This window comes from Acipenser ruthenus, chromosome 21 (genome assembly GCF_902713425.1).
Source record: "Acipenser ruthenus chromosome 21, fAciRut3.2 maternal haplotype, whole genome shotgun sequence".
Taxonomy (NCBI): Eukaryota; Metazoa; Chordata; class Actinopteri; order Acipenseriformes; family Acipenseridae; genus Acipenser; species Acipenser ruthenus.
This window is the reverse complement of record NC_081209.1, coordinates 24547092-24650026: the sequence shown is the minus strand read 5'-3', so window position 1 is coordinate 24650026 and position 102935 is coordinate 24547092. Positions and strand designations below refer to the sequence as shown.

At 36.9% G+C, this 102935-nt stretch overlaps 4 protein-coding genes across 7 annotated transcripts; 3 read left to right on the top strand and 1 right to left on the bottom strand.

Annotated features, from left to right (window-relative positions):
* Positions 1-465: 465 nt before the first annotated feature.
* LOC117428534 (meiosis-specific nuclear structural protein 1-like) lies at positions 466-5976 on the top strand. 2 transcript variants are annotated; one of them, XM_034047650.3, is made up of 10 exons: positions 466-619; positions 1370-1594; positions 1782-1909; positions 2352-2454; positions 2840-3069; positions 3471-3687; positions 4065-4172; positions 4347-4604; positions 4857-4982; positions 5607-5976. In XM_034047650.3, exons 1-10 carry the CDS (start codon positions 587-589, stop codon positions 5712-5714), a joined length of 1536 nt encoding a protein of 511 aa, XP_033903541.1. In that variant the 5' UTR covers positions 466-586; the 3' UTR covers positions 5715-5976. The 2 variants fall into 2 exon arrangements, with proteins under 2 accessions (XP_033903541.1, XP_058851163.1); XM_058995180.1 differs by lacking the exon at positions 466-619 and adding an exon at positions 741-898.
* A 568-nt stretch (positions 5977-6544) lies between these two features.
* LOC117964280 (testis-expressed protein 9-like) lies at positions 6545-16609 on the bottom strand. The gene is made up of 12 exons (XM_034907423.2): positions 16424-16609; positions 15411-15529; positions 15216-15279; positions 15027-15106; positions 14272-14329; positions 13559-13635; positions 12318-12484; positions 12028-12110; positions 10985-11158; positions 8806-8940; positions 7412-7546; positions 6545-6930 (listed from the first exon to the last, which is right to left on the bottom strand). Exons 1-12 carry the CDS (start codon positions 16457-16459, stop codon positions 6853-6855), a joined length of 1206 nt encoding a protein of 401 aa, XP_034763314.1. The 5' UTR covers positions 16460-16609; the 3' UTR covers positions 6545-6852.
* A 618-nt stretch (positions 16610-17227) lies between these two features.
* LOC117429648 (DNA-binding protein RFX7-like) lies at positions 17228-59268 on the top strand. Its single transcript, XM_058995178.1, has 9 exons — positions 17228-18134; positions 38912-38945; positions 46324-46409; positions 46501-46623; positions 47856-47972; positions 49725-49809; positions 50399-50606; positions 51812-52113; positions 52676-59268. The coding sequence occupies exons 1-9, from the start codon at positions 17995-17997 to the stop codon at positions 56006-56008; spliced, it is 4428 nt and encodes a 1475-aa protein (XP_058851161.1). The 5' UTR covers positions 17228-17994; the 3' UTR covers positions 56009-59268.
* A 2865-nt stretch (positions 59269-62133) lies between these two features.
* On the top strand, positions 62134-95292 carry LOC117428206 (E3 ubiquitin-protein ligase NEDD4-like). Of its 3 annotated transcripts, XM_058995176.1 has the most exons (29): positions 62134-62385; positions 63393-63466; positions 65175-65253; positions 65647-65685; positions 70846-70899; positions 82229-82279; positions 82697-82758; positions 83564-83666; positions 84093-84250; positions 84697-84814; positions 85003-85152; positions 85363-85434; positions 86510-86629; positions 87179-87385; positions 87525-87602; positions 87872-87926; positions 88012-88070; positions 90248-90313; positions 90623-90852; positions 92019-92140; positions 92231-92301; positions 92391-92486; positions 92676-92749; positions 92948-93008; positions 93698-93757; positions 93848-93955; positions 94180-94276; positions 94642-94714; positions 94820-95292. In XM_058995176.1, the coding sequence occupies exons 1-29, from the start codon at positions 62341-62343 to the stop codon at positions 94920-94922; spliced, it is 2685 nt and encodes an 894-aa protein (XP_058851159.1). In that variant the 5' UTR covers positions 62134-62340; the 3' UTR covers positions 94923-95292. The 3 variants fall into 3 exon arrangements, with proteins under 3 accessions (XP_058851159.1, XP_058851160.1, XP_058851158.1); XM_058995175.1 differs by lacking the exons at positions 62134-62385; positions 63393-63466; positions 65175-65253; ... (1 more) ...; positions 70846-70899; positions 86510-86629 and adding an exon at positions 74268-75012; XM_058995177.1 differs by lacking the exons at positions 62134-62385; positions 63393-63466; positions 65175-65253; ... (7 more) ...; positions 94642-94714; positions 94820-95292 and adding an exon at positions 74262-75012 and having other exon boundaries at positions 92038-92140.
* Positions 95293-102935: the final 7643 nt, after the last annotated feature.

Here is a 102935-nt window from a genome sequence, read left to right as displayed (position 1 = left end):
AATGGTAATGGCTCTGTACTAGGGGTCAGTGGCATGAGGCATTGATAAAACAGCATCACAGAGGTATTTTGATATAACCTAGGACATGTATTATTACCCATGGCAGTAACACAGTATTATAGCAGTGCCAGTGTACTACTGTACCTGACAATGGTTTTGACAGCTTTCTTCAGGGTAATAAACTGGCAGTATGGCATTGCAAAGGTATTTGCTCTGCATGTTAACTTTCCTGGTACACAAGTGGTAGTTTGAATTACTTTGTCAAAACAAACAGTGTAGGCAATATTTAGACAAGGACAAAGAATTAGTGAGCTAAAAACAACTTTTAATGGAAAATGCTACTCGTCTCGAGGCTCTTATTTGCAATGACATCCAACACTGTGCTGCAAGGATTATTTACGCTGTTGCTAAGTGACCGGGAGCGTTCAGGGTACGGAACCAACCAGAAGAGAGGTTATTAGGATGTGTAAAGGCGCCAGGTTACCCGGACAACACTGACAAACGATCATAGAAAAACCAGAGACGAATAAGGAGATATTGGGAGTCAGAAGGGGAAGCAATTGTGTTTTTATTGTAACGTGTTTGGATGCATTCGTTATTTTACTGTGCAACGATAATGGTAAATTAAAAAAAAAATACACACAATAATTTAGCTTTAGTGTTATAATGAGGGTCGGCTGTCTGTTCGTTTTTGTGTACGGACTAGTACAGTACAGCGTGACTTTTTTGTTATTGAAAGTGTGTACGCGTTACAGGATTTTTGTTGCATTATGTTAAATAACTTAATCGTATTGACATGTTTTAGCGGAATTGTTAGGGTTAGGGTTAGGGTTTTTTTTTTAAAGACCAAAATCAGCTGGGTACAATATTTACAAAAGAAACATCTGATAGTCTGAATGTTAGTTTTTTTTACTTTGTGTATATATCGATCATGGCAGCCTGTCACTGACACAGACTATCTAAACCCAAATATAGTAATATAATAATATAAACCGTGATTGACACATAGCAGACGATCTACTTAAAACCTGAATTCATTGTTTAGTAATTTTTCTCTGACGAGCCGATCAGTCCCAGCGTTTGTTTGTGCCAACATTTATTTATTTATTTATTTATTTATTTATTTATTTATTTATTTATGTATACATCCAAGTGCCTAAAATAAAGCATACTCATTTGAAATTATATTGCACTATTTCTGCTCAGAAACTACACGAGATCACTCCACACCATCACAAAAGAGACACTTTGCTCGTGCATCTTGTTTTTAACTATGAAATGACATGGGAGGTCTATTCTCATTTTTTTTTGGAGTTGAATGTAACAACATTAGCTTTAATTATGTCTACACAATTTCTTATGTTTTCAGGCTTCAATGAGTCTACGACGTAACTTGACCCTCAATCAGCAAAAGAAGATGATTACCGAGGAAAGGCGAAAGGAGATCCTTCGTGAGGACCAGATTAAACAAGTTGCCAAGGAGAGATTGTTCGAGGCCAACCTGACGAGTGAGGATCGTCTTGAAAAGAAACGATACGTTAGAAGGGTCCAAGAGGAACAGCGAGAGACACTAATAGAGGAAGCACTTCATAAGGTATTAATAATAATAATAATAATAATAATAATAATAATAATAATAATAATAATAATAATAATAGCTATACTTTTATTATAAATAGGGCATCGCAGTTTTAATGAGTTAGGTAGGTATAGTTGGATTGCCACAATTAAGCAAAGTTATTACCTAAACAGTGCCAATGTACTATTACTGTTTCAATTAGGCTGAGCAAGACCGAATACTAAAAGAAAAGCAGCTTGAGCAAGAAGAGAGAATGGCCAAAGAACTGGCAAGGATAAGCTATGAAAAACTGAAGGATGAAAAAATGAGACAACAAGTGCGGGAGAACAGGTATTTAAAGAAATACTTAAGAAGGGATAAATAAGAATACATTGTTTAATTTAATTTAATTTACAAGTTAAACTATTGCTATGTACTACTCAGTACAGGAATCCAACATATTTTAGTAAAAGTGGCAGTGAAGCAATTTTGGCTTGACTTTACATTTTATATGTCCATATATTACCATATGTATTTCCATAAATGTGTTTAAAATAAAATATGATATAATATACACAGGAATAAAGAGTAAGTGCACTATTTAAGAAGGTACTGGGAGGTTTTTTTTTTATTTTTTATTGTAATTCAATGCTTGATAAGTTTTGTGGTTTTAATAATGATGTTAGTGTACTGATTTATTTACTAATTTTTTTTTTTTTTTTTTTTTTAACCAATGTAGTAGTTTTGTCCTTTAGCTTTTAAGAATCTAAAGCATTTAAATGTTTTTTTACAGCATAGAACTGCGTGAATTGGAAGGCAAACTGAAATCTGCTTATCTGAACAGAGAGCGAGCAGCACAGATTGCTGAGAAAGAGGTTTTGAGATATGAGAAAATGGTAAGTTTATACACATTTGTGAATTTCATGCACATATCCTGGTGCATTACAAGTCGCTTACAAAGTATCTTAAACAATGCCTCAGAATAGATGTTGGGACAAACCAACCAAAAGGCTTTTGTGTAAATGTTTACTGTAGCTATTTAGTTTACAAAATAATTTGGTAAGTGGCTATTTGGGACACGTGAAAATAATCAGATTCAAAACAGTTGTACCAATATTTTTACAGCAATATTCAGTTAAGAAATGATCTAATCACTACATTAAACTACCAATTGGTGGTTTGTTCCACACTTAGTTCTGCTTGAAGACCGCTTCCAAAATATAACAATTGTGATTAAAGCTCGCAAAGGTGTTTTAAATGAAAGCCATGTTTATTTTTCAGAAATCAGAGTCGGAAATTGCCTACAAGATGAAGCTTGAGCATGAAAGAGCCTCAGAAGAGGTGGAGAAGCAAGAGTTGAGACACTATGAGGAGACTGTCCGCTATCAGCAGGAACTGGAGCAGCAGCTTGAGGAGAAGGAGAGGAAGAAACAAGAAGCTTACGAAGAGTTTTTGAAAGAGAAGCTGATGATTGATGAAATTGTTAGGAAAATTTATGACGAAGATCAAACGTAAGTTACACTGTGTTTTTTTTTTTTTTTTGGTTGAAGGGGGGTTTAACAATAAGTTAATATAAAGGGTTAGGGTTAGGGTTTTTTTTTTAAAGACCAAAATTTGTTCAACAATTCCTTGAGAATATTATGTGGCTAATATACCAAAAAAGACTCATTAAACTAGGCACAATTGTGGCGCCCTTTCCCCGTTCATAAATCTCGATTTTGCTTCATGTTTTTCTTATGAGATGATGATTTTTAATTTATTATAATCATTCAGTTGATTGTATTTAGCTGTTAAAAAGTTATTTTAACCACCAAATATGATCCCAATAGGAATAATAATGGAGGTACACTTATATTATGTACTGTAAATGTGGAATTACTAATTTCATCTCCTAACTCTCTTTACTTTGCAGGGAAAGACAATTAAAGCTAGAGAAGATGACAGCCACTCAGAGGTATATAGAAGAATTCAAGAAACAGGAGGCTGAATGGAGGCGTCTGGAGCGTGAAAGAATGGAAGAGGAGAATAGACGGATCAGGGAGTTTGCCAGTTTTCAGCAACGTAGGGAAGAAGATAGAATGGCCAAAGTCAGAGAGAGAGAAGAGACAAAACAATTCCTGCAAAGCAAGGTACACATTTTAACTACTTTGACTATTTTAGAAGACTAATTGTGTTTTAGTTTTTTTCGTTTTGTTTTTCTAACCCTCTTTTCTAAAATTAAAGAAATATTAAAATAAACTAGCACTATTGAGTGTTTTATAATTATGGAAATGTCCAAAATGAAGTTAATGGCTCTTATACTTAGATTGAATATTTTATTACCTTAATATTGTTGCTGGGAGTGAGTTGAAAGTGTTTTTAAATCCACCTGTAGTAGTAAATTCAGCTTTTTTTATTCCTGGTTAGAAAATGAGGGTTTAATATGCTCATAACAAATACCATGCACCTGCTAAAACTGTATCTACCCCATGCAGTAGAAACTGATGATGAATATCTTGAATCTCAGCTTGCAGAGAACATGGCAAAAGAGCAGCAGCAGCGTGATGAAATGGATCGGGTCAGAGAAGAGCTTTACCTAGAAGAACAAGAAGAAGCTGAAAGACAGAAGGAAATGGTAAGTACCCCACAACAAACCTTTCTGTCTGAGGGTGAATTGCTTCTTCTTCAACCATAATTGTTTGTGGTTAAGGTTTATTAGTATAGACCTGTTAGATGATGTTTAGTTAGAAGAATAAGAAACTATACAAATTTGATATTGAAATACTTTTTTTTTTTTTTTTTTTTAAAGCAACAAATGGAGAAAACAATCCGTCAGCGTCTGGAGATGCAGCAGACCTACCATGAGCAAATAGCCTTCAAACAACTGCGGCAGAAGGTTGAGCAGGAAGAGGAGGAGGCATTTAGACAGATGATGATGGCCAAGTTTGCAGAGGATGACCGCATTGAGCAGATGAATGCCCAAAAACGTCGAATGAAACAACTAGAACACCGCAGGGCTGTGGAGAAACTCCTCGAAGATCGACGCCAGCAATTCCTGGCAGACAAGGTAAGAAAGGGTCTTAAAGGGTTTTAAAGCGGGAGTAATCGTCTTCTGTAGGGAATCTTTTAACTAGACCTGGTATTTTGGAATAATTATATTACTGAACGGCTGAAAACATTTCATATAATTGAAATGTAAGTGTGTCTACAACATAAAGTGCAATAGTGTTGTTTGACAACTATAGCAGATGCACTGTTAAAACTTTTTTTAAAAGTTAATGTTTTTGTTTTTGATATGTGGTTTCTTCTTGCTATACAGGAGCGTGAACTCGCAGAAAGAGAAATGGAACAAAGAAGGGATGCCATCCGCCATCAAATCATTGAGGAAGAAAGGCAGAAACTCCTCAAACAACATGCTACTAAATTGCTTGGTTATCTACCTAAGGTGAGAAGATAAACACCCTCAGCAAAGCAGAATTGTCCCTAAATATGGATACCATGAGGGATATATTGGAGACGGACATCTGTCTGCATGTTTGATGCACTAGTTTATACATATCTAGAGGACCACTTATGGGTCAGGCTATGATTAGTGGGGATGATTTGTGACAAAGTGGGTGTCCATGTTGTCTATGTCACAGATTGGCCCCAGTGATCAGAGACGGCTCAATTTTCAAATGTGAAGAAACTTACCAAGAACATTCCTTAGTTCAGTTATGGGGAGTATCAGTATCTAGATGTATATGGAGGCAGTGTGAGAATTTTTATTTTACAGAGAACTATCGACAGCACCTCCGGGTGCTCTATTTTGATTTTGTTGATGCATACATACAGGAGGTACCTACCAATTGAATGTTTGCATATTGGACCACAGTAATATTCCTTTAATCTTGTAAATGAAGACTAAAATACAGGCTCACAGCTATTGTGACAGGCTGCAGCAACACAAAGTACAGTGAAGCATTGTGATTATTTGTGTACATTATGTCTAGATACAGGTTAGCTAATGAACTACTGAGACTTCTTTCTGACTAGTGATGCATTTACACTTTCAAATGTTCTTTTTCAGGGTATATTCAAAGGTGATGAAGACCTTAACCTTTTTGATGAAGACTTTCGAATGAATTTCCAAAAGTGCAACGTAGATTTTTCAGATGATGGTTGGGATTACAAATAACGAGTAACAAGCATTGTTTTAGCCATGCCACTAGATGTCAGTCTTGTGCAATAATCTGTCTCACAGTCTGATGATTTACATTAAAATGTTATTTCACAAAGCTTGTATTTTTCTTGTTTATATAATTAGCTAAGTATTAACTATATTAAATGTTTACCTTGACTGTCCTTATTAAATCTATTTTCATATAGTAGTAATTTAAAAAAGCTTTACTGTGTGTCCTTTCTATGTGAGGTTATTAATAAAACATTTAAGAAATACACATTTTGTTTGTTTTTACTAATGGAAAATGAGCATATGGGTTATTCTGACTTTACTACCATTTGCTCAGTTGCAATGAACTTGAGAATGTAGTTCTTAATTCTGTACTGCTGAACACTAGCTGGTACGGTGCAATCTGCAGATCATCTTCAGCTCTGTACAAATTGTATTTACAGTATGTTTTCAAATAAAACATTTTAAAACATATTAAGTTACACTTTCAGCACTGAAGACAGTGAGATGTGTCGATCCAATTTTTATTACACTCAGTGCAAAGTTATGCAGTATCTGACATTGAAAAGAATACTTACCAAAAATTAGGGAAATGGTTGTAATTATTGTCCAACCCCACCCGCCACATAATGCAATGGCAATTGCAAGCACTTCATGGTGAATGATTTGAAGGCTCCATGATCGGCTTGGCTGAAACAGCTGCCCATACCCACTGTTGCTAATCTGCCCGGTTGCTCTATTTTTTTCTTCACCTAGATATACTTAAAAAGGAGTCCACCTGTTGCATTTTTGATTGAGATTGTTTTAATTACTATAAGAAAAAAAAACAATTGTGAGGTTTGTAAAATGTTTTAATAATGCAAAGCACAAAGTAAAAAGAGCACAAACGATTAGTAACGGAATGTAAAGAGCACTTATCAGATGATATATTCTACTTCTATGAAATAAAGTTTAGAATCTGCATTCTAGTTTTAAACGGCAACTGAAAATTTCAGGAATAACATCACAGTGTCATTTCTGAAATACAAGTTGCCATGTGTGGTTTATTTCAGGACAAAATGCATTCTAGTGTACACCACTTCAAAGTCAAGGTTTATTTATTTTTGATCAGATCCTGTTTAATGAGTTGTAGTCATGTTGTACACTATGATTTTCCCCATTCCAGGGCTTTCATAAATTCCTCTTCAGTAAAAGAGAGCATCTTGGCAGCTTCAATGTGCATCTGTAAAAAAGCAAAACAAAAAACAAGTGAAATGTATTTTACACCACATGCTTAGACCTTTATTTCACCTCCACCCTTGGGGTAGCTGGATAGTGCCCAATATAATAGAACCTGTATTAACATTTCACTAAAAAGTTATCTGAAGTATTACATTTACCCCATGCGCAAGTGTAAACATTAAGTTGGGGATTTTGTCCCTGTAGTCTGTAATGCTATTTCAGTAAGATTGTACTGAAAGCATTATTTTCATGATAACCCATATTTGAAAACTGTGTTTACCATGAGAAAAGAGTGGGTAAGTCAACCTTATTTAGCACTACAAAATGAACCCTCTTCATTTATACCTTGCCATTGTTGCATTCCCCTCTAGAGGACAGCAAACATGTCTGTCAGTAATGTATGCTGACGCACTAGCACTCACCCACCTAACAAATCTTTCAGGATTTCACGGACTGTGAAACTCCTAATTAACCTTCCTTACCTTTTGTCTTTTTAAAATGTCTATGAGTTTAAGTTGTTTCTTAAATCCTGTCATCAATTCTGTTTTCTGTTTCTCCAGCTTCTTATTTTCTGCCTTTAGCTGTTCTATTTTCTGATGCTCCAGACTGGCAGAATCCTTTAAACAAAATTGAATAAATTATTATTATTATTGTCTTGATAAGAGTATACAATGTTGGGTGAGTGACTAACTAACAAGGGCCATAAACTGAAAATGTGACATTTGTAACATTAGATACAAGGTTTATCCCTTCAGGAAACACCACCCCTGGATTTTAAGAGCAATTTACAGGGCTAAGGAATCCCATCTAAAGGTAACTTCTGAAAAATACTACATACAATCCAACTGACTCCTAACTAAATCACCAACATCAAATTACTGGCAGTCCAATACTTTTTGATGATCAAACGTGTGTGTATTTAGATAGCCCCATTTGTCTAATATAGAAATATCAGTGTAACAACTCATTTTCATGAAACGGCCCTATGCTGTGCATACAGACAATGACAAAAAATGAAACTGCTTAAAACCTGCAATCATAGAACTTTAATAAGAAAGGCCTTCAGCACTGGGCATATGCAAGATCAGCAGTGTTCCCACATTTGAACACAAATATGTAACGCATCTAGTAATATATGTTACACATAAGACTTTATTCTTTGTCTAGGTGTCGTGCTATGCAAGATAAGGGCAGCAGTGTGGAGTAGTGGTTAGGGCTCTGGACTCTTGACCGGAGGGTTGTGGGTTCAATCCCCAGTGGGGGACACTGCTGTTGTACCCTTGAGCAAGGTACTTTACCTAGATTGCTCCAGTAAAAAAAAAACCAACTGTATAAATGGGTAATTGTATGTAAAAATAATGTGATATCTGTATAATGTGAAATAATGTATAATGTGACATATTGTAAGTCGCCCTGGATAAGGGCGTCTGCTAAGAAATTAATAATAATAATAATAATAATAATAATAATAAACCCACAGATCTCTGCTAATGTACCTCAACTTCGACCTAAAGGACCACTCCAGCAATTCAAGCCTGGGTGTCTCCTCAGCAAGTGGCTTTTGTTGTGGATATACAGTAGGAAGCCAACATAACCCGACCCTTTGTGTGTGTTCATAAAAACAAATCAAGATTATACTAGTAGTGGTTGGTTACTTGTTTGTGTCCATATCTAAATGTGTCAAAGCAGCCTTTTCACAATAGTATATTTGCTTGCCTCAATATACCATCACAACTTTTCTTACCAATCAGACAACTCTGTTGCAGTATATTATGATACATTTCTGGTTTTGATTTCAGTACTGTATGAAATTAAACTAGTTTAGGATAACTGAGACTATAAAAAAATGTATAGGTGACATTTACATCTGAAATACCTTGCTGCTTTGCTTCATTTTGTTCAGTTCCATTTTGTATCTTTCTGCCTCTTCTACTGCTCGGTTCAGACGCACCTCAGTGGTGCTGTGATTGGTCACAGTCTGCTTTTGTACTCTCTTCAGTCCTTCCAGTTCCTATTGATACACAAAACAGGACAGAAAACAATTGTACAAGTGGTTACATCAGCAGTGTTAGAAAAGTGTGTACGTTGAGGAACTGACCATTGTTTCTTTCACTTAATTATTTTTAAAAACAAAAAGAGGACCTATCAAAAGCATTTTAGAAAATATACTGAAACTGGATTTAAAAAACAACAGGAATAACTTACGACTGGAGTAAAAGATCTGAATATTACAGAGGTAACATACTGGACAACGAGAGCGACAACATTTCTTTCATTTTGACTGTGCGTTAATGCCACAACACTAAAAAGTTCAAAAGGGCTAAAACAGGAAGAAAGAAAACTTTATAATTTCTCTTCAAAAGTGAACTGCTGTTTTTTTTAATAACACCTGCATTCTGAAATATTGGTTGTTTTGTGGTTTAAAACTTTTTTTTTTGTAAGGGGATGTTGTACTGGAACAAATTTCACCCACTGTTGTATACTGTACTTCATGCAGTGAATCTCTTTTTACCCTCTCCAAAACAAATCAGTTTTAAAAACCTTCCTCTAACCTGGATACTAATAGATCAGCATATATACACTCATTAGTCTGCTTCCTTAAAGATAACGGAATATCAAAGAAATAGTATTGCGCAATTAAAAATGTGTTTGTTTGGTAAAGTCTGCATTGATAAGAACATCAAAACACACAACTGTAAAAAGCATATCATATCTAAAACACCACTCACTGTACGTTTTTAAAAGGGCCTGTAAACAAAGTGCATCAAGATTAAACATGCAGTAACAATTTTATGAAAGCAGCTCTTTTTAAAGTTAATGATCCTGCATGGAAAAGATGTGAAGCTGAAACAATATGAATCTGACTGATGAACACAACTAAAATAAGCTGGCATATGTTTGATGCCACAATATTGCATGGTTTTAATTCTTAGTTTAAATTTAATAAAATATTATGTACTGTTTCATGGAACTTCAATAATAAACATGCATATTTTCTTATTAGTACTTGAAATAGTAGCTCAAGCTTATTTTTTAATCTGCTTTTAATTATGTTATATTGTGCAATATCAAAAAACATGTATTAATTCAGTGTTGCTTAAACTGCAGTGATAATAGGAAATAGCACATTAAGCACGATCAGCCACAAAGTTATTAAACCAAAGGCACATGCTTAATTTCCATTGCATGGTGTAAAACATGACATTGATTTAGCACTTAGTAATGATCAATGACTCTGTGTCCACGCCCATCCCAAAGATGCTGCAAGTACAGGTACCATATAATGCCATTGTGAAATCTTAAAAATGGTAACCAAAGACGAATAGCTTCATAATTAAATAACCAGTGACATGTGCAATGCAAATCTGCAAAAATAGTATGCACCCCACCCCCCTCACCCCAGGGGTAATACTCAAGTGGAACCTGGTGTTGGATCCATTGCCCCACCCTATGTCAAGGCTAGGGCAACAACAGCCAGGGATTTCTCTGAATTCCAAAGATATCCGTCACAAGCAGAAGTGCTGCGTTATCACCAGCTGCAGCAGGGGTTCAGTTTACAGAGCCAAGCTAATCATATTAAATGAGGCCATGCCAGGCATCCTTCTCTCAAGGTTTTTATTTCAGCTCTCATTAACAGTTGTCTATGCTCTCTAGAATGAAGCACTTCCTAAAACACAGGGCATATGAATCCATCACAAGGGCATATGAATCCATCACAAGATACATGACCACTCAGAACATGAAAATAAATATCAGGGATGGTACCTAGTAAAAAGCACCCTAGTCAGAGAGAGAGGTGTGTGCAACACAGATAATCACACGGAATGAGAAAAACAGAATGGGGACCTTGACAAGTGCTCACGGTACAACCCTTTTCATCCAAACTGCTCTAAGCTAATGGAATGTTTACAATCCAAGTAAGAGAGGACATTGGATTTTCTCAATGTGCATCTACAGCCTGCCAGCTCACAGTAAACTTGCATGAAGTGAGTCAACATTTTCCGTCTAAAATTTTTTTGAAGTCATACGAACACCTCTTTTCTAAAATGGTATACCTTCTGCAAAGCAGTGAGCTGTTGCTGTAATCCATCACATTTTCTGTTGCTGTCCTCTGTTAAAGTTTTGTATTTGTCAACCTGGGTTTGCTGAATATTTGTTGTTCGCTGGAACCTGGACCGGTCTTCCTCCAGTTCTTTGACTTTGCTGCTTAAACTGCTGTTCTCGTCATCCTAAAGAAGATACAATTACAACCTTAAAAAAAAATAGTGCAGCACTTCACTAGTCAAGAGCATGACATAAATGATGTAAAGTTTGTAGTATTAGAACAGCTAAAATTAGACAATGCGACATATAGAAGAATAAAAGAGAGTAAATGGATAACTAGACTGAACACAATTATGCCAGCGGGACTCAACAGAAAAGAATGAACTAATTAACTCCAATAAATATATAAAATTGAAATAAATAAATAAAACTAAATTAATTCAAAAGTTGTGCATGCTGATGCGCTAGGGAGGCCAAATCAAGGCTGATCCTCAGAGCCAGCATTGCATTATAACACAAGTTTATATAAAATACTGTTAATTAGAATGCATACAGATTTAAAGTAAAAATTATACAATATATAGAACACCATTAAATCATGTAAGAATCATGGATTTTAATATAAACAATAACAAGTAGTTGTCATGCCGTCAAAAACCTATAAATACCTCCAATGCTTTGATTCACACATGTTCTCTTGAGAAAGATATGTGCAACATATCTGGCTCTTTGAGCTAAAATATATATATCACTTTTTGTTCTTTAACTTAACTATTAAGGCTATGCACTAATATCCCCTCCCATTGTGTATGCTCACTGAACTGAGTAGAGTTCTCTCAGTTAGCGTTCTTTAAAATTCACTTGATTTTCCCTTTGGAGGGTGAAGCCAAATTGTCCTGCCAATTGTGACTTCAAACTTTGGTTATTATGTCTTTAGGAGGATGTCTTCTAGGTATTATTAGGTTTTTGGTTTTAGAATTAGAACTAATCAATGAATAAAAAAAATAGGACAAATGAACATGAAGACGGGTTTAAATTGGAAGTTCTGTCTTACCTTCTTGTTAATCTCGTGAGCAAGCCTGTTGAGTTCTTCTTGCATGACTCGCAGCTTTGCTTTAAGAAATCGAATCTGAGCTTCTGTAAATTTAAATGGAATTTATGCATTTTGTTTTTTTATTTTGTATACATTTAGACTAGATGCGCAATTTTCTGATAGGACATAGAGTATATTCTTTATTCTAAGAAATTCCTTTAAGTAAACTCTCATAAATCATAACAAAGCTTTCTGCATTGTGAATGGATGAACTGAAGGGAATACTGCAATAATGCCAAAGAAATACATACCCGAGCCCATTTCAATGCCAACACTGGGTATGACATCATCCTCTGCATCGTCAGCTATGGCATCTTCCTCTAGTTGTCCCTCAATTTTGTTAATGGTCTTTGCCAGGGAGAAATCAGCAAAGTCCTCAAGGACTGCTACATCATCAGCAGTATGTATTTCTGCCGTTCTGGACTTTGTAAAAATAAATCACTCACTTTGTGTGGGCTGTGGTTAGGTAAAGCAATGTAGTGGTGAATCACAATACATACAAACCTCTTTTTTTCTAAATCATTTTTTGTCTCAGTGTAATATGTATTCAATTCTTGCTCCCAAGTAAAGTTAACTGTTCCTTAAATGAAATGCACCATCTACTAACACTGGCTAATCTAGCTGTGCTTTTTTTAACACATTGATAACAAAAAAATGTTTATTAGCATCAAAGCTAATAAGTTTAAACCTAAGCCATACAAAATTAAGGTAGACTCTTGTCTTAACTGGTATGAAGCTACAAGAAATCTGGGGATTTTTTAAAAATTTAGAAATGGGTTTTTTTAAATGTATTATTAGATGCAGAGGGAAATCCTAAAAGGTTAAGACAAAAAGAACCACATAAAAATAGTTTATTATTTGCATAAATCAATTACCAACAACACAGTCAGAACTACACTTTACATCTTGTTGAGTTCAGTATTTCTTCTCGGACTATCATTTCTACAGCCAAATTGAGTTTATCACATATTTTTGTACAAAATCAAGCTATGATCTTACCAAACTCAAGAAATGAACTACAGCTGCTCTACAAGGGCCATTCACTTGAATTGTACATTTATACTGAAATGACAACATTTTAAATATTAACATTTTCAACAAAAGATAACTTTAGGAGACACGGAACTAAGTAGGAGAGCAGGAAATACCCCACATTCCTCTCCCTATCAAACAGGACCATATTCAAACTGCTCTGCGTTTTTATTAATAAGGACTCCTTGTCTCAGAGTCTGGTGAAGCCTTTATGGTTCTCTTTGTTGCTTATGGGGTCACATTTGTATTCATATTTATTGCTCTGTGTTTTTTTGCAATGTAAGTTTTGTTTTGTTTTAACAAAATATTTGTAGTTTAGTTCATTTTTAAATTACAGTAGAGAAATACTGTAAAAGGAAAGCATGCCTAGCTCATTTTACTACCTGTATTGGGTAAAACAATAAGTTATACATTTAACTCCTGCTTTATTAGATATTGGGAGAAAAAAAAAAACACTCACTTTGATACTTTCTTGATTTTGTTTCCTGATGGTGGTCTGTTCTGACCTGTAGGCTTTGAGTTGGTCTTGTTCAATGCCTGCCCATGGGAAAAAGATTTCTCATACTGTACTATTATTGCTAGGGACAAGGAACAAGGTTTCTCCAAATATCAAGTGCTCTTCATATAATCTGGATGACTAAGATTCTTACTATCGATATTAAAACAATCATATAGTAAAAGAATATACAGTATAATATATAGTATTGTTATTTTTATAAATAGCTTATAACTAAATCACTGATAAATATAATAACTTGTTCACCCATAACCTGTGAAAAATAGAAATATAGTACAATTCTAATACTGAATTAGAAACATATTAAAAATGTTTTGCATATTAATCTATTCAAAAAGACTGTCTTCAATACACTTAATTTAGTTTATGTTAAACTCACAATAATGCAATTAAATGAGCTCTGTTTTAAAAACAAAGGGCTGCTTTCATAGACTTGCTCTTCCGGCATCTGCAACTATGACAGTCACTCTTAATACTGTTATTAATATGTGCTATGTGTTTTATGGGCTCATATGTCTGTTTTTATCTGGGATTTCACACTAGCAGGTATGATTTACCCTCTTGGACGGACGACAGCCAATTCTTTATAGTTTTTTTGTCTCTCCTTACACATGCATGTATCTTAAGAAGTATATTAAACAGTAAATATTCTATACCTTTGCACTGGGTTGTTTCATAGACTTTATGCTTGGGACATCAGAATGAAACAGATTTCTGGATAAAAAAAAAATACATTTAAAATTTGAGGACAGGCTTTGACAAAGCTTAGAAGAAATTACTACAGAAATATTATATTTGTAAATTATCCTATACTGCCTATAAAAAAACCACTGCCTTAGATAAACATATTTTCCAAATTGTATAGATATGGGTTACGGAAACCATATTGTATTTTCATCTCAAAACAATTCTCGTTCAATTCGGGTTCTGTAAACATAGCCTCATAATCTAAACACAAATATAATATAAATGGAGATATAAAAGAAATACAATTATGACAAAACAGTTTTACTAGAAAAAAATAAAAATCACTGGCAAGATTTATGAAAAAAATCATATATTTTGCTAGATTTTCCACTTAATCTCACACCCTGTCTAAACTCTATGATGCAGGCCTTCCTGGCATCCGAAAGCCTTGGCCCTTCAAAATCAGCCAGACAAACAGCCTCAAAGGCAGGCAGTTGACACACATCTGTTTCCTACACTGACTGAGGGTCCGCCCAAGAATGAGTGGTCCTCACAGCTGAAGGATCACACACACACAAAAAAGATATATATATATTTTTTTCCTAGTTGTGAGTAATGTTAATTTTCTATTTCCATCAGGATTTGTGACCTGGGTTTAATCCGACATACTTAAAATGTCTTATCATAATCATTATGCTTTGGAAAATTATATCAGATTCATTACTTGAAATCCTCATCGTCATCTTCGAAGCCAACATCAAGATGGGAAGAAACTGGTCTTGACAGTACTTCCTCTTGTTCCCTCTGGAGGACAAAGAAACAGGTATTAGCATATTATTATAATCTTCACTGTAAATCTCCTTTAAATATGAAGAGGTAACAAAACCATCTCATTCACGCCTTCGCTTCTTACCATGACTTCTTCAGCCTGACGAACCAGTTCAGCTGTCCTCGCTTCCAGCTCTGCATTTAGACGTCTGGAAAATGAACAAAGTTATTACCTTAATTAAATGGAGATATTTTTAAATAAACTAACAAGTTGCATGAAATACTGTAACGATATTACATGTTTCACAACTGAAACTGGTTCAAAATGCTATTTTCCTACTTGTATTCTTCTTCCTTGGCCAGCAAATCTGCTTGTGGTGGTTTCTTTACTGGCGCTGATGTAGGTCGACTAAGAGATCTGGTAGACACAGAGTTTTCAGTCCTGGCAGACAAAGGTTTCTTTACCCAAGGGCACAGAAAAGGGTGAAACAAATTAAACAAATGTAACGTAATGTTCCCTAAATATAAAGATTGGATACATTCCCCTTTATAGCTGATGCATTCAGATGGCATACAGAGTACATAAACATGTACAAAGCATGTGTACATTTACATAATGCTAGATAACAGTATATTCATGTATAAATGAATAAATACATTGGTCTTGTTTAGTGTTCAAAAGAAAGAGGAACAGAAACAATTATGTTAAATATTAAGATAATTCTATCTGTAGCTGTTTGGGAAGCTTACTGAAAAACACAAGTTAACAGACACAAAGCAGTTTGCACCTGGGAAAAGGCCAAAAGATGGGTGGCAAATGTTTGATTTCTTTTAGTTTTCTTTTAAAATATGGCAAATGGCAGCTGTTGGAAATAACTGCTGCTTGGCACAAACATTAATTAATACAAATATGAATTAATTTACAAGTGTAATTAGATAGAAATTGTACTTGAAACTCAAAGGAATAGCATGACTGTGAAAGCACGATGAACTGCGACTGCTGTTCCAAGCAGAACCCAGACCAAACTACATCTCTTAATTTAATCCAGAAATGAAAAGAATTATTCCAAGTTATGTTTTCAACACGTTCTAAACCGATGAAACATAAATAAAGCAGAATAACAAACACAAATATTATTTTTGAAATAGCAATGCTTCCAGATAAAGCAGAACGACACAAAGTGCCATGTTTCAACGAAATGTTTTTACAGTACAGTGGTAGTCATGTATTATTGATTTGTTTGAACATTATCAAAATGACTATTTAACCGACATAGCTCCGTTAACGTAAATCAAGCTTACTGGTGAAGTTTAGCTGAATATATTTATATATTGCGTTTTTAAAATGTTTACCTTTTGCAGGGTTGATCTCCTGTTTGTTTCCGCCATTATTCAGTGCATAGAAAAAGCGCGTCAACGTTGCTTGGAAACCACAAAACCTGTTCACAGCCTTAGACGTCACCAAACCCACACTGTTCAGCAAGAAACTCTCGCGACAAAGCAAATGGCAACTGGCATGCATTTCTTCCAAAAAGATGACATACTTTACTCAATAAACAACTTGCTACAAAGGTTCTCACACAAGGGGCCATTAAAGAAGTGTTACCCGAGGTTAATGTCTATTTTCTTATGGTATTGAATTTTAATGAATCAATTTACTAGTCATGCACTGGTTCAATACCATGCCTACTTGTGATTTACATGTACTAGTTTATTACGTGTTTGATCAGGTAATTAAATAATAAATGCCCAGCATCTATTATTTGTTAATTTAGCAGACACCTTTATCCTAGGCAACTTACAGAGACTAGGGTGTGTGAACTATGCATCAGCTGCAGAGTCACTTACAATTACGTTTCACCCGAAAGACGGAGTACAAGATGTTAAATGACTTGCTCACACAATGAATCAGTGGCTAAGGTGCGATTTAAACCGGGAACCTCCTGATTACAAGCCCTTTTCTTTAACCACTGGAACACACAGCCTCTGTGTTAAATATGGTTGGGGTGAGATACCACGGTGCATTATTTACATGGACAATATACAAATGCAACATCTGGTTCTTGCAGTTTTGTTTGACAAAGGTATCTGATTTATTTATAATAATTAACATTTAGCATAATTCTAAATACATCACAGATATCGTAAGACCGTTTAATAAAAAGGGAAGTTTTCCTAAAATTCAACTGAATAGCGCTCCCTGCAGGACAGTTTAGGCGCATCATGGATTCAAGAGACAGACATTCCAGCCTCAAGAATTGCAACCCTGCTCCGCCTTTTTATTTTAAAGGTCCTCAAACAAAACGCATCGAGCAAAATTCAGTATATGCATGATATCTTGATGTGAGCAATATACACCTTTGTTGTTATAATTAGTCATTTTATGTTTTTGTTTTTATACTGTAGCGGTTTTAATAATAGACACCATCACACTTACACCTGCAATCTCCACTAACGTTACATTTTTGAAGTGGACATGTGGCAGTAGTGACCGATGAATCGTGCATCATTTTGGTTGTAAACACGAATGACTCAGTGCGACTGCACAATATGAATGTGCCCACCACTACACCCCACTCCCCTCTTTGCCTTTGTAATGTTGTTGCTCAGTTTCCAGTTACGCAGTGCGCCTGCGCTATCGGCGTACTGTCTGCCAGCAGCGGTAGCAGCTGTAGTGCGACTTGCTCTCGGCTGCAGCGGAATCTGGAGCGAGCGGTGTTTTTATCCTTTTTTAAACATTTTATATCACCCCAATAGACATGGTTACAAACGTTTCAGCATTTCGTTTCAAGGCTGATCCAAAACGAAAGTAAACAAGTCGGTCCGTGATGTGCCATAGCCGGGGAAGAGTTGTTTACTCGAGGTCCAGGTTGAGGCCTACTTGTTAAAGATCCCCTCCTCCTCATCACTTGAATCTTATCATCATGATGGCTGAGGATCAACAACAACCTGATCAACAACACCAGAAGCCGAGCCCGGGGATAGGGGCTTTGCCAGCCCTCGTTTCGGGGCTGCAAGGGGCCGAGGCTAGTGCTCTGCAGCACAAAATAAAAAACTCGATCTGGTAAGAATTACATAAAATAACATGTATGCATTATATATATATATATATATATATATATATATATATATATATATTTCAATAGCTGAAAATGAGTCGGACTTCTACTTTGTAAATTTAAACTTTTACTCTACTTTTTTTTTTTTTAAATATATGAAAAATCATATATTTTACAATAGCGGTGAATAATTATAATTTGATACATATTTTGAATAGCTTGCTGTCAGAATTGTGATTGGCAATTTAAAACCGGTAATAAAAATGTTGTGATCCTGTTTAAGGTAAGTTAAATGGCAAAACATCAAGGGGGTTGGGAGTGTGAGATCCAATTTGCACATTCGTGACACGGAGTGTAGAGGACAGAAAGCCACACACGACCACACGGCAAAAAAAAAAAAAAAAACAGTGAAAAATATGACGATTTGACAAATAATGCTCTCACTAATAGTCTTTATCACGTCGTAAAAACAGTTTACTCAAGGAAGTACATCATCAAAACATTGCAACAAAAGAATAATTCTGTTGGCACTGCAGCAAAAAATCCTTATTCTAAACAGGAAGGATTATGAATGCACTGCTCTACCCAGAGGATAGTACGCTGTCTGATGATGTACAGTATTCCGTAAACAATTCTTTGTGAACGCAATCTTCAGGATCGTTAAGTCTGTTCAGTAGGATAGTCAATAAGAATTTACTGAATTGATGTGTTGTTTTTTCAGGTTTGGTAGCCTTTTTATTCATGGCACTATGTAATATCTTATGCACTTATGTTTAAATACGATACACGTATCTGTATTGGTAATACAGACCAATAATGTACGTTGCATTTTATTACAATAGTCGTAATACTGCGCTTTCAGTTATACATAATGAAAAGGTAACAATTTACTGTGGTAAATTATGTTTGCTATAGATCCTCTTTGTTATTTTCCTGAGCCATCAAACAGAATTCTAAAACACCATAATTTGCAGCAACCTGCTATTCTGCGGGTTTTGGGGACAAAATACAGACTATTTGTGTGTATTGGAACGAAACTAGTGACCTGTTGTATTTTTGAATAACTGTATACCTTGATTGGAGTTTACAAGTCACCAGCGATCACTTTAAAAAAGACATAAGTAAATGACGGAATTCTATTAATTAACAACTATAAGTAGTCACTGAAAAACGAATTTACATTTCATTAATCCGCTGCCAGCTTTAAACATACATTACAAATGAATCATTGTAAGCCAATATTTGTGTTCCTGTGTATTGCCCACTGTGGCTTAATTGTGTTGGAATGGCGTTGTTCAACATGTTAAAAAATAAAATAAATAAATAATAATAACTGGCTACTAAAAAAAAAAATCATACTTTCCAAAAATGTAAAAAAGAAAATAAATCAATTTTTTTTTTTTAAATTTTAAAACATTTTCTTTTATAGGCACCTATTTATTTTAAATACATACGGTAGAATTTCTACACCTGCACATGGTGTTACTTAATGTAAAGTTAAAAATGGTATAATACTTTCTGTACTTCTAGTATCAATCAGCAGTGTCATGTAAGGCTTGTGGATGAGGAACATGTCTGTGCTTGTCTGCACCCGGTACAGGCAGGTATAAATATAGTGTGTGTGTGTGTGTGTGATGCATGCGTCAATGTGGACAATGTGTTGTTCACACTATATCAGATGAAGTTAAAAAATACAATTACAAAATACATGAGATTGCTTAAGCCCTTGATGTATAGTGCTCTTGACCACCTACTGCTGTTTTTAAACCAAGTGCATTTTTGCATTATGGCATCTGCTAATAGACTAGGAAATAAGGAACATTTTCAAAATGTCAAGGTTTTCAATGAACCCCTTACCCCCTTGGTTCTATTATGAACTTCCTGGTGAAACATAAAACAATTTTTTGCCCCAGGGCAGAGATGCCTAGCAACGATTAATCCAATCACAAAGTGATTATGGAATGGGTTCATTTTGCTAAAGCTGACTTTTTGACAATGAATTTTACAGGTTACATTTCAGGGACTACCTTACTGAAGGTAACTGTAGGTAGAGAGCTATGGTAATGCTCATCGCCATCTGTGAAACACACGTCATGGTATAAAAATGCAGCAGAATCATTTTAAAGTAATAATAAACAAATGGGTATTGCCAAGTGCTACTAAAATAGCTTGAATGTGATTTGTTTTGGGACTTTAGCAATTTCAACAGAATGAGTCTTTTGCAGTGCATAATTTAAACTTTACAGTAAATCTGTTTGAAAAAGGAAAATATTTGTTTTAAGAATGCTAAATGATATGTCTAAAATATTAATACAGCACTTGATTTAAGGGTTGCCACACATTAATCTATTGCAGATTATTACAGATTTGTAATATTTTTCTAAATATTGGACACAAGTTAGGCTGCTTGTGTTTGGGCAGTGGCAGCTGGACTATTAAAAGGTCTTTTAGTCTGTAGTCATTCCTTTAGGGACAGAATACCAGTGAATTCTGTAAGCCAATGCATTCAATCAGAAAAAGCTGTTCATTTAGAAGCCAGACAAGTTTCCAGTGGAACACTAAGGTTTAATCAGGAAAGGAAAGACACACACATGACCTGCCTCTCTAGACCTATTTTTTAAAACATTATTGTTTGCACACACTCCTCATGGATATGCCATTTGTAGGTTATATGTATTTTTCATTTATTTACCGTTCTTTGGACCCTGCAGCAAATCTCCCACCAAGTGCCAGTAAGTACGAATTCAGATACTTTTCACATCTATTTTACTTCATGGTTATTAAACATTTCATCACAGATGCCATTCCTCTTACATTTGCCCCTGGGGTGCTTTGTTCATACAGACACCCCCTAAACAGTGCTGAAGCTTACATACACAAGTAAGAATGTGTTTATTGCTGATGGCCGATATTAGTGTAGCCGATGGAATAAAATAAGCCACGGTTCATTTACCTGGTTGTTCAGTACAGTTCACAGTTTTTAGTGAGACTGGTTGGGGAATTCCATTGATTTAAATGCAAAAGTCACATTTGACAACACGATTTTTTAATTTATGTTAAAAGGGTGAAGAGAAGAAGTGATTAGATAGCCAGAAGTTTACATCGGTGGTTTAGCTAATAGTTCTCTTCATGCATGACCTTCAAACAGTTAATGTCATACCAATGTTGTCTTTATTATTACAGATATGATGTGTTTGATTTTTGCAGGCACTAAAGAACATTGAATACCTGCTACAATTCAACGACCGCTGTTGTTTTTTTATTTTTTTATGAATAAATTACCCTGATTATAGCCAGACGTGAGATTCCTTCAGGATTTGTCAGACGGTTGTCTTTAATACAGGTCTGGCTGTATTTCTTTTTTATCTAAAGCTTCTGATCCTGCTATCGGTTAATGACACCCTGCAAATCATTCAGTGATACACAAATCGACCGAAAGCTTTGTATTCAGCCTTTTCTGAATATGAATTAAAAAATGTTTCCATGTTCCTCTTGGTTTGGCACGGCATTAAACAGAAACTAAAGCTGTGCCGTGCGAGCATGACATCAGTGTTCTAAGGTACTGTTTATTTATTTCATACCAGATATGTGTGAAACCATGATCTCAGACTTCAGGAGTATGCTGTTTTTAAATAGTTAGCCTGGTATTGGTGATACAGTGGCGATGGCTCTATTTATGTCACATTTTAAAGCTTTAAATACGGTAGATCTTGCAGTCATGGTGGGACATGTACAGTATATTACTAATGTACATGTTACAGTTAGCATAGAAGAATGCAAGATATTGGCAATAGTTGAGAATCTGCTAGCACAGCCTCTTAAGATGTTCCATGAAAATATACAGTATGTAGCAAATCTCCTTTCTTGGGAGGCACAATTAGATGGGAACCGTCATTTTATGTTAACAGAAAAAGACTTAATTACAGACAAGTAAAATGGAGTTAAGGGTTTAATCCGGGCTAGAAATCAATATTTAAAAGCCTAATCCAGACAGAGTAACTTGAACTGGGATGTTCTCGGTCCCTGAGACTTCTCCTGCCATGCCTATGATTGTCTGGGTTCAGGACTGGGAGGCAGGGAACCTAATGGACACTTGAGTAGAAACTGGAAAACAAGCCTTGATGTTGTTCCAGTCAGCACAGACTAAGTTCATGTGCAGTGAATGCCGTGACGTGAGGGAACCCACAGCAGAATTCGCTTTGAACACCGTGAGAGACTTCTCAAGGGTTTCATGTTGGCATAGCCCAACAGTTTTTGAAGGCCTGACATTTCCTACTGTAGATAACAAAAGCAGCCTACATTATTAAAGTTGTTGAACATGATATACTGTACGACAGCTAATTGCAGTTTTTGGTAGATGAAGTACTATTTACATTGTTGTATAATGTGCCATGAATTTACATACAGTAGATCAATCTGGGCACACGGGAGACAGTGAGTCAGGTATACCAATAAATGAACAATTGCATCTAAGACTTACCATCACAACCATTGAAATACTATATATTGTTTTTAACTGCATCAAAACAAATGAATGTGGTAGATGTAGGTGTACATTAGACTGGATGCAGTAGCCTGCAAACAATTATATCACATCATTCCTTTTATCACCCTCAAGTTTGACTTCTGATTTATGTGTTCGGTACCATCAGCAGCTGCAACATTGTCATACCTTATTCTGTTTATTCGGTCAGTACATCTGATATGATCTCTTTAGCCTATGTATAACGTTACTCCTGATGGTATGTTTTCTTTTTTTAATTGATACCGTTCATCTTCTTGCTGTACTTTGCGTTACGGATAACCACGAATCGTGTAGCTTTGAAAGTGATCTGTTTTTGGCAGGAGCGCTGATAAACAGGCCCCCACGCTCTCTCTTTCTCTGTCACTACCAGGAACTAAGAATAACCTGTCCATGGCTGTTTAAACTTTGAGCTTGATTTGCCAATAGACTGAAAGTACACATTCAGGTGAGAAATTGACTGATTTCACTGGTCAACTTTTAAGGGTGTAAAAGTATAAACATACCTTGCTTTGATATTTTACATTTTTTCAAAAATATTGTGAATGGCTGTAATTGAATACTGCGTATGGGGAATATATTTGAAATACCAAATTAACATATAAATATGACTAACTTAATGAGCGAGAAAATAACCAAAGGCCACCAAATAATGTAGGTTTAGCTACGTCAACATACACAAGAGCTTTTAAATAGTACACCAAAACCAGTAATATAAAGACTATTGCTTTAAACTGCTGGCAAGTTTAAATGTTACTTTAGAGTACAAAACTTAGTTAAAGGTCCTTTCACACCAACGTAACATTTATTTATTTATTTATTTTTAAGAATACTGTATAATGCTGGCTTTCACACCGGCTGTGGAGCAAAACAGTCTTTGAAATAAACTGTGTTCCTATTTCTCTGTGCGTGTCTGGCGGTAAATGTACTTCTAGATACAAAATCAACATTTCAAATAATTGTTTTTATTACCGTGTTCAAAATGAAACAGTATATTCTTCAGTAATGAGAACAAGACATTTTAAATTGGTTGTTTCTGAGTAGCCTACAGAGCACTGCCCCTTTTAAAAATATAAACAAACAAACAAAAAAAAAAAAGAGAGTTGAAAAGTCAAATCACACAGGCCCATGTCCAAGAAGCAGGGCCTCACAAAGATCAGAAAAAAAGACTACACAGCAGATCTCTCATTTTATCTGTGGTTTGCAGGGGGAAAAAAAAAAAAAAGTTCAACGGCAGTCTGAAGGATTTTGTTTAGCAATGTTTAGTTTTAGAGAAAGTGAGTATTTATTTTCAACAGACTACTTGGGTACACTACATTGTATGAAAAAACAGTTTCAAGAAATAAAATGTAAGTTATAATTAATATTTATTGAAGATGTAAGCCCCCTTTTTTTGTTTAAAAAAATAAATTCACAAGCGCTGTATGTATGTGAAGATCACAACCGAGTTTTTACAGTAACATACGATCTGTGTTCATTTACATGTTCGCTCAGCTACAAAATACAAATCCCATTCGCTGACCTACATAACTACATGTAAGTGCTGTGTGCATACACAACCAAACAATTTACAGATACTCGCATTTTTGTATCTTCAGAGCATGACATACTGCATTTTTAAAGGCAACAAAGGCAGTGCCTAACCAAATGTGTTTTTACATTCATTTCCAAGATTTCACAGACTTTTGTTCATATTCACGATTTTCATGATTTCCGTGGCCTCTGTGACAATCATATCCTTAGTCATAAATGTTTAATCTATTAACAGGGATTTACAGCTTTAATCATTTTATTGCTTAGACCAGCTGAAGGAGATAATACGTAGCAGTGCATTGGAGATTCGTTAAGTAGGCCTATACAGTTACTTCTCATACATAAATAGATATGTACTATAGTTATCACAATTCTCTGTACAGTAAGCTGCTCATGAACCTTTGACTTGAATAAAAACATCCTCTGTAAATATGGATGTTTGCATCAGTAGATGGCATTTCGATATATAAAACCACATGGAAACATCATGTTGATACTTTAATGTCAGCATATAAAATTAAACAGAATTAAACAGGTTTGCTGTCATTCTCATACTGTGTAGACTATTGCTGAATGTTTTTTAATAAAGCTCCACCACCAGTCTGGAGGTACTGTTAAGTTTCATCATTTTTTCGTGACAAACTAGTGTTACATTTAAGCCCAGCAGAGGGTGTTGCCTTTGAGCATTGAGGACTATTGATGAAGGTTTTCATGGCCCACATCAGTAATGTACAGTGGCAGCTAGATGTTAATTTAAATTGTGATCACAACTACATCATATTAAGTGTGTGCTACAACACTTGTGCCAGTTTTTTCGACTGGTTTCAACTCCCATCTGATATAGCGGTGTAGGTGTACTGAAGGTGATGTTGGTGCCAGGCCATTCTGTCAGTTTTGAACCTGTTCAATAGTATGTGCTTTCCCAATTAGAAGGGTGCTTGACCAGTAGCTAAAACCCTTATCTTCTATGACTTCAAGTAGAGTTGCATACTTCTGTGACCTTTTCGGTGACCAGTACTGTCCAGGGTCTACAATTTGTTTAAATATGCTCGGCACCTGCCTGCATAAATGCTTTTGAGCAGTCTGCTTTTTATTTATTTATTTATTTATTTATTTTTTGTCATAAAGGAAAGTTACTCGGTCATTCTGCAGTTGGTTTAAGTGGTGATGTGTTGAGTGGTGATGTGTTGAGTTGTTCTCCAAACAGAATTTCAACCACTTGAAATCAAACAGTACATTTCAGAATTTATTGTACACTCTATAACCAGAATCCCTAAAATACCTTAGGGGAGGGGTTACTGATGTTGGACACCCAGTTTTTTTTTTATGCAACTCTTATGCTTTTAATGGCTACTTACGTGCTGGCGAAGCATTGGGCGTTACACACAGTACATATCCACACACATATATCCTGTTAAAATATTATTATTATTATTGTATTAAAAAAAAAAAAAGCTTTAAAACATTTCAGGGCTCATCAGTGTAGTAAGTCCGTGTCTCTGGAGTTTTTCGATGGGGACTGAGCTGTTAAGTCGCTACGCATTCTGAAAGCAGAGTACCCCTACACCTCAGTGGAGAATGAGAGCTGGACAGTGTGGTAAGCAAGTTCCAGTCGGGTCATCTTCCAGAATCTTCCAGAGGAGGCTGTGTGGTCCAGTGGTTAAAGAAAGGGGCTTGTAACCAGGAGGTCCCCGGTTCAAATCCCACCTCAGCCACTGACTCATGGTGTGACCCTGAGCAAGTTACTTAACCTCCTTGTGCTCCGTCTTTCGGGTGAGACGTAATTGTAAGTGACTTTGCAGCTGATGCATAGTTCACACACCCTAGTCTCTGTAAGTCGCCTTGGATAAAGGCGTCTGCTAAATAAACAAATAATAATTATGCTAGCCTTGGATTTGCATCAGAATTAGTAAATGAGCTAGGTCACCAGAGACTGAGCAGCAAGCATGGCTATTGTTAGTGCTGGGTTTACTGTGCTACGTGTTATGTATTATGTAAGTGATACTTCGTCCATTAATTCGAGCAGTTATTCTGATTTTCCCCCTCTTCTTTAATTCAATGCTGTCCAGGAGAGGCCAATCAGGTTCACTCATTCCCTAATCTGAATACATAATCAGTAAATCATCACAAACAGCATTGATGAAAGTATAGTAAACTTCCCACAAAATGAAATGTCTGTTTTTCAAGAAAATGAAGCGTTAAAAAGCATAATCTCTTACACCATCACATGCTAAATGTCCTGGATGCTACGTTGGCATAGCCAGTATAGTCCTGACAGTCTTGGATTCAAGGCCGGGACTCACAAGGCCAAGACCAAGGTCGAGGCTGGGAAACACAAGGCCAAGCCGAGGCCAAGGCCGGGAGCCTTTTAGGGCAAGGCCAGTCGAGGCCGGGAGCCATTAAGGTCAAGCCCAGTCAAGGTCAATGACAAGCATTTTAAAAGACAAGGCCACAGTCAAACATGCAGTTTTATTAAGGAGATGAGTTGGGTTAGATGTAGACAGTTTTCACCAAATTTGTACAATTGTAAACTGTAAAAGAGCTCTTTTCCAAAACGTACAGTATAGTAAATGTAAACACTTTACTCCATCAGAGTAGAAAACACAGCAAATGAAATGGGAACTTTTTCAGAAATAACTAACTCAGTTACAACTTTTCACTTTATGCTGTACAGGTAATTTTGTAAAGCATTTTTTCATTGAAGACAAAGACATTGACAAAAACAAAGAAAAGCAATTTCAGTATGATTTTCAAAAGGGGCAAAATAAGAATGAGGTTGCAGAGTGATTTCTCAAACCTTATTTGGGTTACTGAATACATGGCTTTCAAGTGGTTTATATAAAATGTGTTGTGTACCCACTCGAACTTTTGAAAACCATCAATAATGTAATTTAGTTGCATAAATCAGACTTTAAAAAACAAATTTTGCGACCTAGTTCTTATTTTGCCCCTTTTGAAAATCATGCTGTTTGTGTCAAATTAAGATAAAATTTTTTCACAAATACCCTGTGCTCATATTTCACTATTATATGTCTGTTGACCAGATAGACATTCATTCAGAACCACACTGCTCACAAGAAGAACTTGCATTTTACTTATTTGACGAGTTGCACTTTAAAAACACCAACTGTGAGAGAAGCTTGTCTCCCATTCTTGCTCTATGTGGTCGCATTAGCAGTCCACTCTGACTAAATACCCTCTCAACAGGTGCTGATGTGGCTGGAATGTGGAATATCTTTTCCAATAAAGGCAACATCCTTTTGTAAACATTTGTTTCCTGTACTGAACCCCAGTGGTCAGTCCCTGAAGATGTGCCTTGAGTTTGGGAACTGATGTCATCCAAGTAACGTTGCACAATGTTTCTTGTTAATAAAGGTGAAGCAGTCGCCACGGTCTGGCGTCTTTGCTCGTACGTGGAAAACAGTGTTCCTTTGGGTACTTTACTTGCTGGCGCCTGTTGTTCTGATGGGCCTGCAATTTTTCTGGGGCACATCAGGTCTACTTGGTTCACAATTTCATCTGAAATTAAAAAATATATAGCACTAAATTCCAGTACATGTACACAATCACACTTCATGAATATGTTTTTTATCTATATTTAGAGGTGTGATAATAATTTTATAATACATTTAATAAACTTATCAATACTGAAACACTTGCCAATGATTTCTTCTCGTATCTTGCTTTTCGTTTGGTCATTGCCGGGATGGTCTGCTTCCAACCACAGAAACCCAAATGTGGGATCAAGAACACTGGCCATTGGGTAGAGCATCTCACTAAAAGGCTTTGGATCCTGTCTGTCACTGTGGTCTTGGGTAATTTGTAGCAAATTAAAAAGTCCACTGAACCTTATGTGAAGGGATTGTAGAAGTGCATTTACAAGAGATCCCTGATAGCGAATTAGACCATGCAAGTCCTTTAAGTGCCTATGTAGTGCTATGACAGAAGGCACCACAGATCTGTGGTGTACTGGTCACCCTGTACCAGGTCTGTTGCTTCAGCAAAAGCCTGCAGGACATTAACAAATTCTGTCAAGGCTGCATGATCTCTGGGTGTCGGTAGAAAATGCTCCAGCTGCTGTTCTCTCAGTAACTGACCTAATTTGTACTGATCCAAGGACACAATGATTTTGATTTGTCTATGCAAACTATTCCAGCGGGTTGCATTTGTACTTGGAATTGATCTTCCTGCACCAAATGTATTTTCAAATGCTTCATGGAATATGGTGCTTTCATGAGAAAGATTTGCTAATTTGCAGCATTTTCCCATTGCTGCTCTGGTGTACACTGAAGGCTTCTTTATTCCATCTCTTACAACAAGTTGCACCATGTGTGCAAAGCATGACAAGCGAGTGCATGGTGTCCTATCTAACATACACTGAACATGCTCTGCATCTGCTGTATCCAGGTCTTGCCATATTGTGTCATTGTCAAAACTTAATAGTTCAAGGGACTCTGTATTTTCAGTGGAAGACAGTTCATTAATGACTTGGAATGCCATCTTCATGTTACTGGCATTGTCAGTAACAATGTGAGCCACTTTTTCTTTTATGTTAAATTCCTCCAAAATGTGCTCAATTTCTTCTGCAATTCTTACACCTGTATGACCTCCCTTAAATGCTGCAAATGTAAGAAGGTGTGTTTGAAGTATAATTTTAACAAATGTATGTCCGGTGACTGCGATAAATGAATGGCAACGCCTGTCTGACCACAGGTCCCGAGTCAGTGCAACAAAATTTGCTACACTTAGTTCTGTTTTAATTTCTTCTTTCTTAGCTTCACACATTTTTGGGATCATGGACTGGGAAATGTGGTGCCTGGAAGACATCATAAACCGTGGGTCCATAGTTGTCATGAACTTTCTAAAATTAGGATTCTCCACAATTGATACTGGTAGCCCACAGGAAACAATAAGACCCTCTACCAAAGCCTCAACCTTTTTTTGTTGTTGAGGATGATTGCTTCCATATTGTGAGTCTGAAGACCTGAAGAAATCTGTCACGGAGGGCTGCAAGGGTCTGTTTGATTTTCTAGGACTTTGTAGGAATCAAGAATATCTGGGTGCTTTCTCTTTAGAGGTCTGAAACAAATAGTAATAAAAAAATCAACATTTAAGCAATAGTTAGAATGTTTGCATATGTTGTAGCAAAATAAAAAAATGAAAATAGCTCATCATTGCAAAATATTGCCTAATTTCCTAGATTACTGTACAACATAATTCCAGTTATAATAATCAATGAGTAATATTTGACATTTCATTCCCATTTCTCTCCTTCTAAAAATAAATCATTGAATTTAATAATTATTTACATAATACATGACTATCCAAATTCAACAATACTGAATGTGATCAATTTAATATTTGTCCAATATGCTTATATTTATAACACACCTATTTAAAAAATATGACATTGGTTTATTATTATTATTATTATTATTATTTTTAGATTAACAATATTTTTTATATAGGAAACATAATCTGCTCTATTGCAGCTATCTGATTAGAAATCTAAATTATAATCAGGAAGACAAAATAATCAGACTTAATTAATTCTGAACAGAAGACTTCAAATACACTATAGACTGCTCATTTTTTGTTTGTTTCAATTTGCTTCAACTATATGTATCTAAACATTTTAGTATATATTCTATTTACTAAAACAAGAAAAAATTAAAAATAGCTAGAAATTCAAGACTTTTCCAAAGCATTTACTTTCATAAACATCTGATATTTAAATTATATGCTCGGGTTTTAATGGACATACAAATCTTTAAATAGGCTGTAAAACTGTAAAACATTAACATTATATTAGGATTACCACAAAATGCACTTTTCCATTCAAATGTTAATGTAGGGAACACCTGGATTTTTTTCACGTTTAGCTGTTTATTTATTGAAGCCATGAATATACATTTCATAAAGAGGGATACAATAAAATACTTACTTATTAAATCCAGACGTTGTCCCTTTGGTCTCCACAATCTTCTCGTTGCATTTAAGACAGTTGGCACTCCATTTGTTTGCTTCGATGGAGAAATGTGAAAACGCATATTTAACAATTTTTGGTTCAGTGGCCATTATCAAAAAATAAGAAATTACAAATAACTTAGATAATTTATAGGTGTCCGTGAGTCCAGTGTGGTATTTCCAGAGCAGGAAAATAGTTAACTGACTGGAGCACAAATAAAAGTTCATTGGTTATGCTCAGTCAGTGTCAATCGCCGTTTTTTTTTTTTTTTTCTAAATACCGTGCGCTGATTAGCTACATTGAATAAAGCTTGTGCGTGTTTCAACAAAACTAATAAATAAAATCCAATTTAACTCCTCACAATAACATTTTTGGAAAACAGATTCATTTTTAAAAAGTAAAATTAGTAATCAGTTATCAGTAAAAAAAAATTACACGTGACCAGTTTTAAACACCCAAGTCCTCGAAGTCTGAGGACCGAGGACACCCGAGGCCAAGGCCAAGGACGAGACCTGAAAAAATGTCCTCAAGCCGGCCTCAAGGCCGAGGACTGGTCTCGAGGACCCAAGACTGAGTCCTGAATGTCTTGTCGAAACACTTTTTGCTAATGTCAAATTAGTCAGATCTAGGATGCGGTATTTAGCTGGGAAAGCAAGATAACTTGCACTGTTCTGAGTCATTCTATGACATTAACAATGAGCTTTTCTATTGTAAGCTAGTTTTACAGGACATTACATCCAAAACAATAACACAATCTAAAAAGTTGTAAGAGATTTCACTTTGTAAAACCCTCTCCGTGTTGCGCTGCAAGTACCGTTTTACTCCACAGGCTTAATAACACAGCGATAAATCTAATCTAATCAGTACTCCCTAGAGATACTTTTAAATAAATTGTTGTACAAGTGAAATATAAGAGCATTTAGTCATACATTTAAAAAAAGAAGACTTGAAACATAAACCGGAATTGCAAATAGAAGCCTTTAGCTCCACGCTCAGCTTTTTATAACCCATGACAGGCTTTGAAAATGAAATTATCCTGTGTTCCAGGTGGTCTGTCTTTTTTTAGTTTCAGGAACTTACTCAGTATTTGAAGTTTTAGTGAGACGTAGTGGGTCTTCAGTGTCTTGGAGCTTTGTTTCGTTGCTGTGCAGATTGCCCTTCAGTAATTTCAAGTCTCTTGTCATTTGGGCTAAGATGTTCTGTTAACTAAATATGATCAAAAACACTTTAATTGTTCCCCTTAGGCTGAAACCATGGCAGCTTGTGCACTTTAACTGTAAACACACCAATGTACAGGCTAAACTGCACACTTTTTCTATTTGCACATAGAAAAACAAGCTGCATTATCATGCAGTACAGGATGAGTTATTCAGGTTGAGTTGATGACGATTCGCTTTATATAGCTCCATTTATTTGCATAGATGCATAAAATACATTGATAGCAGTAGTACACAGGGTTCTTTTCCCATATGTATGGATTTGGATGTTTGTACTTGATTCAACCAGGAACAAAATAAGATTTATTAACAACCACAAATCCTTGTGTTTTTGTATTGCTGTAAAGTCTGCTGTGAAGGTCCGTATTAACACTGCCAGTTGCCAATTTGAAAATCGGATATTAAAAAAACATTAAAATTCATGTGCACTGAACAGAGTAGACAGATGTTATATCTTCAAAGAGAGTTTCAAATGAGTTCTATCATTAGTAAAACATTTACGTCCTACAGTACATTAGAATTCAGACTTCTCCATCCGACTACATTTACTGTACTGAAACTGAAATGTTTTTACTTAGGATAGCGCTTAAGCCCCTTTCACACTGGCACTCATACCCGGGTTCTGGCTACCTGGGTCACAATCCCACGTTGAGCCGGGTTCCAGCGACCTGCCTCAGGATGTGGGTCGACACGCTTTGACCCGAGTTGAGCGTGACAAAATGCATGACGGCCGGTCATAAGCCGACGAAGTAAAAAACAGCCACACCTGCGTCAAGGTTTCACTTCCGCAAGGAACATTTCTGCAGAAACATTTGTTATAATCAACATTTGGGCCGACAATTCAATCCAGAGAAGCTTGGATGGAAGCGTCTGTAACAAGCTGCTTCTGGGGCATTGATATGTGCGTTGTGTATTTACTTCTGTCACCCAGGTCGACCCTGCTTTAGCAGTTACTTTATCTGAGACTTTTTTTGTAGCCTATTTATTTAAAGGCGCGTTTAGTTTACCGGTTCACTTTATACTTCACCGCACCCAACAGCCCTTTACCATTACTGCCGCAGTCCTTAAAACCTTTATGGCAGCTTTTAAAGTTATGTGACCAAATGTGTGTTACAATCTTTCATTATAAAGCCAGACATAATGCATTATTAATACCCCAGACCTGTCTGCTCCCACAGTGTGTTCTCTTCCCCCATATACTGTAGTACAGTATGCTGCAGCTGCTGATGTCACTGGGACTGTGCAGTTCCTCGTGGGGAATGCTTCTTCATCTCTGCTCTAGCTGGTAGAAAGCATCTGCTTCCTATTCATTTTGGCAGCATCGCCTGAAGAGCTATTGGTCTCATATTTTCACTGTTAAATTGTATTAAACCTGTTTTTAGTAGTGTTGTTGTGTTTGTTTTTTTTAAAACACTGTTAGGTTTGTAACAAACAGGATGTTCTGGCATAAGCACCATGCAGTTAAAGCCAAAGTAATAAATAACTTGATACAATCTTTTCCTAAAATGGCTTGGTTAAAGTTGGTGGTTAGAAAGTGAAGAGCATAAACAATCTGAAGATGTGTGCGAGTCCCTGTGAATGTGTCCAGTCTCCCTGATTTTGATGTCTTGACCCTTCTCTCAGACCAGGTGCACTCATTTTAAGCAGTTAATTCGATACACTTAACAGGCTTCAGCTGTAGGGCTATTTACCTGGTCGCCCATCCTGTTGTAGCTCTACCAGTCAAATTTCATTGCTTTTCAAAATTGTGTACTGACTTTAGAAATATCCCGAATGACTACTTCACCCCCTCTAAATCATGTTGAATAGCTCCATCTGTTTCAAAATTTGCTTTGCTTTTGTATTGCTGCAGTTAAACTTGTCTTTTTGTGTTTCAAAACTGGGGACTTCAAAGCAGTCAACCAGTTACGAGTGAGATGAGAAAGCTGCTCGTTATCACTTGACGACATATTGTAAATATGGATCAAGGTGTGAAGTGTTGAATCAGTCCTGCACGTTTTCATGCAACTTTGAAGTGAACTCATGCAAATGCTATTTGCCCTTCAGTACGTTGTATAATGCACACAAATATGTAATATTAGGTGTCTAATATTGGGTGCAACCATACATATTTTACATTTTCTTTAATTATTATTTATGTTCTGTCTACTGTGAATAGAGCTGTATATTTTTTCACAGTGACCTTGACCAGTATGGCTACCATATTGAAGTAATGTGACTTTCTAGGTTTCTGCATGACATTTGTAAGTATGAACACATGGAATTCACTAAAACAGATGAATGGCCTGTTACTGCAAAACACACATGATTGCCATTTTAATTAAGCTTTATTTTTTTAACCCTGATTTCTTTCTGCAATGATTAGTGCTTGGAAATAACCAGCAGCATGATGACTTGTTTTCAGCAGCCTGGATGCCAGATTAGGATTAATAGGATCACATATTCCATGATTACATACTTGCATCTAAAGAATCATTTGTACTGTTCCGTAATGTTAATTGTCAGTTTCAATGATATTCCACCACTTCAGCCTGTGATTTCTAAAGCCTGGTTAAAAAAATGATGCAGTTAAACTTCAGTCCAGTTGATCATAATGAACACAATGGAAATGTCCTAGGCAGTGGCAGTGCTGCCTTTGCTGAGTTTGTCGAGGTATATTAAGATGTACTGTACAGTTCAGTTCAGGAAAGGGAATTGTTCTAGCAATAGATGACCTGTTGATAGCACTAAAAAGAAATCACAAGGACAAGATTTGTAAACAACACTGCCTTTATTTATCATTTCCAGTCCATCCAATATGGTTTTACTTTACCAGAGTTTGTCACATGTGACTACCCAGTTAATTCCAAGTTGACCATTAACAAGGCATGTGTGGTTTCACTGTAGTTAGAGATATCTTTGGTTATCGGATTAGTGTAGTGCCCCATTACATTGGAACGGTTTGTAAATATTTAGGATAGTTACTGTAAGCTGAAACTGTGAAACAAAGGAACAAAATTAAACCTCGAACAAGGCCAAGATGATTTTAAACATTACTGTAGGACACTGCAACTTTGAAATATTAATTGAGAAAATTATTTCTATTTGACAACAAAGCACAATACTGCCCACTCCTCACACAGCTACAGTATTAAGTGCCCTGTTATACACATGCAGGCCCACACAGGATATATGTGGCAACTCTATTGGACTCAGTTTGATTGTTAATTTGCCCCTCCTCTCATTCTCTCCCCTCCACTGAGAATGAATAGCACCTGCTCGGTAAAGTGGAACTCTGTGGCTGTTGCCTGTGGATCCTTGCCACTCACTAACCTAACTCTGGCTTTAATGTGTGCCAAAAGGGTGTAACACATCAGTAGCACATGGATTTGGGAGGAAGAGCCTTTCTGACTGGAGCCAAATGCTGTATAATTTCTTAAAGCAGGAAAAATAGGCCTGGCGGCTCATTCACATGGTCTATTGAGAACAGGCTTTGATGTTCCAGCCATCCTTGTGTTTGCTGTGCCTGTGCTGCTGTTTTCAGTTGCTAGGGTTTATAGAGACAGAGAAGGCAATCCTCTTTCTCCCCGAGGCAGCCATACTGAGGAAACAGACACTGAGCAGCCTGGGCTGTCCCATCCTGCTCTCTTGTTGTTTACATACTTTGTAAATAGGCTTCATGAACAGTGAGCAGCAGCATTAACAGTCTGGGCTTGCACACAACGACAATACTCACTGTGTACATCTTGGGAAAGAGGAATCCAGTTTTCAATTGGTGACCTCTTTTTTTATGCATATTTTAAACTTCATCCAAAATCTAAATTCTCTTCACAATTAAATGTTTTTGAATATTTATCAGATTTGTTTGAAGTGGTTTCATTATTCTGTAATCCATAGACAGAAATCTGTGTGTGTTATTATTGTACACATTTCAAAACCTCACTTTTTGGCAGGAATGGAATTAAATATGCATAGATTTTTAAATCTGTAGGTTTGGATATGCATAAAAACTTAACACATTTTAGGATTAAAATAATAATAATTTGTAGTCCTAAAAATGTTTAAATAAAAGATTTGACAGTAGTCTGTCTCACTGACCAAGAAAAATGTAAAAATCAACAAGCAGAAACATTTTCTAGAAGTTTGCATTGGCAGTGTAGCACTGGCAATGTAGCACGGATTGTAAGAACACAGCGGAGGGCAGGTCAGTTTGTCCTTTGAGCTTCTATGTTCGTTGTTAATTAGAAGCCATCAGCTTTAATGGATGGTCATACCCTCATGTAAACCTTCTCTCAACACACAGAGGCTGTGTCCGTGTCAAGTAGAGTATGACCTCTTGTTGTCCACGCTTATCTGCCAGCATAAATTATGGGAATCGATGTGGCTGAAAGCTAGATTTTTCTAAGCATCAGGTACCCCTTGGGACTGCAGATGAGATTAGCCAGAAAAATGCGTCAAGTTCAATGAAAGGAAACTCCAGACATGACCCTGTGTCTGATGAGCTCTTGCAGGGCTTTGAAAGCAAATCCAGAAAGTGTTTCCTGGACCTATGATGACAAAACAAACAAACAAACAAAAAAAAAGCAACACCCTGTAAGGGCAATGATGTCATCAACATTCCTATCAAAACAATAGACAATAAGACATCTGATTTACAGTTCTTTTAAAAACTATTTCCATGAGCTGTTTATAAAAGGCTAAGTCAGCTGCACAGTATGCACTGTGCTTTTATTTCCTACCAAACGGTGCACAGGGTAATCTGTCTCTTAGTGATACATTTACTCAAAGTAACGCTCGGTTTTATTGCTCTGCTCTGGGAGGCTTAAGTATATAACTATCCAACAATCCGGAGACCCAGAGATACGTTGCGCTTAGCAGCTTAATAAGCACGAGCCATGACCAATCTTAACCGAGTCTTTCAGTAGAGACGAAACAAAAAAACATCATTGAAATACAAAGAAAAGTTAATTTATCAACCTAATTCTACACCCCAGCAGCTGCCTTGAACACTCAGGATTAGCACAGCAGATTGAGTTAAACTGATTGAAAACCTCATGCTGCACCCTGGTTAGCTGTGGCATCTAAACACAACACCATCCAATTTTATATAAACACAAACCTTCCTCATTTAACTGTGTTTTTTATTGCATGTAGTAATATTGATAAGTGGGTCAGTAAATCACCCCTGGGGTTGGAATTAAAGATTGGTGGTATTTGGATCTGCCACTGTTTAAGTCATTAAAATAGAGCCAGAGGGTTATTGGGAGATAGATAAATACATATGATCTGAGAATATAAATAGGAACAGAGTTATTATTTTTTTTTTTTTGGCGTGCCAGTTTTTTTTTTTTTTACATCCCTTATTTAATATTCAGAAACCTTATGTCAGTATAATTACGTTGTGGTACAGTGTTTGTAAGCCATAAAAAAACAGTGTCATGTCTTATAATTAGGGCTTCTGTTTTTCAGTTTTATTAATTGTATTTTTCAGTGCTTATTTTTAGCTATTTCCGAGTTTTATGTCAATCAGGTTTTTGGAACTTTTGTTTTTGATATATTGGATGAAATTAATGTTTTCGGTTACTTTCTAAAATGAATTTCCAAATAAGTTGTACCTTCTTTCCTTTGCTGTCTTCCACAACGAAATCCTTATGGTGACGGGCACATGCTTCTGGGTTTTTTTGTGTGTAGGCATTTTTTTTTTTTTTTTTTTTTTTTTACATTTCGCCACAATTCTCTTTTAAATCCTCTGCATTTTAACTGTAATACAGCTTTAAATCCTGCCAGCAAAATCCATTCCTGATTGTAATCTCGTTTTAAATCTCACAAGAAGAGTCTCCAATAGGAATGTAGGAATGTGCTGTCACTCAGTAGTTGGGGTGGGTTTAAAGTATTCAGAACGAATCAATGATAGATACAAGTCAGGAAGGCGGGACATTGCCCAGCAGCACTGGGAAATGCATTTATTATTATTTTTGTAGTAGGTTTTATTTTTTAATGGGAAAAGGGTAAAGTCACCGTGAATTGATTAACCATTTCCACAGTTTTTCTGGTGTTTATTGGCTATCCACCGATTTTCAAAAAAAAATAGTGTTGCTTAGCATTGCCCTCTCCCACCACTTTAGATTTGAATAGTTTAGCTGTGATTGTGGTTATGGTACAGTTTTGAAATCGGCCACCGCCACAGTGGCAAACCCTGCATATCCTTTCACCAGTTGAGGTAGGGACTTCATATTGACACGGTTCTATAAACCACATGCTAAAAGTGTTGGCAACCTTGACCTTGATTTCTGGCTGCAGTATAGAGACAGTTCATTTTGTGTTATTGTCCTAATGTTTGGTCAACAGCTGTGTTGCATCATTTTTCTAAAATGTGTTCCATACCAGGGTTGTAAAAAATGAACTCTTTCACTGCCACGTTGTTTTAATGATGCAGGTTTTTATCACTTACTGTAACCATTTTACTTTTTCAATCCATTTGATCAGATATGCCATTCCCTTGCATTTTGTCCCCAGAGGTGCTTTGTTTTTGTTCAGACAAACTCAACGTTTCTAATTGTTCCCGTAAACACACGTGAAGGTAGTGGGATTCTGACCACTGAATTGACTTCCATTGGAGGCTCTCAGGTCTCAGCATGCACCTGCTTTTAGTTTTATTAACACTGTCCTGCAACTGGATTCTCTTTCTGGTCACATACAGATGACACCTGACTCAGAATTACTTAGCCAGCTAAGCCTTTAATCACGTACACCAACTAACCCCTGTAAGTCTCTTGAAAGAAGCACTCCGAGTTTTTAAAGGGACATCATCCATTTTCTAGCTCGTGTATTGGCTATCAATCTGTGAGTCAGATAGAGGACAAACACAGCCAAAGTAAATTACATATAAGAACCGATTTAGCAAAGGGACTGTTGCAGCAGTGAACTTCGCCTGCTTCGACTGCAGCCTGAAATGTATTTGTATTGGGTGGTGGATCAAGTCCATCCGCAGGCCTCTCATGTGACAAACCTGCCCCATTACCCCATGCTGTGTGCAAGTCTGCTGAAATGAATCGGCTGCCATCCTGCAGGCTTTTAGATGGAATTATGTGAATTATGTAAATATACGTCTTGATCACAATGCCTGATTAGCAATGTTCCCGATGCAAGTTGCACGGCACTGAAATAACCCAGCCATGGAGAGTTGTAGTCTGGAATCAATCTCAAATTTTCAAGTTCAAAGGATTGGAATTATTATTATTATTTTTTTTTTTTTTTTTAAGACGTTGCCTTCCTTTTATAGTATTTTAATGCATTTCTATTTTTGTACCTGTGTGTGCAGTCATAATCTGTCTTTCACACATTTTATTTAATTATTTCAATTTGCACATAAAACGACCTGCTATACTTTAAGATACGAGTGGACTGTTCCCAGTTGCTTCATTCTTAATGAAGTTAATAAAAAGAACACCTTTACACAGAAGTGCCTATATGTACAGTGTGTGTCTCTTTAATATTGTAAGCAATACATTTTCAAGAGCATTATAATTTGTCTTAATGTTTTGTTCTTTTTTTTTCTTACAGCAAATCTGTACAATCAAAAGTGGAGAGCATATTGGTGAGTAATTTAGTAATAACCATCTTGTACTGCATATTATTTTTGTCCAAATCACACTGGGACATTTTAAAACCATTTATGTGTTCTCTGTGGAGTTCGAGATGTTGTGCTGCTAAAGCGTTGAAAAAAAGTGATTTGCATTATAAAATAGATATAGATAGGAAACCTGGTACAGTTATACAGTGACTGAAGAAACAGCAAAAAGTAAAACAGTGTGCTGCAACACACCAATATTGACTTATGTAAATCCAGTGTATTCTGCTTCAGAACCTCACAATGCTCATGCACTAATCTGCAAGAAATGCAGGATGGCTTTGCAGATACCTCCTTCCGCCATTCACCTGCTTCCTTCAGACTCCCTTTGTAATTCTCAGATCTGTACTATCATTCCTCCGAGTTAACCCTGGCCCTGTCAAACACAAGTACACACTGTATTAACAATTAATGTATGTTACGGTAAAAGTCAGGGTCTGGTAACTTATGTTTTACTGGCAACTGTCAAAATTGACCAAGTAAGGTGGTAACGGTCCGGAATAATACAGAAATATATTGTTTTTCGGACATTTACCGAAAGCTTAGTGGTAAAGGCAGCTGGTTGTTCTTGAGCTTTACCAGTAAATATATCCCCATCCAGAACTCATGTGTTGCACCATTTCCTATACAGCCCATCACAAGAAAAGAAAAAAAGGTTAAAAAAAAAAATCAGACTTTTTTTGCAGTACTGTATAACAGCCCCAAAGAAAAGAAAATCTCATGACTGCAAGTCTTGAATGTGTATCTTGAAATGCGTACAACCCCAACCAACCCTGAGTGTCTTTATCACCTCATTTGATGTTGCAGCCTTACAGGAATTCTTGCATCAGTCATTCAGGTTTTATTTCAGAGCTGTATTCCATAAGGGTTCCGTTTTTGAAAACGTGTTCTCAAAGAATTCTGGAGGCCACACAAAGAGCAGGTACTACTATGTTTGTGAGTGTTTACTTTGCTTTTCTGAAAGCTTACTAAACCCAAATCAATTTATGTTATTTTATCAAAAAATAAATACCATTTTATTTTACTTTATTTCCACACCTAAAGACATTTTAGGAAATGGGTGGGTTTTTTTTTAATGTAGTGACATTACTGTAATCTAAAGAGGCAATGACATTGTAAAACAAAACTTTTTTTTTTTTAAATGCCAGAAATCTGACTTGAACTAGTGTTGACTGTCTGAAGGGCTTCCTGCCTGTTCAGCCCTATTAAGGAAGGTAGGCAGACTGAACCAGGAAAAGCAGGACAGCTTCCATAGCAAGCTACTGATAGCATTGGCAAAACGGGTTCAAAGGCTGCAATAAATACAGAATAATAAACAGGGAATACTGAAGTAATCGCATTATGACTTGAGGTTGGGATTTTTATGAAACAATACCAAGGTGCACAAACTGATTTCAGTGCATCATCGTACTTGTAGCAAGGGAGTATTAAAGAGCACCTGTGCTGGGTAAGGCAAGGGAATATCTCTGTCCATCTGTCTGAATGAATGCAGCTGATTTACCATGCCCCTGGGGAAAGGCAGATAGAAGAAACATTTTCTGTGAACATCTACAAACTATGAAAAATGCCATTTAAGTAATATCTGTATTATTCCTTCAAGTCAAATATTATGGGGTATTTTGGCACAAATAATAATAATAATGTGTATTTATATATAATATATTTTTAGTAGTACTTTTTATATTTGAATATAATGTATATAATATGAATAAACCTACATTTTTTACATTCAGTTCAGTATTAAGAAAATCTGTAATGAATATAGACAGAGAGAGAGAAATTACATATTTTATTTCTTTTTCAATCCGACTTTTATTTATTTATTTTTTATATTTTATATTTTATTCCCAGTTTGAAATAACTATTAGCCATTTTTTAAATAAAGGTCCCGTGTGGTTGAGGTTGAACATTCTATAGCCTCTCTTTTAAAGCACTGTCCTTGTGTAGCATGCCTTTGTGTGTGTGTTTGTTTACTTTTTTTTTTTTTTTTAAACCTCTCCCAGCCCTGTCCTCACTGTCTCTCTGTCTCGGACGTTGAATCCCGGCTGACAGCCAGTGGGCTGCATGAGAGGATTACATCGCTTTAATTTACCTTTTTTTGCCTCACTACTGCTGCTTAGTGGCTGATAACTTTAGCCATTCATGAGCTTCGGTTCCCCTAGCAACAAACAAGCGAATAGAAAAGATGGGGAAAACGCATCTATTCTTAGAAACCGCTTTGTAATTGGTGCCGTATCCAGGGCAAAAATGCACGTTGGCAGTTTGTCAGTTTCACTCAGTGGGTGATGTGTTACTCCACGCCTAGCTCTCCAAGGGTTAACGAAGGGGGATTTCCAGACGAGAGACACACAAAGTGCAAAAACAGATCCTCCGGTTTTTAGTACGTCTGGCTTGCAGTCGCCTGGCTAAATTTGGCCATTCTCTTCCCAGACCAGTAGTGACTGCACCCCCAAAAATGCAATGCAGTCAAATCGCTGTCACACAAGTATCGGATTAAAATAAAAACAAATTCAATTATTTTTTTTTTTGTCCCTGAAAGACGCCACCCGTTTATTTTGAGATCCTACTGCTTTTTAGCTGAGCCCATCTTTTTCTCAAAGATTTTTTAATTGTTAGTGTTAATCGGTTTCTTTTTGTTGTGCAATTAATAACGGTTATGAGAATAAGATTGAAAAATGTAATTAGCCTTGGATTTCGGAATAATTAATGGTAGACAGGGGGCATTATTACCTCCTTTGCAGTAGAAACTAAACTGCTTTTTTAAATAGATATTTTCTTCTACCAATAAATTTCACCAACTAACCTGCCTAAATGATACACCAGTTTGTGCACTAGCAACCTGGATAATGTTAAACTTTTAGGTCTAGATTATTGTCCTGGTTGTTTTTTTAAAGCAAGGGTCTCGTTAATGTAGCAACAGACATTTCAAACCATCAGGGCCTGCTAATTGGTGGATTGTAATAAAGATTTTGAAAGTGCTTGACAACAGTTGACTGTAGGGCTGACTGATTTGCCTGCTGGGAATAAGTCTTTAGTCTAGTAAACCCAGTTTTATCATGTGCACAATTACATTCAATATTTCAGGGATATGCTCTTAAATCTGTATGTCAAGTCTTTATTGTTGCCATAGTGATTCAAAATATGCCCTTTCGGTCAATAAGTAGGTATCCTAGCTTTTGTTTGTCCTTTTAAACTGCAGCACACAAGCACATTGTCCATAGTACACTCCTCGCTCTCTCGCTCTCTCTCTCTCCTCTCTCTCTCTCTCTCTCTCTCTCTCTCTCTCTCTCTCTCTCTCTCTCTCTCTCTCTGCAGTTATTGCCTCAGGCAAATACTATGAAAACAAAGCTTGTTTATGTTGGCTTAACCATCAATTCTGTTTGTTTACGGATTAAGTATTGCTGGGATTAATAGTGCCTTCAGTGAAATGCTAAATCTTGTATTGAAATATTATTATTATTATTATTATTATTATTATTATTATTATTATTATTATTATTATTAAGAGCCGTTTTTATTATTTTAATTTTTTTTAATTATTCTAATGCTAAAAATTGGCTTAGACAGATCGCTTGCTTTCTGTTCGGTTCAGATGATATGTCTGTCTTTGCTAACCCCTTCGTGGGTCAGTCTTTGTTGTGGAGAGATTGTTTTTCTTCGGAGATTTGAAGACTGAGCCAATAGATCAGTTCATCTTTAAGTGCATTAACGATGCAGACAGCAGCCCCTTTTTTAAATCTGATTTCATTTCTAACCATTATCTGTCTTAATGTTGGGGATTTTATTATTTAATGTATTTTATGTTGTGGATAAAGTGCTTGATATAATTAAAAAGTAGTTCAGTATTTGGTGTAGTTACAGCTGCAGCAGTGCAGGAGACAGTGGTACTGCACAGATAGTATTTTTTTTTCTCAAGTCTGTGTAGCAGAGTTCTGCCTGGAGCTAGAATCTCTCTCCTGTTCCCTTCTACTCGTGCAGAATGTAAATTATTCCTGCTCCGCCTCATCATCTTCTTTATTCCGTTTGATGCCCAGTGTTGGAAGGCTCTTTAGTGATTCTACCTCAGGGCCCAACTGCATGTTGATGTTTAACAGGCACCAGCCATCTTTCCTCAGAGTTAAGGTTTCTTTGTCTTGGTCTTTTCTTGGAACTTTTTTTCTCTGATTTACAGGCATCTATGTGGAACCCAGAGTGACATTGGTTAGCTTTGTCAGTGGTGCAGCAGTGTAATACACAATCATAAATACAGACCTCCACCACAACAGCCCCCTAACACGAAGGAGCTGGGAATTGACCACCTTGTGGGTCAAGGGAGCATTTCCCCTAGGAACTTCAAGTTTGTAACTGCTAAACTGTTAAACACTGCTTATTACAGCAGGATATACTGTAAAGGTTGATTTTTTGATAACTGGTAAATATTCCAATACTGGGATTTCTTGGTGTATAGCCCAGCCCTGAATCCATTCAAATTGTGGATCAGGGGAGAGCTACCCCCACCCCCACAGTGATACACTGGTGCAGGGTAGTTGATTATTAAGGGAAGCATCAGCACAATGCATTGCATTGTTTAGGTGAATTCGGATCCCCAGTCTAACTGGCGACTCTGGGATGAAGTCCAGGCAAGAAGTGAATTGCATTGGTGCATTGAGCCAGTATGCTGAGCTCTGTGTGTGTGTGTGTGTGTGTGACATTCCTTGCCAAAAAAAAAAAAAAGTTGTGCATCTGGAGACGGTTAGGGACTTGTGTGGAGCAGATGGGCAGTGAATCACAAGATGGCAACAGTGTTACCAGTGGTGTTTCTTCTCTCGTGCTGTTATTTGTTCTTTTTAATCTCCCGTTTACATCCCTAATCCCATTTTCAAGATGAGCCCTGTTTTGCAACGACTTCAGCGATCTATGCTGCTGCAAATGTTATTCGCAGGCAACTTGGGTTCCTCTTCCCTTTGCTGTCCCTGGAGACAGGCATTCATGAGGAGAATGGGCACTTGTCTGGTCAGATCAGTGCTGCCACTAAGCCAGACCTTGCTCGTAACAGAAAAGCTGTAAAACTTTACATAAAGAAAGTCTGTGCTGTTCTTTATAAATCCTGTTGCAAAGATTTCTCATCAAAAAGTATGAATTTAGAATGTACATTGTAGACAAGACAATTAGTTCTGGGTACATTGTGTTGGATATGCTGCAACCTGTGTTTTTAGCATATATATATATATATATCATCTCATGCAGTTCAAACAGTGATTGGTTGATTTTGCATAAGTTGTTCATTTAATATACCCTTTTAAAGTATTTTAAATACAGTTCATGTCATGTAGGTGACAGTGTTGCGTAAACATTTGTTTGTGACAAATTCATAGTGTAACTCATAGTGCTATATTGGTGTTTAGCATCCTCATTCAGCTTGAATGTTATGTCTGTTCTGCCTTTATGTACCAGTCGTTCTTGTCTGTTTGTTACACTCTGTGTACAGTACATGGTAAACACCATAACTGCTCTGACTTTTAATAGGCTTGCAGCCTCTTGCAGACCTTTCAGATTGCATTTGGGTGTAACCCGCATCCAGCAAACTGATGCTTTTAAACAGATTTTAAGTAAGCAGATTAATGCAAGAAAACAAGGCCCCTGTTTGTGTGTGTGCGTGCGTGTGTGCGTGTGTGCGTGTGTGCGTGTGTGCGTGTGTGCGTGTGTGCGTGTGTGCGTGTGTGCGTGTGTGTGTGTGTGTGTGTGTGTGTGTGTGTGTGTGTGTGTGTGTGCGCGCGCGTGCACACACACACAATGGCTTTAGGTAACATCACAATTTTTATGGTGCTGGAAAAAGGCGCCTGATAAAACTTGTATTTTTTTAGGTAAATATGTTTATAGGTAGTACAAAGTTATTATTTGTGTTTGTTTTGTAATTTTCTTTAAGATTACAGCAGTGTATGGATTTGATCATTGATGAGCTCGATGTGGTGGGGGGGGTAATCCTTATTTAGATATTAAATTCCATTGCCTTTTAGCACCACAGCCGTACTGCAAACATAGCACTTCTGAGCTGTTACAGACTGCACCGCAACTTGTAAATCCCTACAGATTTGGACGCACGCAAGTTGTGCTTCCCCAGCTGTCTCACCCAGTCAATTCATCAGGTGCTTGCTTATTAATTTATTTATTTATTTACTAAGGCTCACAGAAAGTGCTAATTGCTAAAATGCGTTTTTAATTTGTCAAAAGTTCCTGCTGGGTTATTCTCTGCAGTCCATGTAAACAATGGTTTGTTTCAACAAGTCTTGCCAGCGAGACTTTCCTGTCTTGCAGTGCCTTAGAAATACAGTGTTTCCATCTGGAACTGGGGTGGCTTGTATCCTGGCATCAGTTTTGGCATCGTGGGGCTACATTAGATGCTCTCGCTGTTCACTCTTGATATAAAGTTCTATTCCATACTGAGTTCTTTTTAGTCACTGCTCCATATCAGGAATGGAAATAACACTCACTCCTATTGCATAGCAGTTTTACCCATTCCAGGTTTTACTATGAGCTTGATTAGCCACGGTGTATAGGTAACAAGCTCAGGTGTGTCTTATTAAACTCATAGTAAAACCAGGAATTGATCTAATTGCTATATGCTGGTTATTTTCTCAATTTGGTATCCCAAAAACTTCTTGTAAAGTTGGGCAAATAACAAAGCACTATTTTTTAATCTCCCCTTTTCAGGCACGCACACTCTCTCTCACACTCACTCTCAATTAGTTCTGGTTCAAGCTACACTTTGTAGGTATCATAGTCTCTTATTACTTACAATGCTACACAGCAATAGCCCCAAAGCAAAATGTTTTTGTTTTTTTTATTCACTTAAGCAGTACTGTAATCTAAATGTTAACTCTACCCTCCTTTTTCTGATGACAGTTTTAGTATCTCAAGTAGAAATTGATGGCCATGTTTAATTATTTGAGAGAGCGATTGCTTCACCTGTTGAAACACATTTTTATGGCAATCATGTTTCCATGGTGTGTATCTCTGTTGCTTCTTTGTAGAGAGATGTGCAGGCTTGCCACTGGTATATGGAATATGGGCAGCAGTGATAAACCAGTGTAGGCAAGCTGGCTGCAAAGTTAATATCTGAAACTAGGAGGCACATTTCTTGTACAAACCTTCATGGGCCTTTTATTGAGACATCTTGAATGGTACGCCTGTTTTGCAGTTTGATATTTATTGATAAGGCAAAAGATTTGATCATTTACATAGGTACTATTAACAAAACTTGATGGAAAATTCCGTCCTATTTGAATGCAATTTTGGCTGTTAATCTTGGATTAGAAATTGCGCTGTTCGCTTTGTTCATGCTCTTTCCTACTCGTGTCTTTTACAGCAAGATGTTGAGAAGTTTACAGACATCGAAAAACTCTACCTCTACCTTAAGTTGCCTTCTGGTCCCAACAGTGGCAATGACAAAAGGTAAGATTTTGACTCTTGTTTTGTGAGCACCTTTGCTGGCTGTCTCAAATATATTTTTTGCTAATGCTTTCCAATTCTCTTTCGGCTCCAGTGATCAGAGCTCCATGTCATCCAGCCGCACTCAGCAAATGCATGCGTTTAACTGGATCCGAAATCACCTAGAGGAACACCCAGAAACTTCTCTCCCCAAGCAAGAAGTCTATGATGAATACAAGTAAGTGCTGCTACATACAGTAACCAAATACACAACGACAGGATCTATACCTTTTATACCTTTACCTTCACGTTTCACTTTTGAGTCTCTTGGTTGCGTGTCCAAATGGATTTTTGGACCACTTATTAACTTAATAGATTAAAAAATGTATTGTACTAAATCACTGTAGCAGCTGGTTAACTACAATTCTTCTAGTTCCGTCATAACCAGCCATAGAAAAACCAGACCCTCTCCCCCAGGACAAGCAGCTTACCATAATTTTTTATTTTATTTTTTAAAATTTTTAGAGATACCAATTATTATTTTTCCCCAATTATGTTTGTTCTCGTCACCGCAGCGAGTCCCAACACAGCAAAGACATTCTGAGGGCGTGTGAGCATCCTCCAATCTCACAAGCCTAAAGCCAGAATTACTTTTGCATCAGGCAATCCAGAGCAGAGGTGGGCGGGCTACCGATCCCTGAGAACAGAGACCAGCCCTGCCTCTTATCCACTCTAAATGTGCTTCAGGGTCCCCAGCAAAGTTCGGCCTCTTTGCACAGCCTGGACATGAACTGGCGCCATCCAAGCTGTGTGACTCATCCTGCACTCCCAGTGGCAGCGCTTTAACTGGAGGAGCCACTCGGGGACCCAGTCCAAACAGTTTAATTTGCTAATGGAATCCACTCTTTAATTAAGGCATCACTAAGATATCAACCTTGGACCCCAGGGTTACGTTCGGAGCATCAGGGTCAAATTATTTTAATTCAAACTGTTTTCTGTTTCTGAAAAAACATTTAGGCGTTTGTGACGGCATTAAGGCCATGGCGCAGAGTTTTCACCAGCCTTAAAATTGCCCTGCATGTATCATGACACTTGGCAAGTTAAGGCCGTGTTAGCACTGCTGAAGAATTCAGTTTAGATTTCTACACCTTGCATTACTTTGCAGGTTTAATTGTTTATGAGCATGAGTAAAGTCTTTAAAAGCAATTGGTAATGGCACCAATAGTCACATTACTTGTTTCACTGTTGCAGGGACACATTTTAGTTGTAATACAGTTTAATGTGATGACAAACTGTTCTATAATTGTAGTCTTGGACGTTGGTGTCAGACATCTTTTTATGTATGTTATTTCTGCACAAGCTGTGCCAAGATTGCCTTTAGGCTGTTTGTGGTTATATTTTAGTTTTAGAGAAATCTTGTGCTATAAAGTTCTATGGAAAATAACAGCGTTTTTTGTTTTTCGTTTTTAGGAGCTATTGTGACAATCTCGGCTACCATCCATTGAGTGCAGCTGACTTTGGAAAGATCATGAAAAATGTTTTTCCGAACATGAAGGCTCGTCGTCTGGGCATGAGAGGCAAATCCAAATATCCTTCCCTGGAACTGATTCAGAATTCCCCTCTGTACTTGGTTGCAGAACATCTGTTGTTGTAGTTCAAGTAGCCACTAAATATAGAACTGAAATGAAATGAGCCAAAGCTGCGATACAGCTCGAGAATACTGTGGCAATTAGGAAATCCAGCCATTGTTTATCCACCAAAATGGTTGTGAGCGCCACAAGTTTGATGTTTGGGTCTCCTGAACTCTTAACCCTGTGATTAGCTCAGTCGCACTGACCCCTTATTAACAACAAAAAAGCTAATATGCACAGGTTACGATGACCGGAATAGAGTAGGATGAGTTGAAACGTAAAAAGTTGGTTCTGTTGTCAGAAACTGAGAAAATGAATCTGTTTTTTTCCAGAATCAGATAGAGAAAGATATACAATGTAAATTGATATATATATACACGCACACGCACACACACACACGCACAAACACACACACATACATAACATACTAAAATAGGTCATGTTTGTTTAACTGGTTGCAATAGCAACTGAAATCCAATATGACTTCTAGTGTAAATCAAACCCACTTTTAATGTTCAGGTTGCAGTCTATTTTTATTGAGAAGACACATACAGCATTAACTGTTAATGAGTATGATCATGTTATCATGAAGTACATGGACAGGATTTGTTTAGGGGCCTCTTATTTGTCAGGACTGTCCCTTCATGACACCAAGGAAGTCACGCCTCCTCTCCTTTATTACGCATGGCATTTTGACTAAAGTGTGGTGAACTGAAATTGGATAAAAGCGTTCATTTTAGAGTCGCAGGTGCTGAAGTGTAGTGGAGTTGAGGACTGAGATATCTGGTGCTAGATTTGAGCTTTCAACCTTGAATTACGGGGACACATTTTACCATGTCATGAATTTACTGAGCTTAAGAGACTTGAACACAGGATCAAGCATAATTAACTTGGATTTCACTTTGCGTGAGACCATTGCCCTCTGTCTTGAACCGGTCGTTCTCTGATGTGTGACTTCCCCCAAAGGCAAAGTGTAGCGGGAACTAGTGTCTGATGCTTACCCCATGACGCCTTCACATCCAGTAGTGCACATTGAGGACATGTTTAACTAATGATCGCTACACTGTTATAAAACTGGCATAGATATTGGTTCCGAGAAGTTGCAGTATTCACAATAGTGTAAATATATCATTGTACTGACACCTTATTGGCTCACCTATTAATTGCGATATATGACAACCATAACATGGGAATCGCTGTCTGGTTTTGCTGAAAAAAAGCATGGTCCCTTATTATTTTGTACATACAGTGAGTAGGCATTGGTGATCTGGCAGTAATCTTGTATCTACAGCCATGATTGGGGTGTATGTATGTCACTTACATACTTGGATAATTTGGAAATGTGTGGCCCGAACGGCAGAACAATAAGGATTCCTGTAAGATTTAAAATGAATATTATCAATGAATACTAATCCGCACTGAAGGCTTTAGCCCTTTTGGCATTTTAGAAGCCTGTCCCTGCACAGATGTCCATGGCACTGGGATACCCCTGCGATGCCCGGTCACTGAACCTTGGCTCTGTGTTTCATGGGCTGTTCATTTTAATCCACACTAGTACCTTTGAGGCAGACTGCCGGATACTTGCAGCTCAGTCTGGCAGCTTTATAAAGTGCCTACCTGTTATGTTTTTTTTTCTTTGTTTAAAAATGATGGTGGTAAATGAATCCATGTAATCGTTTGTTGTTCTGAACCTTAACTCCTTTATCACGTACTGCTACAGTGGACTGAGGAAGAAGGCGTTTGTCCACATGCCTTCTTTGCCCAATCTGGACTTTCATAAAACCGGAGATGGGGTAAGTGAAGTGCAGTAGGTTTGATAGAAAGATAGTGTGCTGATGCAATATTAGCTTTTATAACATGATTACTGGTCCCCCTTTTCAAGAATCTTGAAAATTCAGAACATGCAAACGTTTCGCATGCAACATAATAGATAACCTGCTGCCTCCTGGTACCATTGCTGTGGGTCTCATTGCAGTTGGACAATTTAAAGTTTTTTTTAACTATAACTCATTGCTGTAAGTCCTAATAAGATGGAAGTATAATACCTTCTTAATAGAAATGTTTCTTTATACGACTACCTTTTAGATAATAGTGTTAAAATAATGCTCCACTGGTGATGTGTTTAAATCCAGGTCTTCAGAACCATCAGGACTAGCTAAGATTTGTTTCAGTCTTGAATTTTAACAAACCCATGTGTCCACTGGAGCGTGACAAATGTGTGTCTTATACACAAGTTTGATATCAATCCCATTACAGAAACCTTGCTCTCTGAATCCCAGCCTGCATGTACATCAGATGGCAGTGACCTGCAGGTAGGAGGTTACTAAGAAGGCGTGGTTGCTGTGTCCATGTGGGTGTTGAGTAAAGGGCTGTGTTTTGCAGCCTGAAGGGATGGAGTCCTCGGGGCAGCTGCAGAGTGCAGAGGAGGAGGTCCGGTCAGCTGCCTGCGACCTGGTCTGTGAGTGGGCACAGAAGGTGTTGAGCCGCCAGTTCGATGCGGTCGAGGACCTGGCACGCTTCCTTCTCAACAGCCATTACATTGGTACCAAATCGATGGCAGCACTCACTGTAATGACTGGTGCACCTACAGGTAAGACTGGACAAATTCTACAGATGTGTGCAGTGTGTATGAGAAAGAGTACCAGGGTTCAGTTCATTCCATTTTTTTCATTCCAATTCCATTTCAAATTCCTTTTTAAAATCAATTTCCAATCCCCATTCCCTTTTCATCAATTCCAATTCAAAATTGGAATTGACCTCAACCCTGAAGAGTGCACGCACATTTCTGTACTTCTCAATCTATTTGCATTGTATTTATTTACCATAGGGCAAGTTTTGCTTCTCTCTATAAAACTTTAGCCATACACCATGTTACAAAGTTAGCCTGTTAACCCTGAAGTCATTATAGATCTTGAATGCCAACAGCAGTTGCATTTTTTATAGCAATAAAATATCCATGATTCTTGCAGTTAGCTAACAAAAGCTAATATAAAAAAATAATCTTAAATACATTCTATCCTATTTGTTCATTTCGCAGAAATATCATTTTAGTTAGTTACATGATTCATGCTCTCATCATGCGATGACTCAAATGAACCCAGCTTTCTCTTTTAAACTGGCAAGGTCAGATAGTGGCTGCAAAAGGAACAGTAAGTCTGTTCCCAGCCTATCCATTCTATGGTTACATAAGAAGTGTGTTCAGATCAAAAGCAACCAAGCAACACCCTCCACAACAGAGCAACAAGAAGACAGTTTTATTATTTTCTTTGTCAATCTTTGGCTTTTAAAAAGCAAATTGAGGCAGCTTGAATTGTTAGTAGTTCAAATAAACAAAGAAACAAATGTTAAAGTTAAGTTGAGGTAAACATTCCCATTAAGGTGCAAGCTTACAAGGATGTCTTTGTACTTGCATGTCCAGCAGGGAATTAACTAGCTTGCTTGGTAAAGCTGGGAATGGCAGTGAGTAAAAGGAAAGGTTGCCATCTAGTGGTGGTTTATTGTACTCGTCTGCCGTTCTGGTTATCTTTCATTTTGTTATGAAATACCGGCATGTATGTATAATAGCTTTCACAACCAGAATTTTCTAAAACAAGTTAGCTTTTTCTGAAATAAGTTTAATTTATGAAAAAACCCTACATACTTGACTGCGAGTGTTTCCTTGAAGGAAATTGTATTACATCAGAAGTGTGCGGCTTTAGTGCACCAAACTACAGGGCACCTTTAGTGCCTCTGAGTCACACATTGCACTAGCTGGGGACTTTCCATTTATTAACCGGGAACATTCAATTCATTTAGGTATGAAGACACCAACGCAGACATCAGCGTTCATGCCAACAGCTGAAACCAATTCGTTCCAGCCCCAAGTAAAGACTCTGCCCTCACCCTCTGTGGATGCCAAACAGCAGCTGCAGCGCAAGATTCAGAAGAAGCAGCAGGAGCAGAAACTGCACTCCCCCCTTCCAGGAGAAGCCCATGGGAGGAGGGTGGATGGGGGGACGCCAGGGCCAGTCCCCTGCATTCATCGTGGGAGCCCTGCACTGCTCTCCCCTCAGCCCACCATTGGGATTGTCGTGGCAGCAGTCTCCAGCCCTGTTACGGTACTATAGACATGCACTGTATTCACTTACTGTATTTGGTTAAATGTATGGGATTTAGCTTTAGAGCGACTTGCTATTAGTGCCAGTTCATACCAAACATAAGTCTGACTGAGTTCGGACAGGATAATGAATAGTGGTTTTAGTATTTTATCTAACCTATGATTTCGTCCATGCCAGTGACTCTGAAATAGCGTTAAGGTTGCATTTTTGTATAAAAGAAGACTTCACAAACCATTTGAATTCTTCTGTTATAGTATAAGAAAAATGAAATGGAATGCCTCTAGTTCTTTGCTTTGTATAAACATGTTATGCTGTGTATTTCGTGAATGAGTGTGAGTAAATTGTTATTGGCCTTTTTGTAAACTTTTTGAATTTGTTAAATTATTTTTAAGGTGTTTGTGTATACTTTTGAGGACTAAATATTCAAATTAATCTGCCCTCTTCCTCCCAGTAACAGTAAAAATAAATACAATCTTGGAAACATTATAAACTGTACATAATAATTTGAATAGCCAGTGCTGACCTTTTAGTTTCTAAACACCTTCTTTATTTATGTGTTCAGGTACAAAGAAACAGACAGCTGGTGACCTCGCCCAGCCCTGTTGGCACACCTGAAGGCAAAGTCCTTCCTGTAAACTTTCAAGTGGTTGCTCAGCACATGCATTCTGTGAAGCAGTCGCCCAAGACACCTCAAAACATCCCTGCCAGCCCGATAGATCGCTCAGCACGGCATCGCTATCCGCAAATACTGCCCAAACCTTGTGCCACCAGCGCCCTCACCCTGCGTTCGCCCACCACTGTCCTCATCACCAACAGCCCCATCAAGACTGTTGTGCCTACGCCTCATGTGAGCTCAGTGAACGTGGTGAAAATGACAGCAATATCCTTGACACCCAGCAACAGCAGCACTGCCCTCAGGCCTGCTTCTGCCGGCAACAATGGGACAGGGGCATCAGAGGAGCCAAGGACAGGCCTGCAGATCAGACATGGTTCTGTGGTCTCTCTCCAGTCTCCTGTAGCAAGGTCCAACAGTGTGGCAACCACGCCTACCATTGAGATCAAAATGGAGCCTGAAGCCATAACTGATGAAAGCCAATCTCTCAGCACAGAAAGGCTGACTGGGACTCAGGAGGCCTCTGGTGGTCAGGGAGGGGGTTGCCTGAAGCTTAGAGCCATCAGCGACCCCACCACTCAGGCCAAGGGATCCCCAGGAGGAGGTGGTGAGACGAGACCTGAAGGGACAAGGACCAAAGGCGATGCAAAGTCCCTTTTGGACAACACTGTGGTGGCCTCCACTGTAGGCAATAATAATCCAAGCACTTTCTTTATTGCAATCTCCAATCCAAACACCAGCATGACTTTATCATCCAATGGCAATGCTGCAAGTTCTCCCAAGGAAAGCTTGGCCGGTTCCAAGAGCCCACGGAAGCGCTCCACAAGTTTGGCGTCTGAATCCCAGGCCCCACCTATCAAGAAAGTCTTTACGTCCCAGCAATCTACCATCAGTCTGGAAAGTCAAAAAGCGGGCCTCAGCGCTGCAGTGAAGAAAGTTATAAAAGCAACCCTGCCAGTCAAAACTGACTGTGCACCAGCACCTACTCCTGGAAAAGTTACTGTGAAACTCAATTCAACAGTCCCAACACGAATCTTAGCTCAAATGCCATCTGACACTCGAGCTGTATATTCCAGCGGCTTTCTGACTGTAGTAAAACCTCAGTCTTCACAAGACATCAGAGTTAAAAGTGACGGAACTCCATCCAGCATGGATACAGATGCAGGCCCAGAGATCGGTTCTGATCAGACAGTATTGCAGCATATCACAGGTAACCCTCCTGTTGTTCCTCTTAACACGGGCATGCTGGAAAACTCGGGGGTTAACGACTTGCAGAAATCCATGTGGGAGTCAGTGCAGCTTGGAGTCCCACAACAGGATTACACTCCTCAGCTACAGAGCCACAAGCCCCTTCAGGTTCCAGTGGTAGACCAGCAACAAGCACTGATCCAGGGACAGCCTTCCAATCAGTTATCCCTGCATCCAGATATGGTTGATTTTGTAGCATCACAGCCGAATGACAACTATTTTCCTTTTGATGATGATATCACACAGGACAGTATTGTTGAAGAACTAGTATTAATGGAAGAGCAAATGAATCTGAACAATAATTCTTACAGCAATTGTTTGGGGATATCACTGCAGGGTCAGTCGACCGTTCCCCAGGGGGCAATCATGTCATCTCACCTAACCCGCAACCCCTTCTACCACTCGGCCCACAGCAGCAGCACTCCGATCCACACTCCTACTGCTACCCCAACCCCCACACCTACCCCGACCCCGACACCCACCTCGGAAATGATGGGAGGAGGTCAGGGGTTATCCCGGGAAAGCCCCTGCTCACGAATGGCCCAGACGACCCCTGTGGACAGCGCTTTAGGGAGCAGCCGACACACCCCCATTGGCACACCACACTCCAACTGCAGCAGCAGCGTGCCCCCCAGCCCAGTGGAATGCAGGAACCCCTTTGCTTTCACACCCATAAACTCCAGCATAGCCTACCATGATGCCAGCATTGTCTCGAGTAGCCCTGTCAAGCCCATGCAAAGGCCCATGGCCACCCACCCAGACAAGGCCAAGCTGGAATGGATGAACAACGGGTACAACAGTGTGGTGGGAAACACTGCCATTTCGAACAATGGCATCGGAATTCTCCCCAGCTATCAGGATCTACTGGATGACCAGTTCAGAAAGCCGCATGCCTTCGCCATACCTGGGCAGTCATATCAGACACAGACCAGGCACCATGACGCACACTTTGGCCGCTTGACGCCCATCTCTCCAGTCCAGCCCCAGGTGGCTTCCATGTCTAACCTCAGCAAACAGGAAGGTTTTGCAGTTCCTGCTCCCCTGGACAACAAAGGGACAAACACCTCTACAAGCAACAACTTCCGCTGCCGCAGCGTTAGCCCTGCTGTCCATCGCCAGCGAAACCTAAGTGGCAGCACCGCCTACCCTGTCTCCAATCTCCCCAGATCCAGCGTCAACCCTTTCAGCAGCCCTGTGACTCCAGAGGTTCTCAACATACTCACAAACAGCCATTCGGATGGCAGTGCCAACAACATGGCTCAGAGGAGTCAATCGGTTCCGTTAAATGTGATGATGCTGACGGCAGTCCCACCCATGCAGAAACAGGGCAACAACAAGAAGATCACCAACGTGCTGCTGAGCAAGATGGACTCGGACAGTGATGACGCAGTAAGGGGCCTGGGCATCAATAACATGCCCTCCAATTACACGGCCAGGATGAATCTCACACAGATCCTGGAAACCACTCCCAGCTTCCCTAGTGCCAACCACCAGGTCCACATCAATTCCAGTCCTTCGGTATATGAATTCCAGAAGCCAAGTTACCTCGTGAAAAACAGCAGAACTGACCAGATCAACTTTTCTTCTGGGGAGACCCAAGCACAATCAGATATTGGAGAACAGCAGCAGCAACAGCAGCAACAGCAACAACAACAGCAGCAACTGCTGCAGCAACAGAATCAACAGCAGCTAGATTTCAACAGCACCGTTAAGGACTTGTTAGGAGATGACGGCCTGAACCCCAGCTCGCAGCTTGTGGGCCAGGTGACGTCAGAACTCAACGCCGTGGTATCAGATTTTCCCAGCGATATCAGGTTGCACTCTGAACTTTCAAGCAGCATCAACGATCTGAACACTTTGGACACAAATCTACTGTTTGACCCGAATCAGCAGCAGGGACAATATGAAGATTCTACACTGGAGGAACTGAAAAATGATCCGCTTTTCCAACAGATTTGCAGTGAATCTGTAAACTCGACCGGTTTTGACTGGTTGGAAAGTAAGGACCAGCCTACAGTTGAAATGTTGGGTTAATGTTTTTCTTTCTTGTTTTTTTTTTGTAATTATTCACGTGAAAGTTGTATAGCACACTGTATCAGAATCTGGACACATCACATTTGTCCAGTGAGAAGTGCCAGCCTTAACAGAAACAATTGCTCCTAAAGTACGTTATTTATCAAAAGGTTTGCTGCGCCACAATATATTAAGAACTGCAAAGCAGTTAGAAAAAGTGTAAATGATTGCTGTTACCTATTTCAATGGAATGATAAACTCCTACTATTTAAACAAATCTGATAAATACACACACCCCTCTAGAAAATAAACTGTTCAGTTGAAGATACAGGATGAACGTTATTATCAGGTGTGTAGGCTTAAGCTGTTTTTCAAACTGCTTTCAAGTAAAAAAAAAAATAATAATAATAACCAAATTCAAGACAAATAATGGGAATGTGGTCATTAATTAGATTATAAACAAGTACTGGTTTATATATTTATCCAGGAAACAAGAGGAATAGTACCTTCTATATTCTTTATTTTTGGGAACCTTTGAAATGAGGGACAGAAAGTAGATTATATGTATTGGAGAGAATGTTGGTATCTCTCGGAGTCTTCTGATTATGATTTTGAAATTGTAAGACCAGCATTCTAAATGTAACATACAATGCAGCCTTTTAGGAATTACAAAGTTATAGGGCAGCTTTTGAATCCTAGAACAGGATTTGTTCAGATCACATTTTAAGCAGGAGAAGATAACACAGCCTCTGAACAGTAAGAGGTGTGTGTTTCTTTATTATAACCTTTATCTAAGTCTTCTATCTCCTTGTAATGTGGTTTCTGTCTTGTACAGCAGATTTTTGTAGTATAGTTCTTGTGCGCAACAGAAACATCCTGGCAAAAAATTTATGCCAATATAGGTCTAACACATTTTTTTTTTATTTTCTTAAGATCTGCTTAGTCTGACATATTTAATACAGGACTAAGTGTATTAATTAATATACCATACATTTTAATGCAAGGAAAGTTGAAACATTTTCATTTTATTATAATGCTGGCTGGGAAAAGCTAGATAGGAGCAAACTATACCTTTTTTTAAAAAACAAACAAAAAAAGTTATTTATTGTCCATTTTTAGTCAGAAATTAAAAGTATTTAAAACAATACATTTGACCGAATTAAGCAAACTGAATTTCAGGTCTTTGGATAAGTACTGCCCAAAGGCTCAGTTGAAACTTAGAACTCTTATTTTCTGTTTGTTTAAAATGTTAAAGAAATGAAGTGATCGAGATAAGGGGAGGGTGAATATAAAACAGAATAAAAACTCAGAATAATGATGTGGCTTTGTATGGAACAATAGGCATTGCTCTCTGTTTATAGACTGTGCTGCATGGCATTTTAGGAGCTAGCGATGCATGTTCATGTATAGCAGAGTGTATAGGCCTGGACAGCTAACTGGATCTCAGTTAAATTTTTTAACCTATCCTTCAGGCAGGTAACAAGCCAGCCCTGCATTGCACTTATATGGAGGCTGGTGCTGATTTATTCAGGGGATTTTAACTCATTACCTCTGTCTGAAGGTGTGTCTGTCAACTACTGCATTGTTGCAAAGCTTGACAGCTTTAGCGGATCCATTGAAATATATTGTATATTTATTACACAATTCATTTTTTTCTGTATGGCAATACATATTTTCTTTTAGTGAGTCTGTTTTACACCCATACCAAAGAGAAGCCATCATATTTCGACTTGATATCTAACTTGTTTGAATCCAGGCTTATCTAGTGCTTGCCCAGTCTACGAGACCGATTTTAAAGAGAGATTTTGCTGTGAAATATGAAAGTAAATATCTATAAAATGGTATTGAAATAGCAAAACTGTTAAGGAAGCAATCTTTCGTTTTTTAAAGCTGGAGCGCGTATCTTTAACTAAAAACATTGAAAGATTAATAAACAGGTCTGTTGAGAAAATGGATGTTGCTAGATATGATTGAATTGGGACATTATTTTTATCATTCATTTCGTTACCGATTTTCATCAAATATGTAGGCAATATCTCTACTAAACTGAGACACACTGGCCATACTAGCTAATATGCAACATTTAAATTATACTGATCATTTGGATCTGTAGCAAGTTGAATATTCTAACAAATTAGTTTATTTTTAACCCATAGTATTGTACAGACAATAATGTATGTTCAGTTTCCCGCCCTGTTATAAATGTCTTTGTTGTTTAAAGATGTGTTCTTAATTTGGAGTTGGAACAATAGCATGCTTATTGAAAAAAGTGTAGTGTACTGAGGTATTATAAGACGTTTTGTGTCCCCAGACGTTTGCAGCAGACACTGGAAAAAAAAAATGGTTTAGTTCAAAGTTCAGCAGGCTTTCTGAGGTTCATATTATTGCACTAAACTTCTAAAGAACCTAAGGTTTGGCACCTCTTTTGGGACAAATGCAACAGTTAAAGCCTGCAAAAAATATTTTTTATAAAGAACTTCAATATGAGAAGTAAAAAAAGAAAAAAAAAGGTAAAATGTCATCCAAAAAATGACAGATTTGTCTTATGTAGCAATGTGCATTGATCTCAATGAGATCATTCTTTTACTCATTCTCTTACACGAGAATATACAGCAGGATTTAAAAACAAAAACAAAGTTTTGCTTCACCATGTTGATACGTGATCACAAGTGTGCATGTCTATTGAACGCTATTGTACAGTATACTTTGTAACCACTTTCTTTGCTGTAATGAAGACTGGTGCTCCGTTAACCAGACCGGCTTAGTTATTCACATAACAAGTTATTTACGTTGTTTGATGTTTACTAATTCAAGTTAGTACTTGTTGAGTGTGTTCAGTTTTTTTTTTTCATTTTTGTTTTGTTTTTCTTTGAAGTATAATAATTTTTTTGCATCTTTTTGTGCGACAAGGTTTTTTCTATTTTTTTCAAAACTATTGAAGTAAGCACTGAATTTTGGACTTTTTATAAAGAAGGAACTAGTTTCTCTTCTTGGAATGCACAAGAAGCTAATCCAGTAGACACATGTACCCCTCGCTGTATATCTTCACTGCACCAGTATGATCTCCCTGTACTGACTTTCATTTAGTGTAGCACAATAAACTCTTCCTAGTGTTGTTGTTGTTGTTGTTGTTGTTGTTGTTGTTGTACTGCTGGACGTACAGTAGTTTGATAATGTTGCAATAGCATTTCAGCAATTTTTTTTTCTTTTTTTAATTGAAAGTGCTCACAGATGTTGAAGTTTTCTAAATGGTTTTAAAAACCAATAAACTTTTTTTACAATTTGTGGTCTTGTGTGTGTTTTTTTTAATGTTTTAAAATATAATATGTAGTGTATAATATTTTATTTGTAAATTGCTGGGATGCAGGAATATGAAAATTACTATACATAATTGTCCAGTTATGTCTGTCAAGCATTCCAGAAGCATGTTAATTTAAATGGGGAAATTTAGAAAAAAATTGGAAAACCCATTGATCTTGTCCTGCTGTGCTGTTTTTGTATATTCACTGGTGGAGTAGGCCGTTGTAAACAGCAGGGATGAGTTTGTGTTAGAAATGAGAAAAGGCAGGTGCTGTCGCCCCCCCGACCCAACAGTTCAGTATCAAAATGCTTCTTGAATATCTCACAGCAACATTCCAGTGATAATGTGTCTGTGAATGTCTATTTTGGGTTGGAGTCAAGCAGAAAAACATCCTGTGTAAGCCAAATACAGCCCAGGAAGATAAGAAGAACATGAGTAAACAGTTTTCTCTGAGATGCAGCTTTTGCAAAACCACTTTTCTTATAGTTTTGTCTTTTGAATGTGATTGTTTTGAAGTTATGGATAAGAAACCAAATGGCTCTAATCTGTCACTGACCAAATTCAAGAAATATTTCTACCTCCGGTTTAGGCTTATGTCTGACAGTTTCACAGACACAATTAAAAGGTGGGACTAACAGCCTGTGTTTTACAGTGTATCATCCAGTTAATTATTTTGCCATTGCATGAGGGTTTGAAAGGTTCTGAATAGCAACCAGCTTACCTAAAAAATTCAGAATAGACAACCTACTATCAAATTACACAGTAGCAGTTCTAGTCTGCAAAGAAAGTGCTGCAATTACTCATCTATGATGAGGTTGACTTGGTATTTCTAAAAATGTGTTTATTCATTTCTGTTACAATTCTACTCCTCAATTTTGATATTTAATTCCACAGCCCCATTTCTATATATTTGCCTGCTATCACAGTTTACTTTATTTTGTATTATGCTTATAAGTTAATTATATTTTTATATATTTATATATATATATATATATATAGATAAAGATATAGATATAGATATAGATGTATATTGATATGCAGTATTTTATTTATTTAGTGTTTACTATTGCAACCACTTAAAAGTTTACTTTTTGAGTTCAGATATTGAAACAATTTGACAATTGAAACATGATCTAGAGACTTGTAGTACTTGCTTTCGGTATGAACTGAATACAGAGTGTTTCAGTTGTTTTCTACAGCAATCATTTGTCATTCAAAACTGCAGCCCTGAATTGCTCAGCCAATTGAGTCTGGACGTGACTCCACCTGTAGGTCCTGTCTCAGATCAGAATGGGGTTTTCAGCTGTGCCTGATCACAACTTTTATGGTCTGAAAATGCTATAATAATGGCAATAATGTAAAAAAGAAAGCACAGTTTTGAGGTAGATGCTTCTTCAAGGACAACAATGCCACCACTTCACGGCAGCAGAATCCTTGGGTGCTTTTCTTGGCTGTGAGTGTGTAAAGGCTGCACTTGATTATGTACGGCTTATTCTCATTGGCTTGCGTAGCATTAAAAATAGATGTGTGTTTATTATAGACTATGGTGTGTTTCTTTCTACTTTAGTATTGCTTACCTCAGGTTTCCAATGGTGATGTGCTGACAAAGCTTTCCATACGATACCAGTCAGACACTTCTTGTTCCAAAGACCTTCACAAGTGCAAAGGTTAAACTGAAACATCAGACTGGTAATTCATCCCATTGAAAAGAATATAAGAATAACACCCCAATGTGTTATTGAATTTAATAAGGTCTGTTTTTTATACATAAAGTAACCCTTATAAAAATTTACCACATTTTTGCACTGTATTTTTGCAGTTTTGCCATGGTTACACTATGCATTTACCACAGTTTACCCTGCTTTGCTGTTTTTATTAATATGCCTTACTTTTTGCTATGGTAGATTTTTTTTTTTATAAGGAAAAGTGTGAAAGAGACAACATGTTGAGAAAATAACATATTGTCCTGCATGTCCTGACTGGACTAAGCCTGTTCAGGTTGTCAGTGCAAGCCACTGATGTTCCCTGCTTTGACATTACTTAACAATGAAAGGAAACAGATAGCAGCTTGCTCACTCACTCAGGAACACTTTATTTTGGCTGTACTTTCACACATAACAATATTAAAATGGACACAAAAGTCACGCAACCTTTTCAGTAGTTTGAATTTTTTTTTTCAGTTACTCTTAACTGTAACTGTTTTTTATTATTCATGTGTTCGATTTGCTTGTCACATCTAATCACTACCTGATGTGTCTATTATGGTTTTTCAGTGGACGTCCTTTAGGAATTACATTACTCCTGCCCATGTCATGTTATTAACAGGTATTACATATGGTTATATAGTATTTATGCTGTGGGGCCACACGAAAAAGATAACTACTGTATGTACCATATTTGGCCTATTCCTAAAATAAATGGGGGAAAAGGCATCAATAACAAAACATCATAATTCTACTGGGGTTTAGACAATGGTATTTGGTAAATTAAACTCCCTGGAATGCTTTGTTACCATTTTGTTTAGGACTATCTTCTACACATAGCCACAGCACAGGATAAGAACATGTTCAGCTGTTTCAACTACATGCCGGTATTCACAAACCAATACTGTGCCAAACCGTTAAAGTCATTGTCCCACCCTTGACCGGCCACCTGACCAGTACCGTGCATTTATGTTACGCGGTCAAATCCCTTAATAAAGAAACGTTTTTAATATGGGAAACCCCACTCAACCAGAAAGTGCAACTATGCATCTTGCAGGAGAAATTTTGCTGACAAAAGAATGTGGGCGGGGAGTGAGTGACACGGCAGACAGGAATGAGGAAGTGCAGATTACAGTAGAGCGGAAATTATCGTTCCAAAGTACGCAGCGGGAGGAAGGAAGGAGTGAAACAAAACGTAACGTAACACACGTACCGGACAGCACCGTGGAGTGTTTTCTTATTACCTGAGAGGAGGGGATACACGTTCAACATTGTGGTTTTGACGCCTTTTCATTCTGATTTGTACTGTTTCATGTACAGTATATATCGTTATTGAATCGAGAGGGATTATGGCTTTAATTCCTGAAGAAGTGCGTGGTCTGCCAACGGACGAGGTATTAAAATGTGTTGTACGTTTGTATAACTTTTATAACGGTGAATTCAGACATTGGACTTTGGGATTCATTTTAAGGTCTAATACTTTTTTTTAATCTTTATGGTTATTACAATAATAATAATAACTTACCCATACAGTACGACACAGGTTGCTGGTTTTGTTATGGTCAAAGCTGTAGAAAATGCATTCATATTTTAGTTTCAAAATATAATGTAAATGTAGTTTCTTAACAGTAAGTATTAGAGGTAATATTACATAGTTGTTGCTATTTGCTTTTAAAAAAAAACATTAGAAGTAAAGTAAGTCTAGTGCTGGGTGTTGGGAAATGGTTAACACAACGGAAATCGGGGCAGTTCAGACAGTATCGTTGAAAATCACAGAGCTAAAGTAAACATTGCTGTGTCCGACACATATTTAAACAAAATCAATACTGTAATGGATGTAGTGTATGAAACTTGACAGGTAAGCACACAGGCGAATGGTTAGTCGTAGAGAGTGGAAAAACACTGCATTGGGGCGATGAAGAAATGTACACAACCAGGGTGTGTACCTTTGTACTTGCGTGTTATAAAAATACAGTTGTATTTATTAATGTACTAGGAAGATGTACTGGCTTCTTTATGGTTTGTTTCATACAGTATGTATACAGTATTATAAAGCGTTTTAAACTTACAATAAAAAGATCCGAAAACTGTGACGCAAGATAAAGAATGTTGCAGAAGGGGGCGTGCTCTCTCTCTTAGCTTTGCAAATAGCAAGGTTTGTAATGTTTTTAAATACAGCGCTACCAACGAGGCTGTGTGATTTAAATGTGCCTCTGCGTGTAATAATTACAAATATAATATATACTTTCTGAACTAATTTGGCAGCCATATTTTGTTCAAAGTGTTATAAAGACCTCACAACCCCATTTGAGATGTGTATTTCATGTTTGCGGAGTTTTGCAGTACAAATGTTGTTATCACAAACTTGATGTCCTTTTTAAAATGTATTTTATAATTACAGGATGAATCCAGAGTACTTCGAGTTAAGGTTATTGCTGGAATTGGCCTGGCGAAGAAAGATATTTTGGGTGCCAGGTAGCCTGCATTTGTTATCCTTTCTCTGTCAGCAGTAATTAAACATGTTTTTAAAATGTGCTCGTTATCAGTTCAAGGAGATGAACTGCTTTGTTAGTTTGCCTAGGCATGTCCTCTTGTGTTTCAGGTGTAGTCAACTGCAAGACGGTTATACCCACTAATCAGGATTCTGTTGCTTGAATATTTCAGCTTTGGTTGGTAATTTGTGATCTTGTACTATCTAAATGGTACTGAATATTAAATAAAGGCTAGGCCAGAGATTCTCAAGCCAATTTTTGGTAGCTGCACTCTATATTATACTACCCATAGAAGTTAACATAAATGGAATAAGTAGTAGGATGAATACTAGTAGTGAAAACTGCATACCAGAGACGATTTGCCAGCATTGGAGATTGCCTGCCACAGAACACCACGCTGGTGTCTTCAGTGCATAAGTCCCACTTAAACACAGTGTTTTATCAAGTAGACAAGGTTAGCTTTAAGTCACAGAGCTTTATTTAGTAAACAGGGTTAGCTCTGTCATTTCAAACACAGCAGGATGATGGAGTGTGATGATCATTGTGATAATATCAAAGGTAGGAACTTTACAAAGCTGTCTGGCTGAATTATTGAAAGATTATATTGGAAACCATTGGCCCAGATCCGATGCGACTTTGCAAGGGCAATTTGTCACAAGAAGTGAACTACAGTACCTTTCAGCCTAAAATATTTAAAGTTGTACAGTATGTTATTGGCATAGCATGTTATAATTCCCTCATACATTATTGATGCTGTTATTTTTTTATTTTAATTTTTTTACAGTACCACTTTCAGATAGTTTTAACCACTCCATGGGCTATTTATCCATCCCAGACATATATTTCAAATGTATCTAATAACTTTTAATCAATTAGATTAATGCAATTAATAGCAATGTTTCAATGTCTTGAGAGCTGGATATGTCTTACCGTGTGTTCAGGGGCTGTTATTTAATTACTGTGCATATTATTCTGTTACCTGTAGGTGGTGCTGTTTCAGTGTTCTCGAATGTAGTACATTCATTGTACAGTATCTCTATTCATGCCAGCATTTGTCAAGACGTAGGTATAACTAAATAAAATGGGGTAAATACTATGACCAATTGGTCGTTCTGTCAGACTATGTCACACTTCTATTTTGACATTGTGTGGATATGGGCTGTGGTAATCTAAGTTTTCATGATAATGACAAATCTAATCTATACCCATGGTGGGGATGTTTTGAGGCGGTGGTGTTGTTTTAATAGTTCAAGCCTAAAATAAGATGAAAAATATGCATGGAATAATAGAAACATTGGAAACATGGTGATACAATGTAAATGAACTGTTCATCTTAATAAGAAACTTTTTACATTTCAAAGTATTTCTGTAATTGCTAAATTCAGACCAGGGCCATAGGAAGACAGTGTCTCAATATGCTATTTAGAGCACCTAATTAAATTAAACCAATGCGATTACCTGGAGTTATTGTCTTTTGCAGTTGTGCAACTTGGTAATTCTGTAAATCTTATTTACTGCTTTACATACATGTTGTACAAGGCCAGCTGCCTATGACTGATTAGCCTGCAGACTGCATAGCTGCGCAGTCTATTAATACTCCAGATTGAGAACTTAACTTTCCAGTAATCATCCCCCCCCCCCACACATTTAGGTAATGTCTTCTTGATGGCGCTTTTTTTTTTTTTCCACAGTGATCCTTATACAAGAGTTTCTTTGTATGATCCTGTAAATGGGGAACTCACCAGTATCCAAACCAAAACTATAAAAAAGGTGAGTAACTTTTGTCTTTTAGGCCATACATAATTATTGTAACATACAGGCATCTATTTTAGTAAACAATGGCAGATCTAAATACCCCTAAAATTCAGTTTTTATACATTGTGCAAGTAGCCTGGTGTACAAGTTAGATTGAAGTGATCTCTCACCATATAGGAAAGCTATTGGCATATATAGCAAAATAGTGCTACTACCCTGCTGTAAAGGTATTTCCCAATACTGAACTCTTTCTCCTATGCATTCACATCTATTTTTTTTTTTAAAGAAAAAAATGACCAAACTTGTCATTTTAAAGTAGGGCCTTGTATCTTCATTTTAGAATTGTATATGATGTTGTTCTGTTTTTCTTTCCTTCGTCAAAACAAAATAATAAAATGTTTTTCTTAGACACTGGACCCTAAGTGGAACGAGGAGTTTTACTTCAGAGTAAGTATTCTACAAACTGCTTTACAGATTTTATTTCCATATATTTATATCTATATATATCTATATCTATATATATACACACAATACACCATAGCAGGAAAGTTGGAACCACTTTCTTTCTGAAAACAGAAAAGAAACCTGTTCCAAAACTAGCAAAACTTGGCTTGCCTGCATGCAGAAGCTCTTCAATTAAGTTTACAAGCTGTTTATTCTTTACTCTCGGATCCACATTTTGAACGTGTCCAGAAAGTGCAGTTTCTGTTTTGTGTTATGCTGTCTTGAGTGCACGTCTGTGCTTCAGCACTGGTTATTATTCAGGGTTCTGGGTCACGCTATGTCACATGAGAGAGGAAAGGTCCTATGGTAGCTGACATGCTTGAACAGCAATTGTAACACATCTTTTGCCAGCTAGGCAACAAATAGCATTGCTGACTACATTACTTTAAACTTAAATGTACAAAATAAAAATAAAAAAAAGTATAAAAACAGAAATACTATATCTCAAGAACTAACAGTAAACTAATCAACACAAAAGTATATCAGTATTTATCAGGTTTGAGTTCAATTAGAAACATTTTGTTTTTCATAGCCATTGGCCCCTCATGATTTCCCTGACTTTAAACTGCCAATGCCTATTGAGACATGGTGAAAATGTCTTGCTGCCTTATTTCCTGAGCTTGCTACCCATCAGGAAACTAGACTAGACTAATATACAAGTCAGGACAAAAAACTGCAATTCTGTACAAGGGTTTGTATTGCTACCCCCAGACACCCACTCCTCCTTTATGATTGATAATTCCAAGTTGATTATATCCATGGAAAATATATATTTAAGATTCGATTAACCATATTTTCCGAAAAAATACACTGGGATGCTAGAAAGAGAAACTTTTTTTTGACTGGTTGCCAGCAGGATTACAACTGTGAACATAAGTGTTACAACTGCTAAACTACAGCCGTTTGATTTTTAACTTGAAGTTCATTGCATAGGCTATTTTGCTTGATTTGTAGTATTGAACAGAAGTTTTCATGTTATGTACTCTCCATCTGTTTTGCTTCAGTTTCACATCATTCATTGTGTTATGAATTACAGCAATGTTCTCTCAATACTGGCAACATAGTGTTTTCCTAATTGTCAACTGGTTGCATTGACTTGATTTTGATGCAAGTCACATTTATTAACGTGACAGTATACTGTTTTGTGGATCCCCACAGTATCAGGGTCGCGGTTGTTTTTGAAAACTGTGGTTGTTAAAATAATGACATGCAGCTGTATTTCTTCTGCTTTCATCAAGGCAGAAATGGGAAATAGGAAAACAAAGCAGTCAAGCACAACCAAGCTTTTCATTAATAACAACGGACACGTTTTTGGGGGATTAAAAGATCCATTACAAAGAGAAAGTACCATAAGCACATTTTAATTGGTTTTGTATCTTTTCTTTAAGTCTTGTTTCTAACTTGTAGGAGGTGCCGTCTGTTTATCCACAGATCCGTAAAGCAAGGGGAACAGCTGGGTAATCTCATGGGATTTATTTGTCCATAACTTTTGTCCCCAACAACATATTGAAAGCTTTACAAAGTTTTTAAAATCTGGTTTATTGTTTTTCAATTTAAATATCTTTATGCTTTTATTTGAAAACAAATGATCCCATTACAGGTAATAATTTTCCAAAGCTGTTATACAGAAAAAAAAAGACACATTGAAGTAAAAAGTAAAATATGGCTGTGTGTTGAACAATGCTTTTTTTTCCATATGATATAATATCCTTGATCTCAAACTAACGGATACGTTCAGCGCTGCTCTGAGTATATTTATAATACTTTTAAATCTAAAAATGTCTGTTTGCGAATGTGGTATTGAAGTGTGCTGCTTTCCATTGTATAATTTGGAGTCCTATCAAAATAAATGTAGCTAGGACCTTTTGAGAGTTATATAGGTTGGCTCAAACTGACAGCCTTGCAGTAAGGTAGCCGGGAGTCTCAGATAAAAATAGATGTGCAAAGATATTACATTTCTATGTTTGTTGGAAGTGGCTTTGGTGTTGGTGGTTGTTTTAAGTGGTTCAGGAAAATCTGAAGATTAGCCTACATACATCAAAGTGAAAGCAATATTAAAATGTTTTCGGTGGAGTGAAACCATTAAAACCATTAAAAGAATATAAACTATGTAATTAATTACCAGTTCAGCTTGCTCTGTAGATAAACGGAGTTGGGCATGAGAAGTTAAGTGTAAAGCAGAGGGCAGACATTTGAAACCTCACTAGCTCTTATAATACTTAACTCCAACAGCTAGGTCACGCTGTCCCTGTGCCTGTACACTGCGACATTTATTCATCTCCAGCTACTCAAATAAATCCTCATGACAGAGTATAACCACTAACAAATGCATGTTGCATATTGCATTCACCATTATACAACACTGAGATTGCCAGGGGATCTGTGAATTCTGTGAGAGTTGCTGCCTAATCGTTCAGATAAGCAACAGGATATAATTACCACTAATGTGTGGAAGTGGATAATGGCCCCATTAACAAGTCTGGAGTCGCCTAGCGTAAAATACAGGACCCATCTCTTTATTGAAGTGGGTGTCTCAGGCTGCAGTTTGAATCCTCCCTTCTGGCCCCCCTGCTCCCAACATGGGAACTGCTTACTTATACCGTTACTTGCATTACATTATCAATACTTTGAACTTGCTGCACTAGAATGGTAAATGTTGTCACAGTAAACATGCTGTAAGAGACTGTGACAGCCCTCACAATCCCGTTTCAGTAGGGAAGTCGTTTTTGTTTTATCAAAGGCACTCATGACTTAATATTACCTGTCTTTGTCAGAGTGAGTGCTTTCCTGCTCTTCAACGTAGATGTTTAAGTAAATCAGTGTTTCACAAGTTAAAAACTCAAATCTAGCCATATCAAACAGCTTAGCTGTGCATTTTAAAATGTCTGCATATTCCTGATGCACTTGAGGGTCGGGTTGTTTTAGTGCCCTTAGGTGTCATTTTTTTATTTTTATCATATATTCTATAAAAAACTGGTAGTGAGTAAGACAGTATTTCTAGTTTCCCTGACGATGAAAGTTATACCCCTAGAATAATATGCAGCCCTGCGATCTCAATTAAGTTAATGTGCTTTTTTTGGCATGCTAAAGCCTAACTCTGAATGAGAATGTATTGACCTTGTACATGTATGTTGAGGGTTTGGTCTTCTAGACACTTATCGGTTTGGGGAGCAGTACTGTAGTCCCGGGGTAACAGTTGTATCAAATATTACTGCTTTAACATTGATAATTCCTTCTGCTTGTGCCATTTCATCAGTCAGCTATTTTAGTGTACCTGTCAGAAATGTACAGGATGATTTTTCCTACTTTCAGATTGATATTAAATGATTTATTAAAGAGAACAGAGGTTGTCACATATGTCATTTGTAAATGCTGTAGCTTAATACCATCAAGCTGTCGTTGACCTTTTTTAGTTGATTTAGCATAAGGAAGCTAACATTAGGCCAGTGTGCTTTTAGCTTTTCTTTCATTCTTTCCTCCTTCCCTGAGATTCAGCTGGGCTTTTTAAGTTAAAAAAAGGAAAATAAAAGAATACAAACTTGTTTTTTCTCCTTAGTTTATCACATGTTCTACAAAATGCTGTTGGGATGTGTGGTGAGAATTCTGTTTTAAAACCTATTGCTACACCATCTGTCAGACCTGTGATTAGTTCAATGTTTTGAAATGGAAAAGTGCTGCCCTGTTTTGCATAATAATGTGTTTGGCATTGGGCTGCTTTTGGAAAATGTAATGTTATTACTGTATTTATAGTTTTCAGAAGATATTGTAAACAATGTATATAAACCGGTCTACAATTGTTTATTATTTGGTGGGGATGGGGGTAGGGATAAATTGCTTTGTTGGCTGGAGAGCACTTTCACAAAAAACATAAAGTTTACAGAAAACTTTTTCCACTTTGAAAGATGTGTCACTGTAAAATCTCATCCTGGGTATCATGTGCCCCATGTATAATACACTTGGTTGAGCATTTTAATATAAAGTTGATGTACGCTAATATCCAGCATTACAGACTATGTCGGGAAAGGGGGTCATAATTGTCCACCATCCCTACTTGACCTCAATATATGCACCTGCCTACAGTATCTTTTTGTCAATAAGGACATCACTTGGACATGAAAAGACACTAAACCCCGTTTGTTAACATTTGGATGCCAGTCTTTTTTTTCACCTTGCATTTTTCCTTCTACAATACCTCCAATATATTGCAACATATCTCAGTAATGAAAATTAATAGAAATGATGGGTCATGCGTTGTGTGAAAATACAGATGGCAAGTTACCATTTAAACGCAAGGCCTGTGTAGTTTCTGTACAGTAACAGTAACGTATTTTCCTAATCCATAAGCTAAAATATTAGAGGCTGATCGGATCATTGGGGTTTATGAAATAAAAGTTATTCCACTTTGAAAAAATGTGTGTCATTATCATTGTCGGTATTTTACGCATACTGTAACCCACAGTATGTACTATTTATAAAGCATGTAACATATCAAAGCTGTCAAGTGTGCAGCAAGATCTCGTGGATAAGAGAACACCCCTCGGGAAGCAAGCAAAGTGCTCTCTTAGCCGAAGTGTTCTCTAAGACAGAGTTGACCGTCGGACACAATATGCCAAGGCCAATCACAATATCAATCAATAAATACAAAGGTATTTATTACTTATGTTATGATGCACGTGCATCAACAGATGAAACGAACTGAATAAGTAAGAGAAAAGCAACAGGCAAGCATATGTTAATACAGTTATAATAATAAACTAACTGACAAACTAATGTTAATAAACTAATTGACAAACGATTAACAAAGTACCCCTACAAGACAGGTTTCTGACAAAGCAAAAGCACAGAGCCGTAAAACCAGAAATGATCACGTCCATTGATCTCTTGTTTACAGGAAAATGTGCAGCTTCCTTTATCCTGACAAAACCGCTTTTTAGACTTGGTCCATTGGAACAATATTAATATGTATATCCTGAAAACCGCACCCAATCTTTATACATTTCTTTCCAATGCTTTGATATATTTAAAGCCACAGTGCAAAGATCGTAATGCTATTAAGGGACAATGGTATCCAAAGTGTTTACCGATTCCTTTGTTTTTCCTCAGGTCCATCCCCGGCAGCATAGACTGCTCTTTGAAGTTTTTGATGAGAACCGTTTGGTAAGTTTCATTACAAGCAAACCAAAAATACATTTCTCATGGTATAAAACATAAAATGAAATTGTTATTCCACTGTGCCTGAGGAGTTTTTACTTTAAGTAAATAAAGGCACTTCTACAATAGGTAATTAAGTTTGTCCTGAGGCAACAATAAGAACAAATTATTCATTACAATTCTGTTGATGATTTCTTTTGTTTGTGGAAGACCTCCAGCTGTGCCACAGGCCCCTTTGCCTTTCTGCTGAAATGTGACAAAGACGATGTATTGCACACAGTACATTTTTATGAAACACTGCACTGCTTGTGTGAGGCAGTTCATTAAAGGATGGAGGATGTACCATGTGCATGCAAATGCTTTACTAAGCCTGTGTCGATGGATGAAATGGTTTGGTATTCATTAAACCATCAGGTACTGTTTATTAAAGGTTTGGAGTTGGTTCTCACTTTTCAAAGCACCCTCTAATTGCCAGGAAACTTATTACAAGTAGTTCAATGGGGCATTTTCAAGCAGTGTTAACCAAGTTTCTCAAATAAAAAATGGTGTGATGTTGATGGTTGCAATAGCAGAAAGGGATAGAGTTTTACCAACAAGCTTTTACTTAAAATAAAATGTTATTTTGCTTGCTTTGTGTTTTAGGCATTATTTTATAACATCAGGTTTTATTTTCACAAAATCTGGAAGCAATTTCAAATAAAGAGCTGTAGATAAAAGTTCCTTTGTTTAGACTTGTATTATAATTCTCTCTGCTATGGATAAAAAATCATCTTAATTTTGGACATGGTAAACAAAGTTTATACCTAAAAGAGAAGGCTGACAGGAAGATCACTATATTCTTATAAACCCTCGGTCTATGGTTAAAAGTACCTGAGCTATTTGGTGTGTCAGCTTCCCATGAATGATCTAGTATATCTTTTATTGCTATTCAATTCAGGTTAGGGAAATTAAATATACCCAAGAGTATTACTAAGGTACTAAGTAAATGTGTGTCAACAAATGAACTGCAATACAGTATGACCAAGAAATGTTTTTGTAAAATATTACATTTTACTGCCGACCACACTAAATTATGGTAAAGGTTAAATAAACCCCAAGAATAAATTATTACAGGCAAGCTGTATTGTGTTTCAGAACATTATGGCTGTATGTAAGACATTATAATGATCAGATGGACAGACTTCTAAAATGGCTACATTTGTTATAGAGGCTTAGTTGTAGACGATTTACAAATGTTTGAATATGGTTATAGTATGGTGGTACAAGATTTGCATTACATAATATATTTACTTAAATAGAAATGGTCAGTTTCTGTAATGTTTCTTTTTTTATTACCGGTGTGTAGTATCTAGCAAGTCGCTCTTAAGTTATGAGTCACAAGAAACTTCCTAGAAACAAACATAATAACATATGAATGCTGCAAACCGATGCAGATAGTATTTATTTTGGGTTGATTTGTAACTACAATGTGAGAGAAACTGTGAAATGATAACCCATTAACACATTAGTGCTGTGTTAATGTGTATAATCTTGGGAAGAATTTTTAATATCTGTAATCCAGTAATTATTGGAATAGTTTAGCAGCTAATAAGAAAAGATGCAGTAAAAAAGAATTTGGCCTGCTTGGCATATGTCTGTGGATGTAGCATATCTCCCTATAAAAAGATTTTTATTTTTGTTCAGCTGTGCTCTTCATACAGGCAAAATACTAGTTGGTGTTTCACACATGCAATAATAATTGCCTGTATGTTTTTATATGTGTTTTAAGAAAAGTAACGGAAATCCACAAATGTCAGCGACATAGCTCATTAGCTAGTTAGTGTAAATAGCTAATTAACTTCCATTGCTTTATCTCTGCATCAAAGAGCTGTTTTAAAGGAAATTGCATTCGGTTTTACAAGCACAGTTAACTCGCAGTTTGTAATAACTACCAGTAGCTTCCTGCATATTTCCACAAGTCCAGTGGTTTCCAAGTGTGGATAGTATTTGGAAATTCAATCCTAAAGTTTGATACTGAATTATGTTGGACCTCATTCTTCCCGATTTCCTGTAATTCTATACCAAAGGGTAAAAATATTAGTGGCGGTACGGTGCAGAAGAAACTTTAGACACATTGCTGCTTGAAGTTGTTTTTAATGCTCGGCTAGCATCGTAGAGAGAAGTACTGTGGTGCTTGAATCTGAAATGTAAGAGGATTGTTGTTTTTGGGCTGGATTCATTCATGCAAATTTGAGAAGGTATAATTGAAGCGAGGTTTGGCTTGGTTTCAGTTCAGCAGCTGAGCTCTGCTGCAGATTGGTTCTCTAAGTGAATGCACCTTGGCTACAGATCTTTAGGATTGTGCAGTCTCAGGAGCAGTTCGTTTGGTGGTGTATGCACTTCAGAGTTAGTCTGACCGCCCAGGCTAATAACTTCACTTCAACCATGAGTGGAATGTAGTTTGTCACTACAGCTATTTCTGCTATCTACAGCTACTAATGATTGTAATCACAAAACAGGATCCCGAGCAGTTGCTTTGCTGCTTTTCAAGTGAGTTTTGCCATGCGTTTCACTTGCTTACAAGACTAGAAAGTTGGACTAATGGCACGGCGGCTGCGTTTGCATTTTGCATCAAGGAGAAGCAATACCGACCCTTTGTCTGAGACCTGTGACAATGGCATGGAAAACAACTTGTGTATGTCCTCTCATAGTACTTCTGAAAATACAGCACAACATGTTATTCAAAGGAAGGTAACCCCAGGGCAGCTGGCTTTGCCTCCGTTGTCACCAGAGATTGGTCATTTACAGCGCTGTTCATCACTATTTATACCACAGCTTAACAGCAACAAAAAGAGCACTTCTTTGCAGATTTCCCTGCAGTCTCGGAAATTAAACGGAGATCTTGAAACATGTGGCAGTGTTGTTGGTGGTCTTGGTAGTAGTTATAGAAGAACCAAAAAGGAGGAAAGCAATTGTTGTGGATCAAGTGATATTAAAAGTGGAATTAGCTCTTTTACCAAGGAAATAGCCAATGGTGGTGATTCTTGCGGCATTCCTACAGCTGAAGGTTTTTCTTGTAACAGCAGCAGCGCAAATGGTTTTGGGTCATGTGTAAGCAGTACCGTGAGTGACAGCAGCTCCTGCAGCACCAGGACTTGTCAGGGTACTCCTTGTAACATCAGAACCAGGGATTTTGGGTCCTGTGCAAGCCCTAGCAGCAGTACCACCAGTGATGCAGGTTATTGTAGCAGTAGCAGTATTTATTTTGAACCTGAAATCTTTGAGCGCACAGTGGGAATAGAAAGAACACCTGTAAAACGGAAGCCGAAGGTGCCACTGAGGCGCTGCTCTTCTTTAGTTATATTTCCGCGGAGCCCCTGTAACACACCACCAGCATCTCCTATTAGCCCAGGACCTCTGCCAGCACGCAGTTCCTACCAAACCTCACACCAGTTTTTGCTTTCTGCTGTCGAGCCTATGCAGGAAGACGATCAAATTGCATCAAAGGGTTCCATTGCAACAGCGGTCAATGGCTTAAGGTTATCTAAAAACAGCTGTCCAACCGTTGAGCTAAGGGACATAAGACCACTGCACTTGAATGGGCCGCTACCAGATAGACCCCAGGAAACTGACAGTGACCAGGATCAGCCAGCTGCTCGGGAACGATCACAGAGACACTCAACTGTTTTGCTGCATTTTGCTCAGCAAAGAGCAGTTGCAATTGGTGAGTCGACCACAAATGGCCAGAGCAGTTCTGAGCATCCGGTTCAGGAATCAGAACCCGATGTTTGTCCGCAGTATCATCATATAAAACTGGTCCGGAGCACGTCTGCATGTCTGCCCTTGCAGAAACATTCAGACTCTCAACTAGATTCACATAGAGAAACTGAAAGAGATGGGACCCAAGCAGATAATGGCCAGCACAATGCACTGCAGAGGAGCCTTTCATTTGAAGTGCCATACCAACAGATTTCATACCATTTATCTACATCTACGCAACACAATTCAAAGACAGGGGCCCCTCATGTGCACATTCATTTATCACCTGGCACCGAAGGAAGGGTATGTGGTTCCTTAATGGAAATAAATAGCAACTGCAAAAGTGAAAATGATAAAGCCATCCCTGGAAGAAGCACAAAGGTAAGCATTTTTACTGAGCTTACTATTTTGCAACAAAATGTCAACCTACAGAATTTATTTTTATTTATTATTATTATTATTATTATTATTATTATTATTATTATTATTATTATTATTACTAGTATTTTGCCTTACTAGTATTTTTTTATCATATAGTTTTTTTGCTGTTGAATATAATACCATTTTTGCTGTTGAATATAATAAAAACAAATATTACTAATATATAGTCAATAAATAGTCAATATCACCATGCAAGTAATGCCACAATTTAGTCAAAAGCTGGTACATTGAAATGGGAATAGTAATCACTAGTGTTACCGTTTCTAACTCTTTTAGACCGGTAGCAAAACAAACTAACGGTCACTGAAATTCTTAGTGCATCTTGCAGTTGTAAAGGGCTGTGTATTTTTTTTTCTTATGGAGTCCTTCTTTGTTGCAAGGGTTTATAGTAAAGGGTTAAGGTTACTGTGATCGTCGGCTGCATACCAGTTACCCATAAAGAATGCTGCTCCTGATGCCAGTGATACTGTAAAAACAAAAGATCTAGCCAGTCTGGAACAAGTAATGAAATATTGAAGGAAACCTGTTGGAAAAAATGGAAAATTCTTTTAAAGGAGTAAAATGGCAAACTAATTGAAATATGGCTGTTTCTGGGACTTTTACTAGACCCTTCTATTGTGCCTGATTTGTAAGCAAGCAATCCTGTTAATGCCCATGGTTTCGGTTATGAACCGAGTCAAAAAGTAAATTGTAACAAATGGGCAGTATGTTGTATAAATGACCAATCTTTGTTCAAAATATTGTTAGTTTTAACACAGAAAGCATGTGTTCCATAGAGTGCCTCAGTAAGTCCATAATTCAATGCTGAATGTAGCTCATTCACTTACAGCTGTTGTTAGTTGTGTAATTAGTTTAATCACTGGAGAAAAGACCGCAAGCTACCCCTACGAATAGCTGGCTATTAACATCTGTACACCATGTTCAGCTTTGCTAAAGTGTTATTCGGTATCAGTTTTCCCGCCCCTAATATACTGTTCATAATACCCTATAATACCCTACAAGCCTATATATTTACTTATATGTGACCTGTTCTATGAAAACATAACTCTGAGCAAGGGTGTGGGGAACTCCACTTGACCTAAGTTCTGTGTTACCTGTTAATTGGCCTACACACTCAGGTTGAAATCCCTAGAAGAATCCTGTATTTTGTTTTTTATGTAGGCCTATGCCTTTGTGTTTTCATTATTTAATTAGGCCTACCTTTTGTAGAGTATACACAATTGCTTGTTACCACAAAGTAGTTGGGTTTTAAGGTGATTGTAGGTTTCATATGAAACATTAAAAGGAAGTTGTACTGACAGGTGGACAGGTAAGCTGCCTGAAACGATGTATGACACAAACAAATTCAGAGTAGCAAACAAGGATTGCTTAATGTGTTGTGGCCATCAATCTGTGTGCTTTATTGGGCTGTGTACATCTGTTGCCAGCATTTATTAATGATTCAAGAGTAGAAATATGCAGCATTCAAGGAAGGGATCAATCTTTTAGTAAATCTGTTCTAGGCTTACCCACAAATGTACTTTTGGATTTCTTTTGCATTTTTTTTTTACCCCATAAACCATTCTGTGGCAGAAATCGAGCAGTTCTGTATGAAGATGTAATAGCACTGCAACAGGCTACGCATTGCTGTGAATGAGCACCTTTTTGACTCTTCATTTGTTTATCCAGCCTGTACCTTGTCTTGTTATTGCAGAGTAACATGATTTGGAATCCACCTGAAAGCGAATGGCAGAGAGATTACACTTGTCATGTTATGATTTATATTTGTATTCTGGTTAATTATAGCTGCAAAGAGAGCCCAGTTAAAAATAGACAACTTCAGAAATATTTCTCTTGACTCCAGTTAGTCTGGCCCAGCTTACTGATACGAGTGGTCTGGATTCAAGTTTAACAACTTGATACCAGAGTAGAGTTTAGTAATTTGAGTCATCTGTATACACTAGTCATGAAATAAAATCAATGATGAGGCTTCAGCAGTGGAAGGGCTGCACTGTATGCTCTCTTATGTGCCTTGAACCAGGCTCTGTTTATAAAGCATTGGGTGTCATGCTATCCATGTTTCAACAGCTTGGCAAAACCAACTGCTCAAAAATGTGATGGAATAATTGCAAAGTAACCTTGAATTATAAATGCAATAACTTGTTTAAGGCAAAAAATTACAGCATCAAATATTGCTACTTTACCAACATTGCATACAGTATATGTTGCATTGAAAGCTTTAATAAACATTTAAGCCACTGGTCTGCTTTATGGAAAGAACATATTTTTTTCATGGTTGTGCATGTGCACCTACCAATTGTACATTTTGGTTATTTGGTAGCCCAAAACAATAAATACATTATTTTGGAAGCTTTTAGTGATGGTATTTGAAGTACAGAATTAAAGGCTCATGGTTATGCAAAACTGCTGTTACAAATAAATCTAAAATCAGAAACTATTTTGGTTGCAGATATTGTCAGTGAAATTATCCCTTCAGAATAAGTTCAGTATTAAAATTGACGGATCATGCGACAACGCTTTTGTGACAAAAAAAATGTGATAGTATAAATTCACTTTGAGGAGTACAGATCAGCTATGCAAAGGGTTATGTGTTGTTTGAAATGGAAACTGGCCTAGGTCTCTTCTCCTGTGGCTGCTGAGAAGACATTCAGCCTGTCAGCTGTCTGAAGAACATGATGTCTGGATGTTTAAAAGGAAGAATGTTGGTTTTTAAAAGGGATCCATTGAGCCTTTATTTTTGTAAGCTGTAATAGCCTGGATCAATGTTTGTTTTTTTCTGTTTTAGTTGATTTAGTTTATAATACCTCCAATAAAAATCAGATGCTTTCATGTCTCTTGTAGCAACTGTAGACCTGTGTTTGAGGACCAGCTGAACCTTCTTCTGATTAAATATACATGTGTACAGAGTGTAAATATAACTTGTGTAAAGGACCATCTTTATACAGTTGTTCTGTAGTTTAGGCAAAGCTGATTTCAAAAGAATTTCTTTTTTTGGCTTGTCTTTGTAAATGTTGATATTAGTACATATTTGTCCAGGTTGCTACTATACAATGTAAGGTTTTGTGTGTCACTGAACTGCAGGTGTTTTAGTTTTGTTTAATTGTGTTTATGAAAGGGGTCACTGTTGCCAGCTCCCAGACATCGAAATTCCAGACAGTTAGTTTTAAAGAAGACTGTTAGGCTTTATTCCTCCTTCTTTAAAAAAGAAAAAAAATGTTGTTGGTGAAATAGTTCCTGTTGGGTAATAATCTTAATTGTTTTGCTGGATCCTGCCGAGTCAACGCCCCGGTTTGAGCGATCGCCCCACCCCAACTTTTAGCTGAAAGACACTTTTTCACCATTCATTTTCGTTTTTTAATAACTATGCTCACGTGAATAGAAAAGACTGCCTAGAAGTTGCTCTGTGCATTGAATGATTCAGGGTTTGGGTTATCTTCTGTTCAGATAACGAAGACGTGGAGTTCGGTGGTTTCGGATCAGATGAGACATCTGATTGATTATGCTTTCCTGTTACATTACAATCCATATTTTTTTTTTTTTTTAGACACTGCAAGAGCTTGTAACTGAGGCACCATTTTTTTGTATTGAAAATTGTAATGCTATAGTGCTACTTTGGATTTTCATGTATTGTTTTGTGTTGTGTTTTCACACTGGACACTGACATTTTTTACTTGCAGACATTATGTAAAGCCCTTTATTTTAGTGGAATGAAAATTTCACGTGTTTTATATAGTTTTTTAAATGTAGCAACCTTTTATTCCAGCGTTTTTCACCTACAGATGTATTTTTTCATGATGTGGCTTTGCACTGGACACTGCAGCTTTAAAGTTAAATGTTTGTTTTGTGAAAATATTTGAAATGACAAAACAGTTGAATTTCACCAGTCATTAAATATGTTACCTGCACCTTGATTCTTTATGGTGACTGTGTGCTTTTACCTTTGAATTAAACATGCCTAATTGTAAACGTAATCTGCCCAATGTTAAAAATACTCCCTCTGCAGTGACGTCTGTAATTTTGCCCCTGTCTGAGTCGACGTCCCCCTCACACTTTTGCTTAATGACAACTTTACACCCCATAGGCCGTTGACTCTGCGGAATTCGGTAATATCCACTAATTCCTTTGATTCCTAACTTGTTTTGAAACAAATGGGTCAATTATATGTACAACTTCCCATTATTGTGGGAACATGGTTATTTGGGGAATTTGTTTTGGGACAGACATCCCAGGAAATATTAATTTATATATAAATTGGCCTTGAATGCTTTGCTTCCATTTGAGTGTCTTAAATACCCATATTTATCCTTGAACACCCCGCAGTACATGATCTGTTACCATATGGTCAAGGGTTAAAGCATGCATGTTTGGCTCAATTGGTTGCGTTTTGAATATGATCATTATCTGCGGTAATGTGTGCTTTTGAGACATCTAGGTGAACTTATAGAACTGAAACATAGTAATACATTAGGGTCATAGACAAGGGCCCCTAGTTATTCTTTAAATGGTGACACATATCTGAATTTGTTGGTTAAATATTTGAATTTTAAAATATCTGCTTGAATTGTGGAGTACACATTTTTTGGACCTGCTTCACAAAAGTCAGTTTAAATTGCATTGTTATACTGACATCCAGAATGTTAGCAGTGTATTAATGTATTTTCTGTTTCTCTAATGGCATACAGTTGGAATTTGACTTATTGTTTCCCTGCAGTGCTTGGTAAACAGTAATTATGCTCTAATGCAAATGGGTAACAGATGGCTACTGTATGTGTACTAATGTGCTATCAGTGGATTAAATATATGATAGATTTTTATCGTACAGTTACCATGGTAGATTTTGATAAATAAAGAGCCTTCTTTTTTTACATTTATTTACAGTGCACATCACCTGAAAGCAAATTGATTCAGATTTATTCATTTAAGAGTTGAATGATTCATATCTCCCACATCAAAAAAGATTATGCACTGTTTTGATGAGAATAAAGAAATAGATCAGTCCTTAACACGAGAGGGTTTAAACGGAATGACGTCAAACAATTTTCTTATCGAAGATCTCTGGAGAGATTCATGTTCCCTAGTTCAGTAAAACCTTGCTTTTAAGGCCGCCTTAGTAAAAAAAGCCTTTTTTTTATTTTTATCTTTTTACAGTCCCTATTTGCTCCTATTGATTGTAGTGAAAAATCATACAATATTAAGACCATCATCTGAAGTCCCAGATGTTCTGTTAAATTACCCCTCTGTTGAGGCCCACATACTGTAAACTACCAGCTGTCCTCATTTGATTAAAAAAAAAAAAATGAAAAAAACAATCAGAATGCAGCAATGTTTGTACGGAGTATTTGCCTAAGAATTCTCAACACAATGAAAGGTAGAACAGTAATAACATTAATAAAGCTAAATGGTTAGGTCTCCTTTTTTATATGTGCTGTAACTGATGCTGAACATCATTTCAAAACTGTTTTGGGTTTAGACTGGTTTTCTTTTAATGATAGATTCTAGCACAATTCCTGGGTATAAATTCAGCTCTATTTTGTTTTGGTCGGCTTATGAATGCAGAGATGTCTGACTATTTTCTTTGTTTAACATAATGCATCAAAGTTTGGGGATGTTATTGCTATATCCATAAAATAGAATTAGGCTTAGAAGCAGTGTCAGTTTACTCTGATGTACTCTGGTGTGTTTTATTGGTAGCATTAAGTGATTACCAAGTGAAAAGGCTTTTGGAGAGAATTTCAATAATTTACCAAGATAGTAATCTTTTGCAAAACCTAGTTAAATACTGTAAGGACCACTGTCTTAATCCTTTAAAACATTGTAATGTATACCGTACAGATTTATTACAAAAAAAAATACAGACCACCTCCTTTTTGTGACATTTTGTGTAAATAGAGGCACATGCATTTCACACCACCAGTTATAACACGCACAGTCGCTGATTCCTTGAGTTCTGCTGCCTTTTTTGATTTAATGAGTCTGTATACATTAAGGGTTCTAGCTAGGCACAGATGGAATATGCTTTCTTTGGCACCAGCTCTGTTTCAGTAAGAGGAGGTATACAGTAGTTCCATTCAATAAATATTTTCATTACTCAAGTACTGCAACTATTTAAAAGTGTACAAACATATTTATTTTTCTTAGGGCATTAACCATGTGCAGTTTTGTGATTGCGTGTGAAAATTGTGGAGGTTGTGCAGTACAGTGTAAGTGGCAAGAACTTAGCTAGAGAAAGTTGGCAGAAAATTAATCAAGCCCACATGATATGCGCCTACTTTTTTTTTTTTTTTTTTTATTTCTTCTTGGCATGCCCCTGAAATGGACAGAACCCAGGGGAAATCATTTGTGGATTAGTTTAGCTCATTCAGCATTGTCTTGCATATGAAAACCAAGTCTTTCTGAGGGTTCCTCTTAGTTTGTTGGTAGTAAAAGAGATTAGACTGGAAAAGCTGCTAAAAAATGTCAGTGTTGCAATTATCTTTTCCCCAACACTGCTGTATGAAATGAAGGTTTCCTGAACATTAGTAATAATAAATAATAATAATAATAATAATAAACAATTCACTTCAGACGTCATGCAAAAAAAGGGACATTTTTATATCGTCTTTTAATGCTCTATGGACTGTTTTAAATTGGCGGATACAGGTTTTACATTTTAGGGTGAATGTCAGCTGTGCTCAACACCTGGAAATGGGTTCATTAATTCAGTACATGCACTTGCTATAAACCCACTATAGTAGTTGATGTGTTTTTTCTAACAAGCATTTGTTTTCAGAAATCAGCTGTACAGTAATGTTTTTGTACTTCACGAAGTAGTTTATTTTGCCGTCATGAGTAATATTCACTAGTTTAATACTGATGTATAACACACAAAATATGATGAAATGTTTGTTCCTTTTTTTTTTTTTAACATGTAGGCCCTTGTCACAAAGATAAGTGTATAGCTGCAGTGTGTTTAATGGTCTCTGTACAGACTGTGAGATCAAGTAATTATACACAGCTCACTGTCTGTCCTATTGGAACATTATACTGTTCTATCAACATAATACTTCTGAGGTGTTTGTGTTCTTCAAGCCTGCAATTAATGTGCAACAATGAGAAGGCGGTATAAGAAGGTACTGAAATATTTTCTTGTGTTTTTTTGTGTTTTTGTTTTTTTTAGACCAGGGATGATTTTCTGGGTCAGGTTGATGTTTCTCTTCACCAGTTACCAGTAAGTTTAACTAAAAATGTTTTTTTACAGATGTTTGCAGCACCTATTGCATGGGGCAGCTTTATAGAGTCCTCCAGACAATATTAAGATATTGGTGGTTTTGTTTTAGAAATGTTGTGTTTTTTTCATTATTAAAATGGTTTATCTTAGCATCCCATCTCATTGCTGACCGATAATGTGCTGTTCAGAGAATCCAACATGTTTTCTGTTGTTCTGTTTACATTGCTTCTAATTCTATAGATTCTTATGATAAATGTGAAAAATGTTGTAATAACACCCTTTTATAAGAAGAAATAATTTCTACACTGTGATACTGACTACATAAAAAAAAGGAAATGAAAATATTAAGGTAGTCAACATACGTTATTATTTCATAACAAATTTGCATACTTTTTAATAACTTTGATTTTATTTCAGACAGAAAATCCTAACATTGAAAGGCCATACACATTTAAGGATTTTCTTCTTCATCCAAGAAGGTTGGCTATTCTTCATATTATTGATATCATTTAGACCTTTGCTGACTTTGATTTCAAACTATATTATACATTTCATACAGTTGTTTTTAATTCTTCACATGCATGTCAAACATTACTACATTACCCTCTGTGGTGTGTTGTTGTGTGCATTTACATTGATTGGTGAAAATGAAAGGGCTGGGGCAGTGACATTTGCATTCGAAATGAGAAAAACAGAATTCAATCTGATTGCATTTATACAGAATGTTGTGTTCAAAACATGCAAGTCAATGTGCATATTTGGTTACTCATACTTAAGGAAAACCTCCAAAAAGACATTTTAGCCTACCAAAATTCCTTATTCTTTATTCACAACACATGTTTTTTTTGTTTTGTTTTGTTTTTTTTTTACTGATGAGAGCTTACAATGCATAAACATCAATCAATTTTCTTTCCGCTTTCCACATGTAGGCTGGCTTTTTGCATTTGTTTATCAAAGCCCCATTTTTTTTGCTGCTAATTTACCACAGTTTGGTCTAACATTTAAAAGAGTTGCATATGGTAGCAAACCTCAGGATTATGTTATGTTGTTCGATTCCATAAGACATGGTTATTTGTTTTAGTTTCATCTTAATGTTTATTTGTAAGGTGTAGACAACAAACTACAATAGATAGATATTATAAGCTAACTTTTTCTTTCTAAACAAAATTCTGCTCAGATTTTGTGACCAAAAAAAATGGATTCTGATTAGATCTTATAAGCCTCTGTGCTCAGTGCCATTACAATGATATCAGAAGCCAACTGTTTTTGCTTTGTCCCACATAGTCATAAATCCAGAGTGAAAGGCCATCTTAGACTAAAGATGACATACTTGCCTAAAAACAATGGGTCAGAAGAAGACAATGGAGAACAATCTGAAGATGTAGAGGCAAGTGCAATATGACTTATAAATAATAGTATGTACACACCTGTCTGTCTTTGAGTCCATATACATCATTTTTAAAAAGCTGTCTGTTTATAAGAATAACAGTCTGTCCCAAGGGACATTGGTAGATACACATGTTTCTTTATGGATTCATATTTGGCAAGTGAATTGTTAAGGTACAATGTCAAGGCCAGATATTGCTAGATCCGTTGTAAAGAGAGTTATGTAACAGGGCATGCACATTTGTCAACATGCTAGAATTTATGTTATTCGTTGTATCCCTTTTACTGCATGTCAACGTGATTTATCACATACAATGTAAAGGCATCCTTATTGTAAGCCGTGTTGTGTGCTGGATTTCTAAGAAAGGAACAGGTCAACATTGCAGAAACTTTTTTTCATTGATCATTGATTGATTGATTTTTACAGCCTGGCTGGGAAATATTGGACCAACAGGACACCTCTGGGACATGCCGCCAGCTTCCTGTGCTTCCTCCAGGCTGGGAAGAAAGACAGGATAACCTGGGCAGGACCTACTACGTCAACCACGAAACCAGAACAACACAGTGGCACAGGCCCACAGTTCAGTATGTTATTTTCTGAAAGCTTTTCCATTTCTATACCGTTACAAGAAGAAAAGAAAACAAGTGAAATCCAATTGTTTATTTACAGTGCTTGCAAAAATGTATCCTGCATGTCTGGAAAACAAAATGTAGGTCCCTACTAATGTTAAAGCTTTTCAGCCAGCCAGTGTGCACCGAACTACTTGAATATATGTGTGGAAAAAAAAAATGCTGCTCAGTACTTCCTGCACAGATATTAATCTCTGTTCTCTTAGAAATCTGGAAGACGTTCAGCTCACTGCATACTGTAAAATTACCTTACAGCTGAGAAGGAGTTTGTTTTTCTGAGTAAGATCTGAAAAAAAGATTTTAATTATTTCCATGTATTAAAGCAATTTAGAAAGAAGGAGGCTGTTTATGTATTCATAGGACTGTTTTCATATTCAGTTTTCTGTTGTGCCTGTTTCTAGGGACAGTCAGGCAGAGGCAGAACAACGGCAAACTATTAACCATGAAGCACATCATGCCTTTACTAATCGCCGGCAGATATCTGAAGCAGCAAGTCATGAGAGAAGAGAGTCTCCTGATGTAAGTGGGATTGATGCATAGATAGGGTTGTGTTGTGCCACAGGCCTGTTTAGGTACCTTTCCATTAAACATTGCAACCTGTTCTGTTGACAGAGATTTTTGTTACAAGATTGAATGTGTACTCTAATTAAAACAACGTTGTTGTTCTTTTAAAATAAAAAAAATAATATTTTTTTATTTTCTTGTAGAGCTGGGAAATAATAACCGAAGATGAGACTACACTGTATAATAACCACAGCCAGCAGTCACCTCCACCACCTCACTCTCCCATTGAACACAGTGTTTGTGATATTCAGACTCCTCTTGCAGATGAACTGAGCCGACACAGCTCCATCACGGTAAGCTATCTTTAAATAAATTCATCTGGCAAATAAAATGGAATTGAAATAGGACTCCCGTTGCATCCATTGCAGGTTTTACTAGTAACTACCAACCATTTAATAACCAATATTTAATTGTATGAATGAATTATTTCCTAAATAATAAACACAAAGTTTGTTTTTCTTCGATTCTCTGTTTTGTGTCATCCGTGTTTCTCTGTTTAACAGGTTCAGAGCCATTCGAGCAGAAGGGGAAGTGCACAGACAGTTACACTTGAAGAGCAGCCTACACATCCTGTGGTATGTACACATGGGAATTCCTGCCTTTACTTCAAGGGCATCTAGGTAAACAATCATATTTTGGACTTTGTCATCATAATGCTAGTCTTACCAACAAATCATTGTCTAATTAGACGCCACTTGATGGAAATAACAAACAAGAATGACACTTAATTTCTTTACAACGTGCAACCAGTTCTTGAGCGAAGACAGACAGGTTATTTAAAGTGTCTACATTCTTTTCTTGGGTGTCGTCAAAAATAAATCCCCATTCGGATGGGACTAAAACTCACCACATTCACTGACCACCTCTGTGCTGCTGAGAATATCCGGTGAACTCTCACATGTGGACTTTTCTTCCACTGGGATATGAATTCAGGGACAGGTGGTGGTCTGAGTATGAAATTACATGAGCTATTCACTGTAAACCGGGATGTTTATGAGCCATCACATAATCTTGTGCTTGTTCGGTTAGGCAGCATGTCTTCCCCTAAAGAGCTTCAAGCCACAAGGCGTTCGCTTATTTAATTTGTATTTCATGGAGCCTGATGCTGGAAGGCCTCTTTCACAATGACATGCCCTATTCCGATTGGATTAAATAATCACATGACATCTCAACTTGTAATTTATCAGGTTTTGGTGCTGTTTTTAAAAAGTAGAGGCAGTGGTGTAACATTTCTCAAAGAGAAACCTACATGTCTTTTTTACATTGGAATACATTTCAAAGGGGGTCGTCTGTGACGCAGAGTAGGTTGTTTCATGTGCTGAGTTTCACTCCCGTCCGAAACGGGCTTTAGATGCACTGAAAGTTAATCTCTGCTTGTACCTTGCATGAAAGAAAACCAGGTTAAAGTGCAAAAAATGAAACTTTGAGATGGCATCTCTACACATTTAATTTTTTAATTTTTATTTATTTATTTATTTATTTATTTATTATTTTTTTTATGTACAAAATCTGAAAATCCCAAACAGCTGTTTTTTTTTCTTTTCTTTTCAGCATGAATGGGGTGCACTGGTTTTGTGTTACTGCTGCGTGTATTTGTGTTTTTGTTTATTTCAGTAATTTTATATGATTTGGGATGTTTCTCTTTGCTAGTTATTGCCCACTTCATCAGGGCTGCCAGCAGGTTGGGAAGAAAAGCAAGATAGTAAAGGAAGAATATACTATGTAAATCATAACAGCAGAACAACTACATGGACGCGCCCGGTCATTCAGGTAGTATGCACTGTGCATCGTGCAAATTGATTTTACATTTTTAAAGCACATACCAGTGCAAGAATCGATACGGACACTAGATGGTTCAGTATATATTGTGCCTTGCAGTGAAACTGGCATCTGTTATAAGGAAGAAAGAAGATCACTAAAATCAGAATAGGAGTTCAATACTCAGTCAAAAACCCGTTTGACACATTTTTTATATATATTTTTTTGTTTCTCCCAAGAAATTGAAAGGGCAAACAGTAAAAAGGTTGTATCGCATAACATACAGTACATTGCGCAATTATTAGTCATTCAAGTTAGAGATTTAATTGACATTGTGAAACTTGCTAAAACTGATGGCACGTGAATAAAAGTGGGTTTACAGTATAGTGGCCTTTTCAGATTTCTGTATTTTTTTATTCTATATTTTCTCCTTTTATTTATGAATAATGCTAAGAACAATTCACGTAGCCCTCTGAAAAAAGTAACGTGTACAATAAGTTGTTTTTTGATGCTGGGTAAAAAAATAATGTGCATTCACTGTCTGTTGTGTATTTCTGATAGACGACAATAGAAGCAGTGCAAGCCATGTCATGCCAGAGTCCCACCATGTACCACCCTCCTCGGCTTTCTCCAGAAACTTCACCTCAGCATTCTGTGGCTCCAAAATCGAAATATGAAAGCGGATTCCTCCCTGCTGGCTGGGAATTGCGTAGTGCGCCCAATGGCAGACCCTTCTTTATTGATCACAATACAAAAACCACCACATGGGTAGGTGACCTTCAGGAACAGAACTGCTGTACTCACAGAAGAGCCTCCAACAATGTCTCTGTCAAATATTCTTCCATACTGTTAACAAAAAATTACATTCCATTTCCCAATCCATTCCTTCTTGTTTGCACCCCAATAGGAGGATCCAAGATTAAAAATTCCAGTTCAAATGAGAAGGCGACCCTCCTTGGATCCTACAGACCTTGGGCCGCTTCCAGTAAGCCTTGCATATTACTGACAAACCTTTCATTTGAATGCTTTTAATGAATACATATAAAAATTATTTAAGGGTATCCATAAAACTTTTTACAATAACAATGTATATATATGTGTGTGATTTACTATACTTGGGTAACTCTGCCTTTTCTATTGGTGCCTTGAATGGGACCTACATTTGAATACAGAATTCAAGTACGTATTTGTAAGAGTTACATTAGAGTCCTGGTTTAAAAGAAAGCTTGTTTTACCTTGGCTTTTCTTTTGTAGCCCGGATGGGAAGAGAGAGTTCATACGGATGGCAGAATATTCTACATTGATCATAGTATGTATATTATGTTGTAAAAAATGACAATACCTTATCAGCCTCTCAGTAGGTTATCATCTAATGTTGTTTTAATAATTTATAGACACCAAAGCTACACAGTGGGAAGATCCACGTCTACAGAATGCAGCAATAACTGGACCTGTAAGTGTAATTATGTTTACTGTACATTCACAGTGTCAAACAATGCTGATTTATAGTTATAGTGACTTTTCTCAACTGCTTTTCTTAGTGTATCATATTTAAGAAAATGAATTACCCTAATTGGTTTAATATGACATAATATTTTATTATGTTTCTTTTTATTGTTCGGTTAAATTGGCAACTTGTATATCTCCATCTGCCAACATGTTGGATCATGGACAGCCATGATTGGAGTTAATTACTTCCTTGTTTCCTTTTAGTTTAGGATATATATATATATACAGACGTGCTCAAATTTGTTGGTACCCCTCCACAAAAAACGAAGAATGCACAATTTTCTTTGAAATAACTTGAAACTGACCAAAGTAATTGGCATCCACCATTGTTTATTCCATATTTAATAGAAATCAGACTTTGCTTTTGATTTTTTATTCAACATAATATTGTAAATAATAAAACAAATGAAAATGGCATGGACAAAAATGATGGGACCGCTAACCTAATATTTTGTTGCACAACCTTTAGAGGCAATCACTGCAATCAAATGTTTTCTGTAGCTCTCAATGAGACTTCTGCACCTGTTAACAGGGAGTTTGGCCCACTCTCCCTGAGCAAACTGCTCCAGCTGTCTCAGGTTTGATGGGTGCCTTCTCCAGACTGCAAGTTTCAGCTCTTTCCATAGATGTTCGATAGGATTCAGATCAGGATTCATAGAAGGCCACTTCAGAATAGTCCAATGTTTTGTTCTTATCCATTCTTGGGTGCTTTTAGCTGTGTGTTTTGGGTCATTATCCTGTTGGAGGACCCATGACCTGCGACTGAGACAGAGCTTTCTGACACTGGGCAGTACTCCAGAATGCCTTGATAGTCTTGAGATTTCATTGTGCCCTGCACAGATTCAAGGCACCCTGTGCCAGGTGCAGCAAAGCAGCCCCAAAACATAACCGAGCCTCCTCCATGTTTCACTGTAGGTATGGTGTTCTTTTCTTTGAAAGCTTCATTTTTTTGTCTGTGAACATAGAGCTGATGTGACTTGCCAAAAAGCTCCAGTTTGGACTCATCTGTCCAAAGGACATTCTCCCAGAAGGATTGTGGCTTGTCAATATGCATTGTAGCAAATTCCAGTCTGGCTTTTTTATGTTTTTCTTTCAAAAGTGGAGTCCTCCTGGGTCTTCTTCCATGGAGCCCACTTTCGCTCAAAAAGCGACGGATGGTGCGATCAGAAACTGACGTACCTTCACCTTGGAGTTCAGCTTGTATCTCTTTGGCAGCTATCCTTGGTTCTTTTTCTACCATTCGCACTATCCAGGGAGGTTGGCTACAGTTCCATGGACCTTAAACTTCTTAATAATATTTGCAACTGTTGTCACAGGAACATCAAGCTGCTTGGAGATGGTCTTGTAGCCTTTACCTTTACCATGCTTGTCTATTATTTTCTTTCTGATCTCCTCAGACAACTCTCTCCTTTGCTTTCTCTGGTCCATGTTCAGTGTGGTGCACACAATGATACCAAACAGCACAGTGACTACTTTTCTCCATTTAAATAGGCTGAATGACTGATTACAAGATTGGAGACATGTGTGATACTAATTAAAGAAACAAATTCGTTTGAAATATCACTATAATCCAATTATTTATTATCTTTTCTAAGGGGTACCAACAAATGTGTCCAGGCCATTTTAGAATATCTTTGTAGAATAAGCAATAATTCATCTCTTTTCACAGCTTCTTTGCTTTATTCTATGACATACCAAAGGCATGCAAGTATACATGATAAAATAGCTTTTAATTTCATCACTTTTCAGGAGGAATGAAGCATTATTTCAATGAGCTGTAAGGGTACCAACAAATTTGAGCATGTCTGTGTATATATATATATATATATATATATATATATATATATATATATATATATATATATATATATATATATATATATATATATATATATATGTTTGGAGCATCTTTCTTTTGTATTATGTTTTGTAATTCCTTTTCTGTTAAATCACAGAATTGGTGTTCAGCCATGTTCTCTAGTTGTGATATATATATATATATATATATATATATATATATATATATATATATATATATATATATATAATTTTACAGAATAAAAACATACTTTATCAGCTCATTTTGACAGCACGTTTATACAATGTACTTTCTTTCCATAGGCTGTGCCTTATTCCAGGGATTATAAACAGAAGTACGAGTACTTCAGAAAAAAGATGAAGAAACCAGTAAGCTAATACAAAACAAAATTACACTTTGCTCTAATTTAGTAAAGCCTGACGTTTAGATACTCCAGATGCTCACAACATGCCTTTTTCAGGTCTTTGATTTACAAGCAGTTTCCATAATGTATTTAAGATTATGAAACTCTGCAACTTCCATTTTTTCTGTTTAAATGATGTGTTGACTTTAGATGTGATTGTGGCAGTTATCATTCTAAGAAGGCAGTATTTGCCATGTTCTTTGTGATGGTCTTAATAAAGGTGTTTTGTTTTTTTTTAGTTCCTCAGCTCTCTAATATCGGATGTATTTTTCAGGCTGATATTCCTAACCGTTTTGAAATGAAGCTGCGGCGAAATGCTATCCTGGAAGACTCCTACAGGAGACTGCTGCCCGTCAAGAGGGCAGACTTCCTCAAAGCACGGCTGTGGATTGAATTTGAGAATGAAAAAGGCCTGGATTATGGCGGTGTTGCCAGGGAATGGTTCTTCCTTATTTCCAAAGAAATGTTCAATCCCTATTATGGACTGTTTGAATATTCGGCTACGTAAGTAGAGGAATTCATGTTTCATCTCAGTTGTTAAAGTCCTTTTCATTACTGTTAAATTTGTTAATTTTTTTTATTTTTATTTAACACGGACAAAAGGTACATTTTCAACCGAGAAAGTTACAGTAGCACTTTAAAAGGAATGACAGTTCAGTTTGTTGGCCTGATAAGTAGGGTGTCTGATTTTCGGGTTTTACCCGATTTTAACCCGATTTATCCTCCCCGAATGCTTTTTTCTGCATTCAGGTTAAACCTGAAAACTCCCTGAATAGACACATACTGTATATGAATAAATGCATGCAATTCAAATGCAACAGAGCAGAACTGACGCCATTGACGGTTAGCTGATTTACCTATTAGAAAAATGTGGCTTCTTAGTGTAATATATATCTTTTTTTTTTTTTTTTTTAGATCTTTCAAAATTACAGCAATATAGCTTTAAGGTTTTTTCTTTTTTTGCACATTTCTTCCTAGTTATTTGTTTTATGAGTGCGTGTTTAAGCCAAGAGCATTTAGATGTAACAGTCAATCATTTCTCTTTGTAAAACAGCATGGAGTAAAGTTGTTTAGTTTTCCCGTACGTTCTGTGTGCAATTATACTTGCAACTCCACTACAAACTAAATCTTGATTGGAATGGAATATAAGTATGTGTGTGTGTGTGTGTGTGTGAGAGAGAGAGAGAAAGAGGGGAGAGAGATAGATGTCATCAAAAGTTTGCATACCCCAACTTTGTTGTCAACACTTTATGCTCAAGGATTTGTTTATTTCTTTCTAAATAAAACCAGATTTCTACCTGAATATTTATTTATTCTTTCTTGATTTATATATAAAAAAAATCCACCCGATTTCACCTGATTTCTTTCATTAAATAATTCTACTTGATTTTTAAAAAAGCATTCACCCGAATTTGGAAAAAATTCAACCGAAAATCAAACGCCCTACTGATAAGTAAATATTCTTGGTAGACAGAAAATATGCATATTCATATCCCACATGCATATATCTAGAGAGCCTCTTTTTCAGTTTAGGCGTCTGAATGTACAAATATGTCTAATTTTAACATGTACCATTTATGGATGCAGGTCTGGGTTTATCATGTTTGTGACTGATGGTTCTAATTGCTTCTAATATATATTGAGGTTAAACAGTGGAATTTTTTTCACAGTGATAACTACACCCTACAGATTAACCCCAATTCTGGTTTGTGCAACGAAGATCACTTGTCTTATTTCAAGTTTATCGGACGTGTTGCTGGAATGGCCGTTTACCATGGGAAGCTCCTGGATGGTAGGCAATCTGTAATTTGTAGATGACTTTAAAAATCATGGGGGGTGGGGGGAGAAAGAGGTGGTTTATGCATCCATTTGTTTTCAACAGCGTTCTTCATTCGGCCTTTCTATAAGATGATGCTGCAGAAGCCAATAACGCTGCAAGATATGGAATCGGTGGTAAGTTTCATTAACTCTGGCTGTTCCGTGCATTCATTCAAGTATCGCTTAGAAAAATAACTTGGATGCATGTTTTCATTTTTGTGCAGGACAATGAATACTTCAATTCACTGAAGTGGATTCTGGAAAATGATCCCACTGAGTTGGACCTCAGATTTACAGTTGATGAGGAGCTCTTTGGGCAGGTGTGTTGACCACATTCAACAGTTTTATAGCTGCACTACATGCTAATGCACTTACATGTGAGCTTTTTAAGTTTGATGTACTTTTTAAATGATCATAGTTTTATCTACTTTTACAATACAACCCCCAACTGTAGACAGCAGTAACAGAGAGGCCTCCAGATGAACACAAGTTTCTTTGTTCTCTTTCAGACTCATCAGCATGAGCTCAAACTGGGTGGATCAGACATTGTGGTGACAAATAAGAACAAGAAAGAGTATATCCAGTAAGTACCATTCAATAGTTTACCATTGATCAGAACAATACAATGCACATTTTGTCTCGGGGGAATATGGAAAGAAAGTATCCTTGTGGAAATGTTAACCCTGCTTTAGATTGAAAATGCCTTGCAATCAGATCAACAAACCTGATTTAGCCTGCAATAGAACCTAAACTTTTTAATAACTGACATTATCTTTGATAGCCTGGTTATCCAATGGAGATTTGTGAACAGAGTGCAGCAGCAGATGTCTGCCTTCAAGGAGGTCAGTAATAAAGCTATGCAATACTGTAATATCTTTACACTGCATTCTTTAGAAGGCTCTCATTATAGTCTGAGTCATATTCACTTTTCACAGGATTTATTAAAAACCTACATTTAAAATGTTCTATATGAGGTTGGCTATAGAAATGTTCTAAAAAAAAAAACAAAAAAAAAACAGATAAATATATGCTGTTCCATTTTTCACCACTAGATGGCAACTTCTTGTTGGTTTATCCCCTATTTGGGGATGCATATATAGTATTCTGAAGATATACAGTGATACCTGCCAGTCTGTTTATGAGTATGTCAGGGTTATATTTGTATGTGTATCTAGAACTGCTTATGTTTAGGACATTCTGTATAATAATTTGGAATATAAGAATGTCGTGATATATTGAGGAACCTTGTCCTGTCTGTCCATCCATGTTTGTCACTTTTTTACATGTTAGATGTAGGTCACGGGGATGTTATTTTTCATGATACATGAAGGGAGGTGTATGTAGCGCCCATAACTAACATTATTAAACGTGCTTCAATGTACAATAACCCTAGCTTATAAGAATGTATCCTAGTTCAACATGGAGTGCTGGACATTCTAACTGCATGTCTTATTGTTCCGCTTCTGTATTATCTATTGTATTAACCCATGCAAATCCATATGTCCTAATTTTACCTTTTGTTTTATTTCAGGGATTTTATGAATTAGTACCTCTGGATCTCATCAAAATATTTGATGAAAATGAATTAGAGGTAACCTGTTGTGTTTTAAGAATGTATTGCGTATGATGTAGTTTCTTGGCACTCTAGTGTCACTCATTTTGTTATTTGTATTCTGTGAAGCTGCTAATGTGTGGACTTGGAGATGTTGATGTGAATGACTGGAGGGAAAACACAAAATACAAGAATGGCTACTGTGCAACACAGCCTGTCATACAGTGGTTCTGGAAGGTAACCCTTGACGTTTTTTGTTCTTTTTCTTAAAACTTTGACGTCTATTTATTAGAAGTGGGGCACATGAGTTAAAACAAGCCAAGTGTTTAATCTTCGTATGACACACCATCGTATGTCTCATGGGAACTAGCCACGGCAGAGTATCATTTGGTGAAACATTGTTAAGTATGAACTATACAAATATATGTTTAAACTAAATGTTTGTCCCTTTCATGTTCTAGACGGTGCTACTAATGGATGCAGAGAAACGCATCCGACTGCTGCAGTTTGTCACTGGCACGTCTCGAGTGCCCATGAATGGCTTTGCAGAGTTGTATGGTAAGCTGAATTACCTCTCCTCTGGAAAATTACCAAGTAAAATGTGCTTGCTTTCTGAAACTAGTAGTTCAAAGTCAATTTATCACAGACCCAATGTTTGAACAACTGTAAAGTATATTTAGAACAGTACCTAATCTACCTCTTTGCTTCAATAGTGCAACTTAAACATTCCTATACACTGAATAGCACTGTACATTATATTGGAAATGACCAGTATGATTGGCTTTCGTTTTTGGTCCTGCATTATGCAAGTACTTTATGTAGACTGCATATAAGAAAGAAAAAATATTAGCACAACAGTGGGTACTTTTTCTCCTTGTTCCTCTACCAAGATATACAATAGCTAACTGTTTTTTATGATTTAGGATCTAATGGACCACAGCTGTTTACCATTGAACAGTGGGGAACACCTGACAAACTACCTAGAGCTCACACTTGGTAAGTTAAACACTAGTAGAAACAATTCAATCTTTCACTTTCTCATTACCGCTGTATAACTTAATACATTACTGTGTATATATATATATATATTTTTTTTTTCAGCTTCAACCGTTTGGATTTGCCTCCATATGAATCATTTGAGGATTTGCGAGAGAAACTTCACATGGCAATAGAAAATGCACAGGGATTTGATGGAGTGGATTAGGAGCAGTCAAGGTGGCCCGTGCTGCAGATATATATCGTCATTGAAATACCTAACGAAACCCTCTATAAAAGATGATTCCTGCAAGAGACACTTCAGCAGTGTACTGGTACTCAGGACAGAGAACAGTTATTAGGGACTTGATTTTTCAAATTCCAGAAAATAAAGGCACCAAGAGTTTTAAAGCAACTTTTTAACTTATTTGTGTTTCTATGATTTCCTGGAAATTGTCCTATTTTTTTATTATTATTATTTTATTCAGGGTGGAAATAATTAACATTTTATTTAGATTTCCATGAAGAATCTGTATGAAGTTTACAAGCTTTACTGTTTGTAAAATACACAGGTCTGGTAGGAGCAAAGTAATCATTATTGTACGTCCTTCAATGTGTTTTTCAAGTAACTGTTGGGAATGTTAATATATATATATATATTTTGCTGACATAGTCTGTGCCGTATGTAAGCCATACTGTTACATATTCACTGCTTTGCTTTTAAACATGTTTTCATGCATGGAATTCAGGGTTCAGTATAGGCTTCATACATATCATGCATATTATATTCCGGACCTGAAACATACATTTTATTCTACTGGCACATTTACTTGTGTTTGAGACAGTGATACAGAGAAAGAAATAAACATGCTGTCACTGTATGCAATGCTGCTCCTGGTTAATGGGTGTTTGTCAGGGATGGCACCTCAGAATATTCCAACTGAAAGATCTTTTTGGGGGGTAAATTACATTACTAGGTTACTTTAAGAGCATGCATTTTCATTGTTGTAGCTGCAACGTTTACAGGCATCCAAAGGGTGCAGTTAGTGGCTTTGAGGGTGGGTTACTAGTTGTATTTCTTTTGCCTCAGTAATACGTAATTCAACCCTAACCTTTGTGCTTGCAACAAGATATGTGTTATACATTTTCTTAAATATAATTCTGTGAAGAGACCTTAAAGTTTAAATATACAGATTGTAAATAATTTATACATAGTGAATGGCTTATTTTATTCTAAAGTTAAACCAGTTCATTTTGTATGCCTCTATCTGGAATAACTGCTCTTGTTCTTCAACACAGGAGTGGACAGCTTTCGTTTTCCCTTCTCATAATTACACCACACAAAAAGTACACTTGTGTTTCATTTTTGTTTTAAAAATGGAGTATGCCCAAATGTGTTGTCATTGTGTTTTTATCATTCTGAAATCGTTTTTGAATGATTCGCAATGCAAATAGGTTTACAGTGTCTAGTATGTTTACAAGCAACTCTCCCAAAAACTGTAAGCGCTCTTACTTGTGTTTAATTATTATTATTATTATTATCTTGAATGAGTAAAATCACACACTGTTTGGTTCCATTGTAATTCAAGTCTTGAAGATTTATGAGCACTTTTACATTTTCTTACATTGATCTGTAAATTATTTGTTGTTTTAATGTATATATTGCGTATGTTTAATTATTCGTTTGGCAATCATTACTCCTACCAGAATATTTCGTTTTGTAAAGTATTATTTAGGACTAACAAAGTAACATCCTTCTGAGTAGAGACTGTATGTAAGAGAGGATTAGATTTACATTGAAACATTCTTTAATATAAGCACATCAAATAACTTATTTTTTTCTCCAAGCATAATTTACAAAACATAGACTGTTACATAGCAATGCCTTTAATATTTGTAACTGTAAATAGATATATCTCAATTACTGCTTTGGTTATCAAGGGGTCTTATAACTGTCCTGTGAGATTTTAAAAAAAAAAAAAAAAAAAAAAAGTGTAAATATCACAGAAGTGTTTATTACAGTATATAAAGTGATATTCTGACTAATACTAAATATTTTTTTTGTAAAAACCTGGAATGATCTATTCCATTACCTTGTATAAATGTAACATTACATAACGGCATGCCAAAGTAAATTGTGGCATATTTTGAAGTGATTCGTGGAAACACTGACTGACAAAATAAAGATGAATTCTAATTGAGTCTCTGTGTGTTTGTATAGAAGATATTACACAACATCGCACCACATAGAAAGAAACTCACATTACAACAGAACATATTCTATATATGTATAGAATACTTTTGAAATTCTACTGTAGAAAAATATCCCAAACTAATCTTTGTGCCACATTTGATTAAAAACTCAAAATCAAACATGCAAAACTACTTCATAAGCATACCCTCCACATGTGTAATGTTTTGCAGCTCTGTGGCCATAAATTGGTTCTCCAGTCGTTTCCAAGTTATTAATTCCTTCCCATGTGTTGGATTAGGACCTACTGTATACATCACTAACAGTAAGTACAATTACTGAATTTTTATGAAGTGGCAGTGACCAGGATCAGCCACTAGAGGGTAGTGGTTCTGCTGTACAGCTATGAAAACGAATGTTCTATGGGAAGAAAAGCATTTTTGCGCCATGTGACATGTACTGTATTGTGAAATACTAGTCTTGATTAACTACTGGAGCATTCTTTTTTAAAGTTAATTTACTCATAATCATGTAGTTTCATCCAAAAAATGGTACTCATATTTAGACATAATTTGTATGTTTTTGGTTGAGTACTTTATCTGTGGTAGAATAATGTTTAAAACAAAAAAAACAAACAAACAAAAAAAAAGATTTACATTTAAATTGGTATTTATTTATTTATTGTATTTATTTAATGCTGAATATGTTTGTTAGGTTTAGTAGTGATACCACGGAGTGGTCCAATGGCTGCTTTTTTCGCAGGTGAACCCTTGGAATTATTTCAACATTTTTCAATACTATTCTGTAACACAAGGTGGCAGAATTTTCTTGACATTTACATGAAGAATGTGCAGTGATGGCGTCTCTCTATTATTTTAGTAATTAAAAATAGATTCTACAATAAATGTAGTAAATGTCATTTCTCTATTGAATTCAACTGCCAGACAGTTCTGTTTATCACCTTCCTAATTAGCGCTTTCATGAAATGATCCTACTCACAGTTTTGCACCAGATAAAGAAATTGCAATACTTCCAGGGAATGTGCATAAACATGGAACATATTGGAAACCTTCTATAGAACTATTTGTAGCTTCTATTGTTACCTTAAGAAAAAGAAGAGAACTGTTTTAACTTTTAATAATTGGTACACATCGTCAGCATAGTTAAAAATGCGTGTCATTTCGACCCTTCCCCCTACTGCTTCTCCATGCATTCATATCGATACCAGAACCCACAACCGCTATGAACCCACAATTACTTCAACCGCTATTACCCAAGGGTAAAGTAGGACTATTCCTGTCTTAATAATGGTAAAGCGATCTAATGGTAAAGAGGCCACATGTATCCTAGAAACAAAGACCACTCCATTAACGCTACATACACATTTTAATAATCGAGGGCAACACGAATTGCATCACTTTATAGAGAGATATGTGATTTTCCTACGCGTCCGTATTGGCATAGAAAGCATCATTTTACTAAAAACACGGTGAGTCACGTGCGAGTGTAGTGACACTGTTTGCACGCAATCATTTTCCTACGGTTAAGGTGGCGCTTAAGGGATAGGATATAATATATTAAAATATTCATCCTTCACTGACGTTTTCATTTCCATTAAATTGGATTGCACATAACTCGGTTCATGCTTGCATCTATTTGATGTACTTTCTTTTCAGTGTCAAACAGTAGGAGGTTCGTAAATGCATTCACGCCCCAAAATGAACCTTTTTACAACCCAATTTTACACCAAAACCAAACATCTTAAAACAGCTTCGACCTAAATAAAACGAGCCCGTGGTGATAATTCTCCGTCTTAATGAATAGGCTGTAGCTGCTTCACGCACGTGCTTGTGTTTGTGTTGTGTTTATAAATTGCTTTTAATTTTAAACATATATATATATACACTCCTCATGACAATGGGTTTTCCAACTATTAAACAGTTTGCCAACATGAAAAGTTGTAGCTAGCAGATATGCTTGCTGTTGGTAACATTTACAAAACAAATGTTGTAAAGTCTATTCAATTTCTTCTTTTTTACTTTAAAGGAGGATAATTGCTATTATTTTCCATTTGAACTACTGAATTTCGATTGGAATACAAGAAAAACATGCTATGTATTTCCATAGAATGTGTTTCTCAGAGGAACATTTAAAACAACATATATTTAAACAGTGTTGTATTTAAATACGTAATAATGTAAGGGTGTTGAAAACCCCAAATCCACACAGGAGGTAGAGCATGCAATCCTCCCCCACCAAATGTGCCTCAGCCCTGCCCTGTAGGGACCACCCTCTCGGGGTTAGGTGATAGGTCAAACACAATCCCATTCAAATCCTTGGACTCTGTAAAGCAACAAAAGTGGCTGTAAGGGTCATCAGGGTTGGGGCTTTTCTTAGGGTGACATCTGTCCAATAGGAAGAGGCTTAAGCCTACCGGAACTCATTTCACAGGAGCCCCTGAACATTCATAACATGGTAATGACTTTTACTCAATATTGATCTGATCTGAAAGTGAACCTTCAGCCCAAAGCTTCCATATCCTTCATTGCCAAGTCACTGCTGAAAATGTCTAAACCCTACCAAGGCTGTAAATACCTTATTCTCTGACGGTCATTTAAACCGCACTTATCGCGTAGGCTAGTGTGGAATCCTTCTATTAAGACAGTAACATGTTAGAGAGTTGGTCATACTAGGAGATCTTCAGATTGTCTTTATATTAAAGGGACTGACGCAGAGTGGTCAATGCGGGGGGTGGCCTTTATGAGGAGTGCAATCAGATATAAAAATACTCACATCCTACCATAGGAAGACACTGTGGAAGAGATGTGTGGGAAATGTTTGTCAAATAATTGTTTAGATGTCTGTGTTATGTAAAAAAAAAAGTAATACATTAGAACATGCATGTTTGGCTGGTATTAGGAAGGCAAGCACTTCCTACATTGAGAAAACAAGAAAATGCTCAAATAAATTATACCAAGAAGCTTCCTGACTCATTGAATCATCCTAAATCCGTGACGTCTCCATTTCAACCCGTAAGAAATGCCTTTTATAGCCACTGATGATAATGATAAGATGTTTTAATCTTGTTATCTACCCTTACATGTTTTAAACATGTATATATTTGTGCAGCTTATATGATTAGTATTAGTCTTGACCATATCAGTAATTATGCTTGAGGTCATTGTCCTGCTGCTGAATGAACTTCTGTTCAACAAGGCACATTCCCAATAAAAATAAATGGCAGATCAATATCTGCATTTAGTTGGCAGCTGTCCAGCCACCATCAATTTTCTCCAAATGACCCCCCCCCCCAGTTTGAGAGATGCTGCCCTCTATTTACATGCCCTCACTATCATGCATCACTTTAATTGTTGTGCATTGTTTGTCAAACAGCTCTCCTGCCCACCTTCAAATGACCTGCAACGAATGGTTGTTGAAAAATCCCCATCATGTTGAGGCACTGCCCCATTGCTTTGTTTTAGTGGTCGTTTCCTTTCTTTTAAGTTAATTCTCTTCGGGTAGATTTTGTTTCTTCAACGTATCCATTAAGAACATGAGCAAAGAATGGGGATAACCTTAATAAACATGTTCTTGCTATGCATGTACGTCATGATAATGGCATGGCTTTGCCTTACTTTGTGCAATTGTTTTTACATCAATGACTTAATGATGTAATGTGTCTCGAAGTTAGATCCTGAAATCCAGGCTAATTATGGGCATGCAGCAAGAAATGTGATCTATTGGGAGATTATGTTTCTTATAGATCAGTAGCAACTGACGTGCAGTTCCTTTAACAATCATTCTGTCAATATGATCAGCTCACTTGACCCCAATTCTGATGGTTCTGTGTCCAGTATTGACACAGCTAGTAATAATGGTTAAATTAAAATCCTTCTCCGTTATCTCTATTTTAAACTGTGTACATCATGTTAGAAGAAATGAGTATTACGGATTGGCATAGACCAGTAATACTCATATGTGACTACTTCAGTATCCTGTTCCAACCAGGGTCTTAATAATTTAGTTGAACACCAAATGGAACACCTTGGCTCTGGATAAAGGCTCAGTTTGATAACTAAGGACTTGGTTAGAACAAGGTCCAGGACTGGAATGGATTGAATTGAAAAAGCCCAAAGCGCATATTCCTAGCTTAGCTATACCAATAATCAAGGTGTCCTCAGCACAAAATACTGGCTCATTTAACCTTTAGCTGATCTCAGATCTATAAAGCCTGGGGAATAAAACCAACCATCTTTGATGAGCAAAAGTCTTTAATAAAGCTGTTCATCCTCAACAGACCAGCTCTTGAATTACAATCCAGTATATCATAATTAAATGTAACATGCTCCACACAAATCTGCACCTGGAAACTACACAAAAGTCAGACTTCACCTGTATGTAGGTACTATTTAACAATGATTCACCAGCCTCAAATATTTCCATGAAAGTGTCATTTATTCACATCCCTCATTGTGCCTCCGAAATGTAAAACCTGCTTCACACGTGCACTAGACACTCATTAAGTTACATCCATAACCAGTCAGAGCTCAAGCAATTGAGGTTTGCCAGATCCTAAAGCTGAGGGAACATGAAACCACTTTTTCAGGAACAGTAGCTTTAAACCTGGTTCCAGGAGACCTAGTTTGAGGCAACTTTGCTGTATCAAACCCCAAGTCTCCCCTGGTGTGCCAGGCAGTGGTCTGAGACCTAGTATCCTGAAACGAAGTTCCAAGCCACAAAGTGGCTTTGTGTTCCCTCAGCTTAATTGGGGCTGAAATCAAATTGATCTTGATCTGCTGCTGATGGAAGTTAATACATATGATTTTAAATCACTTTCAGGTGGCAGTGGCACTGGCATTTCTATCATGAGCAGTAGCAAGGTGATGGCTGCCATCATCCTATCCCAAGGCTTTTTGACCTGTAGATCCTGGTTGCTTTAGCCTAGGTTATCCAATCCAAGGAAATATGTGTGACGTTGCTTGTAATTCTCAAACAAAGTAAATCAGAAGTTTTCATTTCAAATGAAACTCTTCAGTCAGATTTCAGTATACTTTAAACAAATCATTAATAACAAATAAACACTCAATAGCACTACATTTAGAATACAAAAAACAACTTAAGAAAGAAATGTGTTGAATCAATCAAATCGTTTAGAATTCACTCCTAAAGTGACAAAAATATTTCCTATAAATCTTTAAAGGCATGCAAAAAACAGTTTTTAACAGATTGCATGTTTGCTTTACTATAGCGTTCTGATTTCCTGTATACCTGGAAATATTTCAGATCGATAAATAGAACAGGGGTTTTCGTGGCTTTCCAAAAGCATGAAAAATAATAAACTCTCTTGTTCTATAAATAAAAAGCATATTCATCCCTTTCTTCAACCCTTCTAAATCTAAGTGTGTCCCAGCACACCGCTGAACACATAAAAAAAGAACTTACCAAGATTAAAAACACATTGGTCTTAAACAACCCAGATATTACTTAAACAAATAAAAATGACAACAAAACACACCACATCATAGATTCATACATACACTGAAAAATGTGAAGCCTGTTGAAATCCACCACACTTATTAAATGCATGACATCCTTGTTCTGTAAATGTTCTCTTTGATTCCCAGAAAATGAAGTGAACTAATGTGTCAGCAAACAGCTATTTCTGTGGAGCTTTTCGCTCCTTTTCGGGGGGTTCTGGTGGGCAGCCATCAAAGAAGACTTTGGGTAATAAAAATGTTTGGAAAGGAATTTGAAAATTTACAACTAACAATTTACAGAACATATTGCAGTGAATACAAAGATTTATGAGATGCCCCTTCATATAGCAGGAATTGAAGAATAGTTTTGAAACTTGTAATGGAATTTGACCATGGAACTGAGGGTTAGAACCATGCACTTATTTTATTATTATTATTATTATTATTATTATTATTATTATTATTATTATTATTATTATTAATTAGTCATTTAGCAGACACTTTTATCCAAAGTGACTTACAGAGACTAGGGGGTGAATTATGCTTCACAACTGCTGCTGCAGAGTCACTTACA

What these genes read in the sequence shown, in the direction of transcription:
- LOC117429648 (XM_058995178.1), top strand. Translation starts at nt 17,995, where the DNA reads ATGATGGCTGAGGATCAACAACAACCTGATCAACAACACCAGAAGCCG. An exon ending in GGCATGAGAGGCAAATCCAA is followed by an intron (nt 47,973 to 49,724) that starts ATATCCTTCCCT and finishes CTCCTTTATCAC; the next exon opens with GTACTGCTACAGTGGACTGA. An exon ending in AATGACTGGTGCACCTACAG is followed by an intron (nt 50,607 to 51,811) that starts GTAAGACTGGAC and finishes CAATTCATTTAG; the next exon opens with GTATGAAGACACCAACGCAG.
- LOC117428534 (XM_034047650.3), top strand. Translation starts at nt 587, where the DNA reads ATGCATTCGTTATTTTACTGTGCAACGATAATG. An exon ending in TAGAGGAAGCACTTCATAAG is followed by an intron (nt 1,595 to 1,781) that starts GTATTAATAATA and finishes TGTTTCAATTAG; the next exon opens with GCTGAGCAAGACCGAATACT. An exon ending in TTTTGAGATATGAGAAAATG is followed by an intron (nt 2,455 to 2,839) that starts GTAAGTTTATAC and finishes TTTATTTTTCAG; the next exon opens with AAATCAGAGTCGGAAATTGC.
- LOC117964280 (XM_034907423.2), bottom strand. Translation starts at nt 16,459, where the DNA reads ATGGCGGAAACAAACAGGAGATCAACCCTGCAAAAG. An exon ending in AAAATCAAGAAAGTATCAAA is followed by an intron (nt 12,485 to 13,558) that starts GTGAGTGTTTTT and finishes TACAAAGTCCAG; the next exon opens with AACGGCAGAAATACATACTG. An exon ending in ACATTTTAAAAAGACAAAAG is followed by an intron (nt 6,931 to 7,411) that starts GTAAGGAAGGTT and finishes GCTTTTTTACAG; the next exon opens with ATGCACATTGAAGCTGCCAA.
- LOC117428206 (XM_058995175.1), top strand. Translation starts at nt 74,350, where the DNA reads ATGCAGGAAGACGATCAAATTGCATCAAAGGGTTCCATTGCAACAGCG. An exon ending in CCATGGGAAGCTCCTGGATG is followed by an intron (nt 92,141 to 92,230) that starts GTAGGCAATCTG and finishes TGTTTTCAACAG; the next exon opens with CGTTCTTCATTCGGCCTTTC. An exon ending in TCATACAGTGGTTCTGGAAG is followed by an intron (nt 93,956 to 94,179) that starts GTAACCCTTGAC and finishes TTCATGTTCTAG; the next exon opens with ACGGTGCTACTAATGGATGC.